Source organism: Amblyomma maculatum, chromosome 2 (genome assembly GCF_055883805.1).
Source record: "Amblyomma maculatum isolate TAMU_Amacu chromosome 2, ASM5588380v1, whole genome shotgun sequence".
NCBI lineage: Eukaryota > Metazoa > Arthropoda > Arachnida > Ixodida > Ixodidae > Amblyomma > Amblyomma maculatum.
In genome coordinates, this window is record NC_139345.1 from 52,712,907 (window position 1) to 52,857,085 (window position 144,179).

The following is a 144,179-nucleotide window of genomic DNA, read 5'->3' on the forward strand; positions in this document are numbered from 1 at the left end:
AACCCGAATAGCTTTGGGAGATTAAAACACACGAGCCATAGCGAACCGTTTCAATTACTGCCATCTAGTGCGCGGCACAACTACTTCGTCAAACATTGCAACATTTTCCGGGTACAAAAAAAAAATCAAAATGCACTCCTGTAATCGCCAGTACTGCAAACGTTAGCCAAGCTAGTCCATCGATTAATGAAATGAACATTCGCACGCTTTGTGTCATTTACTAAACTATGTTCATTTTGCAATGTGGCTTGTTGGGCGAGTTGGTTGGACGTCATGTTAAAACAGCGCTAGAAACACGGACAGTTAGGTAGCGCGCAATGCGTGTTTGTCTTTCTATCTGTGCGTGTGTCTAGCGCTGTTGTAACATAATATTCATTAAGCATTGTAGCCACCGAATTAAAAGGGATAAAATATTTCAGGCTACACGGCCAAACCTCACTCGTCAGCAGTCCACACATAACACCCGGAATACTCGACCGTACGATATACGACGAGGTCGCATTAACTATAGTGGCAGATGTGGATGCAGTATGACCCAATCGCGCCTAAGCAAGGAAAATGCTGCGTTGTCCCAATTGTGTGTATGTGTGTGTGTGTTTTGTAGAGTTCACGCTTTATTAGTGTGTTTATTCGTTGCTCATATTGTGCACACATAATTGATCGCTTGGTGCTTTTTTTCTTTGAAATGATACCGTGTATCTACAGGCCTAACTCATTGCTTTTGCAGCATCATGCATGTAGGGCGGAAAGACCGAGAAGTCTATTTAGAGGACCATTATTTCCGGCTGTCAGTGTATGTGACCTTAGGAAGAAAGAAAAAAGAAATATAAATCGATCTTATTTCGATTCCACAGCCTATAACGATAAAATGTCTATATAGACAGCGAAACTAGTGCTGCAGCAGAAAGTTGGTCACTTGCTCGCCCTATTCGTGAAATTGTCTTTATGGTCATTTCCTGCAGAGAAGAATTTCCTTTTTCAAAAACTTATAGCTTTATGTGGGGTGATGCAAGACTTAGGAATCAACTCAAAGCAACAACACAGCAGTAGCATTGAGAACAACCACGCCAACTTGAAACGCAGAAAATTTTTGCTATCACGTTACACCAAAATAAAAGCGAGAAAAATGGAAGTTGGAATAAATAATAACGCTTCGTTTTTATTACGCACCCTTCTGTGACACTGCGCTCAAAACAGGGCTGTTTTCTTCCGCCTTCATGTGAGGGAAAAAGTCCCTAGAATTGCAAAAAAAAAAAAAAAAAAGAGGTGCAGCCCATCTCTGTAGAGTGTGGCTCGGTTCCAACATCATATCCGAAGCAGCTCCCAGTTTCTTCTTTCCATCTTCAAAATCAGATAAACATAAAATACTCAATGATTTACTCGCACGGACATGCGCCTTTAAAACAATAAAAAAAAAGTACTTAAAGAAACACGCATTGAAAAAAAAAAAAGGGCATCCTGCGGGAGCAGAATTTTGCACCTGCCTTGGTCCAGTATTCGCCCCGTCCGCCTCCTCCTATTCTGAGATGCTTTTGCTTGCCTCTTTCCGAAGCAGTAAAGAAGACGAACATTGGTCCTCTCGGTACACACTCTCGCCTTCGTGAAATAGCTTTATGCAGCGGCGCGGGATGGGATTTCAAGACTCTTCGAATAAAATACGGAAAGCCCTCGAGCTTCGCGTAAAAGGAAGAGGGCCATCATCCTCGACTGTCCCGTTCGTGGGACACACTCGTTCTGCATTCTTATGCGCTGTCGTGACTCGTTTCTGGCTGTATTCTCTGCGGCTGTATGAATTCAACTTCTATATTTTTCTTCCGGCGGGGTGTTCGTTGTCTGCAGCACGGAACAAAGCTGACACAGAGATTCACCTCGGCTATCTGGAATGTCTGTTTATTTATATTTTTTCGTCAGCTATATGTCCGACCACGAGTTCCTTGTTTTGAAAAAGAAACATCCTCGGCCCCGAAATGGCGTTTTTGTAAGCACTGTGGTCATAAACCCCACCGCGACCTCAAAAAGGCCTTAAGGGCCAATTACAGCTGAGCGAATAAATCCTCGATAGACGCTGCTTTCCGTTTAGGAAGGAAGAAATTTAGGGCTGCAACGACCAATCACAACAGCTGTGCAGAGAAACACCGATGGTGTTTTCTGTCGAATATTGACGTCGCCTGTTCTATTCTAAAGTAGCTTCCGGTATTTTGTATGCATTGAGAGAAATGTAATGAGAATGCGCCATGGAAGCTATTTTTCGCTGCTTTACAAGTGCTCCGCTGACGTGATATCGACGTTGAGTCGTTCACTGGTGCCTTCTCTTCCACTTTGTCTTTCCAATGCAGAAAAACGAACGTATTCATTATTGAAATTACGGCGCATGTGCAAATGGTAAGCAGAAAAAAACAAATAATTTCTTTCTCTGCTCGCAAAAAGCAGACGGAAAGCAAAGAAAAATTAGCAAGACTGAAGTACATAGAGTCGACTGTAGCATTCCATGAAAAATGTACATCTATATTTGTATATTTAAACAGCGCGGTGTATATCAGCGCTGTAGACCAAAATACTTTTTAGGGTGCTTTCCTCACTTCACGGAGATTATTACCTTGAGGGATGCCACAAGTGGCGCCCACTACATGACTCATGGGCAAAAGACGTGCCCTGAAAACGCTTGACCAAAGCGCTACCTATAGTCATTAAACATGACACTGCGTTCTTGTCGCGCGAATTGCAGCGCACCATTGAAAAGCACAGTGAGAAGCTGCCTTCGAAATAAGACTGTTTGGTTTAGTTTGTCGGGTTTGCCATTTCAAAGCGGCTCATGCTATGAGAAATGCCGTAGAGGAGCACTCCGGAAATTTCGACCACCTGGGTTTCTTTAATTTGAAACTGCCGTCGTACTGCACGGGGCACCTTGCTTTTCGCCTCCATCGAAAAGCGGCTGTCGCGGTCGTGATTCGATCCCGCATTCTTGGGTGCAGCTTTTGAACGTCCGAGCCATTACGCCAGCGCAATTAAAGCGGTCGCGCCATGCCCTTAAAGGCGAAGCTTAAATTTTCCACTAATTTTTCGTTCTGGTATTGACATCGACGTTAAAAAGAGGTTGATGGCTTAGAGGGAAGTCGAGTCCTGTTTTATGTGCCAGGTCCAGACCACGCAGAGACTGGCAGTATGATAAACTAAAGAGAGATATCCTGACAAAAATGGTTCACAGACTGTCTACAAAATTCTGTCAATATAGTCTACAGACTATTGATAGATTGATGACCATACGCTCCTTTAGAATTGTGATATATTTCATGCGGGTTTCTACGCCTCAATACAAAAATGGCTAAGACAGATGCCAAAAGTGTACAGAAAGTCTGTACACGAAAAGAAATGACATTCTTTACAGACTTTAATGTATGAATATTGATACATTTTTACAGTTGAAAGGAAATTAAAAGGATTGTATTCATTTTTCCATATGCAATCGGTCGACTGTTGTAGACAAATGCAACAAATGGCGTGATGTGGATAGAATAAAAAGAGCCTTTAGAAAGTCTATAGACCATTGTTTGAGGTTATATGAAGAATCCGTGAACATGCGAGAAGTTATAACGTGAAATGAAAAATCAAATATATTTACTCTGATAAGACACTAGCGTGAAAATGTAACCAATTTAGGTGCCAAAAAAAACCCCGCCGCGGTATTGCAGTAGTTAGTGCATTCGACTTCTGAGCCCAATGATGCGGGATCGAATCCCGGCCGCGGCTGCTGCTTTTCGATGCAGACTAAAAGCTAAGCACCCCTGTGCTGCGCGATGTAATTGCACGTTAAAGAATACCAGTTGGTCGAAATTTCCCGACTCCTCCACTACCGCGCCATTTATAGCATGAGTCGCTTTGGGACGTTAAACTTGATAAACGAAACGAAATAATTTAGTTACCATGACCAAAAGCAAGTCGCAATTTATTTCGATTTCTATTCGAGGCTAGGGTTTCAAAATGCGGCTTCAGACGACGACTAGCGAAATCAATGGCTGGGAACATTAACGGCAATATATAATAAACTTTTCGAGCCGATTAACGTACCTGAAGATGACAATGTGATGGGTACGTTTGGATTCATTATGTACGGATTCGCGTGGGTTAAGACGGCGATATGCATAGCACAGCGGGAAAGAGAGGAAGCTAAACCAGTATGTGATAAGCTGCTTTTGTAGCAATGAGAACACTTTCAGAATAACGCGATGCGCAACAGGACACGCCAATCGACAAAACTCTACGCAAGATGTAATGCCGAGCACATCACTAAGAGTTATTGCCACTGTGGTTCGAACTCTTTCTGCTTCCCTAATAATCTTTACATATTTAATTTACTTGTACATTATATTAGTGTAATAAATATCATGGTAAAAAAAGGAAGTCCGGCGCTACCAGTGAGGTTTTGTACTCACTTCTGAAGAAACATTTTTTGGTTCGAATGTGCTCTGATTGATTTTTTTTTCTTTTTTTGCTGGGAAGGTCTAAAGTCGAGGTTCCCCACATATGTGCTGGTTTTTCGAGATATCCCGTGAAATCAACAATGCTTTCGCACCAATTATCCCTAAATAATAAAAATGACAAAATCGAATCCTATACACACATGATTGTAGTACACTATATTGCTTTTGAGGCAGTCGGTGAACACGTAATATTTACCCTTTAACTTAACACAGAAGACTTCGAGCGGAGTGGTTCCGTCAAGGAGAGAGTAATTCCCAAAGGTAGCCCTGTCACCGCGAAAGGAGTTCAGCACCGCGATTGCTTCTTTTTGCAGCGCAACCGTCGGCTAAGACTTAACTTTCGAAGAATGAATCACACTTCTTCCAGGGGCCAAATTCTTCGCTCTAGCAATTCCGGCCTATACGCCGGAAGATTAACTTCTGATTTCACCAGAACGTCCATAAAAAAGACTTGCTAAGCTCACACTAAGGAAGTTTCAATGTTTACTTTCACTTTGCTTTATTGACAGCCGTCACAAGCAACCTCCTTGCCGACGCCCTGGGGCCCACTCGGCCGGCACCATTCTAGTTCTGTTATTGTGTTTCTAAGTTCTAACATATATCGTCTCTCCACTCATTTTTTTTTTCTTGTGCGCATCGCGTTGCAGCCTTGCTTTTTAAAGAAATATTGTTACGGCTTAGCTCGGCTAAGCCCGGATTGGAAGCGAAAGCTTCGTTATGCTTGGTTGTACTGTGCTGTTAAGTCAGGCTATAGAATCATATAGATAACGCAGTTTATAGAGCGGGCCAAGTTAGACTCATATGGATAACTAACTTACATAATGGGAGCTCGATTAGGTATTGTCAGGTGCTGCTTGCTTCAGTTTAACTCCTCAATGGCTGTCTGCGAACATCAAGGACGCCACAGGCGGATGTATATGGCACTAATGTGTCGAGGAAATTTCGAAGGGGGATGTCCTAGGAGGCAAACCAGATGGGTGGCGGTGCAGGAAAAGGGTAGGCAGAGAACTGGAAGGCAGTGTGGCATTGCGTCAGGCAATGATGTACATTTGTAAAGTTTGCCAGGTGTGTGAAGAGGAAGAAGAAGAAGCATCAGGTGTGCGAAGTAGAAGACAAAGCCAGGCAGCAACAGAAATGCGGCGCCACATTCTCACGCCGCACAATTCCCGTAGCCGATGACCTTGGCTCGTCGTGTACGGTAAAGCTCTGAAACAACGGGCGGTTCAGCATGGCTAAGCTGTATATATACAAAAGAAATCTTAAGCGCTCGTTTCGCTTTTATCAGTTACGTCCTGTAATGTTAAGTTAAGCATTTAACGTGTGTTAAGGCTTTTGCTGCGATGAAGGAGCCTAATTGAGCTTTGTATTGCATTTTGGGAAATGAAGATAACATCCGAAGCGCAGCATCTTAGCACGTGAAAAAGCCAGGTATACCAAGTTGGAGTAGTGGTATAACGCAGTGACCAGATAAGCTTATCTCTATGCCTCGACTTGAGCTCGAAACACGCTGCCGGCAGGTTTTAACGATTCAGCGTTAAAAGCCCCGTCGTGAGGAAAGTCTGGTGTTGTTGGCGTTGGAAAGATGCAGGCGACATGGTCAGCCACTTATTCGTCGGCAACTTGTGTGACGCAACGAGATCATATGATAAAGTTGGGAGCCGACTCGTGTTGCTCATTGCAAATGGGACGGTAGAGTGGTAATCTACCTCCAGTATCCTTTGATCCGAAGTCAGACGCACTATTTCTACGCCACGCAGTCGTGATCGAACCACTTGGTTTAATCGCGGCTTTATATCAATATCGGGTTGTCTTTTACATAACACGTAGCTTAAAACTGCACTCTACATGAACGCGATTACTTAAGCAGAGTCGCAGATGGCTACCTATAACGCTGTTGCTCAATATCCTCAAAGGCGGCGTCTGGGCACCCCTTACCAATTCTTTACGTTTTCCAGAAAATCAGGCACCGGCGTTGCAGGCGGTTTTGCGTACCGAGCGAAAAAACTGAGGGTATGACTTTCGCTGGGCAAGGCCGTGAATTGACTGGTGATGGGATTGTGACGTCCCGATGCCACGTGCATAAGTGGCAGGAGCAGCCAACTCGCGGTTCATCCACCTTTGAGATGGGAAGTTGATATGCAGATCTAATCATCCAGCACCCTACAATGCCGGGTTAGATATGCTACGCCTAGGCCACGCTGGCTTATTTGTCTGGCTCAGTTAAAGCGTGGATATTGCCGCGCGGCCTTTCATAATAACATGCGTATGCGACTGTATGCTAATAATAACAATAACAGTATAATGATAATAATAATAATAATAATAATAATAATAATAATAATAATAATAATAATAATAATAATAATAATAATAATAATAATAATAATAATAATAATAATAATAATAATAATAATAATAATAATAATAATAATAATAATAACTGTTAACAAACCTGAACGTAAAGTTGCAGAAGGCAGGTTCACCTGAGCTAACACCGTGGCTTGTCACTCGAGAGTCGAAACCGACTGCCAACCACAAGACTAAGCCACAAAACTGACTGTCGAAATTATTCCGATAATAGACGCACAAATTTATAGGTTAGTGATTAAGGGATTACCAATATGCAGTACGCGGAGGGGGTATACCCAAAGGGAACATGCCAAGTGGGGCCGTTAATACTTGCAGACCTCCCTCCATTTTTTTTTCGAGCGTTTCTAGAAGAAGGGTTTATATATCTACCACGACCAAAAACGAGACGCTGAGGTAATGAGAAGAATCCCTGTGACTCTTGTGTAGGACGTTCGCAAAGCACGCACGCAAACAAAGTGCTCCCTTTATCTTGGTGTTCCCCCATTGCTTCTCGCCAGAATATTATTTTCACGTCGGTCCAAAGGCTACAGCAACAACAATGTTTGCTATCTTGTCGTCGTGCACTCTAGGTTTCCTTATCTGGTAAGTTTGAGCTCAGCCCCTGATTACAGCTGTGCTACTGTGGCCGTTCTTCTGACGCTCTTAGCTCGATTTCCCATAGGCATTGCAATTACTCGTGTCTTATGACTCTGAACTAGTTTCGTGCATTCACTTCTACCTCCTGTGCTGGCGAGCTAATAGGCCGAGACGGCTTGCGCGCTCGCTGCGCGCTCGCTGCGCCGAACGTTGCATCAGATGTTACAGCATCTTGCTCCCCTTGTACTTTATTTTTGAGTAGATACGTGCGCCTGTCTTAGGTTGTCTTGTCACTGATGATAAAAAAATTTCTTTTCATTATGACGTGCCCCAAGTATGGCCTAACGACAGCATGCCCCACGGTTGCAAACCACTGATACACGACATCAAGAACCTTGTTTTAGAAATGGGTTCCTAATATGGCATTCCAGCAGTAGTTACATTTATCTTACTCCGCTGAAGAAAATACTACGCGATCCGACGTGTGCACGGAGCACCGAGGAAATTTTCGGGGGGTCGTCCTCGCTCCCGTAGTTGTAGCGCTGCTGGTTGTCTTTTTTTTTTTCTTTCGTTTTTAATTGCCGACGTGCGCGTCGACCTAAGCGCAGACATAAGCGGAGCATAACGGTAGCAGCCAAGTTCAATGTCGCAGGGGTGGATCACGGGTCCGCATTCGGTTTATGCGAGGAAATGAACGCGCAAGAAAAAATTGCTGCGCTGATTTTCACTCGTGTCATGGAGGGCCAATACACCTCGAACGAAAACTGCATTATAGGTTACCATTTCAAGAGGAAGAAAACAGTCTATGAAGGCTGGACAGAACATAATCTGTTAATGGTTGTAAGGAAGTCCTTTAGGAATGTCTCGCCTTCTCTTCGTGTTCAGGCCTTTAGCCGCGCGAGAACATCCCAAGAGTTTTCCCCCACTTTGAAGCGAAAGCTTCGCTACGATGGGTACAGCCTCACTTGGCATATCTGATAACTTGACATTCATTTAATCTTCAAGGAGCAGGAGGACAAACTGTTGTTATGCGATTCCGGTATCCACAGAAAAAATGCGACGTTGGGCTTTTCTTTTCCTGTAAACCAACACACGTTAGCGTGTTGTTGTGATGGTTCATTGTCACCACAACTAAGACCCTCACTCTAATCTTATGGACCAACTTGATGTCGCATCATATGGTCATAAATTTGACCCTTTGACCTTTCGAGTGACCTTTAAAATATTGTTGGCGAGAGCAATGAACGGGGCGGAGCTTTGTGATTGGTCATGTGATTGACGTGACACCGCGCCATCACTTGGCGGAAGCAGCCATGACATCTGCTGCGGCTGGGGTATAACGAGAGCGGAGCAATCGCGTCCTGACTCAGACCCAGCCATGTAAGACAACGGAGACGACTGTGTGCTTGGCGTTCTGCAACGATGTCGTTTAACGCTTGCTCAATGGAGATCCTGCATAGATCTAGTCTTCACCAAAGAAACACCACAGAGTCTAAATTCGCCGTTACCCAAGTTGCAACCACGGCTTACTACTTCACTGACCGTAAAGCTGTCTAAATTGCGTTTAGCCAGAATGAAAGTCCGAAGCATGATTAAGGAGAACCAAAAGTCGGAAACGTGTCTGGATAAAGAGTCCTACTAAGCGTAACCATGTTGTGAAGATTTCGCTGAATACCGCGTTTTGCTATGCGAGATCTCTGTTAATTTTCTGCCGAAATGCTTGCTGCGCCTCGAATACTAGCACGATAAAGAGGCGAAAACAGAAAGACAGAAAAAGATGAATACAAGGACGAAAAAAGCAGTTACGTGCATAAAGAACGGATGAGCAAGCGGGTGCAGAACCGTTTCCGTCTCGGCAGTCACAAGAAGAGAACAGCGCCCGTCGGAGCCTGTCTTCTGACAAGAGCGTTCCGACTCCGCTTATAAGCACGGCGGTCGATCGGTGTGCTTGCACCGACACTTTGGAAGGAGCAGCGAAGTCTCGGAATGCACAACGGCCCTCCAGATATTCTTTTTTCTTTTGATGTTCATTAACGGGCGCCGCGGAGAAGAAACGACATACCGCTTCCCTTTCCTTACAAAGAACGCAGTGCTCCTCTCCAGTCCATTTCTCCTGCCCCCTCCCGCTGTTCCTCTCTGCTCGAAAAAACGCAAACAAAACTGGTCCGTGCCTTCATGAGAATGCATACTGCCAAGCCACGATAAAGGCGTTCTGCGCGCCGTAGCATGTCATGTGCGTCCCTGGAAAGATGCGAGAGGCGTGTCAGTGGTGTCACCGACCATGGATTTCACTAGGCATGCTGCAAAGCGAGCTTGCGTTGGTCTGTCATCTAGGCGCTGCAGTCCACGGAAGCCGTCGTGCGTGTAAGTCGGTGGCGAATGGCTTTGAGCTGTTTTCGTATCGCCATCAAGATCTTTTTTTTCGGATTACGAGTGCCTGAAGTTAGGGCTTTTCTAGCGGATATAATTAGCAGAAATAAGAGATGGGCGGTATTGCTTATGAGTTGAGATGCAACCAACAATGTCAGCGAGCGGTCTTATTTGAAGGACGTGTATGGGCAGTAATTTGTTCGTACCCCTGAATGAAACACGATGGATGAGGCGTATAGCGCAGGGCTGATAATAAGAAGAGCTATAATGCACAAATTATGCCTCAGCCGCGTAGCCGTGGTCCAACTACGTGATCCACGTATACACGGTAGGTAAATACTTCCTCAAACAGGTGGCAACGCGCCTGCGCACGCATCGGCTGTCTGATTGCTAGTAAAAGCTTAAAAGCAGCGCTACACACTGCCTTTACTTCGAAGCAAAAAAATATAGGAACCAGTTCTACGCCAAGTGGTAAAATTGGGCCAAAGGGCTTCATATCAGTGAGCTATTATCTCAACTGTCATTGGGCCGGAACTCTTTAGTTCGAACGGTTGGAGTTTACACTTCAGTTCAGTTCAGTCGTTCAGTCGTGTCCGACTCTTCGTGACCCTATTGACCATGTCACGCCACGCTTTCCGGTCTCTCACTATCTTCCTAACATCACATAACTTCATCTGCAGTGCCTCGAGGATGCCATCTATCCATCGCGTTCGCTGCCTACCCCTTCTCCGGCGACCTTCAACCTTTCCCAACATCAAATCTTTCTCCAGCGACTCCTCTCTTCTCATCAGATGACCAAAGTAGCTGAGCTTTAACTTTAGAATTTGACCCTCCAATGAGCAGTCAGGGTTTATGGTCGACAATATTGACTGATTTGATCTTCTGGCAGTCCAAGGAACTCTCAAGAGTCTTCACCAGCACCACAATTCAAACGCGTCAATTCTTCGGCGGTCAGCCTTTTTCACAGTCACAACTCTCGCATCCATACATCACAACTGGAAAGACCATAGCACGAGTTATACGGATCTTGGTTGGCAGACTAATGTCTCTGCTCTTTACTAGGCGGTCAAGGCTAACCATTGCTCTCTTTCCCAGAAGCAGGCGTCTCCTAATTTCATGGCTGCAGTCTCCTTCCGAGGTAATCTTGGAGCCCAAGAAGAGAAAATCTGTCACAGCTTCCACTTCTTGTCCCTTGATGCTCAAGGACTTGATAAGGCAAGATGCCATGATCTTTGTCTTTTTAATGTTCAGTTTAAGCCCAAACTTCTCACTCTCTTCTTGTACGCGCATCAGAAGTCTCTTGAGTTCCGCTTCACTTTCTGCCATTAAAGTGGTATCATCCGCATATGTAAGGTTGTTGATACGTTTTCCAGCAATCTTCACTCCAGCTGAAGACTCGTCCAGACCGGCCTTCCTCATGATGCACTCTGCATATAGATTAAATACGCAGGGCGACAGTATGCAGCCTTGCCTCACTCCTTTCTCAATCGGAAACCAATCAGTAAGACCATGCTCAGTTCTGACTGTGACCTCTTGCCCTTCATACAGGTTCCTGAGGAGACAGATGAGGTGAATTGGAACTCCCATCTCTTGGAGAGCTTGCCACAACCTGCTGTGATCTACACAGTCAAACGCTTTCGCATAATCAATAAAGCAGAAGTAGATGGGTTTCTGGAACTCTCTTGCTTTTTCCATGATCCAGCGAAAGTTGGCAACTTGGTCTCCAGTTCCTCTGCCCTTGCGAAACCCAGCTTGCACGTCCGGAAGCTCCCGATCCACATATTGCTGCTGCCTACCTTGGAGGATTTTCAACATCACTTTGCTAGCATGCGAAATAAGCGCGATCGTGCGGTAGTTGGAACAATCTTTGGCACTGCCTTTCTTTGGAATGGGGATGTAAACTGGCCTCCTCCAATCCTGTGGCCACTGCAGGGTTGTCCAAATCTTCTGACATAATGTATGCAGAATGTTAACAGCGTCATGGTTGAGGTTTTGAAGCAACTAAGCCGGAATGCTATCAATTCCGCCAGCTTTGTTCTTAGCAAGGCTGGCTAAGGCCCATTCAACTCCACTCTTCAGGATGCCCGGCTCGAGATCAGTGATCACAACCGTCTTATGTTGGGTTTGCACATTCGGGTCCTTCTTGTACAGTTCTTCTGTGTATTCCTGCCACCTGTTCTTTATCTCTGCGTCTTCAGTAAGGTCCTTGCCTCGTTTGTCCTTTATCACGCCCATCTTAGCACAGAAGCTTCCTTTGATATCTTTGATTGTCTTATACAGAGCTCTTGTGTTCCTTAATTGGCGGTTGTCCTGAACTGCTTGGCACTGTATGTTCAGGAGGGCATTCTTATCTCTCCTTGCTATTTTCTGAAAATCCGCATTGAGAACCTTGTATCTTTCTCTTTCCCCCATAACTTTTGCCATCCTCCTTTCCTCAGCTATTTGCAAAGCCTCTTCAGATAACCAGTTTGCTTTCTTGCATTTCTTTTGCTTTGGAACTACCTTAGTAGCAACTTCTTGTATTATATCACCAACATCAGACCACATCTCTTCGGGCTCTTTGTCTTCTAGATCTAATTCTTGAAATCGATTCCTCACTTCCACAGCACATTCTAATGGAACTTGATCCAGATTATACCTGAAAGGCCTTCTAGTTTTCTGCGTTTTCCTCAATCGAAGCTTAATCTTGGCAACAAGAAGCTGATGATCGGTGCCACAATCGGCCCCGGGCCTTGTTTTTACTGCTTGTATAGCGCTTCTCCATCTCTGCCGGCAAAGAATATAATCGATCTGATTCCTGTACAGACCGTCCGGTGAAGTCGATGTGTACAGGCGCCTCTTGTGCTGTTGAAAATGAGTATTCGCTATGGTCAGGTTGTTTTCTTGACAAAACTCTACTAGCCTCTGCCCAGCTTCATTTCGCTCACCAAGACCGAACTTGCCTGTAATTCCGGATATTTCTTCACTCCCTACCTTAGCATTCCAATCTCCTATGAGAAAAATGACGTCTGATGATGGGGTGCGGTCTAAAAAGCATTGTAGGTCCGCATAAAATATCTCAACGTCAGCTTATTCAGCAGTACTGGTCGGTGCATAGACTTGGATAACTGTTATGTTGAAAGGGTGACCTTGGATCCGAAGTGAAATCATTCGGTCGTTTTTGGGGTTATACCCTAGCACTGCTTTGCCCATTCTTCTGTTTACTATGAGAGCGACCCCATTCCTTCTCTTGGATTCGTGCCCACAATAAAAGACATAATGGTCGCCGGAGTTAAATTCTCCCATTCCGGTCCACTTGAGCTGGCTGATACCCAAGATATCAATGTTCAATCTGTCCATTTCTCGCTTGACGATATCCAGTTTACATTGCGTCATAGATCTTACATTCCATGTTGCTATGTGATACATCTGCTCGCAACATCGGACTTTCCGGTCGCTCCCCCACACATCCACAACTGAGCGTCCTTTTGGCTTTAGCCCAGCCGGTTCATTCGTCCTGGAGCTACTAGGAATCGCCCTTTGTTCATCCCCAGTAACAGGTGGGACGCCTTCCAACCTGGGGGGCTCATCTTCCGGCGCCTTATCATTAATGGTATTGTGACTGGCCATAGGGTTTTCTTGGCAGGAAATACTGGAGTGGGTTGCCATTACCTTCTCCAGTGAATCACATTTTGTCAGAACTCTCTTCCGTGACCTGTCTATCTTGGGTGGCCCTGCAAAGCAGAGCTCACGACTGCATCGAGTTTCGCAAGCCGCTCCGCCACGACAAGGCAGTGATCCATGAAGGGGGAGTTTACACTATGGCAGCTCAAAAATATTGGGTAGAAAATGAATTTCTTCATTTGTAACATGGTTGCAGACTCATTTCGAAGCACTTTTGTGCGATCAAAATAACAAGTCTACTTCGAAGGGGATTTAGTACATGGTAAATGTAACGCCAAGCTTAAAGTGTGGAGTTAGAGTTTAAAGCGTTGGTTTGAATTTTCGTTCAGTTACAAGTGCAGCATTCTTACGATAACTATCGCTGGTATATGAGCTGAAGGTTAGTATAGTCGTGCAATTTTGTTCCTAAACCACCACAAGAGGCAAGTATTTGTTTTTCGTGACCGTAAAAACAAGTCAAGCGTTGAATTCGAAACATGGACCAAATGCAACCACGTTCTCTAGAATGTAGCTCTACGAGATAAACATTACATGGCATACTGCAGGTATTACTTTTTCTTGCAGGATTTTAGCACGGACTCACTGAACAGGTGAATTAATTTAATAATAATTTATTAGTTATGATCGCAAAAAAGGGTCTCACTGCATCAAACTGATTCAAGCAGCGATTGCTTTCTTCCAATTTTAGCAGCCTTCGCAGTCTTCGAGCACATAAAACCGATCCGAGAAATTTTAAATAAGAGAAAATGATGATGTGCATATGTTTCCTTACACCAAACATTCGGAACGTCTCCTATATTTCTATAACAGCATAATATATAGGAATGCTACATGCATTTATCTTTTTTAGTGCTAGCACTATAGAAATTCCATTCTGTCTAAGCGGTTTTGTCTATTTACCGGGTTTTTGCTACTGATGGGTGGCAGTTCATGGGTAGTAGTTGACTAGAAGTTAGAGCCCAAATCAGCCGATTGTGTCGATGTTTGTCTAGTAGCCAGAAGAGTTTGTCTAGTAGTCAGAAGGTGACTATATTTGTGGGGTTGTGTGATGTCTCGAGACCACATGTCACAGCCGAATTGGCAGGAGCTACCAAGTTGGGTAGCTCTTTCGAGATGGGAATACTACCCGCCGGAATCCTTGGAACTCAGATTCACACACTCTACTCGTAAGCCATGCAGGTAAATACGCACAGCTTAGGTGAAGCTATGCTTCGCATCTACGTCGGGTGGCTTCTCACACGATGTCTTTGTCTTTATGAACTTCCATCTGTGCGAAATGGTTCCACAACGCAGCGCTGCCGCAATTCCTACTTTGGATGCCCTAAACAGCTCGGAAATGTTTTAGTCTACTACCACTTAATTATTCTCCAACTACTTTAATTCAAATTAAGAAAAACCATGGAAAGTGAAGATAAAACATGTCAAGCGAGAGCCTATATCATGCTTGCAGATGATAATTTGTAACTAAACGCAAGGTAAACTGCGAGAGATTTTTTAAAAGGCAAAAGCTCTTTTATGCTCATGGTGCATCGGCTGGACGTGACCGCCGAACGCGTCATCATGAAATGCCCGCCGTATGAAAACATGTTAAAGAAGAAAAAATGATTTATAGTAATAGTTAGTGATTATTAGAGACTATAATAAAGATTGGTAGAGGTTATAATGACTACTAATGACTAATGTAATGACGACTTTTAACAACTACAATTGATTATGAATGACTAAAATGCTTAGTAGTGAGTAGTAAGGACTAAAATGACCTACTAAATGACTTGCAATGGCTAACATGACTTGTAATGATCAATATGTGTAACGACGACTTGTATCAACTGTAAGTGATAAGAAATGACTAAAATGCTTTGTGATGACTTGTGATCGCTAAATTGAGAGGCCAAGAGAGAGAAGAAAAAAATTGGTAAAGAAAAGAGGCAAAGGAAAGAGGCGAATGATGAGAAAAGGACGAGTAGGCTTCGCCGTTCACCTCTTAGGAAATATCTTACGAGACCTTGTAATTTTTAATATCGCTTGCTACAGCGAATTACACGCTGTGTGCAAACATGCCCAATCAGAAAAGCTTTGAAGCAACGCTTTGCATCAATGATTCAATCTGAATTTTATAATTTTATTTCTTGGGGTAGCAGCCAGCTGGCAACTTCTAATAGCTGGATTATGAGCGAGTTTTTGCATTTGATTCCCATTTCACCGCATGGGTTCAGTGCGCAGCTTTTTAAACTCCAACATTTACGCTATTCAATACGCCAGCCAGTTACCGACGGCCGATTATCGCAACGCTCGCTTCGCTAAACAGGAAGAGAAAATATTAATCATCATTTACTTCGTTACCCAAAGTGGGACGTAGGTGGGCTAGCAAAGTCGCTGTGTCTAACTTATTATTTTTTTTTTTTTTTTACTCCGGTAAACTTGGTGTCTCAGCTGCCGGGCGTAAACCGAGGGGCTAAACTAACAGTGGCGAATTTTACCGATGCCAAGCAAATGAGAAATAACACTCCCTTTTAACTCCGCTTAAATACGTTCAGGGCGGCATTTATGGCAAGACTACACTTTTTTCGAGGAAGTTCAACAGTTTTGCATTTGATTACATGAACGTAAGCCCCAGAGCGATCTTCTCGAGGAAGTGGCCATCGCACACTCTCTACTTGGCTGCAAGACTCTCGCCAGCTCATGGAATAGCTTTATTCCATGCGGACAGAAGCGCTTCGTCCCTCTGAGCGAAAAAAAAAAATGGCGGTCTGAGCTGCTCTTGTCCGTCCGATAACCACTTTTGCAGCCGGGCAACCAGCATGTCGCATGGCTCCACTGTGCGTATATTTTTCCGCGCCAACCAAAAAATCATTACACAAAACCGACAACCATATCTCCCCAACTAGACAGAACGGCACGTACACGCCACGGTCGTTGGGAGCCTCCTTGGTTTGCTGTAGCTATAGAGCCTGCTGCGACAGCAGTGCCACCGACTCACTTGCGCGGTGCTGTCCCGTGCAGCATACCGCAGTTTGAAAACTAACCTAGTTTAGTAACATTGCTACTTGCTTCCTACTGTTCGGCTAGTTAGGCCCAGTCCCTATAAAAACCCCGTAGGCCCACGTGTAAGTCCGTTCAGTCTCGCACGTCGAGGAGAGGAGTCCTGAGATGCCCATCTCGCCAAAAACAAAACAAAAGGAAAGAAAAAAAAATGAAATTAACGAGTACACAACAACGCGATATAGATATAGGAGAGAAGAAGTAGGAGAACAGAAGGAAAGGCTTTTTCTACTAAGCGCTTACGTGAAGCTAAGTGTAATATTGTAATTTTTTTTTCTACAGTCTACAGTGAAGCAATGCTCTATATACGGGAACGTTTTGCAAATTATTAAACAACAATGCAAACACGACATATTTTAGAATGCGGCGCAACTATTCAATTAAATAGGCAGTGTAAAACACGTCCCTTATTGGGCGTGCCACTCTGATTCGAATTTAATTTGAGCTTGCAATTCTTTCTGATAAACAATCTTCATTTCGAAGTGGTATTTCACCGGAACAACAAATTCGCAATTGAGGTCCATTATGCGTGTTTTTCAGAGACTGTGGATGCCATACAGAAGAAATTTGCCTGACGGATCAACGACAAACGACAGGGCAGTAAGGCGTCATTTGGAAGCCGGTGTCAAATCAAGCCTTTTTATTTAATGTCTGTTGCAAGCTCTCCCAGAAGAACACTGGATCTTCGCAACTAACCAGGCAATGCTCAGTTGTTTCTGGAAGACCAGAAAGGTGCAATAAATTGTGGACAAAAAAATGTCCTTTTTGTGTCCCCACGTTTTAACAGGCACTGACTGTGTGTATTTTATTGAAAAGGCCTTTGTAGATGGTGAGGGAGGCATTTTACGCACCCTTCGGAGCACGTCATGTCCCGGTAAACCCGATAGGGAGAAAAAGGTAAACCGTAAATCATTTACAACCATGTTCTTCATACTGTATATAAAAAGTCGGGGGAGAAAAGAACGAAAAGGAAAGGAACAGCCAAATACACTCGCTGTTTCGAACCTCATAAACACGACGATCAAAACTATGAAAAGATACAATGAGGTCCGGAAAAACATTAACCAAGTTGCCTTGCAAGATGCGCGTAATAGCTGGCATGAGGCGTTACGGAAAAACATGAAACCTGAAACTATATGTCGATACAAGTGGAGCGAAACTAAGGCCTCCAGCACGTAAAGGCCGGAAAAGGTTATCAGACGTCATAGATTAAAATTAAAAAAAAAAAACGATGCCACAAAATTTAGCGAACACTCTGTGTATTCTATGCATATAAATCAATGCTCAGTGAATAATGTGGACTCTGTAATAAAATGTTAGTCGCAAGAATTAAATTACTGGTGGTCGCCCTGCAAAAATAGATTAGGAGGAATAAATTTCTGTATGTAACCCTGAAGTTGGCGTGCGATCTGCCCAATAATGTGCGCTACGGTTATAGCCACTCAAAAGAGCTCCAATGTTTGAATGACCATCTTTCCATTTCACACCAGCGTATTCTGCAGATATCAGTCTCCGCGTGTACCAAACCCAAGAGTACAACTCTTAGAATTATTGATCTGAGCTCCAGACACTAAGCCAAAGTCATCCGTTGAACGAGTAATGTCCTCAATTCTTTTCTTGTCAGCAGAGAACGCGAGATCATCTGCCTAAGCCATTACCACCCTCCACGTTTGCTATCCATATTAAGAAAACCATTGATGGTTCTGGTAATTACAACACTTATGCGAAGTAGTTACAAGTGTATATATAGAGCAAAGCAAGAGTTTGGACTATGGGCAACCTTGTTTCACAAAAGACTGATTGTGAGAGACAGGCATTTACAATCAAGCCTACGGAACAAAGTTTGTAACAGAGGCTTATACCAGCAGAAAGAACTTAACCAGAATTGACATGCTATAAAAGAGAGAAAAAAATTAATGGATGGCACACTCGATCAAATGCCTCTGCAAGATCAATTTACAGCACTACCAATTGCTTCTAAGCGCCACTGTAGTACTGGGAAACGGCACGCGCTATATGTGGTTTAGACTGTATCGATCTGTCACTCAGGCCTCCCTCATCTCCCTCACCTTTTCTTTTTGACACGAAGTTTTGATTCAGTCACCTCCTAATAATCCTTCAGATGATGGCCTTAGTCCTTGCACGTTTATGGAGAATATTTACTCATAAGATATACTTATTTCTTCTTTTTCATTATTATCATCATCATCTTAATTATGATCATCATCCCATCTAAAACCGTTGCAGGTTGCAGGCCTCGCCCATATTTCTCCAATTAACCCGGCCCTGCGCTAGATGCATCCACTTGACCCCTGGAAACTTCTCAACATCATTCTGCCGCCCCCTGCTACGCTTTCCTTTACATGGAAACTAATTTGTTTGCTATTTATTTGCTTCTCGTCTATTTTTGTTATCGTCGCTGCTGTCAGCACTAATACCAAAAACTAACGGAAATCAGGCTGCAGAAAATTTTTGCTGATGTTCCCATGTGAAAGGCAAACTGAGCCCGCAGGGCGGCAGCACGTTTGCGCAATACGAGTCTGTGCTAGGCGAGTACCATCGCATTTCATCGGTTGTTCTGAGTCACGCTTTTCACACTGCGCTTCGAGTTTTGAGATTTGGACAAAAAACAAATGCGCTAAGTTTGACGGGGAACTTCAGAATGGAAGTTTATGCTTCGGGCTAGAAACTGCGAAGGAGGATTTTGCTGCGCTTTCTAAATTTTTTGTTTGCCACTTCAAGAAACATACGTCTACACTTTTTCGCTGATGCTGCTGCGCAGGGGCACCGACAGGTCCACAGCTTGCGTCAGAAAATCAGCAATCTAAGTTTGCCTTCGCATCACGGATGTGAACTGCTCGGTACTTGAAACGAAATGCGATTTCGAGTGCCACATTAAGTTTTTTTTTTTTTTTTTTATCTTGAGTGTCGAGGGTCGTAAACTAATCAGGATAATATTTTACAAACCTGTTTATAATCTGCGGAGTAGAAACGCTGAAAGTGACCATATTTTTCCCGGAAGGTGGCGTGCGAAGTAAGTAAGTAAGTAAAGGCGAATGTGTCTCTTTAAGCGCGCAGGTCAGTTGTACGGCGCATCACAATTTAATTTTGACCTTTCTGTCTTGTTGAGAGTTGCTGTCAATAATTTGTCGGAAACGCATTAAAACATAGTCATAACCGATATACTCCTTGTCTTCACGTGACGACTGAATTATGCTGGCCCGAATTCTTCGTCAGACGGCGCATTCACCGATTTACTTGTCTATGTTCATTTGAATGAGTTTCTGAGCATTGACAAAGTCACCAAGTAGTTCAAAATAAAGAAAGCAGGCAGAAACAACAGGCAAAAGCCGCCCGCTAAGCATCTTCTAGTTGGAGAAGGTACTGCTTATACCGAAAAAGCTTTCCATTTCTATAACAGACCCCTGAAATAATAAATAAAAAGTTCGCGAAGAAAGAGAGAGAGAGAGTAAGCGACTTCGGACAGACATCGACGAAATCTGTGATTGCGGCTAGTAGTGCTCAGCACTAAAAAAAGAAAAAACTAACCTTATTGGACCCATTGAATATGTTTTATTTTACATCCGAAATTTTGTGCCCAATTCAGGAAGGCTGTCATTTCTTTACTGCACGGCAAAAATTTACTTCGGTGGCGCTTTCTGGGTAGGCCACCATTTTACGAATAATAAAATATAGTACTTATCTTGCGCGTTTGAAAGGCTGACACGGACAAAAAAAAAAAAAGAGATTGTGAAAATTTTCAGATAGCAGGTTTGCAAAAACAAACAAAAAAAAATCAGAAAAACAAGCTACAGTTAGATTGGGTGTTCGTTACAGAAAAGATTGCCACAAAACGTCAACCATTTCTGTTTGCGCCGTACTAGGAGCGTTTCAGTGGTCGCCCAGGTCAAAAAAGTGACTGAATTCGGAAGAATGGTAACATGTAGTTTTCCTAAATTAGCCAAGTTAGTAGCTCAATGACACGCCAACGTTTTTTACAATGAAGATATCTGTGGAAATATTAGTTGTCTGCAGATGGCCTAGGAATATATCGTCCCCGAAAATTTAACAGAAACCATCATAACGAATTTAAAGAGCACTGTTCAAGCCCGCATCACAGATTTATTATCTAAACAATAAAGAAAGTAGGTGGCACAAGACACAAATGAAACCGCCCTACAGAAGTGGCGGCGATGAAATGAATCTTGCAAAACTAACCGTTAGTTAAGGTTCAGCCATATCTGCAGTGATTATTTGCGCGTCTGCGCAGACAGTGTCCCAGTTGGAAGGAGATATCATTGGGAATAGGAAAGGGAATATGACAGGAAATGCTCTGAAAAGAGTAAGCTTTGAATGACCTAGCAAGCACTTGACCACACTAGCTACTGCTTGGCTATTTTTTAAACCAATGCAAACTCTCTTTTGGCCACTCCAAACACATTCCTTTATTTCCTCTTAACTGCTATAAGCATACCATTGCAACCACCATTGCAACCACCGTGTCGTTCACTGATGGGACCATGTCTCCATTTCACCAGGCAATCTTCGCCGCCATGGCAGCACACAATTCCTCTTACGACTATTTCTTTATCTATTTAACGCTTTTATCATCGCGCAAACACCAGTGAAATTACTTTATCGCATTCATATTACATGAGATCCCCTTTCTGTCACTAACGCACACAAACCAGGTTCAACGCTATCGTTAAAGTAACGAGGCACAGCAGTGACCATGACGTTCTTGAGTTGCAATTCACTCCGATGGAGTATTTTTTTCCTGTATTTTTTTTTCAATTCCTTTACAGCATAAGGGCCGCAGGCACGTCACTGAAACCGCTCACTTCGGCCAGTATTGCTAATGTATTAAAAGCAGGAATTGGGGCGGAATGATAGCGGATTTGATTGATCAGTGAATGTAAGCAAGGAATGTGTGGGGTACTTTGTGGAGAAATAAAGGGTAATGGTCACAAATAAAGTAAAGTACACATGGGGGCCAACCACTCCTTTCAGACAATATATGTAACTTAGTGTGTTCTGGGCAGATGCTTTTCCTTCTTTTTGTCCAGCCTACATTTCCTGAACACAGAAAATGAGGCTGTCGGATAGTTTGAATTCAGAAATAAAACAGAGAAAACGACGGACTAACCGATTAAATATCGCAGTAAAACTGGGCAGCGCGAAAACATACAAAAACCATCATGAAACCCATTTAAGACACTTTTTGTTTGTGAGCAACTGCATGATACTATAAGGTGATGTTATGCAGGTGTTGATGGGAATGGTATAAGCTTGCGACGCGTGGTAAAAACTTGCTTTAAGATTTTCTTGCGTTCGCAGCTATTAGTCAGAACTGTCATAGAAAAGAGATGGGGGCATTTGTTTAAAACAATATTGAGACAACATTATTATCTTGTGCGATGACTTTAAGGCGATATTGGTAAAAATGGCATTATTCGAGAAGATTTGCTTCTGAAGTTGGTCCTGTGCCCGCAAGAAATGAGTCAAGCTATCATGGAATATCACTGGGGTTCGTTTTTAAAAATTAGTAGCTAAAGCTATAAGCCTGCCCAAAAGAGATCGGCGGATATACTGATTGAAATAGCGATTCTAAAAATGTGAAAATATTAGGATAAAAAGTATAAAGTTTGTGGATGTGAAAAAGAAATTTTGCCTGTTACGGTTGTGACGACAACGGTAAATGTACTCAGTATTTTTGCTGTTAGCCGAGGTGGCGTAGTTCTGACGCATCGAGGTGAGGCTGCAAATACCATCGTTGGCGCCATTTCCGATATGTCCTAATCTTATTCAGACCGTCATCATTCCTTGCTTCTTAGAGCAAAATAGCGCAAACTTCACAATGGACAGAGAAGGGCAGACAGTGTCCATTGTGAAGTTTGCGCTGTTTTGCTCTGTGATGAACCAACTAGCTCGAGATGTTTTCTTCCTTGCTTTTGCTTGCCTTCGTCTGATTTCATGTTAGCTCGTGTTGGCGGGAACATCTTAGCTGGCCCCTTTCTACTTGAGAGGATTGCAGTAGTGCGTCTCCAGTTGTTTGATATTGAATTCAGATTAAGCAGCGGATGCCACAAGCCGTTTTCGCGAGCTGATCATCGACCTTTCCTAGCAAATGGCCTCGCCTGATTGCTCGCCGTTCGCTATAAAAGGACCCTACCTAGACCTGATAAGTACATATGAGTGTTCTTTTGAGAGTCTTTTTTTTTTGTGTGTTTGTTCGCGCAGTCATCTGCAGTGAACGTTATTCTGGAGGCAATATTAGCCTGACGCAGGCTGTACTTGTGCGTACATTTGAAGTGAGATTTGTGCGTCGTTACAATGCATTTGTGCGTCGTTACGAAGCTTCGCTTCGTCCGTCGTTTTTACTTGGACAAGCAAATCAAGAACTTTTTTTCTCCGAGGCTCTCGGCTTTACCTACACATTTTGAACAGCATTCAATTTTCCAGTCGAGCATCTTAAACCAGACACTGGTACAACTTGAAAGTAAGTATAGAAATGACTCTTGAGTGCCTAGTGAGGAGGCGGCGCGTTCGAGCAGCGCGCTACTTGCATCTGAAGGAAATGAAACCCGGGTTGAGCTCCTAGGTTTGAGGCATGGCTGTTGAAGCGCTTTGATTGGTCTCTGTAGGCTGCTGCCACCTGAACGGAATCACGTTAATTACAACCTGTCGGATACAGGAGATGGAGGTTTCTCTATTGGACTCTAACGCTGAGCAAATATTGGGAGCTAAAAATGCGGGCTGAAATTACATCGGGATAGGTATGCCAATAAACAGGAAGGATAATGCCACTGGTTACGTTTAGGTGACAGGAAGACAGTAGCGTCGAAAAGAGAAAATGAGTGAATATGTTAAGTAAAAAACAAACAAACAACGGGAACAGAGAGCACGGGTGAAACATGTAGGTGAACAGATAACCCATCATTCTGTAAGTACCGGAGCAGGTTTATTTTAAAAGAAAGGGAAGAATGGGACGGCACAAAGTGGGTTGAGACAATTAAACGATTTGTTGACACAACTCAGCCACAGCCAGCGCTGGACAAGTATGATTGGAGACAAGCAGGCGACTCTTTATACTGCTGATGACGCAACGTTATTCGTGGTGGGGATAATAATGGTGGTAATTATGATGTTACGTATTCTTCATTTCATATTAATATGCTCGATACCTGCCACCCACTGCCATTCATTGAGCCGAGACCTGAGGGGGGTGGACGTGAGTTCTCAGCGAAATTGTCTTCAACAGGAAACTTGACACATGTTTTGTATCGTCCTGTGTGGGCCATGCGAGTAGAGGTCATGACATGAAATTAATCCAGCGATATGTTCTTCTGGTAGGAGTGATTTCAAGTTCAGGCTGATATTTACGACAAGGAATGGCTACAATTATTTATCACTTGGGCGTTTCGCTCGAAATGGAGCTGGAATAGATGTTAGGGCAATTTATAACAATTTAATAGCGAAGTAGGCTTGCTATATAAACGGTTAATTTATACCAACTCCTGAGTCTATCGAGCTGTTGAAAAGAATGATGAAGGTTACGTACGGACAGAAATGGTAGTAGAGTAGGTAAAATCTAATTTCGGTTTGCGTGGTTTCAAAGATAGCGAGCCAGAGCAACCAAAGCAGAGATATATATCAAACCAAAGATATATCAAAGCTGGCAAAGCAAACCATTGTTAGTGTTTGTGAGAGATTAGGCGAAAGGGCGAACCCCTTCTCTCTCTCTCCTCTCTGAATTCACGTTACTACTGTGCCACGGCCAAGAGCTGCCAACTCGGGATATCAAATGTATCAAATATATCAAATGGGAGGGTGATATCGGAATCAGCCCGCCAGAACCGTTTGCATTCTCGTTACCCCTACGACACGCAGGCAAGTCCATAAACGGCTTGTTTGAAGTGCGACTTTATATGTGGGTTGGTAGCTTACGCTCACGTGTCGTACCCTTAAAGGATGAGCTTAAGTGTCCCCAATAATGTAGCACCTTACCCTGATAAGGCGTGATAGGGGGATAATGTTGAAGGCAAAAGAAGCTTCCGTTGTTGCTTTTGCAATTCAAATAAGGTTAGCTAGAGCTAAACCACAACCAATTTTTTTTTTCTGCTATGTATTTTGATGTCTGTCAAAGTCTGAAACAAATAATCAAAAAGCGTCCATACAGCTCGTTCGACCGAAAAGCCGTCGCCGTATCCAAGTTTCGCCTCGAGTTTAGTCGCAAGTGTTCGGAACGGGGTACGAAAAATGAAAGCCTGTAGTTAAATCGGTGCTCAGCTGCTCATCGCTAAAGTCCCAACGAGCAAGGTCAGCGGCTTCGTACAGTGGGGTCCCGAACTATGCACTGCATTCACGTAAAGGGCCTTTTTGGCCCTACAATGTCATATTTTTTTTTCATTAAAAGTCTTCACCTCTATACCACACCTTCCCTTACGGCCCGGTTAAGTTATCTACAGGTAGTTCTGACGAATACTGCTTCTTTCCTTTAATATAAACCAATTTAGTAATTAAGCTTTCACCGAAAAGTCAGATAGGCAGGTGCCTTCTTTTCTCCAGAAACCTTATGTAACCAAACGTATCAAAAATTGGGGATTGGCAAGGTGATTTTAAAAGCACTATCGCGTTTACTATTAAGGAACAGCTTGATCGCCCAACTAATATTTTAGAAGTTTTAAATTTAGCATTTCGGGTACCGTTTTTACTCAAACATTATTGAATATGTGATAGCGCAGCTTCAGACTTCGCAGCGAAGAAATAAGAAAGGTTATGATCGCAGAGTCTTCTTTGATTCTTCTCAGAAAGAGAGGAAGTCCCGAAAAGACAAGGCGTAATTAAATGCAACCGGTGCCAGGTGCCACATGGTGGCGCCGCGGTAGCACGACTGCTTTACGATAGGGCCTGGCACACTTTTTTGGCGACATCTAGAGCGAACACTGCCCTTCTGTTGTTGACGGTTCCGCATCTAAGGCGATGGCTAGCTTTGAATACTGCTTAAAATGGCTGCCTATGGCATGGAAGATTAAATTCTGCGTCGATAATTATACAATGCGCATTTGACGGTCGACGGTGCAGTGGGACTCTGTTTTTATCTGCGTATTTCGCATTTTTGTTGTTTTTTCGATTAGAAAAGGGTAACGAACCTATTATACTCTAACTGTCGCAGCAACAGTCGCAGTAGCGCAGCTGACGTCGTTCTGCCTGCATTTGCTGAACTTAGTGTTGAGTTAGCACCAGCTAAGATTTGTGCATTGGTCGGCTCTATGAGAGAGCGATCTTGATTATAAAATAAAGAAAAGAAAAGGCATGTTTACTTATATACGATTAAGTACGGTAGCCGACAGCTGTTTACATTTATAGGCGAAGATATCGTTGCAATTAACAATGCAATTAGTGCTTTTGCTACGATTCTAGTCATTACTAATTAATGACGGACTGTACGGAGGAGCCCATAGCTGGAAAGCGCATTATTGAAAACAAAAGTGGGGTTGAGGGTTGAAAATTTCCACATCCCAACGCGTGTGCAATGTTTTGAGAGCGATTTACAGCTATTTTTGGGGAAGGCCAGGGCATTTGGCTGGGCATTTTTAAACGAAGAGCACAATGTAAGACCACTACCATAACGGCAAATCATTTACTATAAACGCTTAACTTTGGACTCTGCGGGCACCGGAGAAGAACGCACAAAAAATCCTTAATAGAGCGGATGTAACAACCTGCCGCGTTTTCAGGCCCAACTTTCCTAAACCTGTACTACTAACCCCTTCTTTTCTCCACACAATATCCTAGATCATGGCTAACTGGCTAACATGCAGTAGCTTGATATCCAATTTCTTCCGCTCTCTAAAGGACTTCCCCGACCCACCGGGACACCAACTACCCACCCTATACCCTGCCTTCTACGCTCTGGAGGCTGCTCTGTCCAGCGCAGAACCGCAAGACCAGCAACGGCGGATCTAGCGGGCACCGCAAAATAGCGATAACAAAAGAGGTCCTGCAATGAAAACACCGTAGAAGAGGATCGCGACGCGCTACGCAATTGCCATTAACTAAAAAAAGCTTTTCACCTCCTCCTCCTTCTCACGTGAAACATCTTTTTACAAAAAATGACGAAATACAGAACCCCCCTCCCCCCCCCCCCCGCTCTCTTTCTTTACAGACGCACATTTCGGAGTAAAACCACTGCTTTGAAGTCTTTGCTGCACGAAGGCTCAGTGAACAGAATTAGAAAACACCGTGAAAAGGGGTGCGAAAAGTAGGCTGGCGCGAGCACAAACACACAGAAACGATGCGATCGAACAAGTGGCTGAAAACGAGTTCGGCAGGCACTCCTTGAATGCTTCGAATCGCTATTAGAGAGAGAGGGCATGTTGGCGCAGTAGAGCGTCACTACGCTCCGATCAGCATTCGAGCGAACTTTCAGCTTTCACCGCCGCAGAGGAAGGTAAGAGGAGAAGCCAAACATTAGGGCAGAGCAAACCTACTCAGAGTGCCTGGTCGTGGGATTTATTCTCCAGTTTCACGGAGTCCGCTTATCGGAACTTGCAGAAGCTCTTAACGGGTTAGATTTTTTCATCATTACTGAGGACAAGCGGTTGCAGGCCGCGGTCTTGAAAAGGAACTCACTACCGAGCATAGCTGAGAGCAAACTAGTGTCTTGCAACGCCTAGTGTTTTGCTAGTCAGGAAATTTGAAAAGCTTTTGCTATCAAAGACTACGAAAGACTGCTAGAGGTGAGCAAGAGAATACTAGCGAGTAAGAGAGCAAGAGTGCATGCGTGTGTGCGATGCACTCACTCACTCACTCACTCACTCACTCACTCACTCACTCACTCACTCACTCACTCACTCACTCACTCACTCACTCACTCACTCACTCACTCACTCACTCACTCACTCACTCACTCACTCACTCACTCACTCACTCACTCACTCACTCACTCACTCACTCACTCACTCACTCACTCACTCTTGTCCACAATAAAGCACGCACAAATGCTTGTGGAGCAAGAAAAGTGCCACCAGCCAATGAAGTGAGCGCTGCTTTAAGCTGTCTGTTAAGCTGTCAGGCCGCCTATGAGGTGAAGCAAGACAAAAGAAAAGCAATCAAAAAGGCACTACATGCAGCCGTGTATTCGATGTTACGTCCATGCAAACACCGAAAAAGAACAAAAGGCTAAATTTATTCAAGGAAGCCAATGTAACCTCTTCATCACTTTCAGCTAGAGAGCAATATGTCTGGCGACATAAAAATGCCTACAGTGTTGTTCGCTGGGATTAATCCGTCTGCCTTAAAACGCATGGCAGACCGGTTTGCTGGCCGGTTTTCATGCCCCGTGATTTTCTTCGCTCTTCATGGGCAATTCTGTGTACAGAGTATCAACTCATTGTTAAAGCCCCCCATCACACATAACGCAATCACTATAGAGCCACAATCGAATGAGTCGAAGCAGTTGGCTCTCGCTTCTTTTCTTTACACGCTCCTTGTCATCATCAGTGACGCATAAATAACATGTTAATCTCTTCAAAACGCTCTCACTGCTCCGACGTCATCGCCAAGTCAACACCTCAGTGCCTCGCTGAGCACTCTGAAGTAACAGTGCTGTGAAGTAACCTTGAAAGGCACATGTTTTAAAGAAAAATATTAAGCATTGCGCTTCTGTGTCGGTTGCTCCGAATCGGGACATCGCTACAGGCTAAACCTCACTCTGCATATGAATGTGATGCTTCGTTCAGTTGGAGCTGTCCTGCTGACCGTCATCCTTATCTGATCGCTGGCATTAGCCAGCACAGACTTCACCTCCGCTACCCAGTGTTGCAGCGGAAATGTGTACGCAGCCAACGCGTATGTACTTACCCAGATTTAGAAGATCGCTCCAGAAGGTGTTAACAATTAGCATAAAACCCGTCTACCATACGACGTTCCATACTTCCTTGTGACGGCCTATCTGCTGAACTCATTTTCGTCCTTAATTTAAGTGCTTACGTCTACGTCTCGATCGTAAAGGTTCTAGTTTATACTGAAGCGCTAGTGAATCTCGTTTTTTGTTCAACAGCGTCCCTTTTCTTCTACTGCTTTTTCCTTCCCGCTGCCAACGGGAGGCAAGAAAGAAGGGCGGAATGATCGCGATCAGTCGATAAATATGCTTGTTAACAGAAGGTAACAGCGGAATGCCTTCGCTCGTTAACAATACACTAGAAAGTTCTGGTGCCGCAAATGCTTGGGAACGGAAAAAAAAAAGAAGGTAAGAACTCGCAGTGAAGAAAACAGCGATGGGGTCGGGAGGGTATGAAAGCAGAGGAGAGCATAGAAGGCAAGGGGATAAAAGGAGAGGGTTCCGCGCATGCGCCGTAAGGTGAAGGGCGAGCGCGCACGACCGCGACCCGCGCGCTCGCCTCCGAGCTGTTGTCTCTCGTCGCCGGTAGCTGGGGACGTGCCAGTGTTTCCGGTAAGACGAATCAGTGCAGATTCGAAGCGGAAGCCAAGACAAGTTTCATCATTTCGACGCCACGCATAATGACCGGTGGGAGGGACCAGATTACCGGTGTGAGTAGAACTTGTAGCCGAGCGTTGCTTGGTGAGTATGCCCGACGAAATTATTTTTCTTGTTGACGTGATATTTTCGCTCCATTCAGTGTATTTGACGTAGATGGAAAAGCTAGAAACAAACGTTATTTTCGAAGCTCGTAGGAATGTTTGTTACTCACTACGGATGCAGCCGCACTTGTGGCTTTTGGATATTTGTACTGCCACTGCTACTACTGCGTCCGGATTCTGTGTGAACGAGAGCCATAACAGTAGCAACTCCGTAATTAATAAAAGCACCGGGACATTCAGTCTGAACGATTGTGGGAAAAAGAAAACGGAAAAGAAGATAGGAAGACAGTAGGAAAATTACAGAGCATATGCAGGCCATTATTAAGACGACGTTAGCAATCTTCTATATCGTCTGGACAGGAAACGTTTATCATTCTTATCGCTTTCTTTCTACCCAGGAGTATGAAGTATTAATACTGGTATAGCTTTTCTTCCAGTTTATAGTTTGAACATATCTTAATTTCGTTTATTTGCTAGCGTCACTTGCATGCATTCATTGTTTGCATTGCCTCTGTGCTAGCGCGTCCCAGTGACATTGAATTTCCACTTTTCATTTCAATAATAATTTTTTACCCTCCAGAAATAACTTAGGTAATCATTGCTTTTCATATATATATATATATATATATATATATGTGTGTGAAGGAAAGAAGCCAACAGTATATATATATCAATTATATATTGTGCGTAATATTTGGGGCTTAGGCGCATCTGAGTGAGGATACATTCATGAGTACGACGGAATAGCTTGTAGAGGTTAAAGTGCCTAACGTTTTCAGTGTAGTGAAACATTTTTCGATGTAATATTTGCACTCCCCCCCCCCGCATGTGCGCGCGCTCACACACACACACACACACACACACACACACACACACACACACACACACACACACACACACACACACACACACACACACACACACACACACACACACACACACACACACACACACACACACACACACACACACACACACACACACACACACACACACACACACACACACACACACACACACACACACACACACACACACACACACACACACACACACACACACACACACACACACACACACACACACACACACACACACACACACACACACACACACACACACACACACACACACACACACACACACACACACACACACACACACACACACACACACACACACACACACACACACACACACACACACACACACACACACACACACACACACACACACACACACACACACACACACACACACACACACACACACACACACACACACACACACACACACACACACACACACACACACACACACACACACACACACACACACACACACACACACACACACACACACACACACACACACACACACACACACACACACACACACACACACACACACACACACACACACACACACACACACACACACACACACACACACACACACACACACACACACACACACACACACACACACACACACACACACACACACACACACACACACACACACACACACACACACACACACACACACACACACACACACACACACACACACACACACACACACACACACACACACACACACACACACACACACACACACACACACACACACACACACACACACACACACACACACACACACACACACACACACACACACACACACACACACACACACACACACACACACACACACACACACACACACACACACACACACACACACACACACACACACACACACACACACACACACACACACACACACACACACACACACACACACACACACACACACACACACACACACACACACACACACACACACACACACACACACACACACACACACACACACACACACACACACACACACACACACACACACACACACACACACACACACACACACACACACACACACACACACACACACACACACACACACACACACACACACACACACACACACACACACACACACACACACACACACACACACACACACACACACACACACACACACACACACACACACACACACACACACACACACACACACACACACACACACACACACACACACACACACACACACACACACACACACACACACACACACACACACACATTGCATACAGTTTGCTTCTACCAGCGTCCTAGGTGTTTTTGAAAAACTACCAAATTAAGTTCTGAATGAAAAATGTAGCCGTTTGGCTGGCAACGTTACCTCAGGCGAAGAACCCAGGAATTTGCTAGGGTGACGGGAAAACGTGCTCTCAAAATCGAACAAACACTACCGCTTGAAGTTGCACAACGAACTGCTACTTTCTAAGAGAGCTGCAATCGATAAATTTAAAATATTTCAGTCATATGTTGTACCGAATTACCACTTTACAAAGGAGAAGAAAATCTGATTTTTCTATGCCGCTCTCGATGCACTAAGGTGGACGGTTGTTAATACCGATAGCTTAAATTTTGGAGAATAGAGAACAAAAGCCGGCATGGATATTTACGTTAGTGAAGAGAAAGTATACTCCCCCCAGAAGGACGGTAAACTATGAACTATGGCAGAACGTCCGCTCTTCACTGGTTTGAGGATGAGTTAAAATACTTTGTCGGTGTTGCGTTCAGAACCAGGCACTATAGTTAAAGCACTGGTAATATAGTACTTAAACAAATGGAAGAAACGCTACTCGCTCCGGAGCAATCGTTCCTTAATATCTATAATTCAGAAGGGCCGCCGAAACAACCAAGTGGGTTTTCTCATTTGGCAAGGAAACAACCGCCGCAGAGAAGCGATTCTGCTTCGCCATCAGTTTCCTCCCAAGCGCCGTGTATTCGGAGAAAAGCACCTCGCAAACTTAATGCCAGTGCCTCTCCTATCACGTCTCGTGGATCCTTCAGGGCACGGTACTCCAGAAAATTGTTCCTGCTCGCATTTCCCTCGTTACGATAGGGTCCCATTCAAGGTAACCATGTGGGAAACGAAAAATAAACTCGGAGGAAATCATACGATGTGGTGCGAGAAGTCTGGGTTGTGAGTAGTGGTTTTAGTTTTGGCGTTTACGGTATTCTCCTTCCCCATTTCTTTCTACATTTTACTCTCGTCATTGCTGTTTTGTTGCGCTGCTTCGAAAAAGAGTCTGGCAAGTACGACCTTTCTGTAAGGTGGAAATGACTGAATGGGTGGCTGGTGCCCAATTTGAAGGGTTGCAGTGGGTGGGCAATGGAGGGAGGATATACAGAAGTTGTCTGTTTCAACTTTAGTAGCAAGTACGATAGGATTGCGCTAAATAATAATTTTCGATGCGACAGTTCCGTTCTTCACAAGAACTGGCGTCGGCGTTCGCGTTGAGATCATGGAATTGTCTCACGAGTACCTGATGAAGGAGGTTTCTCACTACTTATGTAGACATGTTTGCACTCCTAACAAGCCTCCCTCAAATCGTCACTTGCCGCAAATTTCACGAAGTGTCCTGTTTAACTTCCACGACGTTTCAATGCCATTTCTGTCCCAACCATCTTCACTCCAACCAAGTGAAAGGAGGCCCTCCAGCTTCTTTTGGCTCCTTCTGCATTCCCACTGCACTCACTTTCCCACTTTTCATGCAGTGACGTTCTAAGTAGAGAAAGCCTTCATGAAAATCGAAGCATCAAGTAAAAGACGAGAATTTAGAATGATCACCTCCGAGTCTTCCATATCTAAGCTGGCTGCCTGTTTCTTGGATAAACGAAGCGAAAGCGCGCCCGAGCATTTATCACTTTTCTTGTGGATAACGAAAGCTTCGTGCAATTGTCGTTGTCGTTGACTAGTTTGTACAGGAAGGATGTTTCACCTTTAGATCTGAGGAACGCATTCACGCTATGATACATGGCTAGCTAGTGTGATTCGTTTTGGTTTCTCTGATACCTGATATCGTTTTTAAGCTCTCTTAATCTGCCAATTAATTATGCAATAACCGGTCTGGTCGACATAGGTGGCAGGTGCCTATGTTGTGAAGCATTTGCGGATTTCAGTGTTCCTTCCGTGAAGGAAGGAATCAGCAGTTTGTCGCACGTGTCAATTAGACTCGAATTTTCGAAAGCAAATGAAATCGAAACGTGAAAGCGACTAGACAAAAAATTAAGTCTGCTTTTACTTGTATGAGCAGGGAAGTATATATCTGCTCTGCTCACCTGTACGCTGTTTTAGGTTGTTTCTCTTTTTAACGCGGAGGCGTTAGTGACCCCGTCGTAAGAAAAAAAAAAAAAAAAAAACAGACGTTGGCTTTTGCGTGGGTGCTGCCGGATTTGGTGTTACGAGCTAAATCTCACGAGCACATTCACGCAGGTCTTAGTAAAGTTGACATGACCGAGAACAGACTCGTCATCGGGTTGTGTGGCGTCACACGACCCGGTGAAATTGTAGAGCTGGCAGGCGCTGCCAACTCAGGTAGCTGCCTAATTTGAGGTGGGAGGTAGAAAATGGAATTGAACCCACCGGGTCTCTCGGATCCCGAGTGTGCACGGCACACTTGTATTATAGCTTGGATTGAGCTGGTCTTTACGTGCACATCCTGTGCTCTTTAATATAAAATAACGGCTTGAGAGGCTAGTTGGTGCATCATCGTATTCAGATATGTGGCGCAAACAAAGACAAACACAGGAGAAGATCCACAACACACGCGCACACTACCAACTGTAATATAACTTCACAGATTACGACTACATGCTGATGAGAGTGTGTGAAACACAAATTATGGCGTTGCTAATTTAACAAGTTGCGAAGCGCATCTATGCGAACAAAGGTTGCCAGTGACGGAAGCCATTAACACCGTCGGGACATACCGTTAAAGCCGAAGCTCTAGTGTCCTCCATATATTTATCAACCCCTATACTTAATTGCAGAGGAGATTTCAAACAAAACGTCTATTTGAGAACTTCCCGCGCGGCCGAATCACTTAATTTGCTTGTTTTTGTTATTCTCTTGATGGCAATCGCATTTTATGCTGCAATAACAGTTTAAACACTACCATTTGTGCGTAGTTACTTCCACATAACCAGCTTCTCGTACTAACAACTCAGACCAGATCAGGTCTACGAGACATTTTAGCACACATATAGAAGCATCAGATTAGTCACTAAAACGAAGATAAATGGGAATTTTTTTTTTATGAATAATATCGAACCAAAAAGAAAGAGAATAAATATTTCCTTCCGAAAGAACAGCGAAAAAAGAAATGCCCGCGAATGTTCAAAAACGTAAAGCAGTAATCAAGCGTTATTTGCACATTAGATACAAGCGATCCTTCAGCGCTGCCTAACGACAGCGCGACAGTTCCATGCAACTTAACATACGGAAAAACGTGGCTCAGGCACTACGTAGTCATTACTGACAAGTTGAAAAGAGGCAGGCCTCTTTTTGTAAATGCGAAAACATATGCCCCATTACAAGTTAAATTCGGTAGCGATTGTGGTGGAGAGGTGAGAGTAAAAAGTCCAGCCGTCGCAAGGAAAACATTCCTAAGCGGCCGCAGGGTGCGCACAATTAAAGCCGACTATCTGTTATTCATGATTGGTTGCATCAAACCGTATCCACGACCGAGGGCACCGCCTCTTCAGACAGTCCTATGCAGGACGCTAGTCTACACGCGTCACTGGCCGAGCTCCGTGCGGCGCCAGTTTTCCCGACAGTCTTACCGAAATTGGGTTGTGTCAACCATTATTATTCTTTTCCTTCTTTTCTTTTGCTAAGCGGTACTCGAGCTCGAAAACATTCACTCGCGGAAGTATGATGCTTCGCATACACGCCCGTAAGCAGTCATTAATTGTTTCCACCGTATTGCTTTTTACAAGAATAAGCTGTTGAAGAATGAACTGAACACAATGCTGGTCACGGGATTAGAAATCAACTCCTAAATACGCTTAAGCTGCGCCGAGAGAACAGTTGATGAAAGGCGGTACTAACTTAAAGGCATCGCGTCCGAATTGCTCGACAAAACAAGCCTTATACCGGATCGATTGCCATTTCCTGAACACTCAAAGGACTTTCTTGCCGTAGAATTTATATCCAGCTTCTGGACGGGAAGATCCATGGCGCCTAAATTACAGCTTGGAAGATCTTGCGGTCAATTTTTTTTTTTCGTAGTTCTACTTTCGAATGGGCACTATGTCCGACGTACATAGGCGCTCCTCTCACGCATGAAATATAGGCCGTTCCTAATAACGGGAATTTTAGCGTAGCAGTGTGGCTTATATGCACGAATTAGCGCACGAATTTCGAAATGTGACGCAAGGCAATGTTCCCGATTACAATGGTAGAACGTGTTTGAAATTTTATTCTAAAGACGAACGTGTGCATGGGTTGGGCTCAATCCGTCTTTGTGTGCGGACTTCGCGTTGTTTCGAACAGTCAATGTCCCGTGAATTCATAATCTTGCTTTGGAGTGCACTAGCCCGTGTTTGCCGCGCGGGCTAGTGATGGGAATGAGGGGCCATGTCTGAGGGCTCAGCCAAGCATTAAGGACCCACTATAGCGAAGCCTTTTTGTGTTTTTTTTAGATTTACTCAGAGACAGCAGTGAATTTTTGGTCGTGCATTAAAAGCTCATGGCGAACTGTCGGCTATGTCATTGCGCTCGGGGTATTTTGAATGCAACCAGCAACGAGAAATTCCGTAAATCGTTTTGTATTTCTGTGCTTTAACTGTATCCGCTATGGTGGTACGTATGGATACCATTAAGGAGACTGAACAATAAAAATTTGGGGCAGATTGCTCGTTCAGAACCATTTTTGTCGCCTAGAGTTTAATTATTTTATTTTTATTTATTGAATACTGTGAGCCGCTTTTTGGTGGCCAAGGCGGGGATTGCATGTGCAGGCATACATCGTTGAACGCTATGATGCAACTCGCTTATCGGAGAAAGGACTTATGACGCTATTGAGACAGAGTAGCAGCCACGAAAGAAACTCGCACATTTCGTGACTTCCAGAAATAAATAAGTTGAAAATGATTAAAAACGAAAAGCCTACTTCGTGATGCGTTTCAAATGAGAATGCTCGCCATGCTTCTTTATTGATACTAAACCTTCTTTCTTCACAAACAGTTTGCTTATGTAAACTGTTTCACTATGTTCAGGAGTTCTGACATTTGAGTTATTCGCTAGTTTCAGATATCAGCAGAGTGAAAAAGAAGCCAAATTGCTAAAGCCAATATCATACCTTACATGGTCTGTTAACACTGATCCGAGAGCAAGCTGCAGCCACATTCTCGATGGTTCTGTAGGCCGAGGCCTAATTTATGTTTAAACGATTCAAACTTTCTCTTTTCCTCACCTGCGCTTAGAGAAGTTTTGTGCGCTGTGCAAGTCCGCTATGAGGCAAGGGGAATAACAGCCGCGAGATCGTATTCCATCCTAGTCCTACTACTTAAGCGAGATTTTGGCTTTAACTAAATCTGGTCTTTACATCACCTTCATAGCCTGGTTCTCAATTATATAGATACCTATACTGAATATTCTATGATAATACGTGAGAAATAACTCTAATTTATACTTGCTGCAGTTTTCGGCTTGCATGCTTTCCAGAACGTTTCATAATGGTTCACAGCCCAAATGATCTTCATGGGAAAGTATTTCTATGCTTTAAGTCCAAACTGGCGCCGAGGTTATTCAGTACACCTTTAAGTCAGCATATACAAGTGTTAACCATTACGAGGGAGGTAAGAACATTGAGAGCAATTCAGCAATGAGCTCGACTTCTTCGGAAAGCGCAAGCTTCCCCGTAGTCCAATCAAAAAGTAGACAATGAGCTCGAGGCAAACAGGCTTTGAACAAGCGTGCATTTGGACTCTGAAATGTTAAGAGAACCATCATCCGACAAAGCAGAGGACGGAGCACGTGGTGCAGTGACCCTCGCTGGGGAAACTTCGCGTGAAGTTCAGCTGTTAAACGCTGATAGCGCCATTTGGAAAGCGTGCTGTCCCGACGTCGCGCGCCGCTGCACGAAAGCGGGGGTGGAACTGAGTGCGACTGTACCGCACTCCATCAGCCAATTAAACGAATTAGTTGCGCTTCGCAGAGCATAATGGCGTTCTGAGCCTGGTTCACTTGCCATTCGTTCTAGTCTTTGTGTGTCAACGCGTTTAGGCTGACCGGGGATGTAAACTTCGCCTGTGCTCGGGGGTATACACGGTGACACAGGTATTCCAAGTGGAGCATTGCTTGTAACTCTGAAAGAGCCTCACTGTTTCGACTAGTGAAAGACGCAGTTAGAGATAGCGGCTTCAAGCTGCCTCTTGCTGTTAACAAGCTTCTGTGAAAAAGCACCACCTAAGCACTGCTTGTTAATTAACTCCTGCCAACAAGTGCTTTAGAATTACTGCTTACCTCTCAACAGGAACCTGTGAACCAGTGCCTGCAAAGAACTAGCTAAAATGTAGCACCTGTGAACATGTACGTGTGATCAAGCAACTATGAACAAGCAAATATAAACAGGTACCTGCGAATGGCCTGGCTCTGAGGAGGTGCTTCTGCATAGGCTCCTTGCCATAAGCCACTTCCTGTAAATCTCATTTGCATAGGCTACAAGAGATATGTGCCTCTTGAATCAGACATGTCATTAGCTATGGATTGAATAACTTTAATAAATAAAAAGGCGCTGAAGGAAGCGTGAAACAATTTAATAGCAGTGTGAGTGACAGAAGAAGGGAGGAACATCGCACACATGCAGTAAAAAAGTCATCAGCAGAAGTCATCCACGACAGTGCAAGCGGAGTTTTGTGACGCAAAGATCAAAGCAGATGTACCTATTTCACAGCCTTATAGATGATCTTTAGAAAAACTAAAACTAAAACAAAGAGGGCAGCACCATACAATAGCAGGCACACAAAAGATCAAGAGCATGAATTGCTGAGCTAGTTGACTCACAATGCTTACAAAGATGGAACCTGAGAAGATATATGCAGGACTATATATAGGAGAAACAAACGGGCCATCCGCCGTATTGCTAGTCTTCGGGTGCACAGAATGTTCAAGTGCACGTGCCGCGGAGCCTTGTACGCCAAGGGCAAGGGGCTGCAAGTCTCCCACGTTTTTAATACCAGCATGAAGAGGCAATCACGGCGGTTGGCGTGGCACTTAATGAAATGTGACATCAGGTTCATTACCTAAGGAATGTTGCGGGAACTATTTGTGGATTAGAGCCTTGAAGTAGGCTAATTTGAGGGTTTCAACGCCTGTCGTGAAGATTTTGAACAGAGCACATTTGAAAACTACCTGATGCAGATAACTGCGACACTACCAATGTAGCGCTCCAAACGTTATGCACGCAACGTTGAAAGCAATTTTTCTTCCATTTATCGGAACCGCTTTTAGTGAACTTATATAAAAGAAAGCAGCAATCAGAATAAAGATGTAGTATTTATGTATTTCAACTAGAAACGCGAGCGCGAAAGATGTTAAGGTTATGAATGCATAGAGGCCTTTCGTAGACGTTAATAGCTGAGTCGTCGCTGGTTTTTCGGTGTTGGTCTCATGGGTGGCACGTGGTACAGGAATGGCTACTACTTTTATTTTGTTTCAAAAAACTGCGAACGTCTGGCGTTCCCTTTTTCATTGTAATTCTTTTTTTCTTATTAGACTAGGATAGAAATGATGAGACTTTTTCAGTACATGATTAGGACCTCGACTGCACCGACCTGCCTAATTCAGAGCCCGTGATGTCGGCATCAGTTTTATTCTCCATTTCTAGACTGGGTACCGAGTGCGAATAGTCGTGGCCTTATATGAAGATGTAAGCTGTCGGCTTGTTCCCTTGTTCTAGCAGGGTACCTTATTATTGCAATACGGGGAAAGTCATGTTGGTTTTTTGTACGGAGGTAATACTCTTAGTTGAAGAAAGATACTCCGCCCTCAATTCTGAACAGTGTGCCTCTGCACGGGGTCGCTACCTTAGGGAGCGTGGCCTGGTATTCCGACTGGCACCTTATGTAGTTCTTTACACCCGGAGCAAATAATCGGGTAACGTCTCTATACAGAATGACACAGTTCGGAATTGGTAGCGAGGAAAGGGGCATCTCATTTTTGTACACGCTAGCACGCAATATCGCGCAAAAGATCCTCCGTCATTCACCGATGTCAGCTTCGAAGCTGCAGAGAGGCGCGCAAGTCTTTCTTCTACTCATAGTGTTTCTCTTTTTTTTTTTTTGTTGCTTTTAACAAGGAGCACAATTTTACGCCGCTTACCAAGAAGGAACGGAACATTTGTACGAGTCGCTCGTAACACCTCGCGACCTCGTCGCGTTTTCTCGAGTATCTAGCGCTAGTTCCATGGCACAGAGCTCATGAAAGCGTTCAGGCGTCAGAAGTACTCGCAGGTTTAGAAAAAAGTGGCTCATATACAGTTTATCTTTGAGCACCTTCGTCGGCACATAGACTATGAATGCGCTCAGGCATTGCAATTCCACACAACTCTAGAAAAAAGTGGTTTATATAAAGTTCGTCGCTGAGAACCTTCGTCGGAACAGAGCCCATGCAAGCACTCAGGCGTTGGAATTACATGCAACTATAGAAAAAGTGGCTCGTACAGTTTGTCGTTGAGCACCTTTGTGGGAACATAGCCCATGAAAGTGCTCAGGCGTTGGAAATACGCGCAACTGTCTGTTGAAAAAAGTGGTTCATATAGTGTTAGTCGCTGAGCACCTTCGTCTATAATATAAAGCCAAAGACCTCTTGTTTTCAGTGCACGCTCCTCCGCCGATGAAGTGACTTCCGCGAAGCAAAGCCAACGAGGTCCAGTTCTCGGCGGAGAGCCAATCACTAACACGATCCACACTCGCTTACTTGCTGCCTTTGGCGGAGAGCTCTATTTTCATATTATTTTATGAGCTATACAATAACATTTCCCCACATTCGCTCCCTGAAATGCGAGCCCGTATGCACGGAAAATGGGAGAACAAGGATTAGAGGCTATCCCGTTCGGAGGCAGTGAATTCTCCTCCATATTTTCCGTCTTTATCATCAGCGCAGCGTACTGAGCCCAAAGGTTGCAGAGAATATGCGACTCGTAAAACTAAGCACCCATGGAAGCGCTCAGATTTATGTGCAGGATGAAGACGCTCTAAGTGCCTACCCCATGCACGAGTGCCCAGTCATTCATTACACGTGCGCTCCCAAGCACGCTTAACAGCCTCGCTACAAATTCTTACGCGATAAAATGTTCCGTTTGCAGCATGCAATCCAACTACATTTTTTCTCATCTCCGCGTTGCGAACTGCGATCGTGTAGAGTGTTCAGATTTTGACGAAGCTATGCAGTGACTTTCGGGGACTTTTGCTGCATACACTCTTCGCATGCATTTCTTCCTCAAGTTTGCCTCACACAATACTGACTAAAATATTAGTTGGAGGGTACATTTTATGAGGTATCCAAGCCAGTGACGTCCTTATTATTTAGCTCGAATTTTTCAATACCGAGGAAGAACGGGCTAGTAAACTAAATTTCAGCAGTCTTAAAGACCGTTGTTGCTGAGCTGTATATAAAAACGCCGCAACAATAATTAGATGTATCATACACATAGTGAACATCAACGTTTCGGGTGTATATGTTCGCATCAGACAACGTACGAGAACAAGAGTGCTTTAAAAAAACTAAAAATAATGCTGGTCGGTCCTGTAGCATTGGAGGGGCTTAAGATCGATAAAAATGATTGCTCCTAGAGGGAATCACATGCTGGGAACAATACATTAGATGGCTTATGAGCAGGTTGGTAGGACGCATTATATTGCTTGCGGGAATAAATTTCCAGTCCGCTTCTTGTTATGGAAAAAAGTATTGTTTTGGTGAACTGGAGATGACTGTGATAATCTCATTGCCCAGGAAGAGGTAAGTCCCGTTGTTGAAACGTTGACTCCCCCTCAACCCTTCTTCACGGTTCTTTCGTACTGTATTGCCGTCTTGTTTCTCTCGTATATATCGTTTTTTTTTAATGAACTGAGTGACATGCGATAGTGTAGAATGGGATGGCGTTACGTCAGCGCTGCTCAGTTTATGCCACGAAAGCTGCCCCTTGGCCCAGAAAATGGCGCCAAGCGTTAGTGCATCCTCATTCGCTGCGCCAATGAGACTACCAAAAGCGCTTCTGGTGACACGGTCGGTGATTTTGTCGTTGTTGTTGTTATTCTTGCGGTCTTAAAAATTCAAGACAAAAGGCATCACGTGGGCTCAGGCGGTTCACTAGGTATGAGCATAAGAGCCTTTTTTTGCTACAAATACTAAAAGTAAGACGGTCTCTGTTAGATATGCCTGGACGAAATCGATTTAGTGGAGTTTTCAAGGGTCGCGAAAAGTTTGCGGGCAATCTGAATTGCAGAGCAGGGTGCGCACGAAGAAAGAGTGACCGCTTCACTGCCTCCCCGAACCAGGATGTTGGTAGGTTTTGTTGAGCAGGAGTCTGCTGGGCTTGAAAATGAAGCATGGCGGAAAGCTTCAACAGAGTACGTACCTGAGGCGAAAAAAAGTATTCAAGAAACGCACCAACTTTTTGCAGGTTCGAGCGCCCAGTGGACTCTTTAGGTAGGCAAATATCTCGGAACCGAGAACCATCAGCGATTCGATATTTTTACCTTCCGCTGTTGTAATTTCTACGCCAAGCCACAATTGACGTTGCTATGGTGTAAAACACGTATCGTACCAGCTCGGCCTTGGAGTCTAAATTGGGCTATTAAAATACTCTTTGGCTTTTGGTCGTTCGGAAGTTCTCTTGTGCAAAGAGGTTTACATGTTCAATTAACGTACTGTAAGATATCATCGCGTGCGCACAGAGGTATTTATTGAAGGAACAAAACGGCAGTGACTGTAAAGCAACTAAATTCGGGTAATTCGGGTTTACAGCAGAACCTCGTTTGCTCATCCTTAGGTCACTGGCGCTTAAAGGGGAGCTCTGTGTGAGACAGCTTCGCCTTCCACTGCTCATGGCTAAGCTTCTGTAAATTGTAGGATTTACGTTGATCGGTTAGGCCTGGAGGGCCGCATTCGCCAATGATTTCTCGGACCTGGGTGAACCATCTGCGTAATTACTTTACATAAATAAACTTTATTCTCTCTCTCTCCTTTGGTCAATATTTCATGTCATTCTTGGGTTTCAACACAAAGCTTTGCGCTCTGCCCGTAATGCAACATGCAAATTAGGACTATGCAATGGTTTTGCAGACCTTCGTGAATTGATGGAGGTCGACGATCAACAGCAGTATTCGGGCACCCGCTGTTATCTCTTCCAGAATAAAAATAAGAAAAAGTGGTTACATAATCATTCACGCAGAAGTACTGAACGCATGCAAGAAATGCTCTTCTGTGAGTAATGTCTATCTCTGACTCGCGGAACGACTCGGATAATCATGAAGAAGATGCGTGTGACAGGGGTGAGCGAACTTCACTGAGCTCCACGTGAAAAATGACACGGTGGCGGCAGTGAGACGGGATCCGAGAAGCCAGCGATCCTTTCGATCCTCTTACGATCAATCATATCGCCGGCCCTGAAAATTTGAAGCGCTGTACGAAAGCGACTCTTAGAAAAAAAAAAAAGAAAATATTTGAACGATCGAATTTGAAGTAGCTAACTTCTCCTATTTGGACAATTCCGTGATACGAGGAAGTAATTCTCGCGACCATCAAAGTTATTGAAAGAAATCTTTCAGAAATAGTTTTTGGTTTGTTTGGTTCAGGATTTTAACGTTCCAAAGCGACTGAGGCTATGAGAGACGTCGCAGTTGATGAGTCCGGAAATTTCGACCACCTGGGGTTCTTTAACGTGCATTGGCATCGCACAGCGCACAGGTGCTTTGCTTCACGCCTCCATCAGTCAGCGGCCGCCGAGGCCCGGATTCAATGTCGCCTCCTTGGGCACAGTAGTCGAGCGCCCTAACCACTGCGCCACCCCGGCAGGGCAGAAATTGTTTTTAAGGCGAAAGCCTTTATTGCCTCATCGTTGTCGTTAGCAAAAGTGTCACGCTTTTGAGGCGGCTCTGATTGGTCGAGACGGGATAACGTCATGCAGGTCTCGACCAATCACAGAGCGCCACCACAGTATGCGCGAATGCGTGCCTTCAATGATCAATTACTAATTAATGACTAAATGATTAAATAATTATTACTGATTACTAATACCTAATTACTGATTATATATTGGTATTAATCAATGCTTAATTAAGCAATAATTACTGATAAGTACCAGTTGCGCAATAATTAGTTAATTATTTATTTCCGTACAGCCGGTAAAATCAACTACGCAACGGTAAACGTAGAACAACTTCGAAGATACAAGGAGCGCGATGTCGTCGTTGCCAAGCAGAATTCACAGAACAAATGCACTCAGTCGTGTAGCTGAATGCAGTACTCAGGCTTTCGCCTTTCATCACTATTTAGTCGCCAAAGTGTCCTCGAATTTTGAATAGTGGTTATATCTACGGTTACAGCAGAGGAATGAAAACTTTTATCGTGGCAAGGTATTAATCTAGCATTATTAACAAACCGGAAGCGCCTTTCATGAGTCACGGCGTTAATGTAGCAACGTTTCTTGCTTCTAAATGCGGAGCAAAGAATTATTTTAGGCTTTGAAAATATAGGTTTGTGAACACCGCTTTCTTACATTCAATGCCCCTTAAAATAAAATGCTATAGCCATTCCCAATGTTGTCAGTAATGCGAGAAGGAGGTATTCTTACGGCGTTTGTCTTTCCCTTATTCTTGATGTGATAGCATGAGAGTCCATATGAGCTGGAACTCCCAGATCAAAGGGTACGACAAAATTCCCTCGTTGGTTGAGAGGTTGAGCACATAACGATCTCCTCACGACTCAGCGAACTAACTCACCTTAATTCACCAAATTTCGACACCAGTTCCTGCTTACTTTTGGGGCGAAAACATGAACCAATACAAAACTAGCTTGCTTGTCTCACTTAAGGGAACCGGAGGGTGTTTTGCTGTCGCACTAGTAGTTTTGTTTACACTAAACCTAGTACTAACCTTGAGCAGGGGAATGGGATGTGATAAGTAATTCAGTGACCTTTAGCGCTCGTGAAGAGACTTTTCTGGACAGGAAAGCATAACAGCTCGATGTTGATGTTGCTGTTTTTTTTTCTTTAAAAACTTACGAGATTGCTCTTACGTCTGCTGTAGAGCGAAAATGCTGAAAGCCAATTTACAGAACTGTTTTCACTAACGGCACCGTCATTGTCATTCCTGCTATCATCATCATCACCACCATCACCACCATAATTATCGTCATCATCATCATTATTATCAACTAACTGCACCGTCATGTCATTGTTACTACCATAATGATCATTATCACTAACTGCAACGTCATTATCATCGCTACTATCATTATTATGTTTGTCACTAACTGCATCCCCGTTGTCATCGTTACTATCGCATTCCCGCTAGAAAACGACAATTTCGATCAGTTTTTCACGAGCCCGGAGTGCACAACAACTTTGAGGAGCTCAAGGAGGCGGTTCTAGAGAGTCAGAAACAACGCCTAACAACGCAGGCGGGTAGGGAAATCCTGTCAAAACTAGGGCTCTGCCAGGCACTAAGAACTTCTGAAATCAAATCACAAATTCCGACATCCACAAGAAACAACATCTATGTGAACCCGATACCCAAGCACATGCACCATGAGTTACAGAAGGGTCGAAGGAAAGCCAGAGTCAAAGCATTGGAAAAACAATTGTCTAAAGACGCGGAAGTTGTCTACGTGGACATAGGGGCTTACGGCGAACCTGGCAAGTTCACAATAGCTGCAGTTGACCACAAGAAGAGGCCAATTATTCAGGCTTCGATCTATGCCAAGGATCCTGCGGAAGCGGAATCACTGGCAATAGCCGTCACCATAAAAACACAAGACAACCAAAAGAAGTCATCACACGTAGTGACGGACTCCCAACCAGCCTGCAGGGACTACCTGGCCGGAAAACCTCACAAAAGAGCGTGTGCAATATTACGTTCTATCTCCCAGACGCACACAATTACATGGACACCTGGACACGAAGGCCTAGAAGGAAATGAGGTAGCGAATTATCTATAGCCCGAGCTCTCACAAACCGGGCGGATCCCCATCCCTACCTCACCCCTCTCCTAGGACCCTACGGCGACAGGCTGGAACACCTACGGTTAGAAAGAAGAATTTTCTCACCACCACACAAACAACTTCCTTCCTCGGACGCTATAGACTGGAGAAAAATACAAACAAACACATTCCCTAATCTTCAAATTTTAAATAAGATAAGCCCAACAAAATACACGAGGTACTGTCCTTGGTGCGGTGCAAGCCCCACACTCTATCACATCTCTTGGGAATGCCAGGACAAACCTGACCCAACGTTAATAGTGCCATGCCCGACACACGAGCAGTGGGAGGCGGCCCTGACCAGCGACAACCTGGACCAGCAAGCCTGGATTATACAGCTAGTCCGCAAGTCAGCTGCTGCCAGTGGAGCCCTGGACTAGGGGCACCGACCACCCAGCTCCTGCGAATTTTACTGATTATTATGCTCATTAAAAGTTTTCTCTCTCTCTCTCACGAGCCCGGCTGTCTCCTACACCTGCATTGACAGTCGCCACTATAAATGCCAAACGTCTGGCAGGAAAGAAAAAACAAGGCCACCTCTATCGACATTTAACGGAGCACGAGATGTATTGGCTATGCAGGAGACGAAAGTTGACGGCGATAAAGAGACCCAGGGACCCTGTTGCCACGTCTCACATCTAGGGTTTTCACCGTCGGTACCCATGCTGTAGGGATGCCGACTGGCTGTGTTCTTTTTGTTAAGAAGTTGGCGAAGCTAGAGGTTAAGTCTCATTACCCGTGAGCGAATGGACGATGTTCGTTTCTCGACTTTTCGCTGAACGGCCGGCTCTGAGTAGCAGGTCGTCTGCGTGCAGACGCCTTATGTGGTTGACGACCATGCGAGATTTTTTTTTTTTTTTTCAAAATATTGAAGAGCGTCCTTGCACAGACGAAAGTTTATAGTTGTGTCCAATTTCAACTGTGTACTCAATGCCATGATCAGATAAGCAGCCACGGTTTTCTATCTCTCTAAATACCTCTAAACAGTTTCCTGAAGGACGTGGCGGAGTGTCTCGAAGGAGCGCGTGCTGTGAAGTATACGAGATTCGAGATTACTCATTGGTATCCAGCCAAGTGCAGCCATATGGCTCAAATTGAAAGCTATACAGCTTTCTTAGAAACTTCGTAGTTGAAGAAAAATTCGTCCTGATCCGGGAATCCAACTCGGGACCAGCGCCTTTCCGGGACAGTCGCTCTACCCATTGAGCTCTACCAAATGCAGGTATTGGTTAAAACGTTGCAGTCCATGACTAAGGACATAGTTTCCCTGCACCTGACGTGTGGTATAAATGTAAGATCATACATATTTGCTGCTACGCGTATTTCACCTTTTAGCAGCGAGAAGCTCTTCAAGGCAAAACCGGGGTAATCAAGAAGAGAAGTGGTATTCCAAACTGATTACGTCTACAGTAAAAATATAAATGAAGAAAGAATTTCAATAAAAGAAATATAAGCGAAGAGTACTCCAAGAAGACAAAAAGTATAGAAAAAATTAGGAGAATGCTCAAACTTCAGCTTAAGAGTCGATGCGATAGCTTCCACGCTAATTGCCTTAATTGTTGCTGCTACTCTGATGCTACTTCGACCACCCCCGCTTCTTTGCCTATTCCTTAACGACTTTGATGTTTCAGCTGGGCATGTTTGGCTTTATGGACCAGTCAAGCTACAGCCCTTCGTATGCTATCATAGGCAGCTTGCTGACGTTCCAGTTTGGCTTCCTCCGCACACTTACAGCGCTTCGCTTCCGTTTCTGACGTTCGTAGCTCGGCAACCCGCCTGCGCTTCAACCGTCTAGCTGCCGATCGTACTGAGCACTCTTCTCTGCTTTCTTGGCATTCGTCGTACGACTCCTCCCTTGTCGTTGAATAGCTCCATCACGACAAGACAAATCATCAAACGAAACCCCTCACTATTATTTTATCGGGTACAATGTCAGACAACATTGTCGCATTAGTACCAGACGCAGGTCATCGCACGTCTTCAAATTTAGCGGCAACCACACCAGATTATTACTCTACACCACGCTTGTTTCATTCACTAATCACCAATTTCTACTTACGAATAAATCTGTCAGCCAGCCCCGCTATAACCCACCCCCAGTCGACCAACCAATACTATAGGTATATCCTATACACTCTGTTCAAGCGTCTATCATTTTTCCGGCATCTCCTTTGACTCGACCTTGGCGGGAAGTTTGATGATGATGATGGATAGACGGATGGAATATAGGAGCATCCCTTTGAAACGGGGTGGTAGCAGTAGCTATCTTGCTCATTTTTCTCCCGATATCTTTTCTCCCTATATATGAACTAGAACGCGAAGGCGCCATCTACCGTGGCGAAAAGGTGTCAGGTCTGTAGTTCCCCTGGCTGCCGCATCGCATGGCAGCGCCACTCAAATGTTTGCTTCGAAATGAATTTGGCTCTTCCTTGACAGCTTCCTTCCAAACCGTGACACGCGATGGCTTTTCGTGGCAACGAATCCAGTTCGCGTAAAACACGTACAGCAAGCGTGCCTTTTCCATCTACGTGGACCGTATAATCACAGTGGTGTGAAAGCATGAAAAAGCCAATAAACCAGATACGGCAGGTTTTTGAAGAGAGGTGAAACACTGTGTGTACAGAAACGAAAGGAAAGGGGACAGGCGCGCATGCAACACGCAGCACGCACGCACGCACGCACACACGGCCACATGTACACGCACGCACGCACACTCATACATACCAGTGTGCACACCATCAGGAAACGCAGATCGTTGGCTACCGGCAGGAGAGATTTATGAGCTAGAATATCAGCAAAGAAAATGTTGCTCTCTCGGACGCAAAAAGTACGGGCTATAAATGCCAGGAATGCAGGCCGTGTTGGACAGGAACTTAACGTAGCTTTGCGAAAGGTGTTCGTTATGGGGGATAATTGATTATAACGTTACATGTGCGTCGGTCACCGTGTCTGGGGAGGGGTGCGATACATGCTCAGAATATAAGGAGAGGTTCGGGCTGAGTTACAACTTTCCCGTCCAGTCTGCGTAATACACGAAAAAAAAAACGTGACGCGCTTTGCGAGCAAGCCCAACACAGGATCGCACTGCAAATAGCGAATCGTCGGTGCGTGTAATGACCTTCCCAAAGAGGATATCACGTCTGCAAAGTCAGCAGGAAGGAACGAATGCCCCCATCTATGAAGAACATTTCCAAACCTAGGCGCCTAGTCAGCAGCTTGGTCAAGACTAATTTTTATTTTTTTTCTCATATTCGCGGTGGGAACACAGTGTTAGGTAAATGAAAGAAACATGACGGCCGCCTCGGTTCTCTGTGCCCATATAGGATACATGAGAAACTATATATATAGCCCTGAGGTGCGCCGATACTAACCTCTGTGATGACGCACACCGTGCTGAATAATAATAGATATGGAAGAACGAATGAGATAACATACCATGTACTATTTTAGGGTCTCGGTTTATCGTGTTTTTCGGCCATTACAACCGACTCTGTTTATATGTCTGCCACTATAAGTGCGACCTGAGCGCTTTGAAGAGCTTCTACATATATGTTCATTTTTTCATAGACAGAAATAAATAAATTATATTTCCAATTCGCGAAATTCGTGCTGCGATTTTATAGAGGATATATGTAGGGCTATAACACGTGCGCCTCTCACTCAACAGAAACACTCTCGTTCCTGCTCTTTACGCTTGAGTTATTTTTGCAACAGGCCTCGCAATAAGAGCATCGACCACTGCACGCTAGTGCGCCAGAGATAAACCACATCTCACTTAAGAGCGGGTGGAAACTACGCCACACAAATAAAGGCTAATTACTAGAAATCCAGCTTCACTACCAGTGGAAGCAGCAAACGGCCAAATGACTTGCACCCGCCATAAAACTTTTGCGTTGGTGCCTTTAGCGCCACCGCAAACCAGTGGGGTATTGTTGCATTGCATTTTAACAGTTATATTTCTCAATGCAGTTTTTTTCCTCACTCACTGACCTATAGCCCGTGTCCTTGCGGTTGCTAGCCAAGAGTTCATATCATTTTACAGTGTCAGTGGGTCAGAGGTCGATGGCCTGAAAATACATCGGTTGAATAATATGCGCAAAATAGGTATATCTTGCATAGGCATGATTATGCTTTGGTGGTTTAATTTAGATTCAACGAAGTATTTTATTGCTTTTCACTTTCTATTTTGTGACGGGATTCATCAAACGACGCTATGGCCTCAATGAACCAAACGTTTTTCATGGCGGAGACACGGCGGGGCTTGATGGCGCCAATTTAAAGAAACAGACACAGAATGAAATCGAAGTGAGAAATGTATATTAGACTGGCCCTGGTCTTGCATTCTCTAATTAGAGTGAACGCTATTCGGTGCACTTATAATACACATTACTATATCACTAATACGCATGCATACGCATGAATTCCTTTGCAGCATCAAGGAAATATTCACAAGAGTGAGCCGAAGAACTACATTCGGGATAGTCGTATAGCATAAAAGGAGGAAAGAACTAGGTCGCATTATGCAGTGAGCGCGTGACCGCACACGGCCGCACCTTCTCTGTCGCTCCAGCAGGACAAATTGTTTCCCCATTCTCGCGCGATCGAACGTCGTTACCGCTCTTAGCGGAGCACTTCAGAACGCGTGACCGAACGCAATAACGTAAGACAATAGAGTGTTGCGTTCGCTTTCCTTTAAGTTGCTTTACCTCCGTCTGCGCGCTCAACGAGCGAGAGAGTTGCGGTGAAAAAAGAACGAAAACTCGAACCACAATGGCAATCAGCTGGAGCCTCGAATAGTGGCGCAGCCGATGTTCGCGGCACGCTTCCTTTTGGTCGGAAGCCGCTCCGTCTGCACCTCAAGCACGTTCTCTGTTCAGTCGGTGCGTTCTTGAAGCTATGTCCGGATCCTACACGGCGAACTAAAGAAAACATAAGCGCAAACGCTCTCGATGGAGGCTTGGTTAAGTTTGGGCTGCTTCGTACTGTGGTTCACCCTAGACGCTCATGAAGCAGTGCGAAAATGTACTGGTAGAAGTGGAGTTGTGGGAAGTACGTACTTTCAGCATTATTTACCGACAGAGCAACACGCTGAACGAATAAGCACAAAGAAAATCGGGTGTTAGAATAGGAGAAAGCACTTTGCAAGGCAAATCACCATCAAGGCCAGGGAAACGTGAAAAATAAAATAAAAATTATGGTTATATGTAAAAGTAGTTGGGTTGTTCTGAAAGTTCAAAGTTATAGTCATCGTGCCGCACGTAAACATGCGTTCGTCAGGACGTCTTCGCACTTGCTTTTGGATCAGCTGTGCAACTGTTCAAGACCAAACTATGCTTTATTTCGCTTTCAGTTATCGATCAAGGCTATACACACAAAATCGTGGGAAACAAGGAAAGTCTTTGTACTCACGGAATTCCTATTATAAGTTTCTGCTCTGGAAAGAGTACTTGCTGTCGGAGAAGAGAAAGAACACTAAGCGCAAAGTGGTTCTCATCCAGGCTGAGGGCAAGGCTCGGGTATACGATCGAACGTTATGTCGTCTTTTCTACTGGCAGTGAACTTTCGACGCAGAAATGAAACATCCTCTCTACTACCGCAACCATCTGTCCGTAGATGACAGGTACGTGGGTGCTTAATATCTGAAGCTTCGAGGAGCAGCAGATGAAAACCTTGGAAATCGTCGTACTAGAGGGCTTAAAAGAAACGATGAAAATTAAAATGTTTATACCGCTGTGGTGAAGGTGCATTAATTAGCATGCTGAATAGATACATCAGTGAATAATAAATGATATTTTCAGTAATTCTGCATAATTCAAGGTGTTCTAAAGATGAAACACTCACGTGATTTCTTTGGGCAAATTTTTACGGTGCCCTCTTCTTCAGTTAGAGGTTGGTGCGATGTGTCAGGTCTTAGTTCTTTTTTTCATCTTTCTCCGGCCACGAGCACTTCTCGCTGCGTTAGTTTTCTTCTGTTATAATTAATGTTAACTTCCAGTCTCTTTAAAGTGAAACGTCCTACTGGTACTTATATCATTTCGCATTTCTCAAAGCAATAGGCTGAACGTAGATTCAACCCGACTTATCAAATGGCAATTATCCGCGGCCACATACCCTTAGATGAAACGTCATAATTTTTCTATGGTTTCAGACTAAGGCTTTCGGCGGCTTTTCTAGTTTTTGCAAGGCACAGACACAGAGGAAGTCTGCTTTTTTTTTTCGATTTTTAAGGGTAAAGACCGAGAGGCAATTTAACCAGTTGAAAACAATATTGATTGCTCGAGTAAAAAAACTTTCGACTTCCTGTTAGGTATCAAAATTTACTAAAATTTTTTCTTGATATCAAAATTTAAAGTCCTCTGTGTAATGTGAGACGAGTTGGGCCGTGTGCTGAGCTAAACAACTGGAGGCCAGAGTGTACGTTCACACCTGTGAACCCTATCAGCTTCTAGAATAATACAGGCAGATTAACATCTGATATGGATAGATGCCGGAGAGAAAGTAGCGATTTCTTAAGTCGAATCGAAGTTTTGTACCATAAGAACAGTACGGTTCATGGTATACTTTGCTTAAAGTCGCACCGCACCGTTTGCACCTGAAGCACGTTTCGTGTTCAGTCGGCGTGTTCATGAAGCTATTATCGTAAGTTACATGCCACATTAAGTCAGAGTGACGAGAACTTTTCGCCAAAGGATTAAATGTCCTCTAGGGAAGCGGAGTGGGGGGGGGGGGGGGGGGGTCGCTTTCGTCATCTAAATTAAGGTGTTTCAACGTTGTACCAACAAAGGTCGAATTGGTCAAGAGGTAATGGGCTTCAGAGCCAAGAACATTCTAAATAAAAGCTTCAATCGGTTAAGTTGTGGTATCAAACCTGTACTCTTTGAACCACCAGCCGGGCACCCTAATTCATGGCTTGGTGCTTGGAGGTGGCGTTATCGGGACCCACTGTAGAAAATCCTGTCTACTAAAATATTAATGGTAGAGAGAGATTCAAAACCTCTGTTTAAAGAGTTTCTCAACTTCAGCGCAAAAGAAAAAAGAAAAAAATAGAGCACCGAGCCTGAAAGCTGACTTCCATAATGCGATTATACGTAAACTGGGGTAGCGCACATTCCACGACCAGAAAATTACACGTACGAAAACTGTGACACAAGGCAAAGCGTTTGAAAAAGAAAGAATCAATTATTGTTAAGTTGTACAAGGAAGTTGCCACATTCATAACCTCGGTCCGCTGTATTTCCTCCTCCACATAACCTCAATGTCCAGCAATAGTTAAGCGAGCGGAAGTTCTCCTGCGCAAGGTTTTAATGAGCGCGGAAGGTTGGTAGCTGCCATAGGAAAGTGATTCTAGCAGCGCACATTTGTTCCCTTCGCTCAAGTACGCATACGCAAAGCCTTTTAGCTGTTCCTTCAGAATCAGCCCTTTTGGTTGTACCACAGGGAGGCGCTTCCGAGAAACTTCCAACCTTAGGTAAACGCCGGGTGTCGGAGCTTCTCACAGGGCAAAGAATTTGGCTCCGAAGAAGAAATTCACGCGACGAGCACGCGCCTGGGCTCGAAGGAGCGATCATTAGTTAACGCAGGATGGGGCCTCACTTCCGCTTTCTGACAAAAGAGGACGCACGTGCTGATGTGAACTGCGTGTCCACATCGCAAGGAGTCCATATTTTATGCATGCCACGGCTCTATCTCGGAGAGCGCTCGGGGGTTCCGTCGTGAAGCCCTTCGTAATTTTCTGGTGCTCCATCATTGCTGAAAGGTTTGCGAAGACCCAGAGATTCAGAGTCCTGAGCTGATCTTTTTTCTGGTGAATTACCTGCAATTTTTTACTTCCTTTTTGCCCCTATCGAAGGCATTCAAGTCTTAGCATATACGCTATTAGGATCTGACGATCTCTGCTATAAAGACAGCACAATGAATCGCGCCAAAGAAACTCGTACGTGCAGTTAACTCGATGATTTGAATTTAGAGTGAATCACAATTTTTTTCGAATAAAAAAGAAGCTTAACTAAGGTGGACTTAATACACTTCCCTTTGACATGGAGAAAAAATCAGTACTAGAGTTTTTAGGTATGAAAGGACTACTATGTTTAATTCACTATGAAATAATCATGCTTGCAGAAAAAAAAAAAAACAAAAAAAAAAAATCTTGGTCCGCATTTTTATAAATTCCCATTTTTCATTTCAGATACATTTGGTCCTCTGGCATTGGTCACAGTTTCTGGGCGGCGAAGGCGCGGCTTTCAAGCTTCCGTGGGAAGTGCCTGCATGATGCAGCCATGTAGTTAGTTTGGGGAATTCGCCTTTTTCCTTCGAAGCACTTCTCGTAAAACCTCATTAATATAAAGGCCATCTTGGCCGAAGACGGGGCGTGCAACATCCTTGAAATAAGGGCAGAGGAGGGGATGCAGATGCGCTTTTGGAAGAAAAAGAAAGAGGAAACTTGTCAGTTTGTCTTCGAAAGTGGTCACCTTTAGGCTTAGAAGTCCACGTCAGTGGGTACTGCTATTTCCTTTCTATATTTCTTTGAAGACGGCGAAATATCTGCTTTGTATTTTTACTTCTTAACAGCTCCGCTCACTTTCGAGGATAAAGACTTTTTATGCTTTTCCATGGGAAAGCAGAAGACCCTGCGCGACAAGCTACACTCAGTTGCTTGCGTAGACAGGTACCGTTTTATCTTTGCCTGATCGCACAGACAACATTATTCCGAACATTTGTGGGGTCAGTTACGCTGAGGGGCTTCAGAGCAGCTGATTGTGTTAGGAATTGCGTATAGATAAGCTGTAAGCGGCCACCAATTGTCGGATTACTAAACGACATGTGTGGCTTTTCTCGATGAGAATATTTTGTTCTAATTTCTCTCCCCATATGGCGCCTGCAGGGTTTATTACCATTTTGGTATCTCTATTTTTCAGTTAAAACTGCGTCAGCTTCGGCAGCCGTGAATACGACGGATCTACGGACACTCTTCACGCGGGAAAAGTGCCCAGAGCGCATGTTGTAACCACCGGCTGTTCTGGCGTTGTTTATTGCCTCCGGGCATAAAAAGACATGTTATGAAGAATGGAGGGTGTGGTCAAATGAATAAAAAAATGCTGGCTGGCTAATATGATGTTCAGCTGCTATGGCATGAAATAACGCGAGATTAACCATTATCTAGGTCTCTTTTTGTTGTTGATTTGGTCGGTAGCAAAATTATTTTGTAGAACTTCATCAAAGTAAAAGCCTTGAAAGGCGCGCTGCCGTTGCAGCTTTCGCTGTTAAATTAGTGACAATGTTTCTACCTTATTTTCGAAGCCGAGATATTAAGTTATTAACAATAACCAATAATTAGTAATAATAGTGATTATTTAATTACGATAATGAATAATTATTACTGTTAATAATTGCGCTATTAATAACACTAAAATTAGAGCAATTACTTTTAGAAGTGTGGCAAGCCGAGATTTGGCATTTTTGGACCGATGTGGTTCTGAGCATAAAAAGTGGTGAAAAATTCTCTCGGTAATTGAATCTGCTTCTTTGTTCCATTAATTGAATCTGCTTCTTTGTTCTATTCAATATACTTCATTCCAGAGAGCGCCACTGGGAAGTCTTCTTCGACGGGGCGACAGCATTTAGGCGAAGCTGGGCACATTCAGTAAGGGCCCAATATCCCACGTATAAAGCCAATCAAATGTGCTATTAGACTCTGGCATCTTAGTTTCCTGCGTCTACTTTAGCCGTCTTTTCTTTTATTCCTTAATTAACTTTTTTATGAAATAGCAGAACCTCCCGCCGTCATTTTATACTGGACGGTTTGTGCATTTTTGCACCTCTTTCTTTCTTATGCACGTCTATCTACATTTAAATGCAAGTTTTCGTGGCCCTCTGAAGCGATGGCCGGTCGACCAATAACGCCCGCTAGGCTTAGCCTTCGGATTAAGAGCTTAATCTTTTGTGCATGACTCCGGCTTCGCTTACATCTTCCGAGCGCAATAAAAATTGTAAACTGGAGAAAAAAAAGTTATAACACAAAAACCTCTTAAGTAGCTCAAAGGACGGACTTTCTGTTAAATTCATGCACCCGTTCGAGATCCCTTTAGTACTTTCAGCGTCAGTCATAAATTAATTATACCGGCGAGAGAATTTATTCAAGCCCGTGAAACCTAAAGCAAGTGTCAACGTTTGGGCACAGAAAGGAAGAAAGCCTGTTCTTTTCCTTACGTAGTGAATAAAATAACGCATCTAAGGATTTAGGCACTCCTGTTGTCTTTGATGAGCCAACGCAGGCTTAAGTAACGCAACTCAAGGAGAAGACACGGCTGAAGAGCTTTGGTAAAGAGTAAGTGTGAAAACGCTAGAGAAGGAACGTAACGAGAGTATTTGCAACAGGTGGACAGGTCGTTATCATGGCTTTAAACTTCCCGCGAAAAGCTCGTTTGGTGGAGTGTGCTCGTCAGGATTAGGTTCCACCATGTTATAAGGTCTTCTCGCTCTGGCATAGTCTTTGTCGGGGTTTGTAAGCGTTTTAGTACCTGTGGGCTTTGTTTAAGCCTTGGATTGTGTCTTCGAGCATCCCGTAATTAAACAATATTTTTTAATGTTTCTGCGTGATGCAAGTAAACTGAAGGCAACATAACTTCGACATAAAAATAGAAATAAACGCGAGAGAAGGACACGTTGCGCGGTATTCTTGTGGTCCAAGATAGCACAGAGAGCAAACAAAGAAAACTTAAAAATTTTGCCTAGTTTAAAGTAGGAAGAAATGTTGACACGAAGGAATTGTTTTTTGCGCTTTAATCGCACTCCTCGGGAATGAGCACTGCAAAAGTGACTGAACCAAAACAACTGAAAACTAACACAGTATAGTAATTAGAGTGGTTTAGCACAGTTACAATGACAAGAAATAGCGCCGTATTTGATTTCGGGTGAATAATGTTATGCACGTTCTTTGTCCTCTAAGATTAATGCACGAACTTTTCGCAGCACTCATAACATTACTCTCGGAATGAATAGCAGGCTGCTTAATGAATGCTCATGTCTCGCTAAACAGACATTTCTTTAAGGACTTGACTTTGGAAACTGCATCTTTGATGCTTGCTGCGACCAAATTAAGCTGGAATGAATCACTTAAGTGAAAGCAAAATTGTAAGAAAGATTTGGTTCAGTAACGCGCTGCAAACTCGAAGCCGGTCTTCGCTTCCTGCGCTCACTGACTGTGCTCTAAGCTATTCATTCTTTCAGTTTGATAGCGTAATTCATGTGAACGTTTTCAACCATGCTCGTTATATCTTATCCACAGAACAGTATCTCAAAATGTTAGAATACCAACTTCACTGCAGGATTAGCCGTCACTAAAGACATCGGAAGACGCAGATTTAAATGAGACATCGGAGATATTCTGAGCTTACTCTGCATTGCCATAAACTGTTTACAAAATTGTGAGAATTTTTTAAAATATCAATTACATGAGAAACCCAGAATAAAAGATTAAGCGTATTTCCAAGAATGCACTTGCAAATTTTAATCCACTTAGTCCGCGAACAAAAACGACGCGTCAGAATAATTTTTCTTGATAACATACTGGATATAATAATTTGCGTAGTCATATATATTTCATTTCTCGCTGTAATGTTATGTCTCTAAGTGCGTTAAAAAACGGCAAGCCTTAAAAACTTTTCGGAATGAAACTGTTCTAAACACAGTTGACAAGGTCAGCAATAGGCAGTGAGGGCTGTTGCAATTTCATCATTTGTTCTCTTCAGTTTTAACTTACTCTTATCGGCTGTCATTCGCAGTGGTCGAATTATGGCTATTGCAAGGGGGTGAAGTGTGTCTGATAATCACGAAGAATGGAAAGAGTTAAGCGAAAATTAAAATTTTATACAACCATCGTATTACGTTGACAAAAATATTTCCCCATATATTCGATCGAAAGTATGTTTAGAGGCTCGTGATGATATAATAATGTATTCATATCTCGTGCATATTTATATGAATGACCTCAGAACTTTCTCCACGCTTTACGCATCTCTCCTACGTACATTCTTAAAGGGACTATTAGATGTTTTTAGCTGATGATGATAGCGACGATAACACAATTTGGGCATGGCGTCTTTGACGGAGAAAAAACATTAATTCTCAGCAACCAAGTTTTGTATGTGTGTGTGTATTCATGCCTTTTTGTCCCGTTGCCTTCGCGCAGTTCTGTTTTGTTATAACCATGAACCGACTAGCCCAACATCACGTCTTACTCAAGTTCCGAGTCGGTTTATTTCAGAACGTTGCGGCTTTTCGTAACACCTACGAATAATAACATTATCATATAGCTACACTGCACGCGGGACTAAATTTTCAGGCTTTTAAACACGACCTTTCTAAGTGGTTGCATCGTTGTAAACTTGTGTTAACTCAGGCAAAAACTGCGTTTAGCAAATCATCTTTGAGAGTGGTTGTAAACTGCTTACATTTACCTTCACCGAGGACATATATCCCAGTTCCATTAAGAAAAACATCTCAAGAAGCATTGCCTCGCCTTCCATAAAGGTTGTCTTTAGTTTATTTGTCATATTCATATAAGTGGCACTTAATTCATGAAGTGTACTTCATAAATTAAATAGAGTCCTCGCGTAAATAGAGAAGAAAAAAAAAATGAAAATTTGACACGTGAATAAAATTCGTGCCAGTATTAACTGTCTAAGCTTACATTCACCGCAATACCTATTATAGTGGTGAAGTTACTTCACCGCATTTTCTGCAATCAAAATTGCGTCTTTGCAGCCAGAACACTCTACACAGTACACTACGACCGTGGGTAGTAATTCAAATATCTTTGAGTTAGCAGTATCTGAAACAAGTGACCCCCCCCATCTTCTGTTGGCCAAAGATATATATTGCAAGCATAAATTGGTCGCCTGTTCATAGAAAGGTAGAAACGACGTAAGAACATAATACTTGAATGTATACGAACGGTCAACCGCTGATTAAACTATCGCAGTGCTTCTGAAAGTTAATGATTTCCTATCAGAATTCAGCGAAAATATGGGAGTAACGAAACTGCTTAAATCGTACTGCAGGCATTAGTTAGCATAAAGCAGTGTAGTGTGTACTGAATCATACTGCGAGTAATTGAAAGAGTAACATTACTAAATTACGTTTCTGAAGTAGTTTCACATGTTTCAATAATTATTTGATTTCCTTCTACAGGCCTAGTCGGCAGCGAAATGTGTGCAGCCTGCTGTTATCTCAGTAAACTATAGAAATTGTCGAATGGTTTGCGTGCTTTTTAAATAATCTGTATGAGCGCTGTCCGGCGCTGTCTCCGTGAGCTGCAGCACATACTGGTCAAAAATCCATATGTAGCAGTGCGAATAAATTTGTGAAATTCGATATAAACTAAAACAAATATCGGGGCACTGTGAGTAATACCCTGTAAGAAAAATTTCGATCCCTGCTACGCACTTGCATATTATGCCCGATCAGTATGGGTAAAAGAAACTTTAGATCAGAAAGAGCAATTAAATTGGATCAGAACTTTGCCTTTTAATACCAGTTTTGTACTAAGTGAAGAAAAGTCTAATCTCCGTTTATAAAAAGTAAACGCGTTTATAAAAGGAAGCGCTCCAATCCGCCATTAACTCTAACTACAATTATACCGATCTTTTGAATAAATAGAAGGCTGAAATTCAGCTAAACGCTTACTTAAAAAGGTCATGCGCAAGAAGCCTGTTATGTTCTGATACTAGACTGAGCTCTTTTTGTCACACAATGATTTTTTGTTTTGACACTCATCAATATGCTAATCCCAAAGAGGCTCCCTAATACATCGCAGATATGAACCCCACATTTGGCGCTCTTCCGATGGACTTTTTCAGCGTACTATAATAATAATGTACGCAGTATCAGCCTTAAGGGCTATAATGTGTAGCAGAGTAAGACGGCGTTTGCCGGAGGCCTGTACGACCTCTATCTCATAACCGTATTTTTCTAATGGCTCTTGGAGGCTAGCATACTTGCTTTCATGAACAGTTGTTTTCTAATTCATTATTATTGGAGGCCAAATATTACGAAAACTTCTCGGGCATCGGTAGCAGCTTCTGGAGCCACCATGTAGATAATTGGATACGGAAAAATCCATTTTTACATTAGCAAAGGAGCGGAAAGGGGGCGAAAAGACGTGCAGGTTCACAATGCTATGTATTATTTGTGTATCTCAATCTGTATCACCAACAATAAAGCACTCTTGGGTTAAGCTGTTTGCACATACGAACGCATGAGGCAAATGAAAAAAAAAAAAAAAAAAAAAAGCAATCGCAGCATCAAAAAGGCTGTTCTTAAAATTCAATCAAGTTTGCGCGATTTTTTGTTGCTCAGTGAATTTGTGTGAAAATTGACAGTTGCTTTTGTTCGTGGTTTGCATAGCGACTCTTTGTTGAATAGGAATCGATGGTCCCTGATACATTTGAGGTGCAGAGTCTTCGCAGCTGGAACACGATTGCAACCCTGAGATGTTCGCAGACACGTTTTCATGTAACAATGCAGCATTGCGCCGAAATAGTTGGCGCAATTTTTTAGGCTTCCTGATATTTTTGATCAATTCTGTTTTTTTTTTTTTTTTTTTTTTTTTTTGCGGAGTAGGTTCTAGAGTGGGGGGTAACCGCGAATACTTTTTTTCTAATTCAGAAATAGTTAATACTAGTTTGTTTGACCGTAGACTAAGCGAAAAATAATAAATGAGCCATGTGCATTCCAAGTATTTTACTAATTATTTAGGAAAAAAGAATAGCTAGGTATTTATAAATAACTCTGAAGAAACCATGAATAACGAAACACAACAGTCGTAAACACCTAACTGTTGCCTAATATTATTTAGTCTCGTTCAGTTAGATGTGAATTAAAGAAGCAACAGTGTAAGAAAGTCACTGTCATCTTAATAATTTAAATATTTCTTGTTTTCAGTGCATAAGAACATTCATTCTTCCGGCTGCCTAATATTCCCTACTCTTCTGCCTCTTCTGCCTGTGGAATGGAAGCATGTGGAATAGAAGGCTACATAGCCTATCCCACGCGGACAACTCAGGTTTTCTAACTTTTTAAAATAGTTTTGTATCTTATCCGCAACGAAATATTTAATTTTAGTGTCCATAAAACTGTTTTACCGTAGAAAACGTTAATTGAATACCATTGCTTGGCGGATCGATATCATGAACAGATGAAACTAGTGTCCGCTCTATAGATAGAGAGGGAGAGAGTACAGGTCGGGAGTGTATTTCTCTGATGGCTGTATGTTTCAGAGACGAGCTTATGTTAAAGTTTTTTGTGGGTGGAGGTGTTGTTATGTTATCATCAGCAGTCATTGTCTCTGTTCTAGCTGTGTGCGCGGGAGGGTCCAATCTCACGTGAGCACAGGGGTGCACTCTTTTCCAGCAAGGGAGTCGTGGCTTGGTGTCCGGGCGATTAGAATAAGGGAATGGGATATGTTCATGTGCAACAATGTTACAGAGTATGTAGCATCTGTTTTTAAAGCAGGCCAGAGGCGTATGCCCGACACGCCTACTGTGATTAGGTTATAACGCTCCGAATTTGGACAGCCTCATTTTCCGGGTCGACAGATATGCCTCGTATCACGTGGGAAGTGGCTTTTTAGTTTGCCGCCCTGTCCGAACACGCGTGTATAGAATCTGACAATCAATTGCTTGCCGTCGTTCTAGTTCTTGGTCGCTATTATCGTGGCTTCCGGGCTGTCTGGGTAGCTGGTAGCGTTCATGTAAAGTGCGTGCTGATTTCTAATCATAATCGCTCAAGCGCCTAAACTCGAGCTTTGATAAAGTTTAAAAACTAGATCACGTCGACGAGACCACCACCCCAAAATATTCTCATAAATTCGTCCTGGCAGTGGCTTGCCAGCATACGGTCTTCTTGATTTTTAGCGAAAAAGAAGCTTAAATTATGCTAAATGTTGCTTTAAATATAATGGTAACATGCCTAAAACTCCTGAACTGCTCAAAAAAAAAATAATCCGAGACCTCTTTATTATGAATGGCACCTAACAGTCTGCCTTGTTGTGTTTGTTTAAGATGATTACATACGAAAAAAAAAAAAAGAAACAGAACAGTTAGGTGACCGACAGCATTTAGTTATTTGCCTTTAATGCTAGTTTCAGAATCCGCAATGAAGCCTCATCTCTGATGAGAGTGAAATCAAAACAAAAAGCTAAGCAGGTCAGCAAGTATGCTGGGAGTTTATGTGAAAGGCAATCAGTGAATAACTGCGAAGTCTTACTACAATGCGCAATATTTGAACCTCTAGAACTGTCTTAGTCTACGTTAAAAAAAAAAAAAAAAAAAAAAACTGCTACTTCACGTTTTTTATTCTAGTATGAGCTGAACATAACACGGCCCCTGTTCTTTGCTGCCTACCCACCATTTTCTTTTGATGGCAATGAAAATGCTCGAAAAATACAGAGCAAATGTCGGCCTGATTACTTGGTTGGGTCAAGATTTCGATAGTCTAGAATAAAGTGCAAATCATCGATATTGTTTTTCCGTATGCGTCTTTTGTGAGCTTGCTCTCCTTACCAAGACCTATGCACCATGTCGCCCAAGTTCAAATTATATTAAATCATCTATATTACACAAAAAAACAAACCAGAAAACAGGTTGAAGGATGCCTGATCGATATAAAAGCGTTCAGTTGCCGTTCTTCGGATGCCTGCGGAGTGAACACAATGGAAGTAACCGGGCTGAATGAACGAACAAAATGCGTTCAGAATGCAACGTATTCGTTCCGGCTGGCGGCCACCGGCGCCTAATTCAATTGACTGGGAGCCATTATGCAAGGATCCCAGCGAGCTTCCATTACGTATTGCCGGCTTCGGTCATGATTGTATTACCAACGAGGTCACAGTGAACTGCTTCCTGCCGCCATCATTTATCAGAGCTGATTTCATAAACAATTAGTATGTTCTTGGGAAAGTACTTTTTTTTCCCGCACCAGAGAGGGAGAGGGGTGCGGGGAAGCAGGCTGTCATTTTAGCATTTGCCTGAGGAATTCTAAATGCAAAACATTTACAAGGGCTCCCCCTTGCGGCACCTCCTTTCTCGTCCCTCGTTGACCTCGACTTTCGGGTCTGCGGTACTAGCCTCGCTTGCCCCTCTCAGCTTTCACATGCCTCTGTGCTTTGCTAGCAGCTTTAGGAGTGGCGCGAATCTTTTGCAATGCTTTTGTGTTCACGCCGGAACCCTATGGACACGCTGTTTTATAGCTTTGTTTGCGAAACGAGATGCGACTAAGTTCTTTTCGAATTATCGCAGCCTCACGGCAGTTGCTTTTACGTTGGAGGTTGTAGCATAGAGTAACATAATCGAATAGAGGAGACAATCGGGCCCTTTCGCGGTTGAGCTCGATGTTCCACGACTCCGCTAGGCGGCGTTGCATCTAAAACAAAAAAAGTTATAGTTTAAGGAATCTGATGTTTAACACGTTTATGGGCCTCTGTAGGTATAGACTGATTTAGTTTTGCTATGTGCCTCTTTCGCTTAAGGTTGCTCTGAAGGGCACTGCAGTCTTGTGCGTTTTAGTAGAACACTGACAGGCTTTATCTACTACTGCTGCTGAATGTGAGTGAGAGCTTATCGTGTTGAAGTCCTTCGTATAATGTGACTGTTTCTTTTTTTACACACGTAGGTTTTACAGGCACTCGTTCGAAGTTCATGAGCTGCTGTTGAGATGCTGGTACATTCTGGCGAAGTTCGTCACCAGCACGTCATCTTGTCCGGTTCTGGAAATGGGCGATTGCTGCTTTCGCCGCCACCGTCTTGTTTAGTAAGTTTTCGGGCGCAAGTCAGTCCAATAAAGTGCTTATATTGCAACGTTAGTCGCTTTCCTGTGGGTATTGTGAATATCCCCCGATCCACCAAATGTCATGTGAACTCTTGATTGGAACTGACTTGCGCTCGTAAAAAAATGCCCGTTGCATTCGGCAGTGCTCTATTTAAAGTCCGCGCAGAGACATTAGCCAGGGGATACTGGAAACGTTCGGAATAATATGGAAAGAGTTCTGTTTGCCTGCGAGCATTCCAAATTAATTTTGGCCTATCTCGCGTTGCAAAGAAAGGATAAAGGCGCGTTTCGCGATACCGAGCAAGAAAAGAAATAAAGAGCACAAAGTATGTCCGTGCGCCGCAATTACAGTGACAAGGCGCGCATGCTGGCGGCTGTTGAGAAGCAACACACAAAGATTTGAATGCTTCGTGGCTAAATATTTGCTATCACAGTTAGGTGGAATGCGCAGCCGCCACCCGATTCAAAGGGTTTAGCCTTGTCCATCTATTACAAAAGAAGCGGCCTTTGCAATGCGGCTTCGGCGGTGGCAGAATTTTCTTGCTTCTAGGGACTTTTCAGGATCTACATGACGATTGGGTGCGAGCTCCTGTATGAAACTACATTATACACACAAAAATGTGAAATCAAATGTATAAAACAGCGACTTTCGAGATTTGGAATTTTTAAGCGCCCCACAGGGAGGCTGACACGCTTCGTCGCCTCCGCAAGGTGTGTTGAAGCCCAAAGTCGGCCGCTGGGACCCTATGATGAGTCTGTTCCCTCTTGTCCGTTAGCTTACCCTATAGCTGTGCTACTTTTGCCGTTTTATCTAGAAAGTTCTTTGACATCAGATTCAAACTGAGCTGGTCCGAGAGCGGAGCTGAGATATCGTTTCTTCAACGATCGTCGATCACGCTCGTTCCAGCCGTTGTCGCCGAGTTGATCGATTATTTGTGAGCGCAAGTCAACCAGTCAAAGAGTTCGTTACTGTGCCATACAATAGTCGGCTCATCTCTTCGTCGTCGTCGTCGTCGTCTTCGGCAGGTTACAGTATCCTTGCTCCTGATTCCACATCATCTTTTCTGACCTGCTGCCGAGAGCTTTATGTTTTGGCATGATAAACTTACGTCTCACGTATCGCTTAGAACGCCTGTAATTTTTGTTTTAAGGCATTATCCCAGTCGAAAAAACTATAAAAAGTTTTCATTTGTCACAATAGAATTTATGCGCAATTTTTCACAGTGAACCTGTTCTGACAATAGACATTTTCTTCCTAACATCAGATTCTTGTGTAACAGCAACAGCATGCTACTACAGAACAAAGGATTACTGAAGAGCAATACAGGAAAACTATATATCTAAAAAAAGTACTGTAGAACAACAGAAAAGCTTTACGTTACTACAGAGCTACAGAATATTTTATCATATATTGGATACGCTTCTGCAGGTTGCTTTTTTTTTTTTTACTCGGAAATTTTTCTACCACTGTAAAATGATCGGGCGTCTCGTTATTATATCTCACTTCTCTTAATGGAGAGCGTATTTGGGGGAAATTAAAAGTCCATACGAGCTCATATGATTAACCGTCCATATGAAGCGACTCACTAGAGATCCGCTTCCCAGGCATGTCAAACTCAGCGTGCCAACTGTCACGTTATTAATTAAGTCTCTCTATTGGATCAACTGTATATATGATGGCGTCACTGTGTCTTTTCTTTTTTATTTCGCAATTGTGATGCTTTTCATAAACTACAGCTTTTATTTATACGCCACTCAAAAAGTACCACTACATGTGCATGTATTTCATACATTGTGTCGTTCTTTAGCTCAGAAACAATTAAAAGGCAGGGAACCAACCAGTGCTTCATTCACGAAATCACCACCATTTGTTGAAATCTACATAGTCAGCAGTCACGGATACTCGGCAATAGCTGTACTTACTGCTAATTAAGATACTAATGAGTGATCACTCCCTTATTATTTATAAATAATCTCTCTTTTCAGAGAAATAAACACATTTAATGACCTTGAAAAGAAATATTTCGACCTACAATGAACTTGTTAGTGGAAATTATTATTCCTTCAAGACATATCTTCCTTGGGGCCATATCGATTCTTCACAAACACAAAATGGACTTGCGAAAGCAAAGGACAAACCCGTATATGTAAGAACAAAACATAAATAAGGGTAGTTATATAACTGCCCAGCTCGAAGCCATCTCGCTGGGAGGAGTGCACCACTGCGCCATGGACGACTAACGTCGTCCACTAACACATCGGCTAACTGGTTCGCTGAAGGATTAGCGGAGTTATGACGCAACGCTAAGTGGTACAACGAGTGGACTTAGTTATTTTGCGGAAGAGATTTAGTGCGCTGCTGTCCATGAACTGTGTCGGCACAGAGCGGCGGATCTTATCGGGCAGAAGGTGGGCTCGATATACCGCCGATATACCGCCGATACATGAAGACTAAGGTAATGTTCAACAGCCTCGGGGAGGAACAGCAGTTTACATTAGGTAGCGAATTACTGGAAGTAGTAGGCGAATATGTCTACTTAGGGCAGGTAGTAACCACAGATCCGGACCATGAAAAGGAAATAACAAGAAGAATAAGATTGGGATGGAGCGCATTTGGCAAGCACTCGCAGATTATGACTAGCAGCTTACCGGTATCGCTCAAGAGGAAAGTATACAACAGTTGCATCTTGTCTGTACTCACCTATGGGGCTGAAACGTGGAGGCTAACCAAGAGAGTTTTACTTAAGTTGAGGACAACCCGGAGGGCTATGGAACGACAAATGGTTGGGGTAACATTAAGAGATAGAAAGCGTGCAGCGTGGGTCAGAGAAATAACTCAAGTTACCGACATTCTAGTGGAAATTAAGAAGAAGAAATGGACATGGGCAGGACATGTAGTGCGAAGAGAGGATAACCGATGGTCGCTGAGGGTAACAAACTGGATTCCAAGGAAGGAAAGCGTAGCAGGGGGCGGCAGAAAGTTTGGTGGGCGGATGAGATTAAGAAGTTCGCAGGGGTGAAGTGAATGCAGCTAGCACAGAACCGGGTTAAGTGGAGAAATATGGGAGAGGCCTTCGCCCTGCAGTGGGTATAATCAGGCTGATGATGATGATGATGATGATGATGATGATGATGATACCGCCGATATACCACAGAAGTAAAGTTACAGAGTAACAAACGTACCGGAAAAAATCACGTGGCACCCGATACAACAGCCACGGGAACTCCTTCGAGACCTGACACGCCGTCGCCAAAACAGATGGCGCCTCCGAGTTCTAGTTTGAAAACGGCTTTCGCAAAGGATGCTGAATGTCTACGTCCATTTCTCAATGCGAGGCGCTCTTTCTCAACTGCTTGTGCAGTGCACAAGCAGTGTGCCACATTCACAATTAGTCTTTAGCAGGACGCTACGTGCGCGCGGCCATTTATATACAACCTAGTGTTACTGTATATGTTGTGTAAATTATCGCAGTGGCCACCTGCGCGCAGTCATTTGTGGTTGCTTGGACAGTTGCGAGCGAGCGACGCAAACTTTGTCAGTAATGTACAAAGCTCCCCCTTTCCTTTCTTGCTGTGGCTCCCCTCTGTACTTCCCCTCGCTATCATCCTCTCCCTATTATTTTTTCCTTCCCGTCGGCCGCTGCTCGGGTGCTCAAGATATGAGGCAGCAGATTACTATATATATATATATATATATATATATATATATATATATATATATATATATATATATATATATATATATATATATATATATATATATATATAATCCCTACCACCACCAGCTCACGATGGAGCTTAAGTAATCTTGGAGCTCTGCGTAAAAGAAAGTCGAATCGTGTGATGGTAATTTGTCATCCCAGTAATTGATAATACACTGGTGAGTGATAGGTGGTGACGAGGGTATGAAATCGTTGTAAATAATTGCTTATTTGAGGGATTGAAGAAATGAAATAGAAAAATTCGAAAAGAGGGTTGACGGTGTCAGAATTCGCCCAAAATGAAAGCAAATACTTGCTGATGCTGACTAAAAATATAATGTGTATAATTGGTCAATTAATTATGTGAAATAATTGGAAAATTTAAAAATAGAAAAGGCGCTTGTGTCGAAATGCTGGGAATGAGAAACCAAAGCATCATGATGCATATAAAAAAGATTACCTATAGCGTTAATTCATGCAGTTATTTGAAATAATTGAAAAAAAATAGAAAAACAGGCTTCAAAGATGTTAAATGCTCAGACTGAAAGCCCAATGCTTGATGATTTAATTAAAAAGTTTATAGTGTAATTAACCAAGTAATTAATAAAATAATTAGAAAATTACCAAAATGGAAAAAAGGAAATAAAGTGTCAATATAGTCAGAACAAGAAATTAATGCTTGATGATGCTAGTTAAAATTTTAGAGTGTAATTATTAAATTATTTCAATTTAGGTAAAATGAAATATCGGAAAAAGGAGGGTACAAGTTGTCAGAACGCTCAAAATCAAAAGCCATTGTTTGCTGGTGCTAAATATCAATCTGTAAAAAATAAAAAAAAAAACATTTTAAATAAAAAAGTAATTAAAAACATCAGCCGTGTGTGTGAAACGCTTTTGAGTCGTACTCTTAAACTTGCAGTCTATCGGCATTACATTGAAGGCAAACAGCGCTTTCCGTTGCCTAGTTTAGTCAATTCTTTTTACTTTCACTAATTTTTCAAGTTTTGCAAACGCACGCAGTATCTTCCCCATGACTGTGCCATGACAAGTTGCAGACGGAGGGGCAGAATTGTTGCAGCGTAATGGCTGACTTTCAGCGACCACCATGGCTGCGAGCAAGATGCTAGAGCGTCTGCCAATTACAAACGGATTCGAGGAATTTGGGTTTGAGGAATGGTTTGAGGAATGACGCGACCTCGAAGCATTGGTTCCATGGATGCTTTGGTGGCGGATGATTGAAGAGCTCCAGAGGAGGCGGATCTCCCACACATCAGACATCGTGGTGGCAAGCAAGTTAGTCACTCCTGTCTTTCCTTGAACATCCTCACGGTCACTTCAGCATCAGCTTCAAGCGAACCGATCGAGACGATCACTCGGTGGCCCCGGAAAGTGTTACGAAGAAAATCGACAGTGGAGCGAGAGGAGCCCTCGCGCTAGGCCAACCATTAAAATCCTCCTTCACCCTATCGCCATATTGTGCTGTCTGCTCGCTTGTCCCCACGTAATATATATATATATATATATATATATATATATATATATATATATATATATATATATATATATATATATATATATATATATATATATATATATATATATATATATTCATCATTTATATTATTTTAGAAAATGACAATAAAACTTGTTCTAGGACAGCCGATAGCCGATACTGGCATCTCGACCATTATCCTGCAGACGCTTGCTCATCCTACAGCCCCAAAGAGGTTGCTCCTTCGTCGGCTTCAGCTGGGCGGCTCCGGCCGTTTATTTACGAGGGCCATAGACAGCCGCACAGGGAACATCTTCGAGTGCCCTCGACCTTTGCCTCCGAGCGGCCTCGTAGCAACTGATCAAGGCTAAGGTTGACCTGCAAAGTAGCATAACGTAGAGGGGGCTGACCCAATCCAGGTGGAAAGATTATATTCGGAAGTTTGCTGGAAGAGATGGTTGCGACTCGCAGAAACAAAAATAAAGAGCGTCCACTAATAGTTTGTTTTCCTCTCTATAAAGTGTACGTAATCTATTACGGCAAACAACCGCAACCATCCCTCAACAGCCGCACCGGCCAGGAAAACCCATCCACTGGAAGAAAACGTCAGGAGAATTTAAACATATCACGACAATTCGGCATTCAGCAGTTATGGCATTTTCTCGGAGAGTAGGAACATTTAAGTCAGCATTCATGGTTCATTGACTTTGAGGGAATGTACGGTTTTCCCAAATGATCGGTGAAAAGCAGAACACACAGTGGGAGATAAAAAAAAACAAAAAAACTTTGCTGTGACCTGGCCTCAAATTCGACCATAATTTTCAGCAAGATGACCAAAGCCAAATGGTCGGTCAGCTGGTCCGAGACAAGTCGGATCTGCCAAGTTGAGTGAGAGAAAGTAGAGAGTTTGGAGATCCACACCCAGGCACCGCGAAGCGGACACTCGAGACGCTCATGCTAATATTTAGACGCGCCGAAAGTTGTAGATATTTCACAAGTTAAGCCTTCGTTGCCTCTAAAAATGTTGCTTAGATGTTGCTAAAAGACTCGACAGACCAGGGTGCTTTCCTTCTTTAAGGAGTCTCGGCTAGTACTTGCTATGGTCACTTTTCTTGCATTTCATGTTTCTAGACAAGACACATGGTGAAGAAGGGCACCATAACCAAGTGTGATACGACAGAGTACCGCCTTCTAATCATAGAGACTACTCTAAACAAAACTGGAGCTGTTTTGGCTATGTTGATTCGCCGCTGTTCATCTGAATAATATAAGCACAACCGCCTCAGTGTATGCTGACCCAATTAAGAATTAAAATGATGTTCCTCCTCGCTTAATTTAGGGCGCACTGGGCGCAGGAGTACGTAGATAGAATACATGCAAGTAAATCGCTATCTTTTTTGATGCTGGGTGAAATTAAGTATATAATCCGAATTTGGTTAAAGCTCCAGTTATGCTGGTGGGGCCTTGTTGAAACTAATCTAAATTACTGTTTGGTTATCTGAGGCTATACAAAAGTCTGTTATGTACAAATTGGTTGTTATTTATAATCAAACCATGCACTGTGCACTGCATTTAGAACCCCGAATTTCTCGAACACGCAGCCCTTGCCTTTCTCAGATACGTTCGCTCATCAGCGGTTGCAGAGTCATGTTTCTCTATTTTATATCTCTGGAACAATGTATCCAGTTGGCCAGACTTTCGTCAAGCAGCTAGTACCTGCCTTTGTTGCTGATACACAAGCTTAGGTTTAGTTTGAAAGAACGGTTCAAATAAATTAGGCAAGTGCATGCTGAGTCCATTTCGCACGCTACTTTCAAGAACAGCTGGACTACTGCTTTTCTCACTCAACCATTCATGCAATCTCACTGTCATTCTATAGTCTTCATAGGACGTCAGGTTTAACTCGGCAAGCGTAATACAAATTTTAGTTGTTGTTTACCCAACGTGATGGGACATCGTTGCCTAACCCCCATGAATGACACGATTTTCCGCAAGACAACCGGACTTTTTCGAAGGGATGTGCCTCAAACAGGGCTGAGCCAGATATTAAAAAAAAAAGTATCTTTGAGACCGATACTCCATACCCTGAAAAATGATATTTCCGATATCAATACAAGATAAAAGGTTACAACCATGGCTGGTTGTAAGTAACATTTATGACTTTTATTTTTCAGAGAATGGCTAATAATACTCCAATCAATTCATATATTTTTAAAAATTTCAGCAATTACTTTTTCTTTCAGATACAAAAGTACCTTTTGAAGGTTTTTTCAGAATTTAATAAAATGTTTTTACAAAAATAAATTGTTTGAAAACGCATAATTTCTTATCCAAAGTATTGTGCTGAAAAAAGTGCGTTTGCATAGCTTTCACGACGTGTATTTCTTAAAAGATCAGGCGTAATAGCTTTTACAGAAAAATTATAGTACAAGCATCTTCTCTGCAAACTAGCCAAGAATGGCCTTGATCCGAATCAAATGCTGCATAAACTGCAAGAACGGCGGTTAGCCGACTGCATCGTGGCCGACTGAGGCTTAAAAAGCTCGCGTTCCTACCGCCAAGCAGAGCCGACATGCTGAGCCCAAATGTTTGGAAACGAGTCGTGCATAAATGACTGCGATCAACAGCACGCTAAGCATGCTGCCTGACGAGAATTAAGAGACGAAAAGGTGGCCGGATGCAATAGGATGGGACACCGGCTAGGGCTACGGCAGTACGTTTGGTCCCTACAGCGTATTCACCTTCCTTCCGTGTTTGTTGTCGCTCTGTGTCTGTTCACGGCTTAACGGCTTCGTGGGACGCACTCAGTGTTGACAAGTAAACAATCTCGTGTGCACCTATTTTAAGGAAAGAGAATCTGGATATATCGGCGAGGCTGAGGAGACGGGATATTTTGAACGAACTCCGAGCAGGAGGGAAGTTAGGTGGTAGCACAGGCCGAGCTGCCGCCGCACGGCTTGTAATGCCGCTTGAGCGAGCACCGTCGGCCAAACCTCTCATCAAAATGGCTTAAATATTTGCAGATTTCTTTTTTTTTTTTGAGTATCGCGTACCAGTTAAAATACACGACACACTAAAATGTATTTTTGATGCCGATACCCAGATACTGTCATTTTAAGCACGAGGTGCCTTAAACCAACACACAAAATTTATCTAAATATAGTGTCGAAGATACATATGTATCTTCGATACTATTCATCCCAATCATTGCATCTGACCCTTTTTCATCTCTAATTCTCAAGGTACATATGTGTCTTCACTACTGCCCATGGCTGCTTGTCAAGCACGTACTGCTTGCATTTCTTTCTTCGCGAAGTGTTACGCGGCATGCAGAGACACGCGTTATTGTCTCAAAGTAGCAAGCAATTGTGCCGTAGTATTCGTGCAAAGTTGTTTCCCACCCCGACTTCATCCGCTAGCTGCGTCTGTTGCTACGGCCTGAATTCCAACATGGCTTAGTTTGACAGTTGGGCACAGAGCACACGGGCAGTAAACGAAGAGCGACGCTTGATGGTTGAACTGTCAAGCCTACCAATGAGAGCTCTAGAACTAGAAGCAAGCGAGAGACAAAAAATAAGCCGTCAATCAAGGAGTAGTCAATCGTAGAGCTAAGACAACAGCATCAATACAGGACCCCAGTGATATAGCTTGCAGGTGACGCAGCTCTTCGTGCTAAGTGTTGTTGCGCACGATCACTCAACTTGATCACAGCACTGCATCTTCCTCTCGACTTGTTTTGTGACGCTGGTGCTGAATACGTTTCATTATCGGAGCCTCAAGCCTCAGTCAGAAGCACAGTGTGCAGGAACACAAAAATGAATTACGCTTAATGTTCGTGCCAGTGACGCTATCATCACGTGTAAGCTAGAAAGTTTGCAGAGTCCATTTTCGAGCTAAGTCAAGCATAGGAAAGGACCAGCGGTTACCAAAATATATCGCTTTACACTGCCTCATCAAAAGCATCTACTTCACTTACTGTCGCACTTATAGTATTGTGAAATTCGCGTAAATTACAGAAAACGAGTCGCTTCTGTACCATATCCATGAAGTGGTTTATTATCACATGCGATGCTAAAATCGCTGCTATAATTGAAGTAACCTTGTAGCGCGGAAAGCATTTCACACACACCAAAGAGAAAGTTCTAGACCTAGGGGTTGTTGTTCTAGACCTTGGGCTGTAGAAAGCCGGTACTCGTGCCCCTTCCACCGGGATAGTTGATGTGCTCACGGCAGTGCAGCACACAATATGGTGGCGCCCGGGAAGAAATATTTTAATCTATTTTGAAATGACCTTTATGCATATAACTGCGCCATCGAGGCTACAAAAGCACGAAGAGGACGCACTTATGCACGCAAGCAGCCACACCAACAAACTCGCCCAGGGGACGCAGTGGTTACGGCGCTCGAGCACTGTTCCCAAGGACGCAGGATCGAATCCGGCCTCGGCGGCCGCTTCTCGATGGAGGCGAACAGCAAGGCGCCCGTGTGCTGTAAGATGTCGGTGCACATCAAAAAAGCCCAGGGGGTCGAAACTTCCGGAGGCCTCCGTCTCTCATTGTAGCCGTTAAACCCCACAAACCAAATCTGCAGTTTCTAAGTGTCAGCTGCTGCGCAACTTTCTGAATTTCTTGCCTCAAAAATGCTCTCGTGCAATATGTACACACATCATCAGCCGGACTAGACTATATTCACTGTAGTGCGGAGGCCTCTCTTGTACTCCGCAGGTCCTGTGCTAGCTGCATCCACTTGACCCCTGTAAATTTCTTAAGCTCATCCGCAGACGAAGCTTTCTGCTGTCCCCTAGCTGCCATTATTTCCTTTCCTTTGAGACCAATTTGGATGGATGGATGGATGGATGGATGGATGGATGGATGGATGGATGGATGGATGGATGGATGGATGGATGGATGGATGGATGGATGGATGGATGGATGGATGGATGGATGGATGGACGACGGACGGACGGACGGATGGACGGATGGATGGATGGATGGATGGATAGATGGATGGATGGATGGACGACGGACGGACGGACGGATGGATGGATGGATGGATAGATGGATGGATGGATGGATGGATGGGTGGATGGATGGATGGATGGATGGGTGGGTGGGTGGATGGATGGATGGACGGACGGACGGACGGACGGACGGACGGTCGGTCGGTCGGTCGGTCGGTCGGTCGGTCGGTCGGTCGGTCGGTCGGTCGGTCGGTCGGTCGGTCGGTCGGTCGGTCGGTCGGTCGGTCGGTCGGTCGGTCGGTCGGTCGGTCGGTCGGTCGGTCGGTCGGTCGGTCGGTCGGTCGGTCGGTCGGTCGGTCGGTCGGTCGGTCGGTCGGTCGGTCGGTCGGTCGGTCGGTCGGTCGGTCGGTCGGTCTGCCCGAGATGGATGAACGGATGAATGGATGGATTATAGGAGTGCCCCCTTTGAAACGAGGTGGCAGCAGTTGCTATCATGCCCGTAACAAAGGTCTAAGACCTTTGTTACGCAGGTCTGATAGCAGGTCTAATAGCTAATAATAGCAGGTCTAAGACCTTTGTTACCCTTAATGAGCATCGGTTATCCTGTTGTAAAATACATTTCCTGCGAATGCCCATTTCTTTTTCTTGATTTCCACTAGGATGTCATTAGGTGCAAGTTATTTCTGCGACTCACTCTGCATGCTTCCTATCTTTAAAAGTTACACCTACCATGTTCCGTTCCATGACGCTCTGCGTTGTCCTCAACTTAAGTATAGAACAACGTATCAGTAGGGCAAGTTTGAATTTCTTAGAGAACTTTCGATAAGGAACGTTCAAAGTTACGAAAAAAAAAACAGTTTTGTTTTTTATAAAGATGAATTAGCTATGCAGGCCTTACAAGGTAGGTCAACTGCTAGCGTAACTCATATAGGTCCCCAGCGTGGTAGTCGAGTGAGACACGAGTTTTTTTCATTGCCCTGGTGGCACGCACTAATAGTGCAAATAAGAAATAAACGAACATATTTCACGATAATGAAGTGAGTTTAGCACAAAATTCGAATCTTTATTTTTTTACGTTTACCGTCGTCAAAAACCTGGAAAATGGTATCCGTAATTAGAAGCCCTTATTTCCCAACCTAATATGAACAGTTTGAAAACTTTGGGAAATCGCGCACGCTGCTCACTTGCACGTTTATGAAATTATAGCCCTACATAAATAAATATAATTGTGCCGAACTAATTATAACGCGAAGCTGTTTCTGCAACGAAATATCAGCTTAAGTGTCACTCGTTTTGTCAAACGTTTCACCACGTCAGAGAAAGAAGTAGAGACATCATGTGACAACACACGACACGCTCACCGCGCAATTTGGCGGCGTGTGTCTTTATCTCTTGGTTTAAAAACACGATAATTATCCTAGACACAAAATTACCCTGCCATTCGGTCTAGCACGAACTGAAGATTCACCACTGACTTCCTAAAAACAGCCCCAGACACTTTGAAAAAAAAAAAAAACAATTTCTTTTTTTTTTTTTCAATTTCATTGTAGAAGTGTACATGCATATGCCATACCCCTAGGGAATATGACATCGTGCTGCCTAAACATTTTCAGCAGTTTGCGACGCTCTCCGTTTGATATCGGAGTAACAGCTGTATTTTCTGGTATACAGAGGCACGAGATCCACAATAATAGCAGACGCCCCAAAACAGACAAAGGCAATTGCTTTCACGCCAATATTTCGCACACCAGTTTAAGTAAATTTTGCCTTTGTTGTTTTTGCAAATAGGAGAAAGAAAACATAAGTACTAAGAAGTAAGTACTCATACCTATTAACAATTAAGGGAAGCATTATTCGCTGTTGGGTCAAATATGCACTGATGTAAACGTGCGCCCCCCATTTCGGACAAAACTTCGCTTCTCTGCGACAGTGCAGCAAGCCTAGTCATGTTTCTTTTGATAGCACAATCTGCATATATTAAAACATAATGGTAATCATGCCAAGCTTCTTGGCTTAAGCCGTATCATTTTTTCTTTCTGTTTGTTAATAGATACCCACCACCCGCAGCTCATTTACCAGGGATTCCTTCTATAAAGCAAAGAAATTGCTATCACTAAACCAATTTCTACTCGCCAAAGTTGCCGACACCATCCATGCCTGTTGCAGTGTTCAGTAAATCAAAAATAAAATATGAGATGTTTGGCTGACACTGTAATTATTTAGCTCCTAGCTTGCTAATCGACCTTTGTTGCTCTTGTGTTATGCAGCACTGCGCCTCTCCACCCATGACCGGAACACAAATCTCCTTGCATCCTATCTTTCTTAATTTACTTTTATTCCGTTTCTTTTTTTTTTTTTTGGGGGGGGGGGGAAGGGAAGGCAGTGCTATCACTGATGACACGTGTAATTAGATGGGAACTCAGAGCTTCATTAGAGTTTCTAGAAATAAAGGCAACAACCACAGGGAACAATGTTGACTGAAGGTACCAGAGTGATATGTGCTTAATGGGTTAAGTTTGCGCGTTGTGTCCATTACTGTAGCACTGTAATGAGGCTGACTACTGTGACTGCACAAAAATGACGCCAGTAGTCAAGGTTCATCTGCGCTTTGATCATTTTGTCATAATTAACAGCCTTTTATAGCCGCAGCTCTAACCCTGTTGACTGCTAGCAATTGACATTTGTAATCCAGTTCACGATGGATTCTGAGGATTTAAGACAGCTGATCTAAGACAGATCAGATCTGTCCAAGTCCAATGACTAATACCATAAATGGTCGTGATTTCTCTGACGATGGTAATGACTATTCCTGACTGTCTGGTAGAGTACCTCGTGAAAATACTGCTTTTTTTTAACCACATCTTGACATTATTTTCTACGACGCTATTCGTTGGCGCTATTGATTTACGTTAACGTTACTAGTTAGGCATCCCTAGATTAGTTGTGTTTTCGTTGCTTCCTTCGTTGCTGTTTCTCTGACGGCCGGCAGACATTGTACCTAAGGCTAAATAAAATGATTGGAAAAATTTCGCATTTGGTGGTAATATTTCGCCAGGAGAGGAATTACGAAGAGTTCGAACTAGTTACACCATTTCCCTGCCAACCGAACCCTTCTGTTGATGGGTGTTCTCGTTGCCGATATTCTGTAAATGCCCTTAGAGCTTTAAGTTTCGTTGAATTTATGCCGGAAAATTATTTTGGTGTATATTGGTGAGAGACGATTTTGAGGCTCCATGAACCTATACCCTTGTCTGTAATCTAGCTGTGCTTCTGCTGAGGTGCAGTCAAGTGGATCAGTTAATTACTTTTATTTCGTTCTTATTATTAAATATATTTTTATAACTGCCTAGATGTTGTTATGCCTGGTAATCTGCATCACAGCGCCTTTCGTTCTTGATAAAATCCTCATATCACATTCCATGCTTGCTTAAGGGGCAATCTCATGTTCAAATCTGAGATCCGGTGGGCGCGTTTTGTTGGAGGCCAGCTGCAAAAGACGTCTCTGTGTTGTGCGATTTTAGCGAACGGTAAGCCAATACAGCTAGCATATTGGAATTAAACCGGTCTTCTTTCCTATGGTAATGTTTTCGTTTTTTTTTTTTTTTAGCCATTCAGTGATTGTTTACATCACAGTGAGTGCGATTTGAGTGTCTGGTTATAAGAGGCCGATACAGCGGTTACACTCGTTTCTTTACGGCTATTTCTTTCTCTGTCAGGAATTACCGTAGTGAACATGAGCCTTCACTGGCATTTCTTTTTCTTTCGTTTCTTCACGCATAAAATGATAATTTTCAGGAAAGTAGGCCTGCATTGCTTTTCCGTTTTTGTTTGCTTACGACACTGCCGTAGAACAATATGAGGCCAAGGAAAAGCATGTTTACATTTTTGTCTGCCGTTATCCTTCCGTATATGAGTTTCTCCTCCACGCTATTTAAATCCAGAAAATGGAACTGCATCAAAGGATGTTAACGTTAAACACTGACCGTTCTTGCAATGTTGTACCATATGAGTTGCAACCAGAGAAGCCCCGTATCATTTATTGGTAGCCATTTTGGGGAACTGTTGCCGTGAACGTAATTATTTCATACTTTTTCTTTTCCAGGAGCTTTTGGCTGCCAACAATGAAGCAATGAAGGAGATGGCTGGTATAATACAGTGAAGATGAGCTGCCAGCTGACATCATAGAAATGATTCAAGAGTGCGAGGCGAAGAAAAAAAAAGCACCCTCTTTTTCCCTCAAGGAAATGGAGTTTCGGACACTAAAACAAGTGTAAATTGCATATCAACAAAGAATTAACCAAAAGGCTACTGTGAGAACCTCTTTTCTTTCGAATAGAGTCCCAGCTCACTGGTAATCGAAGAAGAAATAGATCGATCATCTCTGGTTCCACGGCCTTGACTAGTTTCGCGACTCGCCTGGAAGGCGATGGGGCGAGGGAGCGTGTCCGGAAAGGCACCGCCGCCAGTATGTCGTTCGATGAACTCGCCATGCTCCCCAGTCCTGCTAACGAGACGGCGCCGGTATTGGCCACGGTTGACGAAGTGTTCGGTCCAGTCTACGCCAGCAACTTGCGAATCGCTCTCATCAGCGTCATGCTCGCGTTGTCTCTCGTGGGAAACACAATCGTCTGCTACCAGCTCCTGACGTCGCGACGACATCGAGTCTTCAAGGCGCAAGTGCTGTTCCTCAACCTGGCCCTGGCAGACCTGCTCGTCACTGTGGTCACCATGAACTCCCAACTGCTGTGGGAGATTGTGGGACGTGTCTGGATGGCCGGGGATGGTCCCTGCCGCGTGTTCAAAGTGCTGCAGACGTTCGCGCTCGTCTCTTCCACCTACATGCTGGTCGGTATTGCTGTGGACCGACACTACGCCATCTGCAATCCACTGGTGCCCGCTCCCAAGCCCCGCTCGGTGGCAGCCGTGTGTTGGCTGCTCTCCCTTGTTCCGTCCCTCCCCAACCTGTTTGTATTCCGCGTGGCGGTGATTCGCGATAAGTGCTACTGTGCTTCCATCTTCTACATCTACCGGGATTCCGTTACTGCGCGGCAAGTGTACATGGCTTTTGTGTTTACCCTTGTATTCATCTTACCTCTGGTGGCGTTGGTGACGCTTTACGCCGGCATTCTACACCGTATGTGGAAGATGTCTGCCGCACACTCTCACCAGCCGCCCGCTCAGGGTGGGTTGTCGACGAACGCAACGGGTGGAAGTGCAAATAGAAGCACGTTGCCGAGGGCGCGCTTGCGAACTCTCAAAATGGCGGTGGTGATATTCGCCGCATTTCTGGTGACGAACCTTCCGTACATGGTACAAGAGATGGTGCTCGCCTTTGCGCAGAACGTCTCGCTGGGACCTAACGTAGTCGCTGTGTTTGGCGTCATCTCGGCCTCTAACAGCGCCGTCAACCCCTACGTGTACCTGGCGTTCAACGGCGGGGCGGCTGTCGCTAACTGCGACGCTCGTGTGCGCGGCTTGTGGCGCCGGCTCACTTGTTCATCCGGCTCGAAGAGAGCCACCCTCACATTCCAGGCATCGTGTTCTACGCTTCCGACCCGTCGTCGTAAGCGCCTGCCTATGGCAAAGGAAACCGCTTGCGCGCAAAACTGTGGAAGCAGTGAAAGGCAGAAGACGCCAGAGGAAAAAATATAGTGCTTATTTTTGCTTCTCTCAAGAAAATATAATTATAGTTTCTACTGGTGCCCGGCGTTAAGCAGTCTTCAACCTGATTGGATAAGGGACGAATTTGTTGAAGCGGACAGGAAATAACTAAGCAGTGTAATGCTTTGCGGCAGCCGGCTCAGTCGTCCGCGATTTTGTAAAAGAAGTTATGACTATGTCTGAAGACCGTAAGAGCGGGCGATTAGCCTCGAAGTAGCGCTTATACGAGCAAGCCTCGAAAGTGCTAGAGCACCTGCGTGCACAACGGACCGAGCAGGTCGTCTGAAACTTTTATGAAATTTTTATATCTTGGATAGTAAGTAGGTAGTGTAGTGCATAACTGCCGCACAATGTCTCCCTGTAAGGAATGCAGCTAAAGAGGGAAAAAGACAACCATATTTTGCTCAAAATATTCATGTCTTGAGGAAAAAAAAAGTGTGCATAATCATCCCTCTCTTCTCGCTCTTCCAGTTCACTTACCTTTGTAACTAAAACGTTATTACAAAAACCACTGAGGGCAGGCACGCACTTAGGAGACGATTCTAGATCCTCCTTCAAGCAGCTTATGCACCTCATCGCGCTCTTAAATTGCTATTATAATAAAATTACCATAATTTGTCTGTGTCCAGAGCAGGACAATACCTCTATCTTATTACTCAAATTAACCACTGGACCAACTACAGTGATCTCATCCCCTCAAGCCTCCTGTATATAATATTAAAAGCACATCGTACTGTCTCTCGCCTGTCGCTAATCTTGCCCTTTCCCAGAACCCTGTCCGTTACTATTAAGATCACCGGCTATCTCGCCTTCGCATTGTACGTGTTGCACTGTTATAGTGGCGCCTGAAGATGCATGCTAGCTGTTCGACTGCATGGTGTTGGCCCGTCAACGTTATCAGGTAACTAGGCTGGTGTATTCCACCCTTCTGTGGTAAAGCTTGAAGGCTGGTAGAGCTGACTGTACTCCACTAGCTATTTGCTGCCCTACGAAAGGCAAGGGTAACCTCAGCCTAAGAGAATGACGCGTGCAACATAGCGGTGTCCGGATCATATCCTTAAACGTGGCCCTCAGGCTCATAAGAACCCAATTGTCATCGTGAGTGTTCAAAACCGCCCTTGACTTTTGTTAAGGACGCATATATTGTGAAACAGAGAAAACTATGTAACTCCGATTCATTTAAGGAAGTTCAATTTTTCCTTACTTATTAGGAAGTTTCTGGTACAAAAGAAAATCAGTGAATGGATCTTATAATCTTAATATTAGGCGATATGTATTGAAAACCTCGCATCCATCGTTTTGTTCCTACTCTGAAACAACTTCATTGAAAGTTTGATAAATATCTTCTAAAATTAATGCTGTATATGTCACAAACCTAGTGCTAAATATCTAGTTGATATTTGCTGCAGCTGCTGCGGAGAAATTAAGAAAGAAATTTATTTAAACCAAAGGGAGTTCTCAACAAGAAAAGTACCAACTGTACAGGAGCGAGTGCATGATGAGAACAACAAGAAAAAATTCGAACAGCAAGAAAATATCAATATTTGTATTTTGCTCGTCCTTGAATAGTGCGCTAAGCATCATTCTTCACATGCATGGCAACACTGCGGAACAACGTTTCTGTCTCCGCAGTAATTGCCCAATGTGAAGGACAAAAAGGCAGAGTAAAATAGTTTCGGGTTCACATGACCCTTGCTTGAGACTGCTGAGTAGCCACGAAGATCCTCGCAAATGTGAATCAAGCTCGCCTTCGAACTAATCTTGGCAATTGACTTTATTTTCATGTCCCCAAAGTGGTTATATATTCAATGCACTTGTTCAACATTTTGCAGTGATGCTATTTTTGGCGTATTTTCGATGTTCATGTTACTCTTTCTCATCCACGTATACTTATCACACCACTTTCGACAAAGGCTCCCGAGTCAATGATATCTCCATAATATAATAAAATGAAATGAAAATAAAATGCCTTGTAAGTATATTTTACGTATAAAATAAATGTTCTTCAGCAAGCCGTCCAAATAATTAATTTCTTTGTGGGATATGGGAACCGGGCTCTCCTGCTATTGTTTTGTGTCACATGAGAAAATATATTTCCACCTTGTAACACAAGTACACACACACACACACACACACACACACACACACACACACACACACACACACACACACACACACACACACACACACACACACACACACACACACACACACACACACACACACACACACACACACACACACACACACACACACACACACACACACACACACACACACACACACACACACACACACACACACACACACACACACACACACACACACACACACACACACACACACACACACACACACACACACACACACACACACACACACACACACACACACACACACACACACACACACACACACACACACACACACACACACACACACACACACACACACACACACACACACACACACACACACACACACACACACACACACACACACACACACACACACACACACACACACACACACACACACACACACACACACACACACACACACACACACACACACACACACACACACACACACACACACACACACACACACACACACACACACACACACACACACACACACACACACACACACACACACACACACACACACACACACACACACACACACACACACACACACACACACACACACACACACACACACACACACACACACACACACACACACACACACACACACACACACACACACACACACACACACACACACACACACACACACACACACACACACACACACACACACACACACACACACACACACACACACACACACACACACACACACACACACACACACACACACACACACACACACACACACACACACACACACACACACACACACACACACACACACACACACACACACACACACACACACACACACACACACACACACACACACACACACACACACACACACACACACACACACACACACACACACACACACACACACACACACACACACACACACACACACACACACACACACACACACACACACACACACACACACACACACACACACACACACACACACACACACACACACACACACACACACACACACACACACACACACACACACACACACACACACACACACACACACACACACACACACACACACACACACACACACACACACACACACACACACACACACACACACACACACACACACACACACACACACACACACACACACACACACACACACACACACACACACACACACACACACACACACACACACACACACACACACACACACACACACACACACACACACACACACACACACACACACACACACACACACACACACACACACACACACACACACACACACACACACACACACACACACACACACACACACACACACACACACACACACACACACACACACACACACACACACACACACACACACACACACACACACACACACACACACACACACACACACACACACACACACACACACACACACACACACACACACACACACACACACACACACACACACACACACACACACACACACACACACACACACACACACACACACACACACACACACACACACACACACACACACACACACACACACACACACACACACACACACACACACACACACACACACACACACACACACACACACACACACACACACACACACACACACACACACACACACACACACACACACACACACACACACACACACACACACACACACACACACACACACACACACACACACACACACACACACACACACACACACACAAAAATGTTCGCCTGTTTGCTTTCTCTGCGGCATACGTGGGTGCATGAAACCCCTTTTTGCTTTCTACTTAAAGTGTACAGCTGGAACACAAATTTTGCGGCCGCACTGGGGCAAAGCATTTTGCCCTTCCATGATGTTGCTTAACGTACACAAGTGTCCTGTAAAGTTGCACGTTGAGTAGCTACGGCCTGTCATTCTGAATGCTTAATAGTCTTTTTATTATTCGCCCAAGGTTCAGAAGAGTAAGGAGGTATTACATAAAACCTTTGATGGTGCAACCCCGCTGTCTGAGTTGCAAATGGAAGAGCTTTGAGAGTCACGTAGAGCCTGCACTATAGAAATACGAAAGCCTGAGTGGTGCTGGTGCCCTTGCGTCACTAGACGCATAGTCATTAATTTCTGCAAGTAATCCTGGGCATGTGGCTTGATGACGTCATCACCTGTTTCTGCAAGTGAACATGATAATGTCATCCCTTTTTGTAAGTAATTCTGGTTATATGAATGTCATGTGACAAGGTGACGTCATAATTTCGTAAGCCATTCTGGTTATGTGACTGTCACGTGACTTGATTACGTCATCATATTTTGCAAATAATGCCGGTTGTTTAACTTAGTCATGTGACTTGCTGGCGTCATCACCTCTTCGCAAGACATCCTGGTAACGAAACTTTGTAACGGGACTTGATTACGTCATATAACTTGAATGACACTAATGGCGTTGTTTTTCAAGTCACCTTTGTCATGAGACTGTCGTATGCATTGGTGACGTCATCAGTTGCTAGTTACAACCTCCTACACACCTACACACTTCATTAACTTCGTGCTTTCCCACAATCACGCCTCAACCCCCCCCCCCCCCCCCCCCAATCTCTGACTCAAGATCACGGGACCGCTTTTCGTATTCATGTTTTGCGGACAATCTATACGAACGACTTCCAGCCTCAGATTTCGCGTCTCGTGAGCTATATGCGGCGTTCACTTTAAGCTTGTTTAACGCTGCCAGGGGCTTTGCTCGTTCATCGAAAACGACCGCCATCACTGTCATCATCAACAAGCTTTTGGGTGGCTAAGTTGTTTTTGTTCGATGCGCGAAACAGAAACATGGCGGAAAGATGACACTCGCACGCGAAGCGGAAAAAATAAACTTTCTAAATTAATCATTATCATCAGGCAAACATGTTGCCCGCTTCAAGGACCTGTATGAAACCTAAGTACTTGTTAAACTGTCGCTGTACAGCGATCATTTTGCTATCTGCAGACCACAAAGCCACTTCTTTGAAGTGACTGCTAAACTGTCCAAATTTTTCTCATTTACGACAAACAGCACCGAATACAATTACTAGAGAATAAATTGCAAGTGATACTGGATAGAATCAGCATGAGTGTTCGTTTGTCCGATTGATTTGTTACCACGTAGACTGTTTGCTTCGATGTCTCCGGCAAAAGTGACAGTCGGAGCAGCCGCTCGTCCCTCCGGATTTCGCGGATGAAAATTTTAACTAGCATCGCGGAAGGGTGGGCTGCCCAAAGTCGTTCCAACGTCGAAAGGTTAGGGTGGAGATATGAAATTAACTTGGGCATAATATGGTTAGGTATGGTTAGATTAGAGGAATACGCAACAAGGCTTTACCTTTACTCTCAGGTTTAAAAAAAAATGTCCACGCTTAGAATCAAAGCGCAAACTCAGGGCATTGCTCTTGTGATCCCCCTTGAAGACATACGATTTGCGACCAAATAACAAAATAACAGCTTACGAGGACACACTCACTTGTGCACTAATTTTATTTTAGGTAGCCAATATAATCCGGCAGCAAAGATGTCGGCTTTTATGGTTTAATAAAAGTGATAATTTTTGCTGGAATGTATCCATGTTTATTATCAGCCATGTTTATTTCTGAACAGCGGCCGAGACACCAGAGCAGGAGGCAGTTGACTGAGTCGAGTGCACAAGCCATTCAAAGTCAAAGTCTACATCATCCGTTAGCCAGGTTTCTGAAAAAGCCACTAAACACCCCACGAAAACTGAGTTTTGAACAAGGCTTTAAATTTAGCAGCGTGTTTAACAGCTACGCCAACAGCACTCGTAAAGAGTAGCCGATTTACAGTGCCGTGGCTTCGCGTCACGATTATATAGCTGCCGCCTTCCAGTCGCACCCTGCTTCGCCATTGGATCGAAGGAAACTTCACTTGGATTTAACATCACCCCGAAGCTGTCGCGAAAGCATCAGATGATATTTTAACGGCTTTACGCTCTAGCAAACGATCGGCCGAGGCCCATATTGCGCGAATCTTATTAGCTTCGTAGCGTAGCCATCGCCGTGACCCGGACTGAGAGGGAGCTTTCAAGCAGGAGTTAAATCTCTTCCAGCGCAAACATTGAGTGTAGTTGTCATCATCCCGATACTTGTTTGCCAAGGCACATGGCGCTTCCGCGTTCTAATCGATCATCATAACACTGCGCGTTAGGGCAGAGTAGTAGTGTAAGTTGATCGATTGCGTGCGTTTAATAGCGTGATTGGCTGACTGGTTAATTAGTGACTAGTGAGCAATGATTTATGAATGAAATTAGCTTGACTTCGATAAAAATTATGAGGTTACTTAAGATCTGCCCTTAAGGGAATGCGCAGGAATGTGCCTTGGCATCCCAGGCGGGAATAAAACGTTCTACCACCACCACCTAGGTGGCCTAGGGGTAAGGTAGATGTAAGGGTCCTGGAACGCTGTTTCTGATATCACCCTCTCATATGAAAGGAGAGGGCCGAGTTGCCAGCTTCTGCCAAACGTAACGTCAGGAAACCGTTCAGTTGGTGCGCGGCCATCTCTGCTGCCAAATACCACCTGCCAGTGCCATGGTAGTGATTTTTTGCTCACAACGTCAACGCCAGCGGCCGTCATCGGAGTTTCGGTGAACGAGGTCTTTAAATCTATCGAGTTAATAATCTGATGTGTGCTTCGCTGAATTCGAACACATACTTTGACCTGTGGCGGACACCACCAACGCTTAGCGTTCGTGGTGTCCGCTTCTCCTCTGTCCCTGTCTTCAGCGCTAGTTACCATGTGCATTGAATCTGCGGAACCAGGCAAGGTTGTCACACTGCTTCTGAGCTTGGCTGCTCCTAGCGGCGAGGATTTCGCATCTCACACCTTTATTTGTTTACAAACTACAGAAGCGCTGAGGATGCTACGCCTTCCTCCTCCGCTAGGTACCGATAAGCGGCGCTTACACCTGCCGGCTGCCCCCAGTATTGTTCGCTAGACAGGGTCACATCGACACTTCCTGCTCAATGTTCACGTGCTTTGTGATGTAATGAGTCGTCGATTTGGGGTCCCTACTGCCAGAACTACACTCGATGGCCACAAGCAACCAATAAAGCTTGTGAATGCGCGCTCTGTAATTGCCGAAATTGCAGACCTGAACCTCGCGTATTCGCGCTAGGCCTACACGTTGCTGAACGGGCCGGCAGTTCGGCACTGACTGACATTTCTTGCCAAGGTCATTGCTGATAAGAAGTGGGAACACATAAAATGCAGCTACTATGTTTCCTTTTTCTAACACGATTAAGACATATTAAGACAAACGCAGCTGTTTAGGCCGTTAACTCAACGGGCGTCAAGTTCTCGCTAGGCCTCCGATTTGACCAAAATAGATCGGGCGACCGTGCGCTGGTCGGTTCTGTCAGCATCGCGGGGTCGAAAACACTGTAAGATTATCTGAACAGTTGAAACACGTCATTTATTTACAAAGGTGTCACTCAGTTTGAGTTCTTAGTGGCATGAGCGCCGAGGCCCCGTTTTAATTCTCAGAGCGCCTTTACATTACAATGTGGCCCTCGTGTGCACAAAGGAGGTTATATATAAACTGCTTGAATTGCATCGATAAAACTGCAGTTCATGCCAAATGTGTCCATTGCAGATGGTAGTGGTAAAAGATACTGACTGAGTGCGGCTATGGCTCGGAGGAAAACAGCAGCTTCCACATGCACCTTGTCCCACGGCAGCCAGAACAATCATCATCGCCACCAAGCAGTGACGGTCCTCCCATGTCCGTGTACCGGTGGGTCGGTAGGTATACACATCGATTCAAGCAAACGTCTTAGAGCGCCGCTCTTTGGCACCCGTTCCTGTGTTTTGCGTCGTCGTCACCGTCACCGTGGTCCCTCGTAACCAGCTCCCCAGCCGGGGCGTGGCGCGCTCTTGCCGCCACTGTTCGCCGCTGCGTGTACTCCCCCCTCTCCGCTAGTGTTCCCCGGTTGCTGCGCGCTCCTGCCGCCATCGTTCACTGCTGCGTGTACCCTCCCTCCTTCTTTCTTCGTGGCGGCAACCGCGCGTCTTCTCCGATTGCTGCGCGCTCCTGTTGCGGCGGCAGGAGCGCGTGCGTTCGCCACTGAGTGTACCAACCCTCCCCCCCCCCCCCCCCCCCCCTCTTCCCGCGTGGCGGCGACGGTGTTCTCCTGTTGCCGATCACGGTAACCCCGGCACCAGGGCGACGGTGTTTTCCTGTTGCCGACCCCGCCGGGGTGGTGCAGTGGTAAGACGCCCGACTACTGTGCCGGAGTACCCGGGTTCGAACCCGACCTCGGCGGCTGCGTTTCGATGGAGGCGAAACGAAGAGGCGTCCGTGTGCTGTGCGATGTCAGCGCACGTTAAAGGTCCCCAGGTGGTCGAAATTACTCCGCAGCCCTCCACTACGGCTCCTCTTTCTCTTTCCATTTCACTCCCACCTTCCTCCCTTCCCTTACGGCGCGGTTGCGGTGTTCACAGAAAACAAGTGAGACAGTTACCGCGCCTTTCCCTATAAATAGATAAATCTCCTGTTGCCGAAGCGACAGCTCGGCATCAGCGGATCACGGTGAATGTGTCCCAAGCCGAAAAGCAGAGCTACGTTGACTCGAACCGCTAGCGGAGTCAGGGGCATCAGTCAGTCGCTGCTATCTTTTCGCCACGCAACGTTCCTATGGGCCCACGCGTTGCCTCCCATTACCTCGCGATAACTTAATTGTTCTCTTCGCTCCTCCCCTAATGTCACCCCTGTACGGCGCAAAGCAGAGCGCCAGATCGGTGGCGGCGGATCTCGACATGTGCACTGCCAATGCCAAAACGCAGAGCCGCCGCCGAACAGCCCATGAGCTGTACTCAAATTTCGCATTAGGACTTTCACTCCTACCTTGCTCCCCTCCCTTACGGCGCGATTTAGGTGTGCACAGAAAAAAGTGCGGCAGATACTCCGCCTTTCTCTTCCTGGGAACCAATTGAAAAAGGTACGTAAACGTCGATAATTATTTATTTAAGCGAAGCAGTGTGAGCTTACGAAAGCGCAGATTGGGGGCCATATGCTTATTTAATGTAAACTACATTTTTAAATGTTGCCTCACTTAACAAGGATATCAGTCAAGCGCAAAAGTGTCCCAAAAATGGGTCGTTGCGACAAGAAATTTGTTCAATTTGTTTCAAAGGCTGTTGATGTAGAATAGAAAATATTTCGGTGAAGAGAAAATTTCGTTGAAGCGGCGTTCGTTGTAGTGGGATTCAACTGTATATCGCAAAAATAAACCGGTTCTCAGATGAAACATCTGCTGTCGCATTTTTTCTTGTTTTTTTGAAACATCCGACGTTCGCGGAATCCAGTCGAAAACAATTGAAGTAAGCAACTGTCAGAATTCCAGTAATGTGTTCTAATCTAGCAAGATCAATTTATCCTCCTCATATTAGTAAGCAGAGTCATGTAAATTAATTCTGTAGCTTTTATCTGCTTCAGACATAGAAATACACAGCATATAGCATGGCGTGATATATTAATGCTTTTAGATAAACTTTGTTAATCTGTTCAACAGCATTGAACAAGAACTAAAGGCAACCAACACCCCCTCCCCCTCCCCCCCACACACACCACACACGATTTAATGTTAGGCCGAATGCAAGTTAGGTGAGCTAGCAATTCAATTATCACTTCAGATTCAGCTCAAGGAAAACTTGCGCACGCTCCAGTTCTCTTTTTGGAAAGTGCTCGAACCGTTAAAGATGGTGGCACGTTTATAACTGAGCAACAGAGCATGACAGAATTCCTGTCTACTGATAAATTTGTCATAGCTCCACGCCACCTTCTGTTCTCTCTACGTGACATGCGGAGGCCTTTAGCATCGGTTGCCGTTGTTACTGCCTGCGTGGTCTAGCATTTTATTAGAATGAACCTGCGATCAAACTAACGAAAATCATAGCTTCTGTCGCCTAATCCTTAGATTTAGTGCTGGATTCGCGACTGTCATTTGCGGCTGAAATGGTGGCCACGATGAAGCTTCACAACCGCGCACAATGCATTTTGCTAGAGTCAGCTGTGTTCCCGTGGAGCGAAATGCGCTCATTGTGCTTCGCCGCTTTTCCAGTAGATGGTGCCAGCGCGTTGCTAAGCCGGGTCCTTCACGTCGGGTGCCCGCCCGATTCAAAGGGAAAGATATTACCCTCATCATCGTGATTGCCTGACGAGTGGTTTTCTAGCCAAGGTATTATGAGGAAAACCAAACGTTCAGAAATCGGGTGATTTTCTTGATCATTGCGTACCTGCAGGCGGGCTGAGGTATAATTTGGTTCTTAAATATGGGCGCTGCAAAACTACACCGACTGCCTGGTTCCAATCAACAATTCCTCGCATAAGGTTGAATGTAGCTTGACTCTATTCGCGATATTCCTTGCTGGCTTGACATTAGCGGATCATCAGAGAGATCTGTTCATTCACGTTCGATAGCCTCTCTTCTTCATTGGTATTTTTGCATTGATCTATGTATCGCTGTTGGAGCGAAATCTTTGGAAAGGAAAATCCATAAAGCTAGATATCTTTGAAAACAATTGAGCGCTATTCTAACTATTCTAATAGCAGTGCAGAACACACTGACGGTGACAGCCGTCGCTATAGTGTGCCAGTCTAGACATTTTGGATACAGCATGATTCAGTGAATGAGCGTTCATAGATAACCGAAAACGTTTATCGGAAGTTCTAGGAATAAAACCTTGCTCACAGGCGGACGAACCGTACCTAGCTCTGCCGGGGTGGCGCAGTGGTTACTGCGCTTGACGACTGTGCCCTGGGATGAGGGATCGAATCATTGCGTCGGCGGCCGCTTCGAGGTGAAGGCGAAAAACAAGGCGCCCATCTGGTGTGTGATCTCAACGCACGTAAAGAACCCCAGATGGTCGAAATACCCGGAGCCCTCAACTACGGCGTCTCTCATAGCCTGATTTGCTTTGGGACGTTAAACCCTTCAAACCACAAACCGTATCTGCAGTCTCTAATTGTCAGTTGCTGCGCAACATTCTGAAATTCTTGCCTTGAAAATGCTCACATGCGATATGCACACATCGTCAGCCGGAATATACCTACTTCAGGGCAAAGGCCTCTCTCGTACTCTACAGGTCCTATGCTAGCGGCATTCACTTCATCCCTGTATATTTCTCAAGCCCATCCGCACTCCCTTCGCCTCCTGCTACTATTTCCTTTCCTTTGAGACACATTTGTTAATCTTAATAAACATCGGTTATCCTCTTGTAACACTACATGTCCTGCCAATGCCCATTTCGTTTTCTTGATTTCCATTGGGATGTCATTACCTGCGAGGTATTTCTGAGGCTAACTCTGCGAGCTTCCTATTTTTAAACGTTACACCTACCATTTTCTGTTCCATAGCTCTCTGCGTGGTCCTCAACTTAATTAGAAAACTTTTCGTTAACCTCCACATTTTAGCGACATAGGTGAGTACAGGTAAGATGTAACTGTTGTGCACCTTCCTCTTGAGTGATACCGGCGGCGATACCGGCAGCCTGCTAGTCATAGTCTGCGAATAATTGCCGAATGCACGTCGTCCCAATCTTATTTTCCTAGTTATTTCTCTTTTGCGGTACGGATCTGCCTGTCCTAAGTATATATATACTGTACCTACCACTTCCAATGATTCTTTACCATAGTAAACTGCGGTTTCTTTCCGAGGCGGTTGAATATTACGTTAGTCTTCTGTATATTAATTTTAGGCCCACCGTTCTGTTGTTTCGGTCTAGGTAACCAATCCGTCTCGGCAATTTGTGGGCTGAGTTACTGAGCAAGGCAATGCGATTAGCGAAAAGCAGATTACTGAGATATTCTCCATCAAATCATATCCCTCACTTCTCCCGTTCCAAGTCACTGAATACTTCCTCTAAGCAAGCTGTGAATAGTACTGGAGAGATAGTGTCTCCCTGCCCAACACCTTTCTTTACGGGAATTTTATTACTTTATTTATGTGGAACTACGGTTGCAGTGTGCAGCCACTATAGATTATTTTCTGTACTTTCACATATGGCTCATCTACACACCAATTTTACAATGCCTGCACGACTGCTGAGGTGTGAGTCAAATGCTTTCTCATAATAAATGAATTTTATATAAAGGAGCTTGTTATATTCAGAGCATTTTTCCATCACTTGGTTGACAGTATGGCTGTGATCGATGATAGAGTGCCCTTTCCGAAAACCTGCTTGATGCTTTGGTTGAATAAAGTATAAGGTTACCCTTATTCTAAGCGATTATATATCTTAGTAGATAAACACATTGTACGTAACAGTTTAGCTGCTCGGTCTCCTCTCTCTTACGCGTTAAGATAATGTTAGATTTCTTTCAAGGTTCCGGTTCCGTCGATGTCGTTAGTCATTTCGTATACAGAGTGGACAGTTCTTCTAGCACAATATTCCCGCCGTCCTTCGTCAAATCTGTATTGACCTGATCCTCCCTAGATGCTTTTACCGTTTTTACACCTTCTGAAGCTTATTCCCCCGACTCTATTTAAATATGCTCTTAAAGGACAAACTCAATTTCATGCGTTGTGTGGATGAATGCTGTCGTGGCCCACAGTACGATGCGGTCTTATGTCCATGCAACACAGGCGCGCTCAAGCTTCCGCAGCCTTAGAGTTTGGCCAATTCTAATAGCGCCTCTACTTTGCGCATGGTCTCGGACTTCTATATAATTTGGTTGGCACTTCATGCAAGGTGGCTGTTTCCCGTTTTTAGTACTTGTGTATGCACGTATCTTTATGTACAGGTGGGCGTGTGTGTGATTATAGTGATACATTAATTACTTGGCTAGAAAAATATTCGAATAATTACAGACCAGCAATCGATTACTATATTCCACTACTTTTCTTCGAGCTTTTTGAACTGCAGTAAATTAGTGTAGCTCGGTTGAAGTTTCATTACAGCAGTTAATTTTCAACACGCGTTGTTTTTCAAAGTTCTCGTCACTGACTTTGCAACGCGTATTTGTTAAGAGATCGGCCGCAATACTGAACACTCTCTCAAACTACCGCAGGAAAAGCTTGCGCTACGCTTTGATCCCAGTGTCCATGTCCTCTAGGAAGCGCCGCACTTCGTTGCTAACACTGTGAAAAGGGGCTGCAGGCACAATCATTGAAAAGCTGGAAAAAAGTTTTTGTTGAAGTTTTCTTGAGAGCATTAGATGCTGCTTAGTATAATAAATATTCAATATAGTTTCAATATTCGCAATTTCGGGCATGCACTCGTGCCAGAATTGTACGAGCTGTGATAATATACACGACTCGTATTAAAAACAACATTTCCAGGCACCAAATTTTATCCACATCGTTAACACAGAAACTCGTTGTCTGGACAACGAACGTAGGAGAAAATACGCAAAACCCGATTAGGCCCATGAATTTTCATCGAATTTGAAACGAACAGTCATAACAAAATCTTTACTGTCCCAACCACATGGTCCTTTTTTTTTTTTTTTTTTTGCACTTTGAGTGCGGGAATCTAGAAGAACGCAGTGGAATATTGGAAATTACTTAGGGATAAACTTTTTTTTTTCTGGTTTCACACATTACATCGTGAAATTGTCTAACCATTGTACGTACCGTATATCTTATTGCCCGGACGGCTGTGAACAAGATATCTCTGCAGCCTGCAGCACAAAATAAGTAAGTAGCTCTAAGTTGACATGGTTCTGCTATACAGAAGCGGTTCCTGCAATATGAGTATTTGCAGCAAACGTGTATTCATATATCCGTGAGGCACCATAAAGTACATCACAGACAACTACACTCGTGTAGCTGCGCCACTCTATTGCAAACTTTGATGAAAGGTACGGTCGATTTGTAGGCCTCAATTCCGTTTAATTTCTACTTCATTTGTCACTACCCTGCGCAAACGCAGACTTTATGTATAACGTTTTTTTTTTCAAATAATTTTTCTTCACGATTCATCATTTCGGATAATTCGATCAATAAAAAAGCTCTTCTCAGGATGCAAAGCGCCTTTATCAATAGGGCAAGTTTGCATTTCTAAGAGAACTTCCAATAAGAAACGTTCAAAGTAAAAAAAGAACAGTTCTTTTTTTTTTTATATATATATAAAGACGGATTAGCTTGCAAGCCTTACAAGGTAGATCTGTAACTCATATAGCGCAACTCATATAGATCCCCGAACATTTATTTATTTCTTCTGGAGACTACAAAGGACAAGACCAACGTCTACGCAGAAAGAACGATTCTCAACCAAATGGGCGTAAAAAAAAAAAACAAAACAAAAAAAACGATCCCATAATGGTTAAGGTATTATAAATTGATATAAAATTTGACTGCCAAATTAAAGGAATTCATGGTATTGAACTGGGTCAAGTTTTAGCCGGCTTCACATTGCAGGTATTGTTCTGTCTCCGTCGTCATTGGCCTCGTCTCTCTTTAGACGAGATATTGACGAAATGAAGACACCCTAAAGATAATGCACTTAGAGTACATGTGCTACAGGCCTAATAAAGTAAAATTAGTGATAGCAACCGAAATTGTGTTACATAGAAAAACGTGTTTTATTTTTCAAGCTTGTATATACAGATGTCGCTGACAATAGATTTGCACACTTCTTTGGTTTTAAGAAACGCGACCACGTGGGGGGCTTTGCGACTTGCGAAATAATGTAATGACGCCAGCTGCACCCACAACTAAGAATACGGAGAGCGCAACAAGCAAGCCAGATAATGCATGTGCAACGCAATGCGCCCGAATGATTTGAAGCAATCACATCGTCATGAATGCTTCGCCTCTGTAGCCCTTTTTTCCAAAGCAGTAATCGATTACCGGTAAGCGGACACAATAGCTGCTGCAGTATGCGGTATGTAATTTCTTACGACTTAATACTAATCAGTATACGCATGATGTGGTAGAGGAACAGATTAACAGATTGCTAATTAAGCGGGAGGCAAAGTACATATACGTGAATGAGGATCCAAAAAAGGGAGACTTGGTCTGCAGCGCATGCTCCTTCCTTGATTGAACAAGAATGGGTTTGAGAGTATGTGCTATCGTGTCGCGCCTGCAACTCATGTTGATGTCTCCAACAATTTCCGTTTTGGCTCTCTGCGGTCACGTCAGTTGGTCTCGTTACTTTTTCACTCTCTCTCTGAGGTAGATTTCCTTCATAGCAATATCAACTACTGACGCAACCTGCGAAACGAAGTCACGGTGAATTTCAGTATCAGCCTTCGTGATTCTTTTTTCTGTCGTTTGCGCTCACAACTTTGGCCCGCCTCTAAAGTTGACAAGTTTTTTTGTTTTTTTTTTCCCCGCTGCAGTTTGCTTTCTTGGCATTCACGGTTCTCTTCGAGAAAAATAGGCTGCCATCTTGGGCACGCTCTCACACACCTGTTGGAATGCTGACACCCGTCAGGATTTCTTCCACGCCATTGATCTTTTGCGAAGGGCGGTGCGAGGCAGCTCCCTGAGAGATGCCATACGTCTTCGGAGTTAGTGCCTCTTGTGCCGGTGTCTTTTATGCGTTTTCCTGCGCCACGCTTCGTTCAATGGGACGTAAGCTGACGAAGCCGTTGCTCCGAGGGCTGCATACAAGAGTCTCCGCAGGCGGCCGGTTGATCTTTGATGGCCCCAGGGAATACGGAACGAAGGAAGGCCCAAATAGGACGCGGAGCTTCGAACGACTCTCTCACTCTCGTTTCCTCAAGTCCTCTAGAGTTTACAAATGGCTTGTTTTCTTCCTTTCTTTCGCTTTGAAATGTACCTTCAAGCCTTAACTCCCAAAGCGAGATTTTAGTGCGGCATCCAATTTTCAAATTCTGCATGCTCCTTCCTCCTCAATCTTATCACAAAACTGAAAACGTGTAATGCCATTTCTTAGTCTGAGTTAAAATAGGTCATCCCCCAATGAGCTCGCTTGGTGTGTTTTATCTTCGTCCAACTCTCCTGCGCTTCTTTTTCTTCAGCAGATAGTGTTTGCTGCAGCTGTTAACATATGAAAAAGCGTTTTATGCCGACTCCATACAACGAGATTTCGTCATTTTTGAGCTGGCACTCAAATGGTGCTTCCTATAGTGGAGTTCATGTAATCATATTCGGAGCCTTTCGATATCCCCCAGATCGATTTCTCCTTCCAGCCTTTGTTGCTTGGCTGAGAAACTAGATCTATGCAACACATATAGATTTTAGAGAAGCCATCTCCAACAGCCTGATGATTCCAAGCCAGATTTAAAAACAGCATTCCTTATTCTTTTCAGAAGAAATAGAACGTTACTATAATGGAAGCGAATAAGATGAATATGTTCAGCGAATTGTATGGAGAAGCCCGGGAGGCTCGAGCTCGTAACATCCTTATATATGGGTTTGGCCAAGGTGGGAAAGAAATATTTACCGTATAATTGTTGATTTTCACATCCCCCTGCTCTTTTGTCTAGACTATAGCGGCAGCTGGCAGACAGAGAGAGAGCGAGTGGAGCTTAACGCTGATTAACTGCCATGAAGGCTAAATCATGAATGCGTCTGGGAATTCTGTTTTGTTTCTTTAGTTTTCTTTTAACGTTTCCAATGTCACTGACTGCCACAACCATAATTTGCATCGCGCATTCACTAGGTCTGCCTTCACTCATGTTGGATTAACTAGCGGAGTCCGAAATGGAGTGGTACTTGCCATCAATTATACTTTCTGCACTGCCTATTAGTGCAAAACCAACCTGGAGGTTCAGAAACTATTCAAACTCACGCATTTTTAATGGAAGACGAGAAAGGAACGTCGTAGTTTTTTTTTTGCTTTTTAGTACAGTGTTCTTTACAACAAGACAATGCTCTATTTGAAAGAACCCTGTACAAATTACAAGGACAAACATGTCAAACAAACACGGCACAGAATACGACAAAATTGAACCAAAAGACGCTAGAAACTAGTCAGTTCGAACCACAGCACTTAGCAAGAGTACTCTTCTGATTGAAACGCAGTTTAGGCGCACATTTCTCTTAAATAAATAGTCATCCTGCTAAAGTGATAGTTTGGCGATACGAAAGGGGCTCGCAATTTTGGTCCATCATGCATGTTTCGAAACATTTGTAGGGCAAACAAAACGAACAGGCCTAAAGGACCACCAACAAATGGCAGTGTAGTTTATAAAATGTGATGTCAAATTAAGCCTCTTTTTCAATGTGAGTAATATCGCACCCTCACAATTAACGAAACAATTCTAAATTACTTCTGCAACATCGCAAATGAAAACTTTAGCGTAGACACTAAATTTGTTTTTTTACCTAACGTTCTAACGAACTGCCTCTCAATGCGCAGCACTGATCGCCCGCATGCAGACAGCAGCACATTACCGTGTTGTGTGCTGCATATAGTTATATGAACTCTATGGCAGTGCAGGTCGTCGTCTCCATTAACTTCCGTCTGTGCGCAAAAGGTTTCGCACATCCTAATTGGTTTAGCTAGGCTAAACTCCTGCCAAATTTTCAAGTGTTTTGTTGCTTGACGTTGTTTTGTAATAATTTGTACAAAGTTCATACATATACAAAAAATTGCTTAGAAAAATAAACTCTGCGTGGCTTGTCGGCAGTGCGGCCGCCTTGCAATGGGAAGGTGCTGTTTTGATTCTCATCTTGTCCTAATTAAGAGAAATTTCTTTTCGCCTGAATTCATATTTGTTGGTTGCATGAACGGTTCTGAGAAATTTAGCGTTATTCCGCGTACATTCAGCATGTTTTGAACCTTTGACGTCACGTGGATCAAGTGGCCCTTTCGAATTGGACGCTGGTTGTTGACTAGTGTCCGGAGTAATGATATTCCCATTGTGCTTGATCAGTATACAAATTTGATGTCCTGAATGGTCACCGGCGGACAACACAGCTTTTTGTGCTAATCGGACATGCAAGGCTTCTGAATGAATAAAAGGAGAACTTTAGGATGCATAGCAATATTTGTTTGGTTATCTGGGGAGGGTGATAAATTCCACTTTAGAACAATGGCGTCAGAAGTTTTAGGCCATGTTAGCGTGAGGGGAGCGAATTAATTTCACGATGCCTTTTTACTTTCTGCAATAACCGTTTATTACCAAAAACCTAAGGATGGCCACATGGATGCGCACACTCCAGTGTCCACCTTGCGTCTATTTCTCCTTTCTCTCCACGGTTGCTGGTTCATTTCTTTCACTAGGGTTGCCAGACGACTTCTCACTTTACGCCGCACGCACTCACTGCGCCTAAAGTGGTGGAGACTCCCTAACAAGGTGGGTATAGAAGAACGATAGCGTGGAGACTGCAGAAGGAGAGGTGGAGCAGACCAGTGAAAATAGATATTTAGGTCAACAAAGGGAAAAGCGATGACATTCACTAGAAATAGCAACCACACATAGAGAGGTAAAGCACAATTTTTTGACTTCATAGAACTTCAGTGCTTCGTTGCTAAGCCAGACCAGACTAGCTACGCCATCTCTAGAGTCGGCTAGCTCACTGACACTGTGGTTGCGACTGCAGGGAGGGGGTAGTAAACAGTGGGACGATCTCTCTTAATCGAGCATGGTCGGTTGTCAGTGTCACTGACATGCCAAGGCTACAAAGCTAACCAAAACTTACAGCTTGATGCGGAAACTGCCTAGGGAAAATATGAGGAATTAGCGCTGCTGCGACGTTGTTAACTCCTATTCGCCGACTTCCCAACCGCTACTCCTTAATGTCCGATGCAATCACACAACGATCTGTATTTTTTTTTTTTTTTTTTGTAGTCAGAAGTCGGTGTCTCGCTGTATTCAGGGTTCAGTTAGACGCAACTTTCTGACTAGCTGGCTGTATGGCATCATCAAACCACTTGTGTCACTCGTAGTGACACCACACATCTTATGACGATGTCGACTTATGATGCCACATGACTCATGAGTTATTATTACGGTAATGTATCAGGGGTGTCATCAAACCACGGTTGTCAGCCTATGCTCAGGAGCAGCTTTTTTAACTTTTTGGAAGTGTAATTTTTGTTTTCTTACTTTTGCTGTTGGCCTCCTTACGCTAGAAGCAAGCAGAATCACAAAACCGTGCTCACGAGCCCAGCGTAAAGTAGAGAATAGCTCGCTCGGTTGATAATAGGAGGGGGAGAGGGGGTTCAACTCCTGTTGGTGACACGAATTTTCCTTAAGGTGTCAGTGCGAAGGACGTCTCCTGGCCATACTTCCTAGTCCCACGAAGTATAAGGCAAGATGACGTCACTTGGTGATGACGTCACCAGGGGAACAAATTCCGGCGAGATATTTTTCCCACCCTTGCGGGTCACCATAGGCTAGTAAGTCTTCCGTCTTAATAGTCATGCCTTCGAATTTCTCGGATATATTGAATAATTGAAAGAGATCGAATGTATTTTATAGCCCACTTCAGTCAATGAGTGTTGGTATAAAAGGCAAAATAGGATGAAATTCATTCCGGATTAGTTAAGTTCTCTGAGCACAGTAACAGCGTGAGAGAGCTTGCTCGACAGAACTAAAATGTGTCCAATGCTTAAGTTCAGCATTGCTCCCACTATTAGAAATCTACTGCATGCAATTAAACCTGAATAGGCGATTTCGCAGGCAACTTGGCAGTACAGTTGAGTCTCAATTCGCACTCAATTAACTCCGGCTTCCAGCTTTTCTAACTGAATTGTTATGCCCGTAGGAAAGAAATGTATTGAAAGCTCTTTGAGTAAAGTGGTCCACAAAGTGAACTAAAAATCTTTTTATCATATGTTTTTAGCCTTAGAATTGGTCCTGATTCAGAGTTTGGGCAGTGAACACTCAACTTCTCGGGGCGGTTTGAGAAGATATACTTAGTATAGCAGATGGCATGTAGCCCACAGCTGAATTCGTATAAATTCGAATATGTAGGAAGTGAGATTTTATTTCACTGTGGTTGTGGCGAAATTTCAGTTATGTAGATATTTTAGATTTTTGCGAAGGGTTCGGTAGTTTCAAATGTGGGTGCAGACATGACTGCGATAAATTTAGTCTGCCTTCGGGTGACCCAAAGGGAACACACCAAGAAAGAATAAAAAGTGAACTGAGGCGAAATCAAAATCCTAAGTAAGATAAGTCGTTGTCCGCGGCATAGACGATGACAGCGAAATACCAAAGGCACGTCTCCAGCGCATATTGGGACGTGGAATGGCTCGGTATTGATTGGTCGACGGGGTTTACGAGGACAGGAGACCACCTGACATGATGTGGTAGCAAAAGCTGGCGATCCGGCTTGCTTCTTAGAGATGGCACTCGAACCCAGGACAATGCAAATTCGAGTGAAAGACACTACCCTTAGGCCACGTAGCTACGTTTGTACCACTATATAGGTTAAACAAAGGCTCTATGCCGGTTGGTCTTTTACATATATAGTAGCTTATGACTACCTGTTATTGAGCATACGTGCGATATTACAGAGGCAGAATTTAAGCGAACCCTTAAAAGATAATTGCCGACACATCCTAATGCACGACGTCAGCAGGGCTTTATGACCATGTCGGTTGGCCTTTAATCTACTGGGGTAGTTTACGACTGCTTGTTATTTAGCATACGAGCGAAATTTCAGATACATAAATAAACGGAATCCTTAAAAGATAGTTACAGACGCATTCTTAAAGCAAGAGATCTGCACAGGAGGTTTTTGTAAGTATTAGTGAACTATAAAACCTCTTCGGTGGCGCGTAATTCTCAATAATTTTACATATTGCTCCTCGCAAACGTTCGCAAGCGATTAGGGCGGCATCTCAGCACACAGTGTTGGCCGCTCCATACCTGCTGATTTTTATTGTCCTTCCTGGGAATGGATTTTGATCGGGAGCGCTCGAGGGACGCGGGCAGGATGAAGCACGATGGAGCAGCGGCGCGGCCTGCTCTTCTTCTTCTTCTCATTTTTTTTACTTTCCAAGAAGCGTGCTAAGTTCACTGGGGAGGGGCCGATATCTATTTTTGATGACGGGCATTTTCGATGCTAGCGAAGCTTGTTAAAAAACGTTTCCGTTGCGGAGACGGCTTGGGATATACCGATAATGCGTGCGTGCTTTCTAACATTGGTAAGCATGTTTTAATGGCCTCTCTAAGCGAATAACAAATGAATTGCGAAGCTGACGTACGCCAACGAGGATCCTCCAAGGGAGCCGAAAGTGGCAGCTATGAACGTGTACCAGTTAAGGCGTAGCTTTAGTGTCCCCTCCCTCCTCTCCCCCATTTTTGTGCACATTTCTTGCGGCATTATGGGCGGCAAAATGCAGACTAAGAACTGAATTATAAGGTCAAACGGCAGACATTTTGACCTCTCTCATTCTGAGAGCGTTGCTGACACATTTTTCGGACCTTTGTAGTTAAGTATGGCTTGTTTTGTGTGCATTTACGTTGCATAAGGACTGCGCAGAAATTCGCGAAACTAGCTCTCTGATTGTGGCGTTCAACATCCTTTTCACTACAGGTCTTGAAAACCATAGAAGTTACTTCTGTGCCTGACAACCTGGTCTCGGCGTTTCAAAAGCCAGCTATTCACGGACACGTTATACGAGAGCCCTAACGTTACCTCTTACCAATCATTCTTCAACACACACTAAATGAGGTCGCAACTTTAAGAGCAGCAGCTATCTGTCAATTACGACATATTTTACTTGAAAAAATAGAGTCCTGAACTAAAAAGAAATGAGACTCCTCGGCACAGAGATTGCGAAGCATGTTAACGACGAATGTTGTCGATAATATTTCTCAACATTCATGAATCCTGAGAGATTCATGAAAAGATTCTTGATTCATTCGTGCTTTTTTTCGTACACTGAGGAAATGGAACAGTTTTCAGTTGGCTTGCAGTGAAGAGTGGTGTTCTGGGTTGTCCTAACCAGAAAGCTTTTTTGGAATTCACTTTGGGCCGCAAAAAAATAATTCGTGAATGTCAGAGCTAGCACACGCTCATGCTGTTTGTCAAAAAGAGGATGATAAAGTTTATCAGCTTACGCTATTTCATTTGGAATCGGATACCACCAGGTTTCTATTTTGTTCTGTCTAATGGATTCGTCTTATAATGAAAGCATCTCTCCTATACCAATGCGAGGAGCGCCGGAGAAAGGTAGGTTCTTCGTGGCTACCACCTGATTGAGCTTGCGAGCGCTTGTAATTTTGGCTGGCAGTGCCATTATCTCTGATTGGATAGTAGAACCGGATCGTAGGCGGATTGCAGAAAGGTTATTCCAAGCTGAACCAAGCAATAATAACGCTCTGATTAGTGGCAGAAGATCAGTGACGTCGCCTACGGTTTAGCTCAGTGCTTCATTTCAGTCCGAACTTCAAACGTACGCCCCTTCATTTTACAGCAGTTGTGAGGGCAGTGTGACGTTAAAAACAGTAAAAAAAAAAAAAAAATCACGGGGGGGAAGGGGACGCTAAACAAAGGGTGATGCTGTAACTTATTCGAACGCTCCCCGACGTATTTCATCCTGTTTCGAAATTCGAAATATTATCTATAATACAACCCAGATTAGTTCGTCGAGTTTAGCTCCATATTTAGGCGAGCAAAAATAATCGTTGGCTCGTCTTTATGGCGTCACTATACGTTTCTTTATAGCATATATCAGCTTACTAATAAAACCAAACATCACATAGTGACGCAAACATAAATAGCCTTTTCGGAATTTGATAAAAACGAGCGCAGCGCTCAGAGAGAGCGCAGATATTGCCACTCGCGCGAGACCTCACTTCTGTCCCAGTGTCCACTAAGACTTTCTCTATCTCTTCTCTCTTCTCCTTTCTCAATTATCTCTTCTCTCTTCTTGTGACCCAGGGTCTCTCTTATCTCTTCTCTCTTCTTGTGACCCATGAAGAGAGAAGAGATAAGAGAGAAAGGAGAAGAGAGAAGAGATAGAGAAAGTGTTAGTGGACACTGGGACAGAAGTGAAGTCTCGCGCGAGTGGCAATATCTGCGCTCTCTATAAGCTCTGTGCTTGTTTGTATAGAATTCCGAAAAGGCTATTTATATTTTGTCTCTATGTGATGTTTGGTTCTATTAGTAATCACAAGAAGAGAGCAGGGCTCTGTTGGGCGCTGGGTTGCGGCCGCGGGCGATTAATCTTCACCTTACTAACGTCCACTTACCCAACTTGACCCTGCGGAAGCATGCATGCACCTTCAGAGCTAACAAAACGAAGAAGAAATCATACTGAAAGACTTGACGAAAATATCAATGTAGATTCGAAATGTACAATACACACTCCTGACACAATTATTTTTGAATCATATCGTATTGCATCACGTTGTAAACTTTTGTGAGTAAATTGTTTCTCCAAAACAAATGCACCTTTTGCCGGCGGGCATGCATCATGCTAGCCAAAAAGAGTCGATCAACTCATTTGAAACTAAAAACTTTTATGACCATTTTTCTAGTGACCTGAACATATGTAAAATTTTGGGAACCAAAAGCGATGAGACCGCGTCTGGAAGCAGCAATTGAGCAAACGCTACGAAAAGCATTGCGCCACATTCAAAATCTTCTTAGTGATGACTTTTTTGAGCGTTTTGCCTCTGAATTTCATGTGCCCGGGCTTTAGGCACATAGAAGTTGAGTATCTTTGATTCCATATTTTAGCTTTTCAGTGCAAAGTTGCGAGTAAGGGGTAATAATGAGTGACAATAAACTCCCCGAAAAGTGAAGAGAGAAAAAGATAGGTGTAATACGTCTACTATGAAATGTCGGAAGAAAGGGTCCGGACAAAACTGGGAAAGGTGGTAGCAACAATGGTGTCGCAATACTAAGCAAATGTAGCTGCGTTTGGCAGAGGAGCGAAACGTAAGCGAAAAGATAAGCAATTGTAATGATTTTGCTATTCACCGTTCTGTTTTTGTTTTCCTTTTTCACCAGAGCTACCTTGCACAGTTTGCTCCCCTTGAAAAATGTAATGATTTAGTTTTTTTGCCGTTGCAGACGAGCAAGCAAAGCCGCGGCAGCTTTTGAATAAGGAAGTTGTATGAAAATGGGTTATCCCTGGTGACACCAACCCTCGGAGCCCTCGGAGCCAGCGAGCCAAAAGAAGATTGGGAAGATTCGGCCTTGTTGCGGCGCGGCGGAGCTTTACGCTATCCGGCGCCAGTAAACGAGCTTTCTGATCCAGCTGCCACACCGTATACGTACCGCATTGTGAGGCGCAAAAAAAAAAAAAAAATACTTTCGCTTTGCTAGTGTTCACTGAATATTTTTTTGCTTTTTTTTTTTTTTTCATTATATGTTGGCGCACGTGTCCTCGAACTGTAAAAAAAAATAAAAATGAAACGTTCCTGTTCTTTCTTATATTCGTAAATTAACTTATTATTCTCTTCCATTTCGCTGGAAACTCTGCAAACCCTTCCTTTTTTTACAACTTGACATAACACGAGCGGGACGAGTTTTTCTCATGTTTCAGTTTCGCAAAGCAAGCTGTGCGGCACGGCAACTCTTTTAGATTTCGCAATTTTTGTTCGCGAGCGAGACCGTTACGCGTGCATTATTGCGCTCGGATTATTCCGTGCTCTTATTTGCTGATGCGCTTGAAGAAGACGGCGCTTACGCGTAGCTATGGGGATGAAATCGTGCTTATATTCGTAGCGACGTCAACCAAGCCACGTACGAAGAGTGCTTTCAAAGGGTGTTACAGTGCGTTTTGCTTGCATTAAAGGTAGCAGGGTTTGTCGCTTATGCTCTAAACGGGCGCTCTGCTTGAGAAGACGGCGGTTTACGAAATATCAATCGTGACTCCGGTGACAACGTTTCAGACCTACAGCCATCCCACGTTCTTATAGCAAGTGTGAATTTCAAGGGTATCTGAAATGGGATTCAAAAGCGCTTATCAAATGCTTACGTTGCGTGGAGCAAGGGCGACGTAGTGTTTATTCCGAGTGCAGTTCCTCAGATGTAAGACGATAATTTTCAAATGGATTTTCAATTGCAATTCTTGCTCATTGCTCTCACAACTGGGTACGGTCTATGCGCAATTCCGCCTTTGAGCATCTTATGGTGCGCATGACGTCACCAGGAAAGGGCTGTCGATGGCTCGCCAAAGAACGCAGCGAAGACGGGGTGCGAGAGCAAGACTGAGGACCACGGCGTGTCTAGCCTCCTTTCCCTTAACTCCTCTCCTGCCAAGCTGAGTCCTTGGCCGAGGCGGGTCAGTAGATGCCACAACCGAGATAGATTGGTTAGGTAACTCCTTCTTGGCGGAGCGCAGTAATGGTCCATTACTACTTGAGGTGTTGCACGGAGCACGCAGAGAGTCTTCGCATGATTGAAAGTCCGTTAGAGGCTGTTTATCTAAGCGGCCAGGACATGGCACATCTGCTTATGGTGTCACGCGTCGAAAATGGCTGTGCATTAAGAGCCGATTACATTGCATTAATTTTAGAGGAGTGAATTCACTACGCTTAATTAGTGGTGGATGCTGGTGGATTAAGAATAATTATTTGGATCTGCTTGGATGGAGAAAAGTGGAATAAAGGTTTTATTCTTAAAAACTGCGGTGGATAAAATTTGAAATCTTGGAATTTAGTTAGATTCTAGAGAAACTGTGGCTTTAGGGTATTAAGGCAAATTTCACTGCATTAGGACAGATTTATTTGGATTAGCTGGAATAAGGTGTATTAAAGTACAGAAGTTGGGATAAAGGATTTTAGATAGGAAGTCGAACTAGGTTTGTGCCATGGTAGATAAAGTTGGTTTAAAGTGGAGCACGGTGAAATAGTAATTATTGCACTGGAATGTGTGGGATTATATGTTACATTAAGGTCTGTTATGGCGAACTAAAGTTTCATTTCAGTGGATCAAAAAGAGGTAAATGCTTTCGCTATCACAGCTCTTAAGTCGTTCTAGGTCATCCCTAGCTTTCGTATGGCTCGCTATCTCGTTCGTAGCTCTGTCTTCATCTCATCGTCTGGGCAAAACGCTACAGCTTGGAAGAGAAATTGCTTCTGAAGAGTGTGCAGAGCCTAAATTTGCTTTCCGGGCGGCTGATGCAAAAAAAAGAAAAGAAAAAAAGGTGGGCACTTAAGCTCTGCTTCACCAGTTAGGGAGCGACATATTTAATAATTCCCGTCTGTTGCAACCCTTGCACAATTTCTTGCATGTACAAGCACTTTCCTGCTCGCCTAATCACTAATTACTTAATTAGTCTTTCTTATGCCACAAATATACTCATACTCATAATATACTCTTCAATCGTCATATAATGCGAAAGACCGCGCGATATACATGTAATGTTCTCCGTATTTAGACCACGCGGAAAGACGAAGATGGTATAGAAGATGCGTTGTGGTTGTTCCATCTTCCTCTTTTCGCGCGTTTTAAGTATTGATAAATGAAAGCAACTCGCCCAGCTTTCTGTTCTTCTAAATATTGTCACATTCCTAACGTTCAAATTCAATTCAATGCTATATGGAGAGAGGGTAGACACATCAAGAGCCAGGCGACACAGCAACACACATTTTCTTCTTCCTCGTTTCATCCTGTGTCCGCTGTATATTCTTCCCCTGGTCTGTAACACTTACCCCTTTCACAAGCGAAGATGTGCGGATGACTCAGATGCCACCACGAAAGCGACAGATTTTCAAGCGCTCAATGCGCATGGCCTCAAACATGTCTTGTTTTGTCACTATGCACCTGTAAAAAAAAATGCCTCACTTGCCCGCCCAAAATCGGTATACTCCACTACGAGAACCACTTCGCCTATATTGACGCCTACTTGCGTGGCACCGTTGTCACCATGCAACAAGAAGGGTCATCGCCCACTGATACAGATTCTGGATGAATAGCCAGACAGCAGTTTTTTTTTTTTTTTAATACTAGCTTCCACGTAAGTTTTTTTTTTTTTACACTATGCTGAGGAATAGATAAAAGCATTTATTGAAATGAAAGGCAGAGAGGTTGGCCGGAATGATTAAACTCTGGCCTGCTACTCTGCACTGGGGAAGGGGAGAAGAAAGAGGATCATGATGGGCGACGTTGGGGGAGAAGGCAAATGAAAAAAATTATACTGGCACGGCAATTCGCTTTACAAGAGCGAATTGAGTCTGGTGACGCACAATAAATGGCAGAGCCTGCAGCATTGCCTGGACATGCTTCCCCTTGTCCTGCCGAGCGCCCAGCAGAAGTTCCTCCAACAGAGGCCTCTTGTCCAAACGCTTCAAGGAAGCGGCTAGCACATTTCTTTCACGCGCATACACTGGAAACACCAATATTATATATGGTCCACAGTCTCGGTGAGGCCACAAGTTGAGCATTCCGGGGTGTCCACCTGTTCAATTATTGGCAAGTACCTGCGCATGAAAGCCACGTTTAAACGACGTTTATGTAACAAGCATACCGAAAACAAAGCTCAGTCTTTTTCAGTGTGTTTTCGGTTTGTCATCATGTCGCATATCCACATCCTGCTCTCTCCGCCTATGTTGTAGCTGCCAACCTTAACCTCCTTCGGTGAGCTTCTGCATTGCTATCATTTACTGCCGCTGCCGGAGACTGCGTCACCCAGACACTACTTTTCTGAGCCCCCTGTCCTCTTTTAAGGAGGGTTTAAATAGGCTGACAGAGAAAGGCAGTGCTGTGTCTCTTTTTCCTTTGTTTATTTCTACCCCCTCACACCACTTCTGCTCGTTAGCTGTGTGAGCAAACACCAATATCTCCATTTTATTAACCGTGATCGCTGTAACAAAATAATAGAAAAATAGTGCTTACAAAAGATGCCGTCTACGGTTTTCTTCTCTCGTAAGGCGACAATCTCCACAGACAGAAAGTAAACTGAGCACAGAAAGGAACAGTTGAGCAGTAGAAGATCAATAAAGAGTCCAGGGAAAGCGGGGCCGTTCATACGCTGTTCAACAGCCTCTGCTGGACACCACGGACTCTTCCTTGGGACACCCAAGTAAGACGGCAATTATTTTCTTGTTCTTTCCACTCGTTGGAATGGAAGAGAAACCGACAGGGGCTTCGCTGTTTGCCGTTCGTGTCATGTGGACTCGAACAAGAATTTCCGGTCGAATTCGATGGTCTCTGACCCGGAGCAAAGCCCGACGTCACGGTTGGCATTGCAGGACAATCGACTCTTCCGATTCAGTGGCACGCAAGTCCTGAAAGCTGCTCGTTTTCGCTTCTACAGCATGCCTTACGGAATGTCAGTCGAGATGCGTTCAGACAGTTTCCATCTGCGCCTTTATGCTTTCAGGTAACTGAGATCAATTCGTGCTTTATCGGAAGGCGTCCAACGCCACTGACATGGATAAACGTAAGTCTCGTCACACATCTAAACGAACAATTTTGTTACAGATAAATCTCGTAGAACCACGGTTAGAGGTGTTGTAGCACGGAAAGCGGAGAGCCCAGCACCTTCAATTTTGTTATGTAGGTTCAGTGTTATTTCTCTGCCTTAAACATATAAATCGATGAACAGTGGTCAGGGTATTGATAGGATGGATCCCAGCACGAAGTGCCGCCTTGCAGGTAAGCTTAGAGGTATGATTGTAAACTTCGTGAGCCAGCCGTTGCATGCGGATCTACAATATCTGCGTATTTTTATGAGCTACGCATTATCTATAATATGAATTGTTTTTTGTGCAATCGAGCACTTCCCTTCTGAGACAACTGCAGTATCTATCAACTACTATCTCATCGGTCCTGAAAAATGTATGTATGTATGTATGTATGTATGTATGTATGTATGTATGTATGTATGTATGTATGTATGTATGTATGTATGTATGTATGTATGTATGTATGTATGTATGTATGTATGTATGTATGTATGTATGTATGTATGTATGTATGTATGTATGTATGTATGTATGTATGTATGTATGTATGTATGTATGTATGTATGTATGTATGTATGTATGTATGTATGTATGTATGTATGTATGTATGTATGTATGTATGTATGTATGTATGTACGTACGTACGTACGCACATACGCACCCTACGCACGTACGCACCCTCCCTCTTATGTTTTTCACTTTATACAACTCTTCAACTTCAACGACATTAATTTTTGACCCAGGTTATCTTTTAATCCCCTTGTTTAATTTTGATTTAGCTTCCTTATGTTTCCGGCCTTCTATAACACACGAATTTTCCAATCTCCTCTTCCTAACCTCTACCGCCGATTCATAAACGTTTCCTTTGCTACCTTTAAACCCCCGGAACTCGGCTATAGAGTTACTATGTCCGCATCGACATCTGTATGTACTCTCACACTCCAGTATAAGATGTTCAAGTGTTTGTGGGCATCTACTTCACCTAGCACAGGTGTCATCTTATTGATTAAACTTCCTTTTGTAGCTTCGGGTTCTAAGATATCCTGATGTAGCTTCAAAGAGAAGGCCGCTGCCTCTTGAGTTATCATAGGTCTCCTTCTTAATCCATGTCTTCCATTTTGTATATATGTCTAGGGTAGTCTTCTTTTCTATTTAATTACTAGTTTTAGCCGCTGTGTCTCTTTTCCTGTCGTTAAATATTCTTTTTTCTCCGTCCTGCGTTCCTACATACTTAGTGGTAAGCTGTCTGGTCTTTTTCCGCCACTGTGAATCACTGCCATTTGGTTATAAGTATTTAAATACTTTAGCTGCCCCCTTATTGTACAACAGTTTGCTCTGATCCTCTGTGCCTCGAAATACGCAAAAGGTAGAAAAGGAAGCATGCCCAGTCCATGTCTCTATGTACTGCTTCGTTCCTAGTTTTGACGTGGGCTCCGAGCGCTAACCTTCCCACAAATCTTTGATGTGTATCTAACCCCAACTGTACTTCTGCCCTTAAGCAGAAAACCAAGTCCCCGAAAGTAAGCCCTGGCACCATTATTCCTTCCAACTAGCTTTAATTGCTTCATATCTGTTGTACCCCTTAAGGCTCGATCTGTGCTCCATTATCGTGGCATCTCTTCGTCCCATCACCCTGGTAGCGCGTTTATGTTTTTACATGTATACGTGGGCTTCCTTGATTAATAGCCCTAGATATTTAAATTTTGCCAGTATTGGTATCTTCCTCTCTTGTATCGTAAAACCCATTGTAAAGCGCACCACTACCGATGCAAGGAGCACTGCTACTATTCGTATTTGTGCTGTTTCGAGTTTTTATTTTGGCCCATATTTCGCAAGATATGGCGCTGCAGTTACTTGGGTGATGTCTATACATATACGCTGCAGGTGTTACACATATACGGCCTAAAAGGGTAATCTAGGATGTGCAGCGCAGATTTACTGGATTGAATTTTGATTCGCGACTTTAGTGAGCCTATAAATTCCCGCCTCCACAAGGTGCTATTTTCTGGTGTCACCACCCTCTACATACTGGCATCTTAAATTTTGTTGCATGAGAAGAGTTCGCTAGGCTCTTCTTTTTAAATGTGTTCGTATCCCGGAGGACCACTGCGGCCTACGGTATTTCGTAGTTTGTCAAGAGCTGTCACTCATGCACAGCATGTACCATGTTTACGAAAGAAAACCAACCAGCAGGTTTTGTTTGTCGACCGCGTATAGAGGAGCACTTATGCCACCCTCTTTGCACTAATGATATTTGCAATGCAAACCATTCATTTGAAACCTTTTAGGTCTCAAGAGGTGCCGTACTGGCTCCGCTGCTCGGCGGTGAAACAAACACTGTTGCCTGGTTACTTTGGGCCAAAACGTTACATTACCATTTGTAAAAAAAAGCTAATGCAAGCGCTAGGCCGCAGGCAGATTCTACGTCTGATAAAAGTATTGATGCTTTGGTGGATGTCCAAAAATATGTAGTCAGAACACTATCAACAGGCATCACACGCATTATCCTGAATTTTAAGCACCGTGTTTTTGTTCATCGACCGTTGTGCTCAGCTCCTATCTAGACCGGCTATTTTTCGTTTACTTTGACAGATAATGAAAAATCACCTTGCAAAGGCACGATAGAAATATACAACACTGCGACGCGAAAACAACTTTTTAAAGCCGCCGGTACGCACTTATTAAGCATTACCTCTTTACTCACCAAAACACGAGTGACAGCGAATATCTACCTGTTTACTTAAACATTTCTTGTTGTTCTTTTACTGCATAAAATAAACGATAGAAACAAACAATCGTTTTCAAAGTGCGCGTACAGGGTCATGCAGTCTGGCTAATTTCTTGCTCAGATAATTGTTAGCCTCGCGGCCTCTAAAATTACGCCGCACGAGTGGCGAAGTGGTCAGGGAACTCTACTACTGTTCCCAAGGATGCGGGACCAAATCCAGGCCTCGGAGGCTGTTGTTCGGTAGAAGCGAAAAGCCAGGCGCCCTTGTGCTGTGCGATGTCAGTGCACGGTAAATAGGTGGCCGAAATTTCGGTAGCCCTGCAATATTGCCTCTCTTATACCCCTTATATGAATTCTTATATGAATTCTTACAATAATGCCCCGTTCCCCGAAGCAGAGAGAAAAAGGCAAACCCCTGCGAGTCTACGTAGCGACATAAATAAATAAATAAATAACGATTTAAATCTTTATTTGTTGTTTTTCAGCAGCCGCCGGGGTGCGACCTTATCGCTGTGGTTCTAGTGCACGGATGGCTTCTGTATTCTTTCTTCAGGCTCGTTGTCGCGAGGTGCTGCTTTATAATTTTCTTTGTATGCGGAAGATGCGTCGAGATGCATTTAGAAGATTCCGGCCACGCCGCCTTCCAATTCGGAGTTGGTGCGTGCAAGGGGCATTTGTAGATCGACGATCGCTGAGTACCCATGTTGCTAGCGCCACCGCCGATTGCTTACGGCTTTTGCGGGCGCAGGTCAGCCCAATAAAGAGTTTATTCCAGTGCATCTCAAGCCTCCTCATCTGTCGCCAATGAACTTGTCACCATTACGGGGCAACACACACACACACACACACACACACACACACACACACACACACACACACACACACACACACACACACACACACACACACACACACACACACACACACACACACACACACACACACACACACACACACACACACACACACACACACACACACACACACACACACACACACACACACACACACACACACACACACACACACACACACACACACACACACACACACACACACACACACACACACACACACACACACACACACACACACACACACACACACACACACACACACACACACACACACACACACACACACACACACACACACACACACACACACACACACACACACACACACACACACACACACACACACACACACACACACACACGCACACACACACACACACACACACACACACACACACACACACACACACGCACGCACGCACGCACGCACACACACACACACACACACACACGCGCGCACACACACACACACACAATATATATATACACATATATGTGTGTGTGTGTGTGTGTGTGTGTGTGTGTGTGTGTGTGTGTGTGTGTGTGTGTGTGTGTGTGTGTGTGTGTGTGTGTGTGTGTGTGTGTGTGTGTGTGTGTGTGTGTGTGTGTGTGTGTGTGTGTGTGTGTGTGTGTGTGTGTGTTTTATGGCTGGGTTTATTACCATGACGTGGAAACTGAGGAAGATAGCGCCAATTTATTAGTTGGGTATTTTTTCTCCTCTTACTGAAGAGAGATTACGTGGTCACATATTTACAGCTTCTTACAAAGGTGCTTGGTGCGCACTCTTCAGGCAAAAATTTAACCGTGGTATTTCCGCTCATATTATAACAGCTGAGTGCGTTCAGAACTCCAAAAATCCACAAAAATATATTGAAGGGAGAACTTTCAGGGCGTTATTTTTCCTTGGTTCGCTGTTACTACTACTTGGTGTAACTGTTCTACATGAGACGTTCACCGCATTCGTTGTTTCGCGAATAGAATAGATTTTTATTTTTATTCCTGTTCACCTCGCAGAATGTCTCTTCCTTTCCAGCCAAGAGAACTCTAGGAAATATTTTTATGAAAAGGTTTTGCTTTAACAACTGTTAGTGACTGTCAAAGATATAACAACAGTAGCCTAGTCTGCGATAGGGACCAAATCTAGGGCGTATAAAAAATAATCACAGTGCATTTGTGAAATATGTCAGAACATGCTATTTTTAACCTCCACTGTAATGAAGATCGATTTCGCCGATGATTCAGGCTTATCTGATGCAGAGCATATTTTTCATTGTTCAATATGAATCATCACAATTGCTCCTAGAAAGGAACGTGTAACTGCCAAATCTTCTGGGTCGTAGAGCCATGCAGCATGCGTTTGGTAACCGCTCCAGAAAAGTGGTCACAGCGTCAGCTGCTACCTACTCGGCATTAAGCCTTGCATTTTCAGGCTTAGAAGCTCCATCTCACAACAGCTCAGTACGCACCACAGATGCATCTGATGAGTCTATAATTTAGGAGCAGCAACATCGAGTTAGTGTGTGAATTTTCAAGCACGTCGTCTCAACTGCCGTGATGCAGAAAAGGTCGGTTGGTCAACTATACCATGTTCGCTTAACACTTACTGTTGAAGCTCGTTCGGGAAAATTACGCACTCTCGTTTTTTTTTTTTTTAGTTTTGATAAAGTGCAAGAGTATTTGATAATAGCGGAGCATTGGCTTGTGGACAATGTAAATCAGTTCTTGTTCTCGAGTGTTTACAAGCCAGGTCATTAACTCTGACTTCTGTGAAGTGACACTGCGTCATTAGATGACGGCCCAAGAATTTACCGAAAAAGCGAACCTGCTCACCCAACTGATTTGCAGCAACGTGCTCCCATCCTAAATCTCGGAGGTGATCCGGCCTTCGTCCAGTGACAGCATTTACGGCACGGAACCTCTACCCTGGTCTCCAGCAGCGAAATGCCGTATCAGAGCCACAATCCAATGAAAGCGACGACAAGAGCAGCGAATAAAGTGCCCGGTACCAGTGAGGCTTCCTATGACCTTGGTTTTCTTGAACCTCACCCTTGTATTTGTTCTCCGAATGAATCTGAGCACGATTGCAGAAGGACATGTGCCTAACGTGTTAGCGACATTGTTCAAGAATACTTTCAGCCTATCGTATTGAATCGTTATATATATATCAGTGTTCTATGAACCAGAAATATAAAGCGTAAATGTGAAATTTAGCTTTTTTTGTGTTCATTCCAGATTCTTAAGATTTTCGGAAAGAGATCGCTTTATGATGTGAGGGCTACATATCCCTTGTGTACATGAACTTACCTTCATTTGTCGTTTTACCTCTAAAAACATAGTTACGAATGGAAACATACTAGGCACAGACATTATAGCTTCCATGAACAAACACGTCAAAAAAAAAAAAGTCAGGAAAGAGCAGGACAATTTCCAATGCCTGTCTTACTTGCTTATTATCTTCTACTATCTGCTGCCAGCACCACAACCATAGCAGTGTAAAACGAGAAACTTCATATTTCAAGTCAAATTGCAAGTACATTTTTCAGTCTCGTGAAGGTGTTCGGCATGAAGACGACGAACGCATGGCAAAAACCAGTTCCTGTAGAGAAGACCACTCTTCTTCTCTCAGGAAAACGTCATTCTTATCGTAGAAAAAGTTCCTGGTCGTGCGAATTGCTTTCACAACACTCTCGAGTACCGTCAAAAGCACAAAGCTGCGTCCCTTCAGCCCTGGAACCTACCGGCACGTCTCAGTACCGGAACGTCCTGAAAAGGGGGCCGCAAGGAACCGGCGGGTTTTTCTGCACGCAATATTCATTGCTCATCATAATATGGCATTGTAATAAGTGTAGGCTTCTTGAATATAAAAATACAGCAAGCACTCGTCTTCTCCCCGTCCGAGCCTGATGTAATGGGGACGGCTTGAGAACGAGGATGACTTGATAGGCATAGTCCTCTGCAAGAAGCTTGGTCGCTAGGCGCAACCGCTGTACAGCCGCTAGTCCCCGCTTACACACACCCTGGTAAGTCATCAGCACTAACTTCTAGCGGAACAGGACTCGCCGTTGACCGTGGTGATTGTTCGTGAGTGGCGACCGGAATACGTCACGGTCACAGCCGTCATCTTGTGACCCTCACTGTCCGTACGTGGAGCCCAGCGCTTGAAGAAGGGCAGAACTTTCAGCAGCGAAAACAGTACGCCCTGCCTTCCACGGATGTGGCTCTTCTGAAAGTACAGAAAGATGTACGGATTGATAGCGCTGTTCGACGCCGATATGACCCCGGATAGAGCCACTACGTTGGCGTTCAGGATGCCGGGGTTGCCGAAAGCCAGGATGACCTCCTGGACCATATACGGTACGTTGGTAACCAGGAAGGCTCCGAACACTACGGCAGTCATCTTCAGCGTTTTTACCTGCACAAAAAGAAAGGCACATAGATTGACAGTATAGTTATTCAGCCATAAGCTTTCGCTTATAAAATACTCCAAACATTATACGGAACAACAATTAATGCAGTCGAGCCAGTGCTAGAGAGATAAAATAGGCCTTTTATTCCTTAGAACGCTGTTTTATGCGCCTGTTATTTTGTCCTAAAGAATTGTATATTATTGGCACCTGTTTAAATTATATTTTCAACATAGATCTGCATATTCAAGGTCAGATTGGCAGTGACGGAAAAAGGGAAAGGAAAGCCTAGATAACAGGTTCTGTTTTGGTACATCCGGTTTCAACAAGCCCGAATAGTGGCAGAGTTAAAGAGGGTCCCCGCGTGCTTTTGTTTTCACTGTCAAGAAGACCTGTCGCAAAGTATTGCAGAAGCGTTTGATAATTAGCCTACTTAGAAAAATCACTGCGCTAGTACCAAGTGCTTGTCGGCATATAGCATAAGCAATGCGATATCTGCGCCTACGTTACTTCGACACCTGACCCGAAGACAGCATGAATCACCCAATCTCTGATTACAAATATTTTTTCATAAGATGCTTCCCGGGCACATCCCAGTTACAGACAGCCCTTTTGCCCAACCCTTCTCACAAGTGGAAGTTAAGGGTCATGGACGGGCAGATAACAAGCCCATTTTAGATTGTTTTAGAATTGCCTATTGGTGAATTTGAATTCGAAATTGCCTGTGATTGTGAATTGGGTGAATAACTATGGCTGTATGCTTTAAGAATACCATAGAACACTTCGTTGACAGATTCACTCCCAATCTAAGAAAGAAAATGATACCCCGCGACCGTTCGATCAAACGACCTATCGTACACATCAAGGGTGAAAGGAGAGAGAGAGAGTATTTTAATGAGAAGAAAGGTGGAGAGGGTGTCCAGCGGTAAAGAGACCCTGGCCTGCTACTGCACACTGGACAAAGGGGGTAGAGGAAGTAAAATAGAGGTATGGTGGGAATGAAGGGTGATAATGTCATAGTACAGTACAAGCGCAACATAAAGCGGTTCCTCAGGAGGAAAGCTTGCTCAACTGAGGTCTCTAAATTACGAATTACTTTAAAAATTACTTCGACGGAATTGAAAGAGCAGCTTTTTAATTAAAAGCGAAATGGCTTCACAAAAAACTGCACCTTGAAAGCTTTGGCTTTACCTGAGTGTCAGTAAAGAAGAAATGAATAAAATTCAAGTTAACAATAAAATAGTGACAGAAAGGGCCAAAATAGCCCATATTTTCAACATTTTCTTCCAGTCTGTTTTTGTTTTCTCTAAACCAGGCAATTATGACCGTGACGGGCATCGCACGTTCTTCCTTTTCATGCCTGATGGGACACTTTGCTGTGAATCAGGCAGGCATGTTTAATGAATGGGTTTTGGATTCTAAAGCGACCAGCGGGCTAGATGAAATACTAACCCAGGTTCCAAAGTGGTCCGCCGATTAGATGTCATTTTTCTTGTATAAAATCTTTTTGAAGCCCTTACAGACTCACTCGTAACCACAAGACTGGCGCTGCGCGGTCGTAACACCTGTTTTAGAACGCAGCCCTTTGGCGCCTGTTCCTGCGTTTTGCGTCGTCGTCGCCGTTGCTCCTCGTGGTCAGCTCCACAGCAGCTGTAGCGCACGCTCCTGCCGGCTCTGTTGACCCCGCTTTTCTTGAGGAACTGGTTCTTTTACCGACATCAGCATAGGTTCCGAAAACGACTATCTACCATAACTTAGGTCAAAGAAACCATACATGATTTATATCGGCCATAGATTTCCAAGAACAAAGCGATGTCATTTGCGTTAATTCGCAAAAGCATTAGACAAGCTCCACGCAGGAAACTGTTTTTAAAATACACAGAAGAGGAATTAGCGAAACTATCCTGAAGTGGATCGAAGCCTATTTGAACAATTGCAGGTAGGTTGTGAGTGTGGGGGACTGTTTTGGCTCCTTTATTATTCATCTATATTAACGACACTAAAGAGGTTATCGAGTCTCCTGTATAACTGAAACTTTTTGCAGATGACTGCATAATTTATTCTCGCAAGACCCAAGCTGACACATGACACATGACACAAGACGCATGACACATCAGAATAAACAGTGTCCCCTCATACATGAATTTTTGGTGCGAAAAATGGGACATAGAAATTAATTACACAATTTACACAAAAACAACTTTTACGTATGTTACTGTTTAGGAAGAGCGTGCGGTTATTTTCCTATAACATTGGAATAAATTCACTAAATGCACTAAAAGCTTATACCTTCAAGTATTTAGGAGCCACTGTTACACGTAATCTACACTGGCATAAATATAATAATGGGTGCTCAAAAGCTTCCCAAAAATATTAATTTCTGAGAAGAAAGAACACGACGAAAAAGGTCAAATTGCTTACAAAATGTTCATACTCCCATCGTTAGATTACGTTCATTAAAATATATTGGAACAACGAAACAAAGGATAATAAACTGAGCTAAACGCAGCAAAACGGAGCAGTTGGCAACAGATAAGCAATTTATACTGAGTGGGCAGAATGCCGGATCTGCTCTGAAAGAAGCGGAGCACAAGCCTGAAGAAAAAGTGGCAATGGCGAAGAGCAAACGCCTACCAACAGATTTAACCTCATAACAGATGACACGCGGCACGCAAGGGATCTCGGACGATCCTGCTGCGTGGGTGCGGGCCATCTGTTATTAGATTAATAACAGCAAAACCTCTGAATGATCATGAGCTTTATGGAAACCGGACTGCCTGTGCACAATAAACTGTTATTTATTGCGGGTGTAGACGGTTTGTAACCAGATTATTGATGTTTTACTAAAATAGGATGAATGAGTTAACTCATAATTTTACACAAGGGAGTAAGTTAGCCTGAATGATAGCTCTTTGGTAGAGTGGGTTATCCTTTGGTTATGTACCAAGTGCGCTGTTCATTCTGCGTCTATTGAAACCGAATAGAAGGTATACTGTCGTGCCAAGCCGGAAAAGGCAATACCAAGAAACGAAGACATATGCAGCTTTGGCTTTCTTCTGCAACTTCGGCTTCGGCTTTGTTACACCAAAGGATTCTAGTTTTTCACGCTGGTGCAGTCCAAGGAAAGCGCTGGAGAGAACACGAAGAAAGGTTTGATATTTTATCTCTGTCTGCCAGCAAGGTTGTACTTAAGAAGAAAAACCTTGGCCATGCGCAGAACTACCTTGATTAGGGATCGATATATAGAAACAAAAACAAAATAAAACAAAGATTCTGTTGCAACAAATACACGTGAGACATGTTCTATAGAATACTTTTATGCATTCTAGTACGGCCAGGATATATACCGCTGTCGCTTAGTGGGACTGGCAGGCTCTTCCCTGAAATTTGTCACGGCATGCAGTCCTGGGTTGTCTTTTCAGAGTTCAGAGCGCGGAAAGAGTTGAAAGATGCGGCGTCAAGGAGAAGCGCAAAGAGTGATGACAACATGTTTACAGACCAACCGAGTGAAGAAACAGAGTCAGAGAGAGTATATAGCGCGAAATCTGGATCGGAAGGGACCGCCATGAGAATAGGAAAGGGGTCGGATGGCGACAAATAAGTCTTAGGAGACGCGTCAGTTTGGCGCCGGCACCGTATCAAGCTTCTGAACGGAAAAGCTGGAAAGGGACTTTCTAACTGTGGCGGCGTTTTCTCTCTCAAAGTTTCGGCATCTTTTGAAGGCACTTTAGCTAAATTGCGGAGTTATTACAACGATCGTCTGATGTTTGACGTGCCGTCGTCTGACGTGTGCTAAGGTGAGCGAAAATGAAACCACGTCCTCGATCCCGCATCAAACGACATGATTCGCTACCGCCTTGACTGCTGTCTCCTCATCTCCCTGCTAGGAAAACACCAGACCTATCAGCTCACCGGTTTTGTTTTCAAGTATGCAAACTCATGGAAATTGAAAGAACATAAACACATACGACACCCTTGACCCGGACCATCGGCACGCTACCGCGTGCCGGACGAACTATGGCAGGCAGATGCTTCGCTTCAGGCTTCCTACCATATTGCATCAATACTTTCCCATAGTGGTCATGATTTGTCTGTTCCTCCCATTAAATTAATTCGCGAAATCTTTCTATGAATACATATTTTTAAATTAAGTGTTCTATCCTGCGGCATCTCTGTATTATCTTCATGTATTTTTCCTGATTTACCTTGTGCTTTTTTAGTCATGTAATTATTTCTCCATTCATTATTTATTCATTGTGTAAGCGTGACTTCTTTGCTGTGAAATGCCGTCATATACAGGGGCAGCCGCCCTATCAAGCTGCTCTTCGAAGCAGCTTTTTAGCGGCTGCTCCGTTCCTTTCCTTGTATTAAAAGAAAAATAGATTATTATTATTATTATTATTATTATTATTATTATTATTATTATTATTATTATTATTATTATTATTATTATTATTATTATTATTATTATTATTATTATTATTATTATTATTATTATTATTATTATTATTATTATTATTATTATTGTTATTATTATTATTATTAATAATAATAAAAAAAATTGCGCTGTGTTCTTGAAGCTACAGACATCGTAAGCAGCGCCCCTCAGGGCTTAATACGATGAAAAGGCTCGCACACATATGCCACAACGGCCGGATCTTGACAACACTTGATTAAAACCAAGGACCATTCACATATAAATCGCATGTGCCACAATGGTGTCAATAGACTGCCACATCATTTCGGTTATTCGCTCTAAACACCAAAAAGCTCACGTCTTGTGCTATTTATTCGCCTCCAGTGATGGGCTAAAAGCTGTTGCCGTCAACAGATTGGATCGCGACAAAAGCGAGACCCCAATCTGAATCATTACAGGTGCTTGCTTTGACGATAACATTCCTGGCCTATATGTTCTCGACGTACCCGAGTCAGCTGATAAAAGCATAGCAACGCTTCCAGAAATCGTGGGCATTCTATATACCATAAGCTTTTAAGATAGGGTGTGAAAAAAAAAATTACATGTGTGCCTAAACAAACATTTCTCCTCTCAGTAGGCTGCGTGTTACGGCGCTACGGCTGACACGGTAATAGGGTGCGAGAAATAACCATCTTGGTCTGACATCCATTTAATAAATCACTTTAAGAGTCCATAACTGCGCACAGTGAGTGAACGAAACAGAGCATAGAAAACAAAAAACGAAACACGTAATGACCCAGGGATATGTGACTCTCTGTATTGCTGCCTCTGTGAAATGTTTAAGTTCTAAATGCAGTGTGGTCGCAGGTAGGCTATATAGCGTCAAGTGCACACATCAAAGCGGAGTGTTAGTAAACGTTTCAATGCCCATGCTGTTTTCTGGCTGATCGATAGCTGAAAGAGATAAAACTTTGTCGAAAAGAAGAAATTGCCCTCGTTCCTCGTCCAAAAGGCCATGAATAAAAAGACATAAGAACCTGCTATCACTACAGGAGCAAAGTAAAAATAAACCACTTGATAAAACACAAACAAAACACTCCTTTTTGCTCATAAGAGTGACAGCGACAAACTGCCACTGATTACTTGTCCCACACTGCGGTGAACGCAAAAAGAAACAACAACACCCGCAACTTCGGCTAGGAAAATTAACCATTGCAGTGGGATGGAGATCAATGTTTCTGAAAACACTTGCGATTTAAATAACTAGCTAGACGAATTGAAAGTACTTTATTCGAAATGACTCAAAGTTTTTGTACAAAAAGCTAGTTTTCCTGTTCCTTTAGGCTGGCCGAGGACTCACTTCGTTTTCGCAGCAGTGTGCTGAGAACATTGTCATCCATCTCTGCTTTTATCGCGTTGCTGACGTGTACCCCAACCGAGCATCAATCAACAACATTCCTAACGTCTGCAAGTGAACTCCCTTGCACTGATTTCTCCTCAACCCGAAAGCAGCTGCAAGTATTATGAGTTGGCTAAATTCCAAAGAGTGCAACCGTAATAATAGCAGACTGCAAAGAATGCAGTTGAAATGTTTGTTTTGGTTTGGTTTATGGGATTTAGCGACTTAGACTATGAGAGAAGCCGTAGTGGAGGACTCCGGAAATTTTCACCACGTGGGGTTCCTTAACGTGCAGTGACATCGCACAGCACTAGGGCGCCTTGCTTTCTGCTTCCACCTAAAAGCTGCCGCCATGACCGGTATTCGATCCCGCATTCCTGGGCGGATGAAATGTCTTTAGTAGCAAAGCACCCTTGGAGAACTCCGTGATAGACTTAACGCCACCGCCACAACACAAACTGTCTTCATCATAGAGTTATTTGTTCTTTCGTAGCTGCAGCTCACCACGAAAAATAATTAGCGGGCTGCTTGAGCCTCGTCTTAAGAGTAGACGAAATCGGCTCGAACACCACCTCCTCGTTTTCAGTCTGTGAATTTTCGGCAGTAAGAAACTGGCACAAAATTTTCAAAGAAACGCAACCTAATATTCTTAATAATAATAACTGGTTCACAGGAAAGAAAATGCACAGTGTCTTTCACAATTGTTCAGAGGACATTTGCCCTCGCCGTAAGGGAAGGGACGACAGTAGGATTCAAAGGGGAGAGCGAAAAAGAGCATATGTTGCGTAGCCACGTCTGTAAACATTTGCTGCCTACGCTGTCAAGGTGGAATGTGCTAGTTAGGATTTTTGGGCCTTTTGCTATTGCCTCTGAGGCTAACTGCATTGTACAGTCCCAAATAAAAAGAAGACTGAAAGCTATATCCGAAAATATTCTTCACAAACATATATCCGTCCCTTACTGGTATAAAATATTTTATGAAGAAAAGATTCGTCTCTGGATGTTTACAACAGAGACGAATCCTTTTAATTCTTCTATTGACCCAAATGTCCTGTCTAAAGTTTCTCAATATATTCCCCAGAAGGAAGAGCGCCGCCTGCATCTATGCAAGTTTCTCAATAGCCCCTTAAAAACAGCGGGAAGGACGTCTATACGAAATGCCACCGTTCTCCTGCCTACTGTTGGGCCAGAGATGTAGATAATTCCCCAAATCGCTAGTTGCGCCGCGATGGTCTCTTTTCTATAATATTAAATTATTACAACAGTTGCATTTTTTTCACTATATTCACAACTTCACGACCACTGAAAGTTAACTTTCACAGTATTTCTTCGAGGAGGTATTGTTACAGCGGAACTGGTATTTAGTGCACAACAATTGCAAAGCCAATTAAAGAACCTCGCCTTCTCGGTATTCCTGTGCTTCTAATGCTGGATGAAGTGCAGCGTCCCCAGGTTTCCGTCAAGTAACATTAAGAAACTGCACGCAGACTGCCATCCGAAACTGCTTACCACCGACTTTATTACGTTCTAGCCATTTATACCGTTTATTACTTTCTAGCGTTGGACATTGATGTATTGCAGCCAAAAAGGCTAAACTACAAGTACACAAATTCGCTTTGATAAGCCAACACATATACTGTTCCGGGATTCGAACCCGTGCCCAAGGATTCGGGATTGAATCCCGGCCTCGGTTGGCGCTTGTCTATGGAGGCGAAAAGCAAGGCACCCACGTGCTGTGCAATGTCAGTGCACGTTAAAGAAATCCATGCTAAACAAGATCCCTGATATAAAATTCAGCATGTATGCCGACGACATAAATATTTGGATGAATAGCGGAAGCGACGCGGAAATTGAGTGGACTTTGCAAAGGGCAGCAGACGTAGTGGTGAAGTATGCGGCCGAAAAAGGCCTGGCGTGTTCACCGCAAAAGTCGGAGCTTTTTGTATACAATAGCGACGGCAGGAGCAAGAGAGAAGTAGAAATTAAAGTGGTGGCGGAAGGCCTGGGGAAGCGCTCAGGGTCGAGGAAATGAGGATCCTAGGCATGTTTATCAACAAGAAGGGCAACAACACCATCATCATAAAGAAATTAGCCACATATGTAGACCAAGTAATAGGCATATTCAGGAGGGTAGCAGTAAAGGGGACAGGACTAAAAGAAAGAAATCCCCTGAAAATGTCACAGGCGTGCGTAATAAGTCGGATCTGCTACGCGACGCCGTACCTAAACATGAACAAGACAAAAATAGAGAAGATAGACAGTATATTGAGAAAACGCGTCAAGCGAGCTCTGGGATTCCCCATATCCACGTCGACAGAGCGGCTTGAAAAAAAATGGGAGTTCACAACAGATGGGTTGAGCTGGCAGAGGGAGTGAGGATATCCCATTTGGAACGGCTCGGCCACTCTGAAACGGGCAGAACAATACTCGAATGCGTAGGAATCCGGCCAGAAAGTAGCACGCAAAAGATGGTAAACATCCCGCCAGGAATCAGGGCCAAGATACGCGTCCCACCTATGGCGAGAAACATGCACGCCGAGTACAACAAAGAAAGGCGAGAGCATATGGTTAAGGCCTGCGAGAGGAAGATGAGGAAGCGACTGGCAGACCAGGTTGCTTATGCAGAGGCTACGTGCAGACAGCACAGGGCGGCTGTATCCACGGTTGTTGACGCGGCAGGAGCATTAATGGCAGCTGGTGATAGCACTCGCTTGCGTCGATACCAAGGCCAGGACAATTTTATGTGACAGCAAAAATGCAGTGAGGAACTTTAGGAAAAAAACGAATCTCGGAAGAGGCCAAACGCCTCCTCGAGGCGAGGCCGACAGAACGTAATATAGAAATAATATGGATTCCAGCGCACGAGTCTATTGCAGGAAATGAGGCTGCACACGAGCTTGCCCGAGCTCTCTATCACCGAGCGGCCGTAGAGCAGCCCTCTCGTATAGACATGAAAGATAGCTTGATTTCATAAAACGAGATCACGGGGCATTATAAGCTGAGCAACAGGCTCTATCCGCCGCCCGACCATTCCCTCGGCAACGAGGAGGCAATTGCATGGAGAAGATTACAAGGGGGAAAGCATATAGGCCGCTTCTGGGTATACGCGACAATTTCTAAAGAGGAGAAAGACCAGTATTACATAACAGGCGGGGAGAGGGGCACTCCAGACCACGCAATTTGGGAATGTGCTGGCAACCCGGGCGCCGAGCAAAATATAGATAGCGAAGCCTGGAAAACCTTGCTGCGCAGCGAGAACCGCGCTCAACAGCAACAAGCCATCCGCCTGGCGGCTGAGGCCGTGAAGCAACAATGTATCTTCACTAGACCTTAGTTTGCGATGCTCCTGAGTAGGGCTTGCTTAGGCCTGCGTGCCGGGGGGTCCAAAACGGAGTCTCGTTTCGGTGGAAATAAAACGATGAACTCCAGGTGGTCTAAAAATAACGGCTTGAGAGGCTAGTTGGTGTGTTGTGGATCTTCTCCTGTGTTTGTCTTTGTTTGCGCCACATATCTGAATACCAGGTGGTCTAAATTTTCGGAGTCCTCCACTACGGCATCTAATAGCCTGAGTCGCTTTGGGACGGTAAATCCCACAAATGAAACAAAACCAAACCAAATTCAATGGCCGCATTTTCTTTTCTGCTTTTTTTTTACGCAAGCTTGCCATAAAATAATAAATTGGTTCACAGGAAGGGAAAGGCGCAGTAACTGTCACACTTGCTCTGTGGACACCCGAACCGCGCCGTAAGGGAAGGGAGGAAGGTGGGAATGAAAGTGGAAAGAGAGAAAGAGGACCCGTAGTGGAGGGCTACGGAGTAATTTCGACCACCTGGGGATCTTTAACGTGCGCTGACATCGCACAGCACACGACGCCTCTTCGTTTCGCCTCCATCGAAACGCAGCCGCCACGGTCGGGTGCGTTTCGATGGAGGCGAAACGAAGAGGCGTCGTGTGCTGTGCGATGCCATAAGGCATATTATAGAAACTCGTGTAAACTATGTTCCGTAAGGAACCGGGCAGGCTCCCGCTCTTATCGTTGTCGGTGAGCCATTTAGAGAAGTCCTCTTCCCTTGTTGTGGTTAGTCCCACTTCCCGCGGAATCTGTGTCCTTGATGCCCTTGTCTCTGTACAAGTCCACAGCAGGTGGCGAACATCCACTTTTTCAGCTGGTGTGGAACACTTCGGACATGTGGTTGGTCCGATGTGTACTTGAGATTCCCATCGGCATGTTACCGACGGGGTAAGGGCCGTCCCAGCTCTTATCCTCCTAAGGAAAACCTCCTCCAATCTCGTTAAGTTATCAGGGAGGGGTATGTATACGAGGGAATGAGGGCACGCGTACTTTTCCTTAAAGAGGACGCTAAGATGAGAACAGCGGAGCGGACATCAAAAGGGAGCCTGGTGGGGGGCGCATTTGTGTTTGGAACTTCCTGTGTGAGGTGGTCAACTTTTCTCTGCTCAGCGTTCTCAGTATCGTCTTGTGGCCAATGTACCTGGATGCGTACCTTTGTTTTTATATTCAGTGCTTGCATTTCCTGGGTTACACATAACGTATTTGTCACTTTCTTCAGTTGTTTTATGGCGGCGGCTAAGGAGTCTGTATAGATGTGGGCTTCTGTTATAGAATCTTTTTTCGCGGATTGCATAGAGTTCCATCACAAGCGAGTCGGAGTATTCTGAAACATATTCTTTATGTACCTTTAGTTCACTGTGTTTTGGACTAGCACCTGCTGTTCTACCGCCATTTTATAAAATTGATGCGTCCGTAAATGCAATGCAGATACCTGAAAGTACATCAACTAGAGGTCGAGATGCGACAGAAATCTGGAAGGAGAGGGTTCCAGCAGGTAGTGAAGTAAATGATTGGAAAAGAAAATGCGACCAAGACCACTCGGCTTTGTCGCATTTTCTTTTTCAATCGTTTATTTGACTACCTGCTGCACCCTTATCCTTCCATATTTCTGTCTTCAATTCCCCTGTCTGCGCTTAGTATAGATGTTGGCTATCTGTCTCCTTCCTCCAAAGCGATTTATATGTCTTTATATTTTAACCTTTTTTTTTCTCGCACCAGCAGTTTTAAATCTGACTGTGATGCTCAGGGTGGAAATTTTCCGCGTATCACGCGTAATTCATGGAACTTGGAGGAAGGTCACCGTTGGTAGGCCGTCGAAAAAGGGTGGCCCACTGAAGTGACACCAGGAATCTAAGCTTGACACACAAGACAAGCGCCAAAAAGCAGGCATCGAAAACCTTGAGCATCGAATAAAAAAGAAAAGCTTTAATTTCTCTGCTAAGAAATGGGCATGAAAGCTTTTCATGACGTTTTGTTTGTTTTGACCAATTAGTATTATAGTACTTCATTGGCTGGAAAAGTCGTGATGTGTGTATATTTGCACGCACATGAGTGCGTGCGTGCGTGCTTGCGTGTATCCTCTGAATACGGAAGGTGTCACCAAGCTCACCTACCATTTCAACTGCCTGTCCTACCAGCTGATGCCTTATTACCCACCTACCTTAATCCTTCTCTCACCTCTACCTCCCAGAATCCTCCACAAAGCAGAAAGCCAAGCTACAGCACAACCAAATGATGACCGGTGACAATGCGATGCGACGTGAAAAAGCTGTTTCAGTCACACATTTCAGTGATATACCGATAGTATTTACTCTTCCAGTGACATCGGGGCTGTGACCACTGTGACCAGCCACCTGTCGTTATCGTAGCTGTAGGAAGAAGGAAAAGAAAATGCACGGGACTGCTACTGGCTCCGTAGCTGAGCCACCTCCGCTGCCTCGTGCGGACAGAAGAGAAAATAGAGAAGAAATAAAAAGAAGAGGGAGAGAAAGACGCACGCCGCAACAGCCGTCGTCCACCACAAAAGAGGTGGCGGGTGCAATGACGGCCTACAACAGATAAAAATTTGGTGGCAGGCTTTTTCGCGCAATTTTGACGTATTTTGCACACTTTCGACATCCGTGGGTGTTTTGACGTCTGCACACTATACCGACGTCCATGGCTATTTCGATGTCGAAGTGATTTTTCATTTTTCAGCTCTAATTGGCAAAAGGCCAGTTAATTGCTGAACGAATTAATGAAAGCATCGTCGTCAGGCAAAAGGCCAGTCAATTGCTAAAAAATTTGATTTGGCCATCGCTTTTTCGTTTAGTTACTGAATGAGCTTCTGACAGGAAGAAGCTTCTGGAAAGTTAGTGGAAGGGAACAGTGAGGATTGGCAGACACGCACACGCACACGTATACGAATACAAACGTCAGCACGTATGAGTACACACGCAAAATGACAAGCACACAGATAACCACTAGTCGCTTCACGCACTAATAAGAATGTTTCTTTCTGTAGTATAATATTTCTGTAGTTCTGTAGTACTTGCCAGTGATACTGCAACTTTTCTATAGTACTTTTTTGCTGTAACTACAGGCGATTCTGATGTTACAACAAAAATTTCTGTTATCACTACAAGTTGACTGTCAAAAATGCACAGAAATTACGTAGTGACAGCAGAAAATGTTCTGGTCAAATATTTAGGGGAAACCCCCCAAGTTGGAGTAGGACGAATTTTTCTTTAACTACGATGTTTCTGAGAAAGTTGTATAGCTTTCCTTTGTAGCCGTATGGTTGCGCTCGAGTGGATGACAATGAGTAATCACTCCCTTATTAGAAAATGTTCTGTACCTTTTTTTCGACTGAGAACTGATACGTAACCCAATGGTCACACTATCTATTCTTGACTGATTCCCCGAAGTCCTTCTCTGTGGCAGTTTAGGGTCGTCCACTCTAAGGGTGGGCATGCGAAATGGTGGTCGCTCTCTTCGAAGCGCCGCTGAGTCCAACACATCCGCTCTGGAGGTGATGCTTCGCATGGGCGGTTATTTCGCTTCGATACGCAACAGGGTCGAAAACACTGGGGCACCGAAGAGAGCGGAGACGTGCTTGCGTGTTCACCTTAAGGGTGGACGACCCTGCGCTGTATGTACTTGCACGTCCTAATGACGCTGAAGTCATGTTGCAATTTTCTAATCACCAGTTTTCTAATGACTATCAATCCGATTTTTCGCTCTGAACGCCGAAGGCAGTGATGACTCCGTCCTTGGTTTCCAGTTGGACAAAAGCCATCAAGCTGTCTGTTTAAAAAGCTAGAGGTTGTGAATGTGGCCGAATCGTCAAAAGGGGCACCAATCGATGTTGCTGCTTTTTTGGAGGCTGTGGTCCTGTTAGCGGATGATGCTTTTTTTTTTCCCCTGCATAATTTCGTTTCCATGACGACGATATGACGCTCAAGTCTGTGATTCCTCCGGTCGCGGTGAGAGAAAATGTCATCTGCGATTGGCCGTACGATGGCGGCTATAAAAAGATTCCTGCCCACGACACGGTCACCGCTGGAAGCTCTCCTGCTGCGTGCATGTGCAGGATTTATTCGTTTTTAAACCTTAGTTGTACTCCAGTCACAAAGCGCGCTGAAATAGTTGAAGCAGTAACTTTACTTGGAGTTTCCTACCTGCTGCGCGGCTTCAGCAAATCCGTGCAGTGTACCCACCAAAACAAGGAACATATGTCTGGCAAATGCTGCTTACCATTCGGAATGCGATTGGCTTTTGCTTCTACAAAAGTGGTTTTCGTATATGCAACTCTCGAATAGGCCTTCGTATATCTGCTTCGATCTTCAACAGTGTTGCACCAGATTACGAAGATATGGTGGCGCAGGATCTGGTGCATTGAACCGCAGCAAGATGAGCAGATGCGCATTTGCATTGCAAATGAAAGGGAAAGATCGCCCGATATATTTTGAACGCAGAAAATGTATACATAAGATTCTGAGCAACAGTCGCAGTTCAGCCCCGCGGCACATTATCGGCGTTTCCTTTTTCGAGGAACGCAAAACAGGTTCCAAGCGATTCAGGATCGCAAGGGATTGGAACAAGGTTACCTTCATCGCCTCGTTTTCTCTGGTGAAGGTCGCTTAGAGCTAAAAAGAGCTTTGTGCGCTGTGGGGAATCAAAGCGAATTTTGCATCTTTTTTCTTGTTCTGTGTTTTGTGCATTTTCGCTCCTACTCCCGATTCCGGCTCACCGCATATGTTTGTCTTGCAATACTGCTAACCCATGCCTTTCTTTCGTTACCCTCTCGCAGCCAGATATCGATACCAGGCGCAGCTGCATTTCATGTTCTTGGAAGTTGCTGCATATAAGAGTTCGAATTATTCTCAATTTTTCTTAGTCGTGAGCAATACATAAAAAAAAAATATTTTTAGTGCTTATACGTAAAAAATGGGTGAACATGACTGCAAGATCCTGTTCTTTCGAGCAAAACCGCAGATTTTCATTCCAGCGGACTATATGAAGTCATAAGTGAAGTTATTTAATTGGGTTTATTCAAGTGTTAAGATACAGGCGTAGGGCCGGTATATACGTAGAAGAAAAAGATCTATCTGTTGTAATATATTCATTAAATATTTTTGTACTTACTGCGCCGACTGTCATAGACCACATCAATAGCCTGTGCCAACCAGCGGAAGGAAAGTCAAGAAAAATTCAAGAGGCGAACAACGCATGAAACTGCACGTGACAGTTATCTACTTTAGGTCGTTAACCCTGAGCGTTATTCGACGTGAAATTGCAGGTACTAACAATTAAAGTGATGCTAGTTCAGGGATTTTCATGCGATCCTGTTTTAAGCACTTTTTCGTCGCTGTGGTCCTTTCATCTTTCTGATAAGTAAATTTAAAATAGATTTTGAACATAGCAATATCAGTGTGTCCAGTCGACACCAGGAAAACGAGTCTTTCTACCTCTTCCTGAGAAATATGGATGAATTATCTAAAAGTCACTGCTCCACGACTCAAACCGATGGAGCGAAATGATCGAGTGAGAAAAGACACCGAATTGTTTTCGGAAAGCATACCCAAAGCAAAGGATACAAAGAAACGGCTGCAGCGAAATTGAAATTAAGGTAATCAGGTAGCAGCGGACAAGATAGCACTAGTTGTGAACAGTTTAAGAGAAAAAGGCATGACAACAACCTTGTCAAAAACCACGCGCATAAAGCAGAACTGCAATATAAGTTCGCTATATGATATTCTTATAACTGAGAAAAAACGTTCTACCTCACTGTCCAACATCGGTAGCACAATTCTTTGCGTTAAAAGGCAGTAGACACTCGGTTCGCGTTCCCCGTGGTTGATGATTAAAAGCACGCGAGCTCCAAGAACAATGTGGCAGCTGCCTTCTGCAATTTGTTTTGAACATAGAACTGTAATCGAGTATTGCTCTGGTTTGAATGCTGAAATGGTAGGAAGAATGAAGAGTGGCAAAACTGGCAAAGGATCAAAGAAGTGTTAAGCATACGCTACGTATACGAGTTTAATTATTACTATGATAGCATCTCATGTTTTTCTTATGGAGGCTTGAAAACGTCGCGGAACATCCAGCAGCTCCTTAAAAAAGGAAACATCAAAACATGGTTGCTGCTCGCGCAGTGAACTTCGCTGCGCGTTTAGGAAATCTAAGGTTCGTTGTTTTTCGGTAGAGGCCACAGGGTTAAAAAAAGAGAAGTGACGCTTTAGGAGCTGTGCTGTCCTTTACTCTGATCGAACCAAAAACTGAAGCACGCATGTCTGTAGGGTTCTTCGAGCAAGTAAACATATGGAAATAGGATATAATATGGTAAGAAGTAATCTACTTGACGTCACAGGCGCGTCTAAGTTTGGTGCGCCTTTGGTTCAGTAGACAGATCATTAATATGATGGAAGGCACCGGCGTATGCCATGGTAACGGCATCGTAACAGCTGGACCATAATGCTCCGCCAGTAATGGACCATGTTAGGTAGCGCATTAGATTGTGTTCCGCGTACTTCTGCCTGCTCTCGTCTCTAGCAGTACTCTAGCAGTTCCTGTTTTTATGCAACTGGAACCGTTCAAGGAAACCGACCAGAACACTTGGGTGGTTGAGAACAGAGTTACAAACATAGGCGCCTACTTCGCATGCCTTTATAACTACATGTGTGCGTCAGCATAACATCATTTTCGTACATTTGTTCACCCCCTTAATCTCGCTTAGGAAAAACACTTCAAAAAGGACAAGAAATGGGTGGGGGGAGGGGGGGGGGGAGGGGGAGAGAGAGTGAAGATGTACAAATCTTAGGGGTGTAACGCATTTTGTTCTTAGAAAAGTTAAAATTTTTCCGTGGTTATGCAATGCGCCGCAATACCAAAATTCTAAAATTATATTAAAAAAATATGAGGTAAAATATCAAGCGTTGCAACGTTTTATTGTGAAACATGCTGCCAAATAGACATGTCAAAATTTCGTAAAGCAGATCATTTTATGACGTACGACACTGTCGAAGGCAAACGATGGATGCTAAAAGTAAAAAAGAAAAATATAAGATTGCATACTCATAATGAATTCGAGCAGAAATTACAGTTATATTTGTGCAGGGTAAACAAAATTACGGAGAAAAGGTTGCGTTTCTAGAAGAATTCTCAATGCGACTAAGGAATTAAGGTGGACCTAATTATTATCTGTAGGTGATGACACATTGTAAGAGTACTCAGCGAAGGCCGCACGCTTCAAGGAAGTAAAAATAGAGAGTCCATGACACCTATATGGCATTTTTTTTAACTAATCAATTCGAAAAAAAAAAAAGAACAAATCTACTGAACCGTGTAAAAATTGGAGAAAGTATTTTGTAGTTCGGTCCTAAGCGTTAAAAAGTCCTATATTTCGGTAGCTCTTTTTCGTTGCTCTAGTTTTTTCTGCAGTACTTTTCTTTTGTAGCTACTTAAAATTCCGATGTTAGTACTGAAAATTGTATTGCAACGCATTCGCTGTCAAAACTTGTGCAAAATTTTGTAGCAACAGAAAACTTTATGTGCTTTTTCTGAGGGAGATATAATATGCTACAAACCAGTGCACGATATTTTAAACAAACACATCAGTCACCATTACAAGCCTTTAGAATCTTGCCATTCTACAAGCGTCCATATTTATGTTTTGTTTTGACCACGCCACGGTGATTGAGTCTCGATGACACAACTTCTGTCCCGTCCGATACTTCCACATTTCGGTCAAAGCCAAATCAAGGCTTTCGCGCATTCCTTATGACATCAGCGCAAGTTAAAAACCGGCAGTAGGCAGAAATTTCCGGAGTCTTCATTACAACATCACTTATAGCCTTAGTCAGTCTAGAACATTAAACTCCATTAATCGAATAAAATTAATGTGACTATTTTAGAGGACTGCATACTCTGACGTCATTTAAGCTGTAAAATGTGAACCCACCTTGGCCCGTGGAAGTGAGGAGGCGGTCTGCTGTCCCACTTTGCCACTGCTCGAACTGTGCTTCCACATGGCCCACAGGATTCCCGTGTAGAAAGACACCAGAAGCACTAGCGGAACAACGAACACCATAAAGAACACGAACGCCATGTATATTTGGCGGTGATAGAGGGGCACTTCGCGGTCGTAAAATATGGACGCACAAAAGCACTTTCCAGGCGCCACCTCAACGCTGTGGAACACGTAGACGTTGGGCAGCGATGGCATGCACGATGCCAGCCACGTGACGGCCGCCAGCCTCCATGGGTCAGGGCTAGGCGCCAGTGGCGTTACGATGGCTATGTGTCTGTCCAGGGCGATGGCCACCAACATGTATGTGGACGAGACGAGGGCGAAAGTCTGCAGGAACTTGAAAAAGCGACAGAAGGCGTCTCCAGCGATCCACACCCGCCCCATCACCTCCCACACCACCTGTGACGTCATCGTGACGCAAGCCACCAGCAGGTCCGCAATGGCGAGGTTCAGGAACAGCACTCTGGCCTTGGAGACTCGGCGGTGGCGTCTGCGGAAGACGAGCTTCCAACAGACGATGCTGTTGCCAACGACGGAGGCGACGATCATGACAATGATGACTGCGATGCGGGCCCGCTTATGGTAGCGAGGGCCCAACACCTCCTCGGGGGCTGAAGTGACGGCGTTGGTGACGTTCTCGCTGAGGAACACGCTGAAATTTCCGCTTAGGAGGTCATCTTTCTCTTGAAATCTTTCTTTCCCCGTTGCCGTCATTTTCCTTTCCCACTAACCTTTCGCGAAGTGTGCGTAAATCACGCTCAAATCATCTCGCTTGACGCGATCCAATAGCCAGCACTTTTCCCCGGGGCAGCTTCTATGCACGGCAAGCAGACGATTTGCAAACACACCGTTTGAGGTGGCTTTCATCTTCAGTCCTTCATCTTGGTTGATGTGTTCCTGCAAGATAAATCGGCAACGAAAGAGGAAGTCCGCAGCTGATTTCATCCAATAAAGCCACGATAGAGGACGACTCAACCCTGGCTCACACTAGTCACGTGATTTTGTTTGTATTTCCCGGGTTTACTGTGCAGCTCTGAAATAACTTGCACGTCCTATTTCTCTCATCGCGAACTGGGAGGGGAATGTCTGAAAGTGCCCTCCAACTTTGCGAATTCCATTTATAGTCTAATGTTGATATTTAGTAACGTAATCAAATAATTATTCAATTGCAAAACAATATACTGCTTGCACTGAGCAAAATGGCTGGCATCTGTTTGACACTGATTTCACTGATTTTTCAACTTTTGACTCAAGATAGCTGGGACAACCGGCATATGTTACCCAACTGAAAGTTCTTGTCAGCTGAAATCAATAAAGAATGGCTGAGCTTCAACTATGAAACTTTGACATTGACACGAACATTACCAGTCCGCTTCACACCCTCGAATACAACAGCGGCAATGATTCTTTCTACTGATCAAGACTACTGTCGCATACTGCAAAAGCACATCATAAAGGCTAGGAGTCACACGGTTATGGCTCGAAGCAGTTTGTATTTCTGGAACCGTTCCGCTCTTCACGACACATTCCTGGACAAATTGCTTTCAATAAGAGCAATCGCTACATCGGAATTTCCTCTTCTACAGTTTGTCACAAAGCTTAGATCTGAGTGCCGGGTGCTTCAGGGGAAATTCCGGTCCTATCTGTCCGGGTTGTCTGATGGCAGACACTTTTAACTCTAATCCTTGCTCATACACCACTTAACAAAAAGTGATGAACGCTCCTGGAAATGACGAAAGCTCTACGGTTTTCTCTAATTTTGATTGTCGGACTTTTCGAAACTCTATGCCGTGCGAGAATGGAATGAAAGGACAGCATTTTTATTCTTTATTTTCAGCAGCTCGCTGAAATGTATCGTAAGAGAAATGGCAGGGAATTACGAAGCAGTTGGGCTCTTTTCTGCTGCAATACACGGCTATTGGAGTGAGATTTTTTCTGTGGGGATATAGGGTACCCGTTCAGATAGACTGCAGTTGTATTTTACAATTCCTTCTTTTAAACTAAAAGTAAAAAATGCACAAAGGATTATACTTAACCCGCCCTCCAGTTTTTAGCACCGTAACCAATTATTGTCGGTTTTTCCAGCTTGACAAGTCGATAGTAAATTGGGTATAAAATCTTTCTTAATTACTTGGTGCACCATGAAAAACATTATACATAAATTTCATATGCATAGAAGGTATATGACAAATTTTTGTCCGTCATGGACGTCTGAAATTGCTCAGCTGTTTGGTTAGCTTCTGTTTCATTGGCGGAACTAATACCGGAATTCCCAAGAAGGCACGAAAGCCAGCAGGAACAAAGATGGCGCCTAATAACGACAGGACTGGTGCTAGTGGAAAGAGTGAAAAGGCAGCGCTATTTTCACATACCAAGCAATTACTGAAAACAAAAGTCCCACTTGAAGTAAGTAGTCTTGCCATATTGATGGTCGGCCATTAACCAGTAGATCCAAATGGTTTCCTTTTGTGAGGGCATAATCTGCTCACTAAAGTAGTATCCACCGTTACGGTACTCGCTTCGTGTGTGGCGCAGTAGGCAAAGGTTGCATGGAATCAGTGAGTCATAAGGGCTTTCTCCGAGCCTTTCCTTCTTAGCTTCAAACATCTATGCCACAAGTAAACTCCTTTTAAAGAAACAGCTCAAAAACGCACAAGACAAGGGGGGAGAAAACTTTATGAGATATGACTATCCACAGAACGGTTTATTCCAGAAGACACTCATAAATACAGTGTGAACATTAACCCGAACCCAGAGGAACATTTTCGTAAATAACAAGCAAGCACTAAAGTAATTCAGGACTGTCAAGATATTAGGTTGCAGTCTGACGAGTGTGGCTGATGGTGCCCTTTCATGTGTTGCGATTCTTAAGCATGAGTTTCTTCTAGTTCTCTTGTAAATTTATCTTTGTGCTTGTGCAACATGGAAACTTCGGTAAAGGTGGGGGGGGGGGGGGGGAAGCATCTTATGGCGACATTTTTTTTATGATGCAGTAATTTTTATGGTGAGGTTTTTGTGAGCGGACCTTTTCTGTATGGATGGTTGCGTTTATGTAGAAACGTATTCGGGCGTCTTCCTGTTGGTCCATGTATATCTTTCGATGTGTGAAAGTAACTTTGCACACTACGCCTTATTCTGCACATAGAAAAAGGAACCTCATGCTTAACCTGGCATTCCGTGTGATTTCCGGGTAGTACGTCTTGACCTTCTAGTTTCCGTTTGACATTGGCACAAGTTCCACGCAGCGTGACGGGCGCAGAGAACAGCAGTGTCCTGTGTGGTCTTACAGGATTTTACAAATAGCATTGCAGATTAACAATTAAATATTTGCTTGTGTCAAACTTATCAGTTGTTGTTGAATACTTGTCATGCCACAACCCAGGTGCTCAGTGTGGAAGGAACTTCAGATACGTGAATGATTACCTTATTTTTGCGCAAGCTCATGGCTTATTGACTTTATCAAAGAACTAACATATACCTTCAAAACCTCGTATAAGAATTTTCACAAATTTTAGATTTAGGTTGAGCCTGTGTAAAAACCCATGTAGGCTAGGCATTTTGCAGAAGTCGACTAAACCTTGGCTGTATTTTTACTCTGGCCATTTTATACTCGTGGGGTGTGGCATGAAAATTTCATGTATGGGTGCGGCGGGGTTCAAGTCCTGCAAACATGCCATTGATAACAGTTCCTATGAGCAGGCTAATTAATACAATAACGCCAGCTGGCTTTCCAGAGGATGTGATTCTGCTAGCATGTAAAACGATCACATGACTTGAGGGAGATGCCGCAAGCACCCTAAAACGAAGGAATAATCGCAGTAGGGCTGAATCTGCACGGAATGTCGCATCGTCAAAAACATGCACAATTTAGGTATTGTGGAGCCGTTGCGTTATCTGCATCTATCGTGCTAGATACCATTTGGGCCAAGATAAACAGGAAACTAAAAGATCAAGAGACCTACTACTCATAGGCCCCAAGTAATGCCAGGTTAAGCATGAGTTTCTTTTTCTTCGGCGTAGAGACGCTGTGGTGTATATGCAAATATCCCTTTGGTATGTATAAATAAACTATATATATATATATATTGAACAAACAGCAAGATACCTCAACATACGTCACAAGACTGCAACAACGTTTTAGCTAAAGCTCCATCCTGGAGCTTTGCAATCCATGATAAAAAAACATGTCGCTACAAACCCCTTTAGACCCCCTTCTCAAAGAAGCTACGGTATCGTACAAGCCCAAAGATTACTTGACAATAGAAGTGGAATAATCGAATTCGCATGAACGAGGACACCTGCCTGAACACTCCATCCGCAGTTACTCATAAGCGTAATTGCTCATATCCTAAAAAATGTGAATCATTTTCAGTGTTTGGTTTTTATCTGCAAATTCGCCCATTACAAGAGGCGCCTTCATTCTTTACATTGTGTGCATCCTCGAATAAATTGATCAGTTCATAACGATGCTATCAATTGATCAATTGATGCTACCTTCTTCTCACTTTCCTGCGGAGTTTTGCGCTTCTAAAACAACAAAATGACTATGAACTAGTTTGACTCAGTGTTATTGCAAAAAAATAAACAGGATGCATGACCTGCTTCTCCGTCGAGTAGTGAGGACTTATTCAACATCTCATGTTCTAAATATCTGCAAGGTAAGAGGAAGCTTCGCCTTGCCTTCCACAACCTGCCTGTTTAATTTCAAAAAAGACAGTAAGCGGCGTTCCATAACAATGAAATCGATGTAAGGCACTTACGCTATCATATATCTGCTGAGCACTTATCAAGGTTTAAGATCTGCATGCGTTGGCTTCTGGGAGTTCACCATATCCTGATCTCGCGAAATGCTCACTAAAAATCATACGAAGAGTACTTAAGGCGCGTTGCGGGCTATGAAGGCAAAATCATCATCGTAAGGTTTTATATCGCCGACTGGAATTCGTGAGATGGTCTAGTCTTCGATTTCAGTGCACGTAAAAGATCCCTAGGTGGTCTAAATTACTCAGCAGTCCTCTTCCACGATCCCTCTTTCTCTCTTTCCTCTTTCACTCCCAACGTCCTCCCCTCCTTTACGGTGCGGTTCAGCTGTCCACAAGACAAGTGTGACAGATACTGCGCCTTTCCCTTCCTTGTGAAGGAATTAAAACAATTAGTTGTTGTTTAGCTCTGGTTAACCCTAGGTGAATTGCGAAAGCAACGGCGGAAGCTTCTTTTCCCTGCTACATTATTCCCTATCAGTGTGAGGTGCTACATTATTGGGGACACTTAAGCTCATCCTTTAAGGGTATGACGCGAGAGCGTAAGCTACCAGCCCCCATATAAAGTGACATTTAAGCCAAGCCGTATGAACGTGCCTGCGTGTCGTAAGGTTAACGAAAAGGCAAATATCGACGCGGCAGCTCCTCTCCCGCTTCGATATACGCCCGCTCCAACATAGCCTCCAACATGAGTAGCAATAATTGGATGCTTAGTGCACGGGTTGCAATATTACATGACACCACCCTGAAAGCAGCTCAAAAATAATTGCGTTACAAGTTTGATAAAACATACTAAGCTGTGAGGCCGTCGCGCATTTAACACACCGAGCACGTTCCCGAGCCATCATAAACTGCAGATCTTCAGCAAGTCTTCTTCCGTTCCCTCTTTGTTCCATCGTACACGGGAACAAATGTTGCAGTGACAGCTGAAGGCGTTCCTAAACAGTGTTGGCGTCCTAAGGCGGTACCACTGGTGAAGCACTCAAGCCCTTGCGCCAACGGTGCTTACGCAAGCGGTAAACATCGCGTCCCGTATTAAAAAAAAAAAAAAAAAGCTCTCCTTCTTGTAGTATGTTGCGAAAGTCATCTTTGAAGCGATTTTGTATCTCATATTACAAAAGTAAGAAGCCAACACCATAAAGCCAAATCTGTAGTACATGCTGGGTTTGCTAAAAGTGACGTAACATAAATCAACCAGAAGGACTGCGGCAAATTGCCGTAGAGAAGAGGCGGTGCAGAGCGCCTTCACGCAAGTTTTCGAAACGCAAATACATTTAGAGAAGCAATGCGAAAATGAGTGAAACAGAAGAGCTGCTGTAGAGAAGCAAGGCTTATGCTCTGGCCCCAATGGGTGGTGATCCAATATCCGAAGCGGGTGACAGCTGCTGTTTCGCGTATGCAGTCCTGGCTTCTAGCAAAACGGCCTTGTCGTTCTGTAAGAAAGCATGCGAAGAAAACCATGCGTCCTTTCTAAGCCTTGTTTGCGCAATGTGTTTGTTTTGCGTCGGAGTCCAATACTTCCCTCCCTTTCGCAATACAGCTGTTGCCAATGGGACAAGTTTCCCTTGATTTCTGACCAACAGAAAGCAACGCCCTTCATGGCATGCAACAAATAAATTACTTCTCCTTGCGTACTTTTTTTATTGCTACAAGAAAGAGCACAGATTCCTTCTTCTCGCCTCTGAACGCATTATTTTGTTTTGGTTGCATTCTTAAGCACAGGTATATGCCCGCTTTCAAGATTGTTTTTGATAATGTTTGCTCTCCTTGGAACGAGCAACGTGTGGGTGGGGCCTTAATGAGACACCGTTCATGGCACATTATTGGTCACGAGCGAGCGCAGGAATGATACCACCACTGTTAACACCTGCTAAAGATACGCCCCACAAAACAAGAAAAGCAAAGTCTGATAAGCCAGAAATTGGACACGTTCTGTCCAGTTTAATGAAATAACTTACCGCCATGCGCTACTAACTCAACTTTTAAGGCTTTCTTGGAATCTTATGAAATCGCTGTCCATTAATGTATTATCCAGCATATTGTCTTATGGTTTTCCTATTATTTTATGCTTTTTGTTTATCCATTTAAATGAACGCTACTAGCTGAACCACCTGCACCATACCCCTTTGAAACCGTGTATGTACTGTACTTTAGTTCTTGGACTTTTGAGATGTTTGTGCCTTTACTGTAATAATCCTGAATGGGACCGGAAGTGTTTCTCAATAAATAAAATGTATATATATATATATATATAGTTCTGCTTTTTTACGAGTGGGTACCCAAAAAAGCAGAACAAATTTTTTGGTGGGCAGCGCTTTCGTAGTACTGTGTTTTGCCGCTAGGTGCGCATTAGAGGAAACATTCCAGAGTTTGTCAGCCAAGCTGCGTCGCTGAAGGCCAGACGTACTAGCTTCGGCAGTGTTTAGAGTGACAACTGTTTTCTGTGAGTGTCGTGTTTGCAATGGCTGATTTTCGCAAACAACATGCGGTGGTGAAATTATGCCTTCTGCGCGGAACAAATAGAGCAGAAACTCTAGAAATGTTAAAAACGGCATACTAGGATGATGCTATGGGAAAACCTCAAGTATTCGAGTGGTTATCCCACTGCAAAGTTGGTGCAATGTCAATTGATGACCAACCTCGTTCTGGTCGTCTTTCCACGGCCCGAACACATAAAAGTGCTGAAAAACTTCGTGCAGTCATCAAAATTTGGCCACAAATGGTATGACCCCTGTTCCTCACCGCTCATACTCACCAAACCTTGTCCCGTGTGACTTTTTTTTGTTTCCCAGAATGAAAAGAATATATGAAAGGAAAGCGTTTTGCTGATGTTGCAGAGGCAAAGGAAACAACGACGCAGGCGCTGTCAAGTATCATGAAAAGTGTATTTTAACACTTTTTTGAAAAGTGGAATGAAAGATTAGACAAATGTATTAGTGCGAGTGGAGAGTACTTTGAATGAGATGTAAGGTTCGGGCTTAACATGTGAATAAATAGGTTCAAAAGGAAAAACGTCCAGTTTCTTTTGGGTACCCCTTCCTCGTATATATATATATATATATATATATATATATATATATATATATATATATATATATATATATATATATATATATATATATATATATATATATATATATATATATATATATATATATATATATATATATATATATATATATATATATATATATATATACATATATATATTGGGACAGCAGTGGCACAGCATACAGTTAAATTGGAGTCGTTAGGCATATAAATTCTACGGAAATCGCGGTAACTGCTTCTACGGAATAAACGTGCTAACGGCTTTCCCGTGTGTTCTATGAGAAATTCAAGTAACGCCATGTGGAAAATATGCATCTCGGGATGCCAACTTTTGGAGTTAGAGAATGCGTACATTTTACTTTAAATACTTTGAACAGCATTGCTGATTACAAAAAAAAAATAGATTGGCACAACTGTTATTTTGACGGATATTATTCAATATCTTTATATAATTTTGTCCCTTAACGTTGCCTTAGGCGGCTGCATCAACAATGGCAAAGGCCAGCGCATTCAAAAGAAAAGTCCTCAGCTCATCCGCGTCGCCAGTAGCACGCATTGAGTACCAATGGCTCTAGATAAACTTTATTTCATGCTTTCTTAACGAGATTCACGGCACTATAACCTCTCCAACAAATCGTTTCACCGACAATGGAGTGGCCATTCTAAGTCTTCTCCAAATACCTGTCTCGGCGGGCATTGGTCACTTGGGGATGAAGGAAATATGTGCTGTATCAAAGGAAAAATGCTCCGCTAAGCATTGTTGCCCTGAGACAAGGACGGTTTGAAGCAAAAAATGAATGCAGCAATGACAATGCTTGCGGGGTTTATATTTTTTACGACAGTTTCATTCAAGTTTAGGAGCACGAAGCATGGTGTGGTTTAGGAGCATCGATGACTGCTGAAATTATACTAATTTAGGATTATCACCTTGTGTGAAATGAAATGAAAAAAAAAAAATAAGCTTTATAATTTTCTAACTATGGCTAATTAGGTACTATAGGGTGAACTTCCAGGTTGTGAAAAACCGAATGGGATTAATACTTTTAAACGCCTCATAATTGCCATGGTCTACATTTTGTTAATATTCAGCATAGCTCGACAAACTGGCATATACCTCCTTTATTCTCAAGATTTTCGCAAAGTACGAGACACTATGCGTGCTTCTCAGTCATATGAATTAGTGGATTAGTTCCTCCCCTTATTATTAAGTGCTCTGAAGGTGTGAGTTAGGATTTTAATTTCCCGCTTTCTCTCTTTTCAATGAGGGATGTAGAACTATTTTCAACAAGCGTATTTTTCTTGTACCTTTGCTCTGTGATAACTTGTTTAATAGGCAACAAATCATCGCTCAAAGTTGTTCGCTTTGAACTTCGACATTTTCCTTGTATATGAGTTCCCTACACGGAGACCTGATCTGAATTAACTAAACCGTAACAGTCTGGGTCTGTTGTTATTGTGCGTCGAGCGTCAGCGTTCGTATCTAGCCTACTTCAAGTGATATGAAAACTGATGATCGCAATGTGATTGGGCATCTTGTCTTCACATCGTGAGAAAGCAGAGAGCAATACGTGTGTGCTTTCAAACGTTAAGCAATGCAATTCAATTTAAACTTCTGCCAGCAATGTGTTAAAGCTAAGAGCAACAGCTCTGTCAAGTGCCCATTATATTGAAGGGAAATCGTCATCAGCTTTTGTTTTGCGCTCCTGTCATGCTGCCACTAACTTTGACCTTGTTACAACAGCCGTGCGTCGATAACGTCGGAGGCGACAAACACGCTACCCCACGGTCAGATCATGCGACCACGCCAACCACTTCCCGATATCAGAAACCGCAGAAGGACCTTGACAAACACAGTGGAGCCGCAAGGGCATGAAAAAGGGTGAAAAAAAAAAAAAAGAGTCCACTCCAATGCCCTCGACAACGGTCGTGGCGCAGCGGACTCGGTGCACAGCGCTTCTCGACGAAGACTGGTGGGCTCCGTGGAAACTTAACTCGCCTAAGCCGGTCCCGATAAATTGTCCAGAGGAATGTCTCATGCGGGCTATTGCATGCGGGAAAAACGTTTTCCCGCTTTAAGAGTTGAGAAAACAAAAGGTCAGAAAAGTTGCGAATGTGATTTTGTGTCAACATTTTTACGCAAGCGCTTATTCTGCGACGTTCATGGAGAGTCATACCAGTCCGCTTCCCATTCAGCGTTCAGTTTCAAGTAAAGGTGGAAGCTAGTTTGCGATAGAGATTCCAATTGACGACTTATGTGCCTTTAATTGTATGCCATTAAATTTCACGTGTAGGTATTCACCGAGCAGTGAGACAGACAGTGCTCCAGTCACTTCCCTGAAGTCCAAACCAACTAAATATGTTCAACATTTTTCCAAAATTTATGCCGGTCTCTCTATGACAAACCGCCAAGCAAAACCGTGGTAAGCCATGCTAAAGAGTGTTTTTGCACATTTTAATCAGCTTAAGTGGAGTTAAACCTCTGCTATTTTACGTGATAGCGCATACAGCTCGTTCCGCCGGAAGTGCACCGTTGCTGTGGCCTGGCATCCTGCCAACAGCCGCCATACTTGTCGGAAAAAACTGCACGCTATAGCTTCACCTCTCGGTTAGGGTTTAAGCTCGCCAAATATTTTAATGAGAAAGCTTTTCTATGCTTATAGGCTGAGGAAGTGTCCGCAGAAAATGTTCACACAAACTTACAGTTAAGAGACAAAAACAAAATCTGTTTCCACAGGTGATATAACCACTGTCCCTTCGAGCACCAGTCGAGCGCTCGAACCACTCGGCAACGCATCGCCGGAGTTGCGAGAAATCGCTGGTAATTCCCTTTGCCTAGCGTGAGGGGAATAGTAGCGATGACGACGGCGATGCAGTCAGTGACACTGATAATGAAGACAGCAGCGATGGCAATGACGGGGTGTTTAGTGGATAGTGATGATAGTATCTCTGAAGCTTCCACGCTTACACCACACGGGAACACACTTAAAAACGATGATAAGTACTAGAAGATTTTCCTTTTTCCAATTTAAAGGTTCTTTGCAGGGTGCACACTCGAGGGCCATGTATGATTTCAGGATCATCATCTGCCTGACTATACGCACTGAAGGGCGAAGGCCTCTCCCATACTCCTTCAATTAACCCGGTCCTGTGCTAGCTGCATCCACTTCTCCTCTGCGAACTTCTTAACCTCATCCTCTCATCTAACTTTCTGCCGCCACCTGCTACGCTTTCGTTTCCTTGGAATCCAGTTTGTTACCCTAAGCGACCATCGGTTATCATCTCTTCGTGCTATATGTCCTGCTAGTGCCAATTTCTTCTTCTTGATTTCCACTAGAACGTCAGTAACTTGAGTTATTTCTCTGATCTACTCTGCACGTTTCCTATCTTTTAATATTACCCCTATCGTTTTTCGCTCCGTAGCCCTCTGCGTTGTTCTCAGCTTAAGCAGAACCCTCTTCGTTACCCTCCACATCTCAGCCTCATTAAGATGCAACTCTTGTATATTCTTCTCTTGAATAATACCGGTAAGCTGCTACATAATCATAATTTTGATAGAGGTGGGGAGGTGCATAAAGAGTAAACTTTGCAGTGTTCTTGGATGTTAAAGCTTGCAGACTACTCCGAGGTCACACACACACGCTCATACGACTGGGTTAAAGCGGGCCTTTATATGTCGGGTGGTCACCTATACAAACTGCATCTGCATAACGTGATACCCCAGTATTTTAACGCTATGACGCCATATTCTTAAATTCTCAGCTTAAGTGTGCCCCATTATTTTTTATTTCGTTTTTGTTTCGAGCTCGTTTAATTAAACTATATATAAACAGTTGTGTAAGATGTACTAGCGAACACTTTTTTTTTCAGAATATATTTTGATCTGCCCGTACTTGCATTAGCATGTTCATGGTCGCTCTGAGAAAAAGGATTTTATTATGGGCAGAAAGCACATGATTTCATCGCTACTGACTAGGATTGCTTTTGTGGCATAGCGTTTAAAAAATTGTTTCAGACATTAGTAAAGAAATAACAAATATATTCGCTCATTGGTGCAATTGATTGCTTCCTTTCAAATGCAGTTAAGCAGTTCGTAAAAGTTGGTGATGAACGGCCCCTGAGGTCACTAACAATGTTGAATTTCTCCTCCACACAACATAAAATTCAAGGTTTCATTTCCAGCTTTCCCCCACTGTCAAAGAAAGGAAGCTATTATTTTGAAGCTCTGAAATTCTGTTGGTACACTTAACATCCGAGAGTAGAAAGGCGAAATAAAAATAGAAATACAGCTTCCTATTTCCTTTTCCTTAAGAACTGCTGCCTAGAAAGCTTTTTATGGAATAAGGAAACAGATGCCTTAAACCTCATGATCGACAGCCTATTTCAAGGAAACAAGCTATAAATGTATAACCAATAAGAATCACGTCACGGTGCATTGCCGGCTGAAAACGTAAATTTAAGGCAAATAGTGTTGCTCATCCGTATGGGGGGTAAAATTGCGCTGTTTACGGAGACAACGATACGGGCACTGGAACGAAAAGAAGAAACTTCTAGCAGAAGTTAAAAGCCAGTATAAAATCCTGTTGATGGGCGCGGGAGCTCACGGAGCGAAAATTGCTTTGGGACGCGTTAACGCGCGCACTGAGGCCTCTTGACGGAAGCGTAAAATGAATTTCCGAGAGACCTTTAAGCTCGAAACACGAGCAAAAAAAAAAAAGGTACACTGTAGTAAGGGGAGTCCTGAAAAAACGAAAAAAACGGTACACGTATTTTTTTGCCAGTTATTTGAATCTTGTTTCCGGAATTCAAATGGATACTGCTTGCGAGGAATGCACCTATATGCTGTAGTAACGCGATATTTGAATCCTAACCTTGAATACATCGTTGCTGGGGAA

General features: G+C 43.8%; 2 protein-coding genes across 2 annotated transcripts; one reads left to right on the forward strand and one right to left on the reverse strand.

Moving 5' to 3' along the window:
- The first annotated feature begins 29,002 nt into the window (after window positions 1-29,002).
- Window positions 29,003-80,875, forward strand: LOC146198656 (gonadotropin-releasing hormone receptor-like). Its single transcript, XM_084592630.1, has 2 exons — window positions 29,003-29,085; window positions 77,309-80,875. The coding sequence occupies exon 2, from the start codon at window positions 77,674-77,676 to the stop codon at window positions 78,856-78,858; it is 1,185 nt and encodes a 394-aa protein (XP_084448756.1). The 5' UTR covers window positions 29,003-29,085; window positions 77,309-77,673; the 3' UTR covers window positions 78,859-80,875.
- A 32,553-nt stretch (window positions 80,876-113,428) lies between these two features.
- Window positions 113,429-132,159, reverse strand: LOC146198657 (gonadotropin-releasing hormone receptor-like). The gene is made up of 2 exons (XM_084592631.1): window positions 131,408-132,159; window positions 113,429-114,305 (listed from the first exon to the last, which is right to left on the reverse strand). Exons 1-2 carry the CDS (start codon window positions 132,023-132,025, stop codon window positions 113,928-113,930), a joined length of 996 nt encoding a protein of 331 aa, XP_084448757.1. The 5' UTR covers window positions 132,026-132,159; the 3' UTR covers window positions 113,429-113,927.
- Between the last annotated feature and the right edge of the window lie 12,020 nt (window positions 132,160-144,179).

What these genes read in the sequence shown, in the direction of transcription:
- LOC146198656 (XM_084592630.1), top strand. Translation starts at nt 77,674, where the DNA reads ATGTCGTTCGATGAACTCGCCATGCTCCCCAGTCCTGCTAACGAGACG.
- LOC146198657 (XM_084592631.1), bottom strand. Translation starts at nt 132,025, where the DNA reads ATGATCGTCGCCTCCGTCGTTGGCAACAGCATCGTCTGTTGGAAGCTC. An exon ending in CCTCACTTCCACGGGCCAAG is followed by an intron (nt 114,306 to 131,407) that starts GTGGGTTCACAT and finishes CTTTTTGTGCAG; the next exon opens with GTAAAAACGCTGAAGATGAC.